The sequence below is a fragment of the Pelecanus crispus genome, chromosome 8, assembly GCF_030463565.1.
Source record: "Pelecanus crispus isolate bPelCri1 chromosome 8, bPelCri1.pri, whole genome shotgun sequence".
NCBI classification, from domain to species: domain Eukaryota; kingdom Metazoa; phylum Chordata; class Aves; order Pelecaniformes; family Pelecanidae; genus Pelecanus; species Pelecanus crispus.
Genome location: NC_134650.1, coordinates 19,616,011 through 19,760,189, shown reverse-complemented (window position 1 = coordinate 19,760,189; position 144,179 = coordinate 19,616,011). Strand labels below are relative to the sequence as shown.

Sequence of the window (144,179 nt, the reverse complement as noted above, 5' to 3'; positions counted from 1 at the left end):
TTTCCAGGTGAAGAAGCGCACACTCAGCATTTCCCAGAAGCTGCAGCATCACATTTGGATGCAGAGTTCATGTGATTTCGTCTTCAGAAGCTGTTTGGTTTTATTATAATATTGCTTTGTGCTGGTTGTGTTTTGAAAAGTTGGCTACTGTGGTGGACCCAACCCATGACAGGGTTGAGAAAGGGTCAGTTTAGATACAAAACATCCAGAAAAACCAGCTGCAGGGCTCAGAGCTCACTGTGTCAGCTCTTTTTAGCACAGGCAGTGCAGCAGTGATGACACAGCATGCTCTTAGCAGAGGGAAATAGTACTTTCACCAGCAGTACAGGGTAAGGCAGTGGTGTGACTTGTGTAACCGTGACCAACCAACCTGACCAAAGGAAGTCACTGGTGGACACCATCCCTAAATCAGGACATTCATGCCTCCATCCAGCACCACCAAGTGATAGCCAGGCAGTATGGCCAAGGACGTTGAGTGAGAACATCACTTACTGGCAGATGATTTGGTTTGGTTGTGGTGGGTTGTGCTCTTCTTTACCATCTTCTGTCTTCCAATGATTACCTCCAAACAGTCAAAAAATTGTAAACTACTGTAACAAAAACCAAGCAAAAATGGGAAAGCCAGGAAATAAAAAATATATACATGATACTAGAGAGGTGTCTAGTTGTTGAACATGCCGTAAAGAGAATTAATTTAAATGTTGGGAGGCACACAAGTTACCTAAAGCCATTACTCTTTACCAGAGAGATGGTACCTGCTGTGACTTCAGCCAGCAGAGCACTGAAGTATGCACTTAGCTTTGAGCACATAAGGAATTGTATCGACTAAGTGAAGACTCCTAATTCAGACACAGAAAACCACAAGGTTGTCTGGTCTGGAGTTGATATAAATGCAAAGCTGGGCACAACTGTTACCTGCCCTTCTCCTGTGGGAGCCAGGCGGGCAAGGGAGATGCTCACCTCCCCGTTTCCGCTGTTCTCTCACTGCCTCCCAGTCTGCACATGACTAAACAGGAGAGGAGCTTTGGAAGTATAATTTCAAGCAGGTTAATTCAAGATTTCAACAAAGAATTTAGGCCCAATGTTCTGCGTCAGATGATATTCATTTTTTGTGTTTAGCTTTGGGAAGAAGAACAATTAATCAGGCTGTAAGTACACTGATGCAAAAAAAAGCTGAAAAAAAAATTTAATAAAAGCTACAGCATTAACAAATACTGAACTAATGACCTTTGATATATGAAGCAAATGCTTCATCCACTAGCCTATACAATGTTTCATTACCAGCCATGGGAATTTACAGGTGTTAAATTAGCTGCAAGATAGCTCCCATATTGTTGCCTGACTGTAATAGAACATATTGAAAAAGTTAATAAGGAATTGAGCATAGGGGCTGCAAAGTTCAAACAAAACCTGCTCGCCAGTTCAGTCTGAGGTCTTCATCAAGCTAAATTCCAGTGCAATCCATGGTTTTACGTATATTTCTGTTTGTTCCCTTTCCTAAGCCTTAAGGACAGCATCACCAGAGAAGTACCTACTTCTAGAGAAATGAAGCCACAAGAGAGGTGACACAGAAGGGATCTTGCACTGCTGTAGTCAGATGTTAATATTGACATAATTCCTCTGGTTTTTTTTTTTAAGATTTTTACTGCAATCAACAGATATGAAAATCTTTTTAAACAGGAAATCTGGAGTCCCTTTTCTAAACTGTTGCCTTTAAATAGTTGGACAACTGCAGAGATTGAAAATTCACCTAGACTTTCCAGTTAGACGGGTGTAATAAAAAAATAGCTAATTGTCTACATAAAGTTTACAATTATGTTTTGAAATCACACACAAAATTTATTCCTTATTATTCACAAATCTTAATAGAGACAACATGTCATTTCTTGAAGTCTTTCAGTGCCGTTGCCACCTTCCATAAATGCTCTCATGGCTTCCAGTTCTGTTGAAGCCAGTGGTATTTGAAGGTGCACAGGTTTTCTTTGCCTCATGTCTTATATACTATGTAGGTTTTTCTGGTGGGAACAGGCTCTGTCCCAGTGTTAAGACTAATTACTGTTTTTTCTTTTGGAGGTAAAATTATGTTTGAAAAATACAATGTATTACAACTGGGGACAGGAAGGAGAGTTAAGGAGGGGGGGTTACATAAATAGGACTTTAAAACTTCACTATCTATTTTTTTCTTAAAACAAGGTTTTCTGTATTCAGAAATCCCTTGGGATCACCAAACCCCCAGATTAAACACTCAATTTCATCTAATAATATGAAAAATGTAACAGTACCAATCTTTAATATACATCTCATATACATTGAAAAATGTGGATGGCTGGTGCCATCAGTGGCAGTACAAATTGCAATAAAAAGGCGGGGGGGGGCCGAAGAAAAAAACTAGAGGAGGAGTTTCAGAAAGCCTAGTTAAAGCCCCAGTGTGTGCTCAGAGCATCCACAGGCATTTCTGCTACCCAGACCATAGTGCCACAGCCCAATTTTCTTGGTGGGAGCCGGAGATCAGGGTGTGTCTCATACTTCTAGATGGACACTAGGTATGAGAAAGAATAGTCAAACCAAGAGGCTTTGACTGAACTGAACGAAGAAGCAAAGAAAACAAAAGAAGAAAAACAAGGTACAGAGACCAGATCCACCTGGTTATTCCTCTATCCAATCTTTTTTTGTGAAATCAATTCTTCTATGGCTTAGTTTGCACACTGAGCTTCAATGGCTTCCCCACCAGCGAACATAGTGCACCTCTCCAGTGGGGAGTAAGGGTAGGAGGGGAGGGGGCAGCCATGTCCATCTGCTGACATTTGTGTTTGCTGACTTCATATGTTCTCCTTGGTGCTACAGAGAAGCCACATGTTGTTCTGCAAATACAGTGTTCGTTTTCCATAAACAACAGTCATACAATAATTTTAAGGCTAAATTAGCCTATGAACATCATGCAATGTCCCCCTGTAAAGAGGCAAAAATATAACAGATGGGAAAATATAATAAAGTAATTTTATGACAGCTGTAACAAGCCAAGAAAATATAAAATGGCAGCAGATAGAAAATAAAATTATAAAATATATGCATTGTTAGCTCTTTTCACTGGCACAATGCTGGTCGGTGAAATCAGAAGACAATAACCAGAAGTCCCAAACCCAGCAGCCTCTGATTGCCCCCTGTACACTGCTTGCACCCTGGGAGAGACCACAGGATGCCCCAGATTTGTGAGGGGTACAGCAGAAGTAGATAATAATGAGCATCCAAGCGCTGTTTGCCCTCAGAGAGCTTCCAAGCATAGAGGAACTGTTCTGCATTTGCTATTTCCTGCTGCTCGGGGTTGCCTTGCTGACCCCTTCTCCTGGTAAATGAAACACCTCTGGCAGCGCAGTGAGTTTGATTAAAAAACAGGAAATGTAGAGGTAAGATATTTTCAATAATGCCTTCGAAACTGCAGCCTGATCCAATGGCCCGTAACTCACTGAAGTCAAAGAAGCAATCGTGTAAGTAAGAGATGTACACTCTCATCCTTGGTTTGCAATGAAATCAGCTTTGGAATGAATCTCAATTGTTTTTCTTAATCTTTCTCCTTTTTTTTTGTTTTAAACAAAAGCTATATATGATTTTCTCTTACCGTGTCTCCTGGGGGTTTGCGTTTTCTCTGCTCTTTAGCACTGAATCACAGTATCTTACATTTATATGGTACCCAAAGGATCCTGAAGCATGCAGAAATTATAAGCCAAATTTTGCTCTTGGAAGCATGAGCTCAGCTCATACCAAAGTTAATGGGAGGTGAGCACAAACATCTAAAGGGAAGAATTTGCCCTTTCAGACAAAAAGGAATCATTTCACCCACCGCTGAAGTGAAGCTGCCTTTGAGGCAAAACATGGCAACTGGTTAAAGGTTCAGACCTTGGAGATGCTGATCTCTATCAGCTCTTGAAGACAACGAGACCTAAGGATAGTCAACACCAGCAGTGGGTTGCTGAGCTGTGTTTCTTTTGTCTCAAGGCACTGTCTCATCAATACGCAACTTTCTTGGCTTTTACAGTCTAAAAATTAAAGGGCTCATAAAATTAACTTTCTTTGTTTCTATTTTGAATCAGCTTGGACTTTTCAACTTGAAACAATTCATTTAGGGGCTTTTTAAGGCCAACATTTGCAGACTGGGAAGCCTGACTAAAGCCCTTTGGCGCTTGTGCAGAAACCATCATGTCAGAGAGCTGTGCTTGTTCCACTTGCACATCAGATGGGAGATTTATTTCACATTTAGCACTTATGTATCAATTTTTTGTTGTTGTTTTTTTACTCTAAAGACCTTCAGGTAGCACAGGCAGGTGATTAGGGAGGGAGTTTAAGTTTCCTTCACTGGCACTCAACAGGGTATCGGATTAGATGATGGTGGCTTACGGCACATCAAGTTGCCTGATGCACTGCCTGCCTCCCCTCTACTACCTGATGGCTCAAACAAGTACAGAGACAGATTATGGGTTTAAATCCGGAGTCCAGCACACCAAGTAACAAAGTAGAAACTCCCTTCCCACACTCTTGTTTTCCTTCAATTTTGCTAGAAATGCCTGAATTTCCAACTGCTCCGAGTTCTTTCTTGGATAACCCACCCCCAAGATGCAATCCAGATGCGTAGCCAAGTGCCTTAAACCTCTGAACTGACTAAACCAAATTATATAAAATCTTCTGAGTTTGCAAAATTGAGTTGGGAATCTCAAGAAAACAGGCGTGCTTAGGGGATTTCCAGCATTTCCTCCTCCTCCTCCTCAGGTTGGCAGTATCACAGAGCAGCCTCTTCCCGTGGTGTTCTGGCACTCCTGGGCTCCATCCCAGCCAGCAGAGTCATTTGCAAAGGTGCCCAAAGTTAAAAAATTATGGGGGGAAAATGTTATTTGGCCTCTTCAGAGCACAGAAAGCTTCTTTTAATCATGGGACAAAATGATGGCTTATTATCCAGACAGGTCCTCCTTTTCCTGACTCTTTGTGTGATGGTTAAATAAGGAGACTAGTGCTGGAAAGCCAAGCACTGCAGGGGCTGAAAGCAAGACCAGAAGGCTTTTTTTCTTCCTGTTTCACTAGTGGATGGACTTTAACCAAAAGCTCAGAGCCATATTGGAGGAAAATTGGAATAAGGAGCCAGGACCAGCTCTCACAAAAGGCTTCTCACTCTTCATCAGTGTAATTAAAACCTTGAGGGCACACCTAAGTGCTGGGAGCACCTGAAGGCAGCCCCAGGGTCTCAGTTCATAGACTTAGCTACATGGTGGCATTTGCTAGGGCAGTTTGGCACTTTGCTAAATGTAAAGGTAGCTCCACTTGTGTTTCCAGAGGAGATCTAGCTCTCTCCAAGCTCATTGCTTTCTTCCAAAACTCAGATAAGCCAGGGCCAGGTCCTCTAATATATATATGAGCTGCGTGCACTCCCCGTCCCCCCGACCCAGTTCTGCTCTTGGGAGCACAAAATACCCCGCTGTGCTTCAAGCGGGGATGTTCAAACTCAAGTGCTCTAATCTCCACTGGTTAAGACTTAGCAGCAGCGCCTGGTAACTGGCCTCAGGATTGCTGCCAAACCAGTGCAAATCCACAGGAACTATTTTAGTTTAAATCCTATGGCTGAGATGAATAGAAGCGTGCGTGCATGCACACACACACAGAGTTGCTGTGGCTTGGCAGATGAGCGGCAACTCATTAAGTTGCAATAACTCAATCACCCACTATCATCCCAATCTCTATTCTCTAATGCGGTGGTTTGATTTTTTCAAAGGCTGGGGAGTGCTTGTGGGTCCCACTGGCAGCGATGGGGCTTGCAGGTGCTCCAGCCCTCTAAAGATCAAGGGGCTTTGTACAGATGGCTAAATATAGCCCTGTGCCTGGTTCAGGGTACCTGGGTTTCAAAGCCCTGGCACTAACCTCATGCATCAGGAGCGGCCACAGTGCCCATGTTAGAAGAGCTGACAGGATGAGCACTTGTAAAGCACAAAGAAACAGGCTTGGTTTTGAATTAGGAAATGTAATACTGGCCCAGATCACGGGGGATGGGATGGGGGGGGGATGGCAGTGGGGGGAAAGCCTGACCTCGGTGTGACTCCACAAACCCTAATGTCTATTTATCGTTGTCATTCTGAGCTCGGTCTTTAGGCTTACAAATGCAATGAACCAGCTTCTCTGAGATCATGTTTTAAATATACTGCCCTGGGGCTACTCTTTAAAATTCAAAACATTGGAGGACACACAGAGAGGGCGTTTCAAATCATTTTTGACAAGCAGAAATTCTCCTTGACAACCTGAAAGGTGAGCACTAGAAAGCCCTGAACCCCACACACGGTGCAGCACAGCATCAGAACAAGACCACAAAAATGCAGTTTTCTCATAAGACACTGACTTTTCGTCTATGCCCACAAATCTGAACCACGTTCTGAAGGTTTAGATGCTGGATAACCCTCATGAAGGAGCAGAGGTGGCAGGGGAGCCTCTGTTTTGCACAGCCTGCTTCAGCAAGCTGAGGAAGTGATGATGTAGAGGTCCAGAAAGACCCAAATCAAGCTAGGAAAGAGTTCAGATGATGGACACCCTCCCTTCCCATCTTACGCACTGACTATTCAGTCTATCAGGATTCAAAGCATGGGCAGGCAAAATACAAGCAGGTAGTGGTCTGTGCCTTCCTGTCAGAGCACTGCGCCTCCATCACTCTCCATGCAGGGCTAAGGCAAACTGGCACGGTTAAAGCAATGATTTCAGAATTCAATCAAAGCTCTGCATTTCTGCCAGCAGCCATCCCAGTGGACAGGCTGTATACCTTTAAGTGCTGTTCACTTGCCCTCTAAAAGGGAGAAAATAACTTTAAAAAAAAAAAAAAAAAGCTGTTAGGAGTTATATTACCTGCAACAGCTGAATTTAATTAGTACCGCAATCACAACAAATATTTAAAAGGTCTAAAAAGCTGTGAAGGGAAATTTGCTTTCCTAGGAGAGGGACCCGTGCCTCGTCCGCTCCGTGCACAACAGAGTGCTGCCATGAATGACTCACACTGGAGACACTTCACACAACTGTGGATTTTTGTAATCATGGCATGAGCTTGAGTATGGAGGCAGGAGGTGCAGATTTTGGTACAAATCAGAATTTCCTCATCCTGTTGCCATGCCCTTTCCAACCGCTGGCCCATTTCTAGATGAGCTGTCTGTTGGTGCTCTATATACTCCAGTCACTACAATCTCTCCATTAGCTCTGCCTCCAGATGGGAGGAAATTTTTTTCTCCAATAAGACAAAACCTGAAAAAAGCAGCAACAACAGAGGATAGAATTTTTCCTGCTGAAGACCTGAGAGCAGCACAGCAGCCCCAAGGGAGACACCAGTGAATACTGGGACAGTTGAGCCATTTCTGTTCCAGCACTGGGCTTTGGATGAGGTGGGATGGAGAGACTCTCTGCGGCCCTCTCCCCAGCACCCACATCAGATCAGGTAGAAACCAAAGTTGTTTGGCCAATTGGACAACACCAACACGTTTATTCTTACCAGGTTCCTATTTTGTGTCAGCCTATGTGTATTTATTAGACCCTAAAAGAGTAAGGATAATGGATTCCTTCTAGGGATGGGCACAACAGACAACAGCCTCAGCATCCCTTAAAAACCTCATGGTAGGAAAGTATCCCCAGTGGGGAAGGGTTCCTCACAGCCTTGGGGACTCAGGTGATGTGGGTTGTGGCACTGTCCCAGAATATGAACTTGGAGCCTCCGAAGAGTTACATTAGTGATGCCAGAGCAGTTTTGTAGCCCTGACTCCAAACAGCCCAAACCCTTCTTTGTCGCCAGTCCCACTGGGCTACACCTCTTCTTGTGAGCTCACTCTCCAATATTCATGGCCATTGCAAAAGGTTGATGATCAATATTGTTGCAGTACTGTGCTGTGCGCCAAGCCCAGTCCTGGCGTGGTTACTGCATCCCGGGGTGCTTTCTCCTTCCCTGAAGAGCCACAGGGCACCTTCTGCTAAATCATATAGGCTTGGGGAAGATTGGCTGGAAAGCTGCCTGGCCAAAAAGGACCTGGGGGTGCTGTTTGACAGCCAGCTGAACATCAGCCAGCAGTGTGCCCAGATGGCCAAGAGGGCCAACAGCATCCTGGCTTGGATCAGGAATGGTGTGGCCAGCAGGAGCAGGGAGGTGATTGTCCCCCTGTACTCAGCACTGGTGAGGCCGCACCTGGAATACTGTGTCCAGTTTTGGGCCTCTCACTACAAGAAGGATATTGAGGTGCTGGAGCATGTTCAGAGAAGGGCAATGAAACTGGTGAAGGGTCTGGAGCACAGGTCTTATGAGGAGCGGCTGAGGGAGCTGGGGTTGTTTAGTCTGGAGAAGAGGAGGCTGAGGGGAGACCTTATCACTCTCTACAACTACCTGAAAGGAGGTTGTAAGTGAGGTCAGGGTTGGGCTCTTCTCCCAAGTAGCTAGTGATAGGACAAGAGGTAAATGGGCTCAAGCTGTGCCAAGGGAGGTTTAGATTGGATATTAGGAAAAATTTCTTCACTGAAAGAGTAGTCAAGCATTGGAACGGGCTGCCCAGAGAGGTGGTGGAGTCACCATCCCTGGAGGTGTTCAAAAAACGGGTAGACATGGCACTTTGGGACATGGTTTAGTCTACTCTACCCTTAATTGGTTTAGTGTGGACTTGGTAATGTTAGGTTAATGGTTGGACTGGATGATCTTAAAGGTCTCTTCCAACCTAAATGTTTCTATGATTCTATGATTCTATATCCAGGATCACGAATTACAGGGAACTGGGGAGAAGTGTTCCTGTGTGGGGAGCATCAGACAACGAGCCTGATTCATCACTCATTTCCTTCATCCTCCCACCTATGTCACCTCCATGGAAACCCTTCTAGGAGCGCCCATTGTAGCAGAGAGGATACAGTAGGATGAAATATTGGTGCAAGCAGCAAGGACATGGTTCTAGCAACAGCTGTTCGCTGGGCTGTGTCTCTCAGCAGTGAAAGATAGCTTTCAATGCCCTACCAGAGCAGACGTGGAAACATGCAGCAAAAGAGCAAAATGCCAAGCAGAAAGGCTGGCTGCCCTGGCAAGGAGCAGACATATTTACTAGCCTGGGATGATAAAAAAGAAAATAGCTCCACGTCTGAGCAAACAGGAGAAATAAATAGTGTGAGTGATGAAGGCAGCGCAGGCAGCCTGGCAGTACCTGGTGTCTCTTGTTGCAGCCTCTTCCAGCAATCACCGTGTCCGTGGAAAGCATCTACTTCACAGCAGTGAGCTCTGCCAGGTCCTTGTGCAGGACCGAGGGAAACCCAGGTCTCTGGGAAGGAGCGAGTGGGCATTGCATAATGTGCTGGGGCGAATTCCTCCCTGCGGTTGCACTCCCACTGAACTGCTGAACTCAGCAGGCAAGGAGGGTACGTGGATTTCATGCCTGCGCAAGCACACCGCGTTGCCACACACAGGCTTGCCACCCCACGCAAGCTATCCAGAACTTAGGTCTAGACAAGAAGCAACTGCATGTTACTTCCTGATTTACTTCTTAAGTCAGAGAGGTGAGTAGGAGTGGGGAATTTCAGGAGGCTTTTGTCTACCTCCTGCTCCCATTTCCTGATGCATCTAAGGACTTCATGCTTTGCTGTTGATCTAACCCAGCTACTCCCACCTTGGGGCAAGGAGGAGGAAGGAGGACTCCAGGCTCGCACTGGAGCAGTGTCTCCAGGAGGTCTCCTGCAGCTCTGCATTTCGGTCCTCCTTCCTTGGGGCGCTGTGCCACAGCCTGCCCAGGCAACTTGGTTAGCCCTAATCCCAGCCAGGGAAAAATGGATATCCATTCTCTGTTTGACCAGAGAGTCCCTGGGTATCTTCTCACTGAGTAGTTAGAGCTAACTTTTAAAATGTGGTTAAGCACCTATGCCATAACCTGTATTTCATTTAAGTATTTCCTTTTGGCTGGCTCTAAATTTTCAGAGAAACCTTAACAAACAGTATGCATAGGGGCTTAGGTGGACCTTTGCCATGCTGCTCTGGGCTCTTACTCACTGAAATGAGATGGACCGCAATTCCTGGTTACCTTTAAAAACCAGAAAACTAACCCTTAGCTTCTTCAGATCTCAGGTTTGTGAGGTGAAGATACAATCCTTTGCTGTGACAGGAAGAGCAGATGCACAGCATTATACAGAGAGGTATTCAGATATTACAGACATGTCAGACCTTCAGAAGAAGGTCACATCTTCTTCCCTATTCCCAAAGGACTGTTGCCTAGGTCAGCAGGAGAAGTTTGCTTTATCTCCTTGGGACAGGATGAGGCTTCAAGCAACCAAGATCCCCAGGAGAAAGGAGTGACTGCAGTTTGGTAAGCTCCATGCCTACCTCCCCTTCTAGTGAGCACCTGGGAAGCCACCCAATTCTGTTGTGGCTTAACACGATTTCTCTGCTTAACACCAGTTTCTCCATGCCTCTTGTGGAACATCTGTATGCCAGGGAAGGACACAAGAGCCACCTCTGCCCAAACCTGCCATAGCCAGCACACGGAGCAGCAGAAAGCTGAACACAGCCTCAGGTTCTGCAGCAGAGACCCTTTGATCACATCTGTCAGTCCCATCATCTAGCAGCCCATCCAAACTCATTGCCTGCCCTCTGCCAATATGTTTCTGAGGTGGAGGGGAAAAAAAGCCTGGAGCCAAATACAATGTCTGGAGCACTTGCTCTCCTGTGGGATTAGGAGCAGGCCCTCTGCCAGACAGGGCTGGCCAGGGCCATAGGCTTCTTCAGAAGATCCTGGAGAGGCAGAGAGCTCCTGAAGTTCCCCCTGACTCCAGGCAGGGCTGAATCCCCTCCCTGCAGCTATGTTGGCAAGGCCCAAATTTGCCATTTACACATCCCTGGTTTTCCCACATTTCCCTTCATGAATTTGAGGTTTTTTGGGTGCAGAGAACACACAACACAGGCTTTGAGTTCATCCAGCTAGACTCAATCGCTTGAGAGCAAAAGCAAATGCACTTTGAGCTCTGAAACCCCAAAATGTCGCTACCTGGGCAGGGTGACCATGTGCCACACAGGACATGCAGGGCTGGGCTCTGGCTGGTGCCACATCACACATGTAAAAAAAGGGGCATTTCTCTGCCATGTGGTTGATGAGATGCTGGGAACTGCCAATGGACAACAGGTCAAGGATCTGGGTGGTACAAATGCTTCCCAAGATGAGAGTCAGGGGGGCACTTTCAGAAATGGGAGAGAGGGGCTTTTTTACTACCCTTTTGTTATATTTTAAGGAAAATATGACACAGTATGTGACTTAACATGCTTAACATGGACTTTACGTACCAAAATGAAGTGAATATAAAAGAATCATATGTTTGGGGAGGCAGTCTGCTAAAAAAGGAACCAGCATGGGGCAAAAGAACCACGTAAATAGTTAACTTAAACAAGACACATTTTGGTGCTGCTTAGCTCTGTTCATAACCAACACATGGGAACTCTGGGCAAAACCATATTGCACTAGTTATAGACTCATCTCATAGACTTAGAGATGGAAAAGACTTATTAGGTCATTGAGACCATCCCACCTGCCAGTGAAGGATTGTTCCCTGCAGAATTTTCTCTATTGCTTTGTACAGTCCAATTTTAAATGATCCAAGCGATGTGGTCTCAGCCACTTCCTTGGGGAGCTCTTGCACAGATATATTTTGTTTAACTCAGTCCTTTAAATAGTTAACCCTTTTCTTTCCCAGTTTGCCTCACATTTTCGTTTTATGTTTCAACTCTCTGAAACATGAAAAGTTTCGTTTTATGTTTCTCATGTACTGTACTTATGCAGTTATGGACATACAACTATTACTGATGCCTGTTCTGAAACAAAGCATCATATCCAATAGCTAGAAACATGGTAATAATGTATCACAGAAAATAAAACAAATTTGTTTTAAACATGTATGCAAATGAGCTCCTCAAAGCCACAAAACATTCAGGACGTTCCAGTAGGACATGGGTATCAGCATGGCATGGATGCTCAGGTATGTTCCTGTTTGGTGGAAAATTAACTGATTTCTAGTTCAATATATTTTGTCTTCATAGGTAGGATGTAAAGCCAGTATACTTCAGAGCTCGATAAGGTTTTGAATGCTGGAAAACTCATCTGAGATTATTCCTGTTACTTAAGTTCCAAGGGGCAAAATTTAACCCAGGGACAAGCCTGGCTTGTATTTTCCCCATCTCAATGAAAGTGATTCTTTAAGAGAATAAAATTCTAGCTAACCACAGGCTTGTTTTATGTATCAGGAACAAAAAATCCTGACCTATCAGGAACAAAAAAATCCTGACATGGCTCCTAATCATTCCTCTGTCTTTCTCTGATTCCTTTCTTTTGGCATTCCGCTGTGAAGTGCACCATAAATACTCATCATTAACTACTGGCGCACAGAGCTTCTTCAGTTGCTGACACAACTCAGCTCCTGTGGAAGCATGTGAAAATGGACTCCTGACGTGAAGGTGAAGGAAGAGACTGATACAGGATTTTTGAATGGAGACTTTGGGGTTTTTTCTTCACACTGCAAAATGCAAAGAAATCCAAGACATGCAGCTTGGTGACTTCAAGAGTTGCAAAGAAGGAAAACACACAAGGAGGACAATGTATAGGTTATATAGCAGCAGTCATCCCCAGAATTCCAAGAACATAACAAAGGATATTGCAATACCCTGTTCATTTCCCACATATTAAAGGTCAGGCATTGCTCCATTAATCTCATAATCCATAGAAATTACAGAAATCGTGCACTGTACCTTTCTGGAAAGGAAGTTTTGCAGAGATAAAGGTAGTATATTTTATCAGACAAACTGATGTAGATAAAAACAACCTGCCCACCATTTAGGCCTGCAGGCCAGATATGTAAGATATTACTTCTGTCTGAAAAGTTTGGGTTTTTAGTCCCTCAGCCCACTGTGGTGGGAACACAACAGTTAATGCTTTAGGACAGGGTGGTTCTTATCCTTTTCCCTTACACAAAAAGCAAACAGGTCTTTCCAGTTCCAACTTTTTCCTGTGAGCATCAACAGAAGGAGCAAAGGATAACCTGCGAGGGAGGCAGCCCAAAGCACATGTTCTCTCTAAGGATCTGCAGTCTGGTTTGTGTTTGAAGTCTTTGTAATCCATGTGGAAAACTCACACCACGAACAATTCTGGGCTGGTATTTGGGTTTATTGATACAAAGAGGCATGCAGTTTGGGTAAGGGATCAATCAGCATTGGAAAACGGCACAGGAGCACCAGTCTGACTGCTCAAGCACTGAGCATTGCACCAGGATAATTATTTCTGTACATAACCACACACTTAGCACAACCCTGTTCATACCAATCAAATCTTCCAGCACACTCTGGACTGCAGATTCCTAGAGGAAACCATCTGAGTGGAGCGTTGAAAGGCTCCCCACCTCAGGCAGCAATGCCTGTAGGGGTTTGATGACCCAACCAAGGGAGCACCGGTACAGCCATTACATAGCTGAATCCATCCCTGCCAGACACTGACCTATCGCAAAAGGCTAAAGGAAGGAGGAAATTAAAGTGCTGTGGAACTTGTAAAGAAAAGCAAGAGATGGCAGAAGCAACCTATTAACTGGGGCAGCCAGACAGTGAATCACAATCACAGTAACTTCAAAGCAATATATTCAGCCAATTTTTTCTTCACCCAGGGCTAGTGCGAATAAGGTGAGCAGGATTTGGTCTGTTCAGTGAGGCCATCACTGCTTGCCTTTTGTGTAAAAGCCTCCAGACACCCAGCATAGTCACAGTGGAACTCCCACGCTTGGCCACCTCTGGAAGAAGAGAACAGGAAAGCTGCCAGGAAAGACCCTGCCAGGATCCAGAATATGGTATTTTAATATCAGACAACTTATATTCCTGAGATAAAATATATATATATTTATATACATACTAATATGTTTAGGTATTTTTGTTGTTGTTGTTGTTTCTGAGTCCTTTTCCCCAGTTACACAGCTGGTGATCAAACAGTAGAGGTGTCACACCTAAAGACAATTTTAGTTCCTGGGCATTTCAATAAACATTGTATCTGCTTCCCAACAGCAGATGCAATCCAGAGTGCTCAATTTATCCCATGTTGCTTAAGTTGGTGGAGAACAATGTTCCTCACATGATAAACAAGCTGCTCTAATGACCACCTCCAAGTTTTGTTTTCTTTACCAATAACACAGAGCTCATGCATCTATGTAGCTCAGAAGGGTGGGGATGGGAGAGGCATTACAAGGACTGTGCTCCCTCTTCTGCTAGGACCACCTCAGATAACACACACCCATGGCTGTGCCAAGTACCATGCCTGCTGTGTTATTCACTGGCTTAGTTCTGTGTGATGCATGGCAATGTCTTTGTGTGAAGGGTGGTTTCTCACTCTAGGTAAGCGAAAGAAAAGCAGTAGAAACCACAACCTTCCGCTGGTTTTTGTTTGTTTGTTTGGAAACTCCCAAACCACAGAGCCTAGTTTTAGAGGGAGGATCAGGAAGCAGTGGAGAGGGAAAGCTGGAAGGTAGGCGTAAGGTGAGAGCCGATTAGGGGAGGGGACTCCCAGGTGAAGATGAAAAACCAGGCAAGAGCCAAACTTCACAAGACTGAGCTTGGCCACCAGTGAGCACCCAGCCCCCAGCTGCACGGAGCTGCCGGCAGGGGACGGGGCGAGGAGGCCAGCACTGCACGAGTGAGTGCCGGGTGGAGAAGGGAGAGGGGAGATGAGGTCAGGGAGGTACTGGTGGGTGGAGTGGGTCCCAGGAGGGAGGTCACATCCAAGAGTGCAATTTTATATAAGCCAGAGAGAACGATGAATTATTCTGTTTAGTGCAACACAGATAACAGCAAAGGAGGCTGAGGCTGTCTCTGACTTGGGTTTTCTTATTCTGAGCTTTCTAAAAGATCACCTTTTATTGCCTTCTCTACAGCCAAACAAATAGATAAATAACCCTATGCCTCTCCCCCAAGCCTTCTTATCATAAGGGTGTGAGTAATCCTTGGTGCCTGGATCCAAATTCACACTCCCAGCCTCCTGGGATGTCCATCACGCTATCCCATTCAGAGCTACATGCATCCTCAGGTCTTGAACATACCCCCACCATGGGCTGTTCCATAAACCCCACACCATTTTCCATGGGAGACCTTCTAGGTGTACTTCAGTGAGTCCTCCTACAGTCAGTGATAACCCGGTGGGCTCCTGTGAGCTACATCAGAGAAGCAATCTATTGGATGAAAAGAGGTTCTCAAGTGTAGCAGGATCCTTCCAAACTTCAGATCCAGCTAGTGGTCAATTATTAATTCTATCACCAAGGGGTGGAGGTGACTTAGTCATTGACCAGTTTGTTGGGCATTGAACAGAACAAACTTGCTGCAAAGAACCACACACTGTTGTGTGAAGTCCTCACCATTTCACCTGTGAAGACAACAGCTCTCCCCATCTACCCAGACTCCTCTTGGTTTTACTTAAAGCAGCACATACATTAGAGCACTGTCTCTTTATTCCCCTATGAAGGTGGAGGTGCATAACAGTTGGTAGCAAGACCCCATTTTGAGGCTTGTGAAAGAGTTGATGTAAATGAATTATAACAGTCAAGATTAGACAACTGTAACTGTGTAAACACACTGCTGCTGCTGCTAGCTCACACCTCTGTGCCGGTGATCTGCTGGCCAACAGGTCTCCCTAGCTCCAGGATGAGTAAGCCAGTGCTAAGTCAGTGAATCCACCCTCCGGAGCTTCGTTACCATCCTCCAAAGCAAACATGTCTCCTTCCGCTACAATCAAGTTTCAAGCCTTTGAAAGTATTTAGTCAATCAATGGGAATCAGCAAGCTAAATATTCTTGAGGATCCTGGCCTAAGGCCACAGTGTTTAGAGAAACATTTAAACATGTGCTTCACTGTCAGCATGTTGGTGTTTTCCTGCATAGAGGGACTTACCCAGGCAGTTAAGTGCTTTTCTGCATGGCTTCTGGCTGTGCTGTTGGACCAAGCCCTTGAAGGCTCAGCCGTGGTCCTGTTACCACAGCTAAGTTCACTGAGCAACAGTAACCACCCATAGGTGCCCTCAAGGGCAAACCCAAACTCATCAGGTCTAATCACCTTCCCTGAGGCCTGAGCTGGCCTGTCGTAACCTGTCAAACCACAGTAACTCCATACGTCTCTGCCCCAAGGGATGCTCATGTGCTTGCTACCTGGGTGCACACTCCTGGACATTGCAAGGCGAACCAGGAGCTCCCTGTGGTGCAGCCATAGGTTGGCATGACTTGTCTGGAGGACAGTTACAAGTGCTTGTAGGGCATGTGTACACGGCTGAGCAATCACAGGGTGGCAACCATGCTTAACCTGCTCACTTGGCTGAAGGAAGGCATTCCTGAAAGACTCTGCTGCCTGGTAATTTCTGCTTGGAAAAATGAAATCTGCTAGTCCCTTCCCTGCAATGAGTGCTGCCCACAGGGGTCCAAACCAGTGGATGAAAAGCATGTTGCTCCTACATTGCAAGTGAGGAAGTTAGTAAAGCATATATAAAATTTACCACTCTTCAGCTAGAAGGTACCAACCTTCAGCTGAGATGCAGTAGCAGCAATTTGGATCCTCCTAGCAGGTATAAACACGAAACAATATGAGACACTGCCGTAGGTCAGGGTGCACATCACCAGTTGTCATATCTCAGCTGAGAAGCCAGAAGTCAGGAGCTCCTGACCTGACGCAAAAAAGTGCCAAATGTTCTTGATCCCTTCCAAAGGAAACAGTGGAGTCAGCACAATCCTCCCTACACCCAGGCTCCAGCGAGTCAGCTCCGGGTTGGAAAATCCCATTACCACCCATTGAGACACTGTTAAACAATTTCCCAGATCATGTATGGGCTGCACGGGAGCCCAGGCTGCAGCAGCGCTTCCACACTTACAGACTGTGCCTGCCTGGGTCATGCAGAGGCTTTCCAAACCTGTTAAATCCACCCAATTCTGTAACGTACCATTTTGGCCCAGCCAGGCTGGGAAGCAAGAGCGCTCAGCAGCACCTACAACCAGGCTTGCTCCTAACCTGGGATTTTTTGGCCTGCTACAGACTGGGCCATGAAAATACCGAACATGCCATGCAAAGTGCTGTGCATCTCAGTGCTTACTTGGCTTGAGGTAGAACTCTTCCCAAAGCAAGTATTCCAGGCTTGCATATAAATTAAAGCTCATAAATCAGTGGAGAAAAAATCTTCTCTGGAAATGGCCAACTTGTTAGAAGGGAGTTAAAGGCTACAGACGGTTTTCAATGGAGCCTTGCTGGCTGTCAAGAATGCACAAGGCAGCGGAGTTGTTTGGGTTGGGAGCATGAGTCAGATTTTTCTCCCCTCTTTTGAGGACAATGAAATGTAACAGCTTTCCTTCCCCTCCAAGCTGTGCCGAGCGACCCGAGCCGGGAGACAACAGCACAGATACAATCTCTGGAAATCATGAAGTGACTGAAGAATGGCTGAGGAGTTCTGAATAACTAAATAAAGTCCTCTGTGTTTTCTTTAGCAAGTAAAGAAAATACTTTTAGCATTTTAGTGTGACTTTTGGGGTCAAGGGGGAATCTCGAGTCCAAATACAACAAACCGGTGTGGAAATTACTGCCAAGAGTCTGATGGCTGGGAGCTTGCCTTGAGGCTCAGATGTGCGAATACTGCTCATGGAAGGCAGGCTGAATTTGAGGTTTTGCTCAGATCATGGGAATCTAGGACTTGCTGTATGTCCTTGCTTTTAAAAAGCTGACTCTGCTGAGTGCCCTGCACTAGCCCATGAGAACAGCAGGTGCTGATGCTCCATCGCTCTCTGGAGATGGAGGAACATCCATGACTCTAGTGTGGGGTCTTCACACCTTGCAGCACATGTAAACAAATCAAAGACACTGAGTATGAGGTCACTATTTTGCAGCCTACAAACACTTCCCTGCTGCAAAACACATCTCCCCCTTGGGATTCTCAGGTCTTCTTCACTACGCCTGAAAATGGAGTGCTCCCAAACTGTTAACCATGGGGCATCATGGAGCAGCTTGACCCACTACCTGGTGCAGATGATTACATTGCTAGCCAGCTCATTACAACATCATTGGTTTGTTAAATTCTTTTAGGAAATAGGTAATCAGCACAGAGTGATGGGATCGACATCACAAAGCATGTTAAAGCGAGTAAGGAGCCAAATTCACATGCAGGAGCTGCGGAGATGGAGACAGTTAACTGCAGTTTCTGACTCTCATCTTGTTTCTGAAAAACCAAAGACCCTTCTGCTTTCACCAGTCTCTTCCCCAAACATGGTCTTTCAGGTTTCCTTCTGTGCCTGCCATGATGAGAGCAGCAACAACTGTGACATAGAAATAGTAGTGTCCAGGGGGACACATCAGCACCAACATAATGTAGACATGAGCTGAGAGGAACTAAAAGGCTCAATAAAGAAACAACAAAAGAAGAATTCCTATTTCTCAGCTTCCTGATTTTTGATGCATTTTACTATTGGAATTGCCATCTCTACCCATCCCCCTCAAAGTTTTAAGCTTTGTTTGGCTTGCACTGTTAAAATAGAACTAATCTTCCAGTGCCATATTCCAAATAAAGTAAAAATTATTAATTCTAGCTTCAAATATACATTCAAGAGATTTTTCAAGGCCTTTTTTTTTGTTTGCTTAGGTAGTAAATTAATACTTGTATTAGCACATCCACCAGAGACACACCAGGCTTGGTTCCAATTTCATTTACCCCACCTGTCTTCATCAGCATGGGTGGAACAACCATGATACATAAAGAGCAGAACTGCACTTCAGAAGTACACATCTTTTATTTCTTATGCTAGCAGTAGTATTGCTGTAGCCATGATGGGTTTTTATTAGACCAATATAGCTGGAAAAAACAGACAAGCTTTCAAACATACAAGGGCTTCTGCTTTTCTGTTATCTTCACAGCCTAATAAAAGATATTACCTCTCTCTTCAGAATGGTCTTTGTTATTCATGACATTCAGTCAAATGAAATCCAGATTACAAGAAATAGCATATTTATTTTGTCTTCTTTTCTTCTGTTACATTACTGTGCATGCAAATGAGAAGCACCTAGGGTTCCCACAGCATTGCCTGTACCTTTTAGGCAGTTATACTGTACAGCTTCATCACGAGGCCATCTGTTCTCACAAAGAAAATGAACACCTGACATACCATGTACCATGTACCAGGGAACAGCCTCCAAAGGACAGTAGTGGGCAAATGATACCCTGCATCTGCTCAGCTCACATTCATTTCTAGCCACCTAAGGTTTGGCTGAAACAGCTCTTCTAAACCCAAATACATATGTTGGCTTAGAGGCACCATGGTAAAGTAGCCTAACAAACCAAAGCAATTGGTTTTAATAAGAATCTTGGCTTGTTTTGACAATGCACTGAATCTTCATGTTGGCACCATGAATGTTTTTTTAGGAAAATGTATGCATCTTTGCAGTGCTCAGCAACTAAATCCTCTCTTCACTTCATGGAAAGGGTTTCCTGGCTACCCACTTTCTAATGTATTCCAAGTCCCTTGCAGCTGATTGTTGTCTGGGCTGGAAATGCTTTTACATTAAGCTCAACAATTTGCCCCCATTGCATACTGTGTGCGGGCCGGTCAGCAGGACATGCAGGTTGCAAACTGTGTCCTTCCTGTTTCCTAATGTGTTTGCAAAAGTGTGCAAGGCTATGGAGGCATTTAGATGCTTCCTGCATCACATTGTGCAGATGTGTTTGTAATAGCTATGGAAGCGGCTGTCTCCTGCTACCCGGCCTTATTACAGGCAGTAGCAATACTCCCAGAGTTCAAAGGCATTTCATGCTCACTGAGCATTTTTCAGCAAGAAATCTGAGATTAAATAAACTTGAATCCTCTCTGAGGAGAAAGCAGAAGATGGAGGGAGAGGAGCTGACTCTGCTGCACAGCATGCATCTCGGTGTACCTTGGAAAACACCCAGGCGAGGTGCACATCGAACCCATGTCTGGCCAGGATGTTTCACTACTGGGGCCAGATTTATGCCTGCTGCAACACTGTGGATTTTAATGGGTTCGTGCCAAGGCTGCCAACCTGCTCAAAATCTGAAAGTCACCCAAGATGTTTTCTAGCCTTTGTCCTAATGTCTCCAGGCTGACTCCCAAGGGGTTTGTTGAGGATAGGTTTTATATTGGATTTACAGCTTTTCTCCCATTTTCATGCATAAAAGGTGATAGGTTACTTTGTCACCAATAGAAATATTTAGCTTTTAGTGACTATAGGCACAAGACCCTGTCTCTCTAGAAAGAGTAACTGCTGACCTGCTCATTAGCAGAAGACCACATTCTGCTTCTGTGCTAAAGACACAGTGCCCAGGGCACATCAGCGGCCATGAACAAAAAGATGACCCTGAGTGTTGCTCATCCAGGATCCACAGAGCACAAGGAATTGAACTCTTTGATGCTTTTCCTCTCCCTAACAACTCTGCCTCTGTGCAAAAAAAAAAAATACCCGAGTCATACAACTGACTGAAGTGTCATTCTCGTTGATGAGGGATGTTTACGCAGTCGAAGCTGATAGACCTTTAGCAAGCTGGAAATGCCATTCCTGGGAACCCTCCACACCCCAAACCAGAGGTGGGCATGGGGTCCCTAGACAGCAGCTGAACACATGTGAGCTGGGACATTTTGTTTCAGTACATCTGCAAGACCGAGGTCCAGAGGTAACACTGTTCCCCAGGAGGTGGGGGAAGCCATGTGCTCAGCTGCCTGGTTGGGGCTCACCATCACCAGGCTTGTAAAGGTGTTTGTGCTCCTAAAGATGCAGATAGCTATGCAAATGTGTCCAAGAGAAGGGGGCATGGAGACCTACACCCTCAGCATGCTTCAGTGTTTAACTCCCACTGACTTCACCAAGACAAAGACTTATAATACCACTGAGGATCTGGGCCCAATGTGGTTTGGAAAATCCCACCAGATACCATTCCTCATCTTTAGGTGACTAAATACTTCCAAAATCCCATCCCAAATACCCTGAGAGACTTTGGACAGTCCTCACGTAAGTCTTTCATGGGCTGCCCAGTTGAAGGTCACTATTATGGTGCTGGAAAATCTTTCGAGGTTAGGCCTGACCTTGAAAAAGCCATCAAGCTCATAAGTTGAGAACGATGCAGTGACAATTGACACATCTTCTCTACTGTAGACAATATGCTGCGAGTCCAGGACAGATCTGAAAGCCTGAGAGGCAGACATACAAGAGTGTTATGTCCTCTGTCTGAGAGCTGAATCCCAGGGAGGATAGAAATAGCAATGTAGGACAGCTGTGAGTATGCTTAGTATTAATATCAAATATAATGGTAATTCAAAACAGAGTCTTTTGGTACAGATCTGAACTGCACAAGCCAAGTTATGAAATGTTATTAGCATCTGGATCTGAGAAGCAGCTGAGACTAAGCTGGCCAGCATTTGCCGTATGTCTCATCTGCAGAGAATATTTAAATAAGTAAACACAATGAGTTAATAAATACATGAAATAACTTTGCAAGATAAGCACCTCTCTGTGCTAGTGGCATGGCAGATTGTCAGAACAATCACATCCAGTGGAAAGTCTGAAAGAAGAAAATTTAGATGGCACAATACTGGGCCGGGGGGGGGGGGGGGGGGGGGGGGGAGTATTCAATTGACTGAATAGCATAGCCCAGAATGGTGAACATTTATGATGATCCTTATCTGCTGGCAGGTGAGAGAATCCTGTTGCAGTTGCCAAAGCCTTAACACATCAGAAAATCAGTAGTTCTTCTTGGAAACATAAGCTGAAACCTTTGAAAGACCTTCTAGCAACATCCTTATGTAGGCAAAAGGGACTATCATTTTAACAGCATCAAAGGTATAGAAAGTCATGCTGCTTTCCAGTAATTCCCTGATAACACCTAGAGGGTGAAACAAACCTGCTGGTGGTCTAATCTGAACTAGGAGAGGGAAAAAATGCTAAATGCTTATTCTGGGAATGAAATTATTCCTTAAATACAAGCCAGACAGATCCAGTGTCCTCATTTCATTTTTATTTGTGCATGTATCTAAACGTCTCCAGTGAGGACTTAACCTAGAGAGGATTTCAGGATTTGGCCCAAGAGAAACTCTTGAGGGACCACCAAAGTTCAGGCTTTTTATTAAGAAATCTCTCCCCTTTGAACAGCAGATTGAGGGCTTGAGCACAAGGTCAATAGCATCCAGTTGCTTGGCCATATCCACAGGTTTCTAAACACATCCAACCCCCTGAGCAGTTTGCCCTGATTCCATTCCTTTATTGATGGAGAAGGGAGAAAACTACTAATTGCATACTGAGGACTTTTTTACCCAGAAATTTTTTGTAAGCTCAATGTCTCCCTAGAAGATGTCAACAATTTGATTCTAATAGGTTCTGGCAATGCATTGTACTATCAGTTTATCAGTCTCAGCTTTTTTGCTTTGGGTGGTACAAAATGTTCCTGAAAATTGACACTGCTATTAACAATAGGTGCTCAAAGTGATCACTTGCAGTAAGTTTTAGAAAAGTTCAAAGACTGAGTTTATTTTGGCTCTCCAAACTAGAACATATAACATTATTTTAATTTATAACAGGACCTTGCTTCAGTTCTTGCATGGATGGATACAAACAGGACTGAACATCTTAAAGATGCACAAGCTGAAACCTCCTGACTTCATTCTTGTTCACTCCCCTTTTACTGAGGATATGATAAATTGGGTCATTCAATAGAATCAAACCACATACATTCAGGTTTCATAGGTTTTATTTCAAACAGGTGTAAAATCCCTGTTTTACACATAAACCAGTAGTGCCTCTCTCCATTAAGTCTTCCACCACTGAGAAATGTTTACCCCATGACAAACAAGGCAGGAAGGCAAACAGATGCATAAAGATCTGATACACAAAAGTAGGCCATATCTGCACAAACTATCAATATAACTCTTTCCTTGCCTCTTGCATATAAATGGTGAACAAAGTTAAATTTTATATAGGCTAGTTGTGATGCTTAGTGGATTAAATGTTTATGATGCTTAGAGGATCTTTATGATCTGCTTTAGGATTCAGCCTGAGTGGTAGAAGCACAAATAAAGTCAGTTGCCATTCCAGCCTTCTTTCCCCATTTTGCTCCCTCACAGGGAGCTGCACATCTGCCAGACAGGTAAGGCAGAAAAACTCTGCAGTACAGGATTGTATTTTGGTTCACTACACCTTCCCACTTCTACTAGCTTTTAGGCAATAACGTGAAGGCTCCGCACACACAACAACGGACCTCAAAAGTAATTTGCACTTCCACCACCTGATTTGAAGACACGAAGCACATTGAATGGGATTTTGTTAGTGATACAGAAAGGTATAAAATATATTCTAGTGCATGAAGCAGAAGGGTGAAACGGCTTGAACCAACTAGACGGAGCAATCAGCCCAAGAGCACAAACACGCAGAAATATGATGGGTATGAAATCATTTGGAGCCAATCAGTAAGCTCCCAACTTCTAAAGCAATTTCATAATTGAGTAATGGGACACAGCAGGGTCTGAACTATTGTGTATTATAATCTGAATGGAATGCTGTGAGAAGGCTGGAGCAATCTGATCGCACCGAGCCCTCGCTCACCAGAAATGCCTTTGACATATTTCCTTAAAATGCAGCAACGAGAGCGGAGTAACTGCTTGTTAATGACACCCTGATGGGTTGTCTGCAGCACTGAAACTGAGATAGCATAGATTGGAAAGCATGTGCCTCTCCTTGGCTGGAGTTAACACACCAGCCCCCACAGACTGCCCACCCACTTCAACCTTAATCGCCGGCGTGCCTGTACAATCACCAGTTTCACTTCACTACATATTTCCTCCCCCAGAACTTAGCTTATAAAACAAGAGGCACTAATAATCCAAGATGATACTATGCCAGCCTCCTGTCATGGCTTAGTGCTCTTGCTCCGTGCTGGCTAATCCATGGCTATCTGCACAGCTATGTAGGTTGGGCTCTTTCCCTTTCCTATTTTTCAGTCCCTCCTTGGATATGCATGCATTAACTCCACCAAAAAAAAAAAATCACCTTTTTCTGTTTTTAAATACATCACCCATTCTGCCTCCTCTTCACCCTTTTTCTTTCCTCTACTTGCAGGAAAGCCTGGAAGGAGACAAAAGCTGGACTCTGGAAGTGTTTGACAGTGATACAGCATGGATGGCTTTGGGTCTGGACTCCAAGATATGCTGGGGGGCGAGAACCCTCAGTATGCTGTGAGGTGAAGGCTGGAACACGACCTTCATGTTCAGATCTGTTTTATAGATGTGGTCCACTGTGGAAAAGACTATTACTCGGCAGCAGACCTGGTCCTGGCTCCTGTGCTCCAGGCCAGCTGGAACCACTCTGGAGAGAGGGTACAGCTTTCTGGAGAGCAAGGGACTGTCGGCTCTGCTGGAGAAGGCTGCAGTGACAACGGTGGGTGCAGCAGCTATAGCAGTTTCCTTCATGAGAGCAAACCGGGAGGGTCCTGCAAGAAGCAGAAAGCCTGCTTGTGGTGGGGACCAGACTCACAACCAACCTTGGAGGTTGTGGAAAGATCAGGAACCAGAAGGGATTTATGCAACCTATTGAACAAGCCACTGAACCTTCTTGAGTTGCAATAGATCCCCTTTCCTCCCTCAGAGATCAGTTTGTTTTTTCAGTGTTTACACTGTTTCAAGAAGCAGCTTTGAGCACTCTTGCTCTCATTCAGCATTTCCATGCTCTAAGAAGACATGCTTGGAAATCAGGAATCTCCCGGTGTCCTCACCATAACAAGGTCCTGGCCAGCTCAGACCGGATGCGAGCAGTGTCAAAGGCTGGCTCTTAGCATCCCTATGCCCTCAGAAATGGGTGATCTTGTTTCTCAGTGTGATCTACTGTCAGAAGGGGAATGATTCTGTGCTGCCCATGAACTCATGGGCACCGTCCCTGCTCTGCAACACACCACACACGTAAGCGTATGGTGCATTAACCTCAGAGTAACCTTGGCCAGGCTCGCTAAGGTCAGCTGTATCCCATGTGTAGTTACAGCTCCTCTCAGGAGCAGCTATAAAATGTTACCACAGCTGGGTTGTGGGCTGCAAGGAGTCTGACATGCTCCATCAGCCAAAGCCCTGTCAGACAAAGAAATGAGAATGAGGGAGATTTTCAAAAGTGCCTAAGTGCTCCTGGGGACAGTCAAAAGGATTCATGCTTGCAGAACCAGACTTTCAAAGGTCTCTAAAGATACAAGAAAGCTCCAACTGGGAGTTCATAAATGGGTTTCTAGCCCTTGAAACTAGTGATAGCATACACTGGACTGGACGTCCAGGAGCTCCACTCCCAGCAAGTCTCAGTACCTCACTGTAGCAGGTGGGACCTGTGGCCCAGATGTATGGATGCCCACTTCCTTCTGATTGTTCCAGGAGAGAGGTGGGCAGCATGGTACTTCCAAGGGTTAGGATTCAAGAATAAAGCCAACAATAAGAGCTGGAATGGGCAGAACCAATGTAAGAGAATGGAAAGAAAGTGGGAATTGTGCTTCAAAACTGGAAAAGCACTTTCAAAAAATTTTCCCACATAATTTTAGCCCTTTAAATACCAGGCTGTCTTCTCTCCTCTGCCCAAGAAGCTGTTTTCACAAAACCTGTTAAAAACTCTTTTGCTAAATTCTGAGCTTACAAGGATGCTGCCCGAATCTCACTTGTGCTTATTGTGAGAGCAGTTACTGAATAGATTTGTTCCCTGAACTGACAAATTTTAAGCCAATATTGGAGAGTCTCAGCAGGCATTATGGAGACCTACAGCCAGGTGCAAGCATGGGAGAAACCTGTTTCTGAGTACTGCCTGCACCCTTCAAATCAGGAGGTCCACTGCATGGGCCATCTGAGGGCATGGCAATGCCAGTGGGAAGGCTCCCTCTGACTTTAGATGGACTTTAATCAGGCCCATGTGAGCTGTGTGCACGCATACAAGACAGTCTGGATTTGGACTATCAAACACTCACAACAAACAACTCACTAATAAGCTGCAGACCAAGATTTTCTTTTTTTCAGAGATTATTCAAAAAAATGTTTCCAAATAACAAGTTTCTCTGGGAAAAATCCAGCCTTTTCATACAGACAACTCACATACCGGAAAAAAGGCAGCATTACTCACATGAATAATTCATTACGAATTACTCAAGTGGTTCTTGCAGCCATTGGTGCTTTTCCTATACCTGGAGCTGTGGAAAAGCCAAGTTAGCATCACTTCAGAGAAAGGGGAAGGGTCGTTATAACCAGCTGTGTGACATCCAGCCAGACTGAATTGATTGTGGGACCTCCTGACACAGCATTTGTCACTGGGACACAGTTTGCCATCAGGATGCAAGGTTGCCCCCTGCTTTTCCCTCACCCACTCAAGCACACCTGGGCCACCAGAGTTGACCCAGGTAGAGGGGCAGCTCGTGTGTTCAGCTAAGCCAGGCTGAACAGCTTGTTGGAGATCTCTGGGCAATGCGAGAACATTGGCAGAAGGCGGCACAGCTCTCACATTTGCACTGCACTACCAAGTGAGAGAAGGGTTTGACAAGACAGAGAACCTGTGGCTGGGAAAAGCACTAGCTCAACTCTCAGCTGCTTCTCAAAGCAACATTAATAAAACCAGTAAGTCCATCTTTTGCAATGTTCTAATTTCTCTAGAAAACCCAGCAGCACATGTTCACTCTGAGACCCAGGCATCAGTAAGACTTCTTCAGAGCTTTTTATCTGCAGAGGTGCAAGTAGATACAACTGAAATAATAAAAGCAAAACTCACAACACATACTGCAGAGAGGCATTCAGTGAGTAACTAAAGGTATCGCACAACTTCATGGAGAAATGCTTCACCAACGGTGCACCACTTCTGGGGCAGGGGGATTGAATGGCCACACAGCAGCAACAGACTGGGTCTACTTCAATACAGAGATGAAGGTACCTTTGGGACCCGGTGTGGGAGCTTCCTCGCTGCCCCTTCAGTGAATCTCACCTGTATAGCAGCTTCCACTGGGAGCAGCTGATCTGCTGCTTTGGGAGAGGCTTGTGGGGAAGGCACAGAGTGCTACTGAAGCCACAGCAGAAACTGGAAGATAGCCGGTGTTTGTTTGTGTGCATGTTTGTACATAGTTGCCTTATTTTGTAGGTCTACAAACCATTGCTGTGCACCAAAAATCTCCTTTTTTGCCCAGCAGTGGTTTGCCTGCCCACCTCTAACCTTCAATCCACATCAAGAGGCAATCAGAAGCAGCCATCCGACATGTTCCCAGCACATTGTCATAAAAAGAAAAAAAGAAAAAGCAGGCAGTATCAAACTGGGTGATAAAACACTTGTTTATTGAGAGCTTCCCAAGTGTCAGTGGAAGCAAAGCAATAGGACTTCATTGCAAAACAGCAAAGCTTTGTAGGTTTACCCCTTGAAACGTAGGTTATCTTCAAGCAGTATCATCCACGTTTAGTAGAATACCATTGTTCACTGTCAATGCCAAAGTCATAACAGAAAACAAACACAGCCTACAGAGGGAACTCTATAAGGGCTCCCTTCTCTCAGCACCATGAAGGCTGCTGCCAGGCCGTGTGCTGGAGTGTACCAACTTCCATCTCCCAGTCCCGGTTTACTGAGCTCCTGTGTACCATTGAATGACACAAGGCATGCCAAAAATTCAGTGCAAACACACACCTTCCTTGGGGTCACAGCATTAGAATTTTACAAAACAACAAGGTTTGTATAATTTCCGAGTTGTATTCTTCCTTCTTCATGGGTCCAAAAAAGGTCTTGTGTACTACCACAAATCTATCAACACATCTTCCAACTGTGAAACTCCTAAGACAAATCCTCCTGTCATGTAATAGTCTGAATGCACGACAGTTGAGGAAATTGTAGAGTCAGGCGTTATTCTGCATCTCTGTCTTCCTACGTTTTTCCAGTGCAGCCACGGTCAGATTGTACAGTGTATGTGAGTGTAAGTGGCAGCCGCAGCTCCTGTGCTGAGTTTTGCACATAAGACAAAGCAGCACATCATTATGTACCCAAAAACAGGGCACACATTTTCACATTTTTCTGACTGACAGCTCTTCTTAAGTGTTAAATGATTATTATTTTTTAGCACTTCAAGTATATACTTTAGCTAGTTCTTTAACTAGTTTAAAAGGAATTACTGGAAGTGAGGTAATTGTGGACTTCAGCATTTTTGTTTCATCTTGCTCTGAAGCAACAGAACAATGTGAACTTTCAGACTTACCAGACAGTTAAGATCCATGTGCCATGGGTGTACATGAAATCCCTTTTGAGGAGGTTAAGTGTCAGTTTGAACCAGCAGTTTCTCAGAACTGATGTTCTCCTTTGGCAGAGGTCCCTCCAGCAGAAGACACAAGCATACATTCCAGTACGTCTATTCCAGCGAACAACTCTTCTTGCCGTCTTCCTCCTACTTTCGCATCTTGCATCTGCTGATTTAGCAGACCTGACTTTGGCTCCTAATGAAGGCATTCTGACTTGTCAATCTCTGCAATGGCTGCTGCGAGAAGCCTTGATAACTACTTGGGTTGTATCCACTCTTAGAAGCCAGCGCCTAATGCTAAGCCATCTGGACACCCACAAAGTGCCAAACACTGTCGTTCTTATTTAGTCCAGCTTCCTGCTCAAGTCAAATGGTATTTTGGTGAGTGACTGCTAAAATGCTCCGTGTTTGACCCTCGTGTGTTTGCCTTGCCATCTCCAGGCCCTCTCCAGCAGTGACGATGGTCTGCTCATCAGCTGTTGACTCAGTTTGCAATAGAGCCAGCTGAAAATTTTTCAACAGAGCAATTTCTCATCCAGTAAAGTCTATTCAAAAATCAAAATATTTCTCAGCAGTTTGTCAATTTCAATGAAATTTTACAACAGGAGAATGTCAAAACATGGTGTTTCATCACCGCCGTAGTGGTTCTTTTCAATGGCATTGACATGCTTCTTTTCATTATGGTCTTTTTGCTTCCACTGCTGCACACAGTTGAATATTGACTCCAACCTTACACAGATTTTACATTTTGCACTGCCTAATGTCTTACTTTTTCCATTTTTGTATAACAGGAAAGTAGAAACAAAATGATCATTTAAATAAGGCTTTCTTTTCTGAATAGTTTCTAAACTTATATCTCATGGGAAACTTCAAAATTTCACCTTTTCATCTTGATTCATAACAAAAAGAACTGGGGAGTGTCAGAGCTTCTCCTAGAGCAGAAATTCCACCTTCTGACCAGCTCTCATTACTACTCAGCCCTCACCCAGCTGAAACCCTTGGCTCTGTGGGAAGGTCCAAGGTAGATCTGATTCACAAGACTAGCAACAGCCGGACAGCACAACTGTCAAACAAGCCCTTTGCGAAACTCAATGAATCATCACGGCTTTGATGCAGTCTGCCCTCCTTGCAAGGAAAATGTACCTCAGCAACAGAAATAAGATCTTAAATCAAATCAGATGCAGCTTGAAATATTTATCTACTGTTCTTCTGGGAAGACGAATTCTAGTTGAGTAAATCCTCAGAGTTATTTTACTTCTAAAATGGGAGAAAAAAAAAATTCTGAATGTAGTTTGACCAAAAATGAGGGAAATACAGGAATGTGAAGAAATTCGGGCCACTGAAGTAATAATACTATGTGACATTGGACAGGTAGCCTCCCACAGGCTTTGGTTGAGGAGCTAGAACCCACACCAGATCCCACCACAAGCAGAGGGAACCCTTCCTGGAGTGAGTCATGTCACGAGTGCTTGTGAAACACAAGACCACTCAGTGCAGAGCAGCATATCTCAGTGAGATTCAGCCAGTCTCTCCTCTTCCTAAGGAGCACCTCTTTGTACAGAGATGCTCCTTTCTTTCTGAAGGTACCTTCTTGACTGCTGGAATTCATCTGCCATTTGCGTGAGTTTACTGGTTTCAGATGATGTAGCTCCTTCCTGTGTACTTGGTGATCACTTCATGGTGCAGTGAAGGAGAGGGTGGGTGGCCATATAGGCTGGTGCAACACGGAGTGAAAGTCATCTGCAGAAAGACAGAGGGAGCATGAGTTGTCAGGATGAGATCTGATCTAAAACGATGTTGGCAAATCAACCACCATTTTCCCCTTTGCTTTCCTTTGTCGTCCTTGCAGGTTTCACACTTCTCTAGAGCAGCCATCCCAGAAATCCAGTAGTACCCAGGGCAGTGTTTGGCTTAGAAAAAACTTTGAACCTGTTCTAAGGGATGGGGTTGTTTCTAAGATCACTTGTAAAATGACTTCACCTCTACGAGGCAAACCAAGGGTGGTGGTGTAGTCCTAGGAGCTGAAGAAACTTGGTAAGAGAATTTAGAAGATCAGGTAATTCCAGGTTGATCTTGACCAAATTGTTCCAATTACCTCAGCCTTTGCTCCTACACCCACCAATATTCAGTTGTACCTAAGCTACAGACTTTGGATCACACTCAAGAATATGTCCAGTCTATGACCTGCTTTTCTGTCCACTTTCCTGAGGGCCCTACAGCCTTTTCCTTGTCATCCAACTGGAGGTGAGTCCAGTTGCGAAATGGCCACACTCCCATCACAAGAGCAGGGGCACTGAGTTTTTCAGCCCAGAGATGCCCACCCCCAGCCAAAGGGTTGCAAACTACAAGGTTAGATCATAAGTAAAACAGGGTGGAAACTTCCTAGCAGAGCTAGGAAGCCTCTTAGGGCAATGTCCAGTGCAAATAAACAAATAATAATATATTTCAAATGTGATTCATGTGGAGCCACAAATATTTGAGGCTGGCTACCCTCAAGCAGAGCCCTGAGGACCAGAGTTCCCTCCATGATGCACTGTGATTAGAGTACACTGACCATGAACAAGTAGGGAGCAAAGAGACGTAGCCAGGCTGCAGTTTCACAGCTGCACAGTGCTGGCTGGGGCAATGAAATAAGGCCCAGACAGGAAGTAGTTTTCCTCAACAGTAAGTTGCTATTTTTACCCATCTTGCTTCTCTAACCAAAGAGATGCTTGAAGTCAGTGGACTCTGCTCTGCTGCAAGTCACGCCACCACCAACATCCAGAGGTGTCCCTTGCCCACTGCAGGGCTGGGCAAGGAGCACTCCTGGCTCCCCACTCTATCAACACCCCTCTGATCATCAGCGTTGCCCCTACAGGTCAGACCACTCAAGCGAAAAATCCCAGTGGACATATCTGCCCTCTGTAAGAGCAGCAAGACAGGTTGTGATTCATCTTCCATGGGTCAAGTAGCCCACAGTGAGCACAAGAGCCTGCAACAGTGCAGCTGGAGGTGCAATAGACCCTGATCCATCACCTCACCAGCCGCTGACCCTGCTGCTGCACCACCCAACACACAACATTAGCCTCAAGGAATTACAGAAGAGGAGCTGCAGGACATGGACATGTCCAGTCCTTTACTATCGCAGCTGCTATGTGAATATCTCATGTTGCTATTTATACATGGAGGTGACAGTTTCCTATAGCTTCCCACACACCCCTGCCCCACGATCACAGCCCTCGGCCCCCACCCTGGGGGCTGCAGCTGGGTCAGGCAGCAGAGGCAAGCTCCATCTCCCTCTGTGTACAAGGTGACAGCCCTGTTTATTCCCCATTTCTCCGTCTCCCCACCCCCTGGCGGCAATGTGGTCTGAGGGAGTGGCAGCACTTCCCAAATCCCAGAGCAATAGATCTGGAGTGAAGTCACGAATAACTGCAGCTTCACAGGAATGAGCTGGAAAAAAGGGGGGAACATCCTGTTCATGCCAGAACCGCTTGACATCTAGTAACACCAAAAAATAAGGGGGGGGAATATTATCGTCCCTTCCTCGAATGGTTTATTTTCCCCCTATTTCTGTGCCTGGGTGTGGGAAATATGAGCTCAGCTGGAATAAGATGGAGCACGATGGGCAGAGGTTTGCAGCTCTGGCACAAATGAGCCCCTGGCCCAGAACCCTGCAGAGGGATGGTCAGTGGAGGCTCCTGTGCACAGCTGAGGCAGCTTGCTGAGGATCTGTGCCATCCTCCTCCCTGCTATTCAACATTACGTGCATTAGTTCAGCTCTTTACAGCCTTGCTTGCTGTATCTGCACATGCAGTGACCAGAACATCTTGTCACACCACCATGACACAGACAGTCACTGTCTTTTTTAAGCAGGATATGTTTAATATGAGAAAATGCTCTGATCTCAGATGGTCTTGCCAAAGCTTCTGTCCCACCATTGTCTCCCCTGTTCAACGAAGACCCTGCAATGCTGCACACTGCACAGACAAATCAAGAGGCTGATGACTAGACTTAATGAAAACATATAAATTAATATATGCCTCCTAGGGGGGTTGTTAGGCTTAGCTCATTAGTGGTTTAAAGCATATCCAATGCTCTAAGTTATTTGTTTGTTTGTATTTTTGCAGCTGTCCTTAGTACTCTTAGGTCAAGTAGAGGTGTGAGGTCCAAAATAGCATCGGGATGGCTGAGCTTATGTTTCCAGCCCTGAAAAAACAATGCAGTGCTAATAAAAAAAAAAAAAAAAAAAGCCCTGTGAGAAAGATTTCACTCCAAAACCCTTCGCAAACAACACACACAACAGCATGGAAATGAAGGAGCCTTTGCTTCCCAGGGAGGGGAGCTGCTTCCAGCTACTTTGGAAGAAGTGGAATCTTGGTGGCCTGGGGAAGAAATTTTGGACATGGATACCAGAGTAAAAGAAGTCACTGGATCTTTGCTCCTTAACTGTAGTATTGCAGCTTGGCTGAGTGGTTGACATGGGATCAGAGAAAGCTGTCCATCTGATCTGGCTGGTTGTTACCACTGAAAACCAGTTCTGCCTGCACTGGTTCCCCACAGCTCCATGGGAGCATCACCAGGTCCTGCAGTGTGCATGCTTCTCTAGAGCGGAAGCACTTTAGCACAGGCTCATTCTTGGCACATAACCCAGTGAGGGGGTGCAAGGCCTCAAAATATGGGGACCAGGCTTGGGCTATGGGGAGCGCCACTTCCCCAAGAGAGCTGCTTTCCCCCCTCACCTTGTCCTTAAAAACAAAGAACTTCTCAATACAGACCCAATCCTGTTTTAAAGTGTTATTCCTTTTTCCAGCTGAGCACAGCAGTACAGGTCTGGAAGTGCATGTAAAGGCATAAGTAAGGATTAGAAACCTCACAAAATGATGTAGAAGTGTCGTCACCCCTCTCTGGAGTGCATTGAGTGCTCAAAGCAACTTCTGTGCATCCCTGTACAGTCTCTGAAAGTGAAAAGCTCTGATTTCTTCTCCAGCTGGAGATGTTGGAGTGGACCTCCATGTCTCTGCATCCTGAGATGGGCAAACTTCAAACTGGAGAGAAGATCCACATTTCTGGAGGGAGCAGAGCCAATTCTCCAAGGGGCTTGGTCTTATTTGGATGGGTGACTGCATGCCACTGATTTGAGATCTGCTGGATGTGAAGCAGCACTGCAGGGAAGCAATGTCTCAGAGCGGGCCAGGGCAGCATTGAAATGGTGTGCTAATTGCAGGGCAGCACATGGCTCTGCGTGGCATGTTAACCATTAGATGATATAATATCAGACTGAGTGTTAGGGCAAAGCCTGCAAACCAACAGAAAGGTTATGTAAGGACCTCTCCACTTGCTTTGGTTAACTCCATCAGGGATGTGCCATCATTTTTAGCAAAGAAACTCCGCTAAAAATAAATGTCCCCTCGGCTTGTGATGGACTCTCCATTTCTGGGTATAAACATTGCTGGGAAGTGATGGAAGAACAAATCATCAAGCAACACTCCAATGGAAACTTTATCCCTGAAAATTACCCTGAGCACAGCAGGAGTACTGCTCAGCATCCTGCCTTTGAGAAAAGGTGAGGGAGAGTCTTCCCACAAGATCCTGCTCTTTCTGCAGCAGTCATTAAATGCAAACATCTTTGCCGTAAAGAGAACAAACTGCATCATTAGAGCCTCAGAGGTAAAAGCCAGCCTTTCCAGAGAGGGTTTACTAAAGTATGTAGTGATGGGGTGACTTTTTGAGAAGCGGTGAGGCACTTGGACTGTCCTTTCAATTTAATGACATCCTCTTAACAAGTAATCCCCTTCCCTCCACAGGCGTTCCTGTCCCAAATTCCACCTAACCGGTTTAATCTTAAAAGTCACTAATGGTGGACTCAGCCTGGGCAAAGGCAGCAGGACTTTCATTTTCTTTGGTGGAGCCAGAACCCCACCAGAAAAACTTAGGATGGGGCAAGAAGAGGTTCACTTCCAACCACAAGAGATGCCGTGTGGGTTGCAGGAGGAGTTAGATGAAACCTCAGCCAAGGTGCATTTGCAGGCTGCACACCCCGCAAAGGGGCTCTGCCTCTGCATCTGGCTGCTGAGTCCTGCTGCAGCATGCAGGACAGAAGCTGGAGGCAGGCTTATCTCACACCAGTCAAACTCAAACCCATTCCAGGAGAGTTTTGTTGTTTTGTTCCTCTTCAAGGGAATGAGCTCAGATGAAACTGAAGCAGGTGCTAATTAAAACCAGGACTATTCTTCAAACTGGGCTTTTAATTACTGTAAAAATATGTCAAGGAAAGTTGCAAAGGGGAAGAAAAATAGTAATTTCTTGTGCTACCTGCCATTTTCACTTGATTACCATCACACTTTTCTGTAGAGCAAAAACATCAGTCCTTCATAACAAACTCCTCTCTTGGGGGCTAGTGTGAATTGAGAGCTGTGAGGCCCTGCTATGGGTTCCAAAACTAGCAGCATAATGTCTGTAACAGACATGCTACCTAATTAAATTGTTAGGGAACAGGCTTTTATATCTTTAACACCTAATTTACTATTGTTTCTTTGAAAGTGTTTGGCTTCCCTGTGGCTTTTTGGGCCTCCCTTCTCAGTTTTACAACGGCTTTTAAGTTTTTCGTGTGTGTTTCAACTAAATAACCATTTTGGAGGTTTTGTTAGGATCCTGGCTCAAGTCGGACCAAGGGAAACAGGGGCCTGTTTTACTGTTGTTCATGCTGGGTCAGTTACCACTACCGTGCTAATTACGTAATTACCCCATTTTAATAGCTATTGTATACTGGTTTATTGCTAACAAATCTTATTTCCTCTTTCTTTGCTCACTGATCGAACAGTAGAAGTATAAGGACACACACAAACATTATACGGTGCTATAAACCACAATACAAGCCTTGCAAGAGTTAGCTCTAACTGTAAACAAACACCTTCAAGGCAGCAGCAGGTTTATCCAAAGCTACACAGCAGTAATGATGATATAATTTTTGCTTATGGGAAGACACAAAATTGGATTCATTTCTCAAATACCAAGTGCTACGCTGCAATGGCCATTAGTCTCTTAATGTGAGTTTATATGGCATTCACTGCAAAAAGCATGGATTATACCTAAGATGTTTAGACTGTGGTGTACCAGAAATTAGTAATGAACACGTTAATCAATTACTTCCTCTCTAATATTTGAAGCAAAATGAAATATTTGGCCCCAGAGAGGTGGGGGAACATATGTTGCAGAATATTCCTCAATTCTGCACAATCATTTGGAGTCCATGGCTGGCAGGACATGGTAGAATATCATCCAACACACTGAAAATATCAAAATGCAGTGGAGCAGGATGAAAAGGGGAAAAGTTACCAAATTCCTAGGAGGCATCTGAACACCACTGAAGTCAGAAGATGTGAAGAATTAAGCTTGAGGTAGAAAAAGATGAAAAGCATCAACCAATGGTATGGAGATGAGAGAACAGGATCCAGAATTTGTTGCCCATAAGAGCGTCTGTGCTTAGGAGGTCAAACCAAAACAGCTTGCAGGCTCGGACAACTAGGACAAGAGCTGGAAATAGCCACTGAAACTATGCCAGAGGCCAGCACAGCCCAGGAAAGAGTTAAGCATCCTCAAAGAAGTTGCAGGTATTTAAGAGAATGAGCTGCAGGGTGGTGGAAGAGGACACAGAGAGCTGGGGTGGGGGGTGGGATGTCCCTTGGGGAGAGGAGGCTTTCATGGCAGAATCTAGCTCAGGCAGCCATACCACATCCTGAGCTCATTTCCTGGAGTAAGAGCAGGGAACATATCTGCGGGGAGCTAAAATGTCCAGAGGGCTGAAATCTCAGATAAAGGATGCTCCCATGTTCCTGAGACGGTACCAAAATGAAGTAAAAAGCGTGAGGCATCTGGCACGAACAGCGATGAGAGAGAAACTTTCAAGGATGCAGCACCCAGGACTAGAAAAGGGCAAGTGACTGGCAGGGATGGAGGGGTTTCACTGTGCCTCAGACACCCTGGCACATAGGGCTGAGGAGTGGAACAGAGAGAAGGACATTGTCCAGGGCGAAAATTCACTCGTATCTTGATTTCTGAATGCTATACTCTGCTGTTATATTCTGTAGTTATAAATACATATATGTACTAATGTTATGATCTCTTAAGATTAAAATAAGTCTATCCCATATGAAATTCCATCGTTGCAGCAAAACCTTCTTTTTTTTCCCCTCTCTTTGTTTTTCCCTACAGCCAGCTCCAGATCTTATCCCCCAGTTTATCTGAAGGGTATCCAGTCTCCAGGCAGGTAAAACACACATTGAATTCAGCTGGACTTTCACCCGCATGATGCTGGTGTTGAGCACTGTAAACCATCGCACCTGCTCATTTCCACTAACCGTGACAGGCCCCAGTGTCCTCTTCCAGCCCACCCTCTGCACCAGGAGGATCTCTGCAACAGCAGCAAGCTCTGCCACTTCACATTCCTCCTTAAATCCATCCTTTGCCAGCATATCTACTGAAAAATTGACAGTAAAAAAAATTGAATTAGGCTGCTGGTGTGCTAAGACCACTGTCTATCATACTGAGCAATATTGGCTCATCGTCTCCCTGAGCTCGCTCTCTGTCTGCACCCATCTGCTGCCTTTCCTCTCCTGCTCGGGTTCAGAGCGCTGGTACTGCACATCGCTTAGGTCAAGGACAAAAGCTTTGGGATGCTGTGGTGGTAGCAATAAAGACAGAGAGACACACACACACATGTATATGTATATGTGTGTGTATGTGTACGTATGCATGTGCATGTGTGTGTGTATGTATATATTTCTATTTCTGTTTCTGTTTCTATTTCTATTCCTATATGTATTCAGTGGGGTCCAGCCTTTGGCAGTCAGTGCCTTGTTTCTCCTGGCTAGGTGGGAAAGAAAGAAATAAAATCCCATCAAAAAATGGGACTTCACTGAAATCGAAATGTCTGCAGAGCAAGCTCTGTTTGAGCAGCTTCTTCCAGCAGGAAAATCGAAGTGTTTTGTTCCGTGCTGGACCAAGAGATACTTTCAGCCATCACAGTGGTTCTGGAGACACATTGAGTAACGTCAGCATGCCCTGACGTAGCACGACATAATGGAATTTGTCTAAGCAATTTGTGTCATCAGAAGTTTCAATATTCTGAATTTTCACCATACCTACCAGCATCTCTTTCAGCATGGAGACTGCGGCCTTCGCTCCTCAGGCTACGGACAGGCTGGGCTGGAGAACACGGGCATGAGCTCACCATCATACGCCTCCTGTGTCTCCTGCCATCACAAGGTGGGCAGGGAAGTGGGGCAGCAGTGCACCAAGGGTCTGACTCTTCCCTCTCTGTGCAGGACTTGCGCTCAAACCCGCAGAGAGCCAGCTGCAAGCCTGAAGTATCATTTTGTTATTAAAACAAGTTGCCACCATGGAGACTCCTGAGCAGGACAAAAACTCTGACCCTGGGCTCTTGAGAAAGTCAGCCTTGATCAGGAAAAGCCTTTTTAACATGAGTTTCATCCATGCAAGGGCTGACAACCAGACCTGCAGCACTGGATACGGTTCCACATGCTTTGGCAGAGCTGCCAGTATGGCACTGGCTTTTCACCCCAGAGTGGCTTTTAACTGTGTGGATTAAGGGCTTTCCTGGCTTGCCCCTCTGACCAGCAATTGGAGCATGTCAGGAACTGTCCACTATGATTTAACGGCTGTATGAGCCAAAAAACACAGTGACAGCTTATTAATATGTGGTCATTAATGATCAGATCGCATTCATGCTGCTATAAATTCAGGACTACGTTAATTTTTAAAAGTGCCAGGCTAGCAGAGCAGAAAGCAGAAACTGATCCCCTCCATCTCCATTTCTGATACCCAGCTCATGTCTCAACCACTCTCACTGCTCCTAGGACACACTGGTGAGTTTTCAGGAGAAGGTCTGGAGTCTTTTACTTATGGACTGTCTTTTTCATCCACCCCAAACCAGGTCAGGAATTACTGGAAGCTGCCTTTGGAAGACCCAAAAGGCAAGAGCTGGTGCGTAGAGCCCAAGATCACAATGTTTTGAGCCTTTGGCCAGAAGCATCACCTCTTTCTGCTCAGGGTGCTTCTTTGCTTAGCACTTTGCTGCTCAGGAATCTCATACAACAGCCTCTTCACCTCATTTTGGTCTGCAGGGCATCATTGGCACCACCACGCCGACAGCCATGCCATGAAGGGGCAAAGCCCCAGCCGACATTGCACAACACATGTCGCAATTATTTACCCACAAGCTTCTATTCTGAACTGATAACCATATATTAATAGTTTACACTATTTTGCAGCTGCTGGCCCATACCCTGGGTGCTCCATCCAGGCATGACTCTAGTTCAGGACTAGTTCAGAAGAGCAGCTTTCCACCAGCTAACTGCTGTGACAACATCAGCTGACATCTGCCTGCGACCTCTGCATTTCAGACCCCTCTTCCATTTCCCAGCAAGGCTTTCAGGATGTCCCTCAGAAGGGTCAAAACCTGATTAATTTGCCACAACCTGTATTCCCAAGAGCTGTATGGATGTTAGGTCTCTGAGTTGAGATACCACCTGCAAAGCATCATTCCCCTTCCCCAGTTTCACAAATGATTTCCACTGGCTTCTGCCTTCTACTGACACATACTGCCCTGAAAGAGTTAAGAAGCATTTACAATATTTTTAACTTATATTACTTACTTATATTGAATTATTCTTGGATCAGATATTAAATGGAGATATTCCATATAATATCTGTCACAGATGGAAAAACACCCATCATCTATGGATGAGTGTAATCCATTCATTGGTTTACGGATACAGCCCTCTCCAGGGATTGTCAGAAATAAACACGATGTCCCTGTTTGCCGGATTTTTGCATTTGGATTGCTGAGCTAGCTGAAAAAATGTGTGAAATCGTATGTAAGCCGACAGCTCCCTATTGACTAGGCATACGAACAAGCTCCCATGTGTTATTTATTCCAGCAAGCCCACGGACTGTGTCGTGCACATGAAATGCTAGCCTGCTCTGAAATTCGAGGGGATAATAATCAATAACGCTTTGTCCGTAACGCAGCTTTCATCTGCAAAGCCTGGAGCGGTGTTGGGGGGCGTGGGTGTCCTGGGGCTTGCAGGGGAGGAAGCTGGCATTGGCGGGGGGGGTTGCACAGACCTTCACTCAAAAGGCAGAGCTGGAACCAGTCCCTCCAGTCCAGCAAACACAAGGGACAAACTGCCAGCTGACAAGGCACCTTCAGCATCTCTCAGACATGCTAAATAATTTTTGTTTGTTTTTTTTTTAAGGAAACAGTCTCTGCCAGAGCAGCTTTCCAGTTACCTGCTATGATGTACTGCAGCAGTTAAAAACGACTTGTTCTTTTGGGAATTCCCAGGAGGAATTAAGAATATTGGTGTGCCCAAAGCAAGGGTATGGGCAAAATGGGAAAAGCCAAGCCTATTTCCACCCCATCCCCACTAACACCTTGCTTTTATTCCTGAACGCAGGGCTTACAGCAGCATCCTCTTCCCAGGCTGGTCACACTGTGTCCCTGAGGGTCACATCGAAATGGCTTACCCTGCTCTCGCCGAAGCGATGCCTCCACACCACTGTGCTGCATGGCATGGCTCCAGGACAGCATCGCCCTCACAGCACAGCTACCAGCTTGGGGGATAATTAGTATCTCCCCCATCTGCTAGATTAGCTTGGGGAGGGGAGGCAGGGGAGCGCTGCCAGGGTGAGCTTAACTCTTCCGTCCTCAGGCATTTCTCTGCTGCTCCCCCCTTGCAGGCTCCACTGCAAACCCAGCTGGACCCTGTGAATGCCAGACTGAGGAGGTCTGGGAAAGGTGACCAAATCCTCCCTCAGGGATGGTCCTGCTCCTGTCTGCACTGCTGAAGGGGTGTGGGAATGGGAAAGGTCTGTCCTACTCTCACAGGGGCCACCACCAACCCACGCGAGGGCCTGTCTGTGGCAAAATAACCACCGTTGTGCCCACCACCGGCAGCCCCCGGACAAGCAGATTTAGGTTCCTCAGCTGGAAACCCCCTTCCTCACCCCAGCCCCCTCCAGCTGGCCCCACCCAGGGTGGGGGCTGCCTGCCCAGTGCAGCATCCTCTGGGCACTGCTTTCAGTTGGGAGACAAGGGAGGATGCTAACTGAAGCTCAAATGCAGACGCAGGATTAAAGCTGCACTCGGCAGCAGACTCCTTTCCTGCATTAAAGTCAACACATCACCCAACACTTACTTCACACCCTCCCTAGGGTGGCCAGAGAGTTCCCTTTATAAGGTTAATACCTTCTCCTCCCTCAACCCCCCCTAAAGAAACAGGATATTTCCTAGCTAATTTGTATGTGTCTAATTTTCATATCAACAAAACCAAAGTCATGATTCGGAGCTTTTTTGCATTTGCTTTATTTCTTGCTGCATTCCCACTCTTACTGAGTCCGTTTCCATTCCTCTGCTCCCTTCCCAGATTCCAGTATCCACAGGTTTCTGGGTTAACAACAAAATAACACAGGCTGGAACCTGTTCAGATGATTTTTTATTATTATTATTTTTATTTTCTTGCTTGGAAAACCTTTTCCCCTCTCTTTCACCCTCCCTGCCGGGGAGTTCAAAGGGACATGTTCGCAAACACAGGCAGCGCTCTCCACACCCACACTTGCCACCTTGAGGGAGGGAGCGGCATGAAAACTTGCTGGTGAACATTTGTGCAAATATTCATTTGGCATCTGCTAATGTCAAGTCTGGCTGGATTTGGGCTAGGAGCTGTAGAAAAGCATAAATGAGTTGGGCAGACAGCAAAAGCCGAGCTACTTCGTTATGCAAACAGGAGCCTCTCACAGCAGCTCTTGCTGCACAGAGAAGGGTCTCATGCTCCACGTCATTTCTTTCGTGCTTTGTCCTACCCTTTAGTTATAATGACTTTTCTCATGCAAAGACCCTGGTGTGCTAAATGCTGTACAAACCTCCATCCCAAAAACACTTATTCTCAATAAACCACAGCCCAAAGCGGAGAGCTTTGCACCCATGCACAAGCAGCAATGGCACCTGAATGGGGGCTGCTCTCGCCCCGTCCTTGTGTCTGTCTGTTTTATTGCTGTTACTGCCAGTAACTCTGCAAAGTGTTGCAGGACTGAGTTCCTATGAAATACACTGTGCTACACAAGCCTTTGGTCCTGCCAGCTGCCCAGCTACAGCAGACAACACACGCGGCCACTTTCTTTTGCTTGCAGAGCGGGGAGCAATGGAGGGCTCACTGCCAGCATAAGCAAAGCATTCAAACAACTGCAAATAACCCTACTATCTCAACCCCTGGCATTAATGGGGCAGCCACAGATAAGTTGCAGGTCTCATTAATAAAATGTCCTCAAGTAATAATGGACCCAGGCCTAGCTACAGCGTGCAACGTAAAAGGCTGGAGTCAGTTTCCACTCACTTGCCTGGTGGCAAACCTTCCCTGGGCATCAGTGGGACCTTGTGTGACACGGTCGACCTCCCACCACCACAGGAGGGTTTTCACTGCGGAAACTTTATCCCTTTCATGTAAATTCGACAGCAGCACCAGCGCAGTGGCTAATGGACCGCACAATCTATAATTTACTAGTAAATTAAATACGACTAGTATTGCTTTCTGGAATCGATGCCTGCAGCACTGAGCACATGGGTGTGGAGGGTCCCAGGAAGGGGGGCACAGCACACCCTCCTTTGGGGCTTCAGATGGGCAGGCGGTTCAGAAACAGTCTAATGGCAACAGATGGACTGGCCATGTCAACACAGTCCTGATGCATTCAAAGGCTGAAATCCTCACTTTTGTCCTGCTCTGGATGCATGGTACGCTGCCACAGGTGATGCAACACTGGGGGCAGGAGGAGAGGTCCTGGCACTACACTTCTAACTATGGGAAAATTCAGCATTTCTATTTCAAAATTTACAAACTGAATAATTTATGTTAGAGCTGGCTGGAAATCTCCACACATTTACAGATAAGCAAAAACTTTGCATTAAAGGAAACCTTTATCTTTGTCAAAAGTAGAAAAACTGGGACCTGAAATGCAGTCTTCTCACATCTCACTATATCTAGACTTTGCTTCTAGGCTGGAAAAATGCAAAGAACTTTCCAAGAAAAAAAAAAAAAAAATCTCATTAAAAAGCACAAAACTTAATCTTTTAGCTGTACATTTCAGGACAAAAAGGAAAAAATTCCCAGCCACATTTCACCGGACCCCTAGCTGATTCCTGATGTAATGTTTAGCCCTTGTTTAATCACCCCAGTCCAATCCCAGATTCAGCTCTGGCCTTGGTGAAGGCATCTCCCAAGGTGGGTGCCAGCACCAGGCCCCAAGCAAGGATCTCACTATGCCCTGTGGGCTGGTAGTTGCGGGGTCCATGGCAGGGTGGGAGGCTGCTCCAGGGTGCAGCCTGCCATCTCCCCGGTCCTTGTCCTGGGTCACACCATAAGTCTCCAGCAGAAATGGATGCAGACTGCAGCAACTCTCCCAGCAACCCACAGTAACTCTAGTTCCCTCCCTGCTCCTTTCACACTGTGCAAACAGGGGAGACTGTGGCAGAGCTCGGACACAACACAGGCTCGCTGCAGGGTGATAAAGAGTAAAGAAACCACCACTCATTTGCCAGCTTTGCAAGGAGGGGATGCTGAGGAGTTGATGCTGCTAATAATATTCCAATTCTTGAGTTGGAAAAGCCCAACAGGTTCACCGTGCTCATCATGGCACTGCATGGGATACCCCGAGCCAGTTCCTGCACCACATTTGTGATCTCCATCACATCCTCAGCACAAGGGTCTGCAGTATCAGACCTGTGTGAGGAGACTCCTGCCCCAGAGCAGCAGGACACAGCCCAGATGGAGAAGCCCTGGTAGAAAACCCAAGCTCCTCCAGGGTGGCACAGTGCAGGTGCCAAGATGAGCACAGAGGCTGGTTGCTTAATAATGCAAACTGCTAACAAGCCTGTGGAACAGGACAGGCAGATGAGCTGAGTCTCCTACTCTCACCCACCCGAGCATCGATCCCTGAGCTCCCCACCAGCATCCCTCCCCACCCCAAGAGCTTCCACCCAAAGCAGCAGGGTCCTGGATTCCTGGTTTTGACTGGAAACATCAGGGAGATGAATCTGAATTCCTTCTCATCAGCCTAAAGACTTCTTTATTATTTACGACTGGGAACGATTCCCACCAGAAACGTGTAGCTGGTTATAATTTAAATGTTTCTTCTAACTCGGGAAATTTCCAGGAAGGTCTAATAGTAAACACAATAACATGCCCACAAGTTACAAATCAGTGGTCCTTCTTAATTCATTTGCCCAGAAAAATAATTAATGCAAAACTGATGGTGGTTTTTGTTTGTTCCCTAAAACAATGTTATCGGTACATGCCCTCAGTCCATTTTTACTGCAATTACAAAGGTTTTTCCAGCTGGAAAGTGAGTCAGCTTAACTTTTTTCTTTTAAACTAATGACAGTTTAATGTCAGATAAAAGATTTAGAGGAAAGGATTAAGTAACACTTTCAACAGAGATGGTGGGAGATAATTGACTCAATTCACCCCCGACGTTGGTGCAGGGCACCCACAAGTGTCTGTCGAAATACGGCAGAGTAAAGGACCCCACCAGAGACACAGTGCTTTCCCCATACAGGTGGGTGCTCACATTTACCCCTCCATCATTCAAGCGCATCCGACTGAACATCTCTAGCAGGTGTCCCTGTGCCCTCCGGGAAGACACAGCTATTCCTGGTCTGGAACTAGCAACACCCTTCAAACAGCAGAGGAGAAGTTGCAGGACAGATGTGAAGCCAATAATAAAACCCCCAGAAGTAGATAAGGAAACAAAATTCTCCAGTTCAGGTATTTGCCAGCAGACGCAGGCACAGCCCTCCTCTGATTCTCCAGCCTCCAGCCACAGCCACATTTTCACTCACACCCACCACCACTTCTCTGGAAACTTCCAGACCAAATAACTCTTGCTAATCTTTCATCTCTGCATGCTCCTTTGATCCATTTTTCTTTCCCCCATCGCTGCGATTTTTCAAGGACTTGGGGTAATTTCTCCTGGAGCAATGTTTTTTGCCATTTGCCCGCATGGGCAACCCCTTTGCTCAGAACAGGCTCCTGCAACACAGCTGCTCCAGGTGCTGATGCTCCCATCCACTTGCTGCCAAACCTTCCCTGGAGGTTTTTCCCCATGTCCCAGGGTACAGCGTGGCCCTTTTTCCTCTGTCTGTGAAGCCGCCAGGAAAGGCTTTGATTGCTCTTCTGGTGTATGAACCACTTGGCTTGGGTGGAAAGGTGTTTAATGAAGCACATACCGTAAAGGTATGCACCCCATCACAAAGTCATGCTCTCAGCTCCCTTGCAATGCAGTGCTACACAGAAGCCACCTATTGGTTTAAATGTCATTAATTCCCCCTAAGGGCAGGGTTTTGGTTTATTCCCCAAGTCAGTCACTTTTCAAAGGCTATCCCTGCCTCCCAGGGTGGCCATGAGCTGGTATCTGGCTTGTCCCGCACATTTGGAGAGTGATGCCCTGAGGAGGGAGCTGCTTCAGGACTTGTGGCTGAGCTGGCAGCAGTCGGGCCCACCACCCGAGCAGAGACACTGTCTGCTTGGAGAAGCTAGCTGGGAAGGGTGAGGGTCTGTTTTTATTGTCTTCTTTTGAGAGCATGACGTGATCTCAGTTCACACCTTGAAGAGGTACGAAGCAAACATCCAGCACTGAATCACTTGGCTGCTACAGCAGATCATAGATTAGAGCACCTTGGGCCAGGTTCAGACCACCTACCACGACGTCTGATGGCAGCACCCCACAGCTGGGCTGGCCAGGCCAAACCCACTCCCCGTGCAGGAGATGGAGGACACCCAGTTACTCTGCAGCACCCCAGAGCTTTTTGGAGCCAGACTCGCCTCCCACCCAGAAGCTATTTTTGAAGCTTCCCAGTAAATCGCACTGTGCATCCATTCCGGTTCCCATAGCAAAGGGCCCACTGCATGCACGGATCTCCTCCTGAAATCATAGGCGAAATCTGGCTGCAACGTGCCAAATGGATGGGACCTGAACACCCAGACCCTCCGGGCAAAGAAAGATCTCAGCCCAAATGTATGCAAGGAGCTTGTACAATCAGGCTCCGAAACACTGAGCTCAGAACTTGCCATGTTCAAGATCAAATGAGTAATCTCAACTCCTCCATCCCCAGAACAGGACCATTTACACTTAGTTGCTTGGTGTGGCTGGTGTGAAAGGCAGCAAGGACTGGAGAAGACCTGGGTGACCCTGTGAAGGCAGAGGCTGATGGTTCTCCTCTCCAACTCCAACCAGCTGGCGGGGGTGGCCATACAACACTGCCACGTGCCAGTGCTGGTGCTGTCTCAATGGTGAGCAAATGGGATGGTGCCTGTGTGATGTGCAAAGGATTTGGGGATCCAGAAAGCACCAAGAGAAAATGCAAGCTAGGGTTTGCAAGCAGGGTGGCTGCACCTGGGCAAAAGTCTCCCTGGGGAGAGGTGCCTGTGGAGCTTCTTGTACAGGTGGGAGGGTAACAAGGACAGGACAGACCCTACAAGTGTCCTACGAGGCCATCACAGGGCATCTTTGCTGCTCCTTCAGCCAGCACAGGAGTGTGAGAAATGACAGGCTTATGTGATAGGACTGGGAAAGGACCCAAAGCACACCTGGAGGTATCTTGTGCTTTCTTCAGAGCTGTTTAACATGGACAGAACAAGGATGAACCACCATGGCTTTCATTGGGTGGGATGGGAGAAGTACCCTTCTGTAAGGGGGTATGCTGCCCAATGCCCTTCCCTTCTGAGGCTGGTCTCCAGGCTCTCATAGTCTGAACCCAAAGGTTAATTGCCATGCTATATGTTAATTTTCCCAAGTCAAGAACCGTGCTCTTTCACCAGTTTTGAAGTTTGCTTCCTTTCATTGAATTTCCCTGCCTGCGTTAGGAGAGCAGGTGAGCGGGAGATCCCAATTTACTTTCTCTGCAGTCTAGACTATTCATTACTTTCCTGTCTCTAAATGAAGCAGGCGCAGTCCTTTCAATACCTCCATAAAGCATTCCCTCACCAGGCCTCTAATCATTTTCATTGTCAGCCTCTGAACACTTATTATTTCCACTATATCCCCTTTTGAGATCAGATATCCAGAGAGGAGCCCGGCATGTTAGCAAGGGTCTCCTCCGGATCTCTGCTGTGAGCAGGCAGGCTTTCAGGAATATTTTACATCCCTCTCTTTAACCATCCTCATAGTTTGTTTTACTTTCCCAACAACAAAAAGGAGAAAAGACCCTGGAGTTGTTGCGGATAGCTCAATAAAAGCATAAATGATCACAATTAATTTGGAGCCTGACAATGTGCATGCATAGCTCAAATTATTCCTCGTTGTGCCTTGCCTTGCAGTCATCAGGGGTGAATTTTATCTGCCATTGTGCTGCCCATTCACCTAGCTTTGTGTGGTCTGACAATATCTCAACCCAAGGTGGTATATGGTTGCAGGCACTGCCGCTCTCGTTATTTACAATGGCTAATTAAGATCCTGCTACAACCTTCATCCCACCCTTAATTCTTATGAAGCAGCCAACAAAAGGTTTTGATTTCCTTTTTGGCTGGAAGACCTTTTGGCTTCTGCAAAAAGGGGATTAAGAATGAAAGCACATAAAGGTATGTGCACAATCACAAAGTCATAACAGCTCTCTGAGTGCAGTCTCCCAGGAATGAAACGCAGCATTAGCAAGACGGGCTAATTGGGACTGGTTTAAAGAGTGCACATTGTGTAGCTGAGTCCGGTAACACTTTTGATCAGGCAGACAACACAGCCACAAATTGCTTTCTTCCCCCTCCAAAATATCTGACCCTGCAGGAAACGGTGTTTTACCTTTCCCAAGCAACCCAGACAGACAGACAGGCAGATGGATGGTGCACACGAGCTGGGTGAGTGTCGTGGGTCACACCAGCTACTCTGCAGGGCTCAGCCTGGACAAGCCCCACTCTCTGAGGGCTCTAGGCAGATGCAGGGTACCTGTACCCCACACTCAGCCTCAGGGTCCCCAGAGGCTGGTGCTGGCTCTGATGGCAATCACCAGTGTCACTGTCATCATGACTTTAGGATCAGATGGAGCCATACACGTGCAACTCGCCCAGGCATTCTCTCCAGGGAGTGTTTTGGGCACTGTTGTTGGCTGTGGGTTTCAGAGCAATTGCTCTCCATCATCTCTTTGTCTTCAAGCAAAGGTGTGTGCAGGTTCCCGGTCTCAGGTTGCCTCCAGAGAGCCTCCCCATTGCAAATCTTGCTCCGGAGGAAGCAGCCCTCCCTGCTGCCTGGTCCTCCTGCAGGTGGGCACCCTTCGAAGGTTCTGCCTGGAGCACTCCAATCCCTGGAGCCTGTCCCCAGCCCAAAGGCCTCCCCTCTTAGTCCCTGCATCACAGAGCCAGCTCTGCGAGCCAAGCTTGGGAATCTGGTTCGTTAGCTCTTGGCAATGCCATCCCCCAAAATGTCATGGCATGCAGAAATCTATGAAAACCAGAGACCCGAGACATGTGTTTTTGTTTGTTTGCATGTGCCAACATTTCCAATGGCTCAGAAATGTGTGCCTGTTAAGGCTGCATGTGTGTTATTCATTTAGGATCATTTTCAGCCCTTATAATAGGAGGCTCATTTTATCCTTTTGAAAGCTCTCGAGCAGAGATGATCACAGCCCTGAAGCCTGCCATGGCTGTAAACAACATTTAAGCTCCACATAGCTGTCTCTCCTTGGAAAATAGTCCCATGAAGGAGTGGAAGGGTTTTCACTATGTGCTCGTGTCAGATACATAGATAGGCACCTCATTCCTCTAGGTTCCTTTGTAAACCCCAGCCAAGATTTTTACATTCTGATTCATGCAAATATGATCATATGATCAAAGTAACATGTGCTACCTCCCAGGAACTAATGCACTAATCGTTGGCATCCTGCAAGCCATGGTCTATCTCACACCATCACTTTCCCTCCTTGTTCCTAATGCTGCTTCCTCCTGTCCTTGCACACAACATCCCTCAAGCAGGCAGCTGGCTCTGAACCAACCAGGACGGGGTCTGCTTCAAGCCACCCCTCCATGCGGTCTCACAAAACACTCAGAGAGCCTTTGCTTGTGTCCTTTGTATTCCACCCACAGTAAAGTTTCTGATGGTGCATCTCTCCCGGCTATTGATGGAGAGGCAGTGTACCGCAAAATGGGTGCGTGTCTTCGGATCCCCTAGCTGGGAAGTTTTGGGGTGAAATCTTCCAATTACAAATTCCAATTCACAATTTCCATAGATCCTTTCATTTACTCAGGGTGGAAGCAGGATCAGAATTGCCTCTTTTGGGAAAAAAATAAATGGCCCTTCCAAGCCTCGGACTGCACAAGTTGGTGAAAACACAACCCAGGGGAGGAGCAGGTCCTTCGTGCCCAGCTGGGAAGAGAGAACTGCAGCATCACCTGCAGTGCTTTTCCAGCCAGGCCACGCTGTCCTTCATCCAGGACATCCCTCAAAACGCACCAGGAACCTCATGACACTTGCGCTGCTTACCCAACGAAAAAACTCCTATTAGAGGCTTCGATGCAGTTACATCTTCTGTTATTCCTGGCCACCATGGTTGTTTTTTTCAAAACAAAGGCAGTGTTTTCTATCCTTTAGGCTCAAGCATACCAATTCATCTCTCTTCAGATTGGTTTGATGTGGCTTGGGAAAATCAACCGGTCGTTTCCCAAGCCCAGCATAACTCAGTTATGCTTCCCGTGGCTCAGCCACGGGTCCCCCAGCCTGGCAGACACCAGGGATGTGCAGACTGTTACCCTTTTGTCTGCTCCAAAACTGGAAATCAGCTCTTGCCCAGGGAGGTATCAGCCACCTTCGGGCTGCCCTGGTTGGACTACAACTTTCCATAACTTTCTGAGCAGAAACGAGTCCCACCCAAAACAAACATGGCCAGTTACTGCAGTGATCGCCACCAGCCCGGAGCTCACAGATTTGCTTCTCTCTGTGGGTAACCACTAAGTCCATGGGTCTTGACTGCCAGGGAGACCCCGGGTTGTGCCAGACCTTGCTGTGGGATAGGGACTCTGCAGGTGATGCACTGAAGGGAATGCTTGTGGTCTATGTCTCCTTGGGTTGGCACCTTAACGCAGGCATTGTGAGCTTAAAATGCCATGCGAGAAAGGAAACAGTGTTACAAGCTTTTTTCCCATCAGCCAGGATTCAGTCTCTGGACAAAAGTGGGTGGCAGCAGGGGGACAGCAGAAATGGGTAAGACATGGCCAACCCGGAGAAGGTTTGGGCTCTGGACCCTTCAGCTGGCTCCAGGGAAAGGCAGTGGGAGTTATCATCCAGGGCCTTGGCCAGTGGAGCGAGGTGATGTTTGCTAAAGAAACAGTAAACTGCCACAGAAGTGGAGTTTTAGAGAGGGGCTCAAATATATTTGGAGACTTTGAAAACAGTGTCAACTGAGAAACAGGCAGGGAGATTGAGATTTTTTTTTTACACATCAAATATTGCTTTTTGCTTTCAAAGTGGAGTTTCTGATTTCTCTTTTTTTATTTAAAATTTTAAAATTTAAAATTTAATATTTAAAGAGATTGAGTAAATTGTTAAATAGGGTGGATTAAATGGTTTTGGTAAACCCAAATCTTTGTAAAACCAGTACTTTGTCTCACTTTAAAAAAGTAAAGTTTCAGTTTGACCTGATTTTTCCTCCCTAATTTTTCAGCTCACACCGTTGGAAATAACAAGAGTCTACGTAGGTTACATCATTCATGAGGAATCTCCTCTCATCCATCTCCAAATGAATAACAACAAACATTCAAAAAATAATTGAAGTTTTATATATATCCCTTGGCCATTCAGGTGGTATGGCTGGCACAAGACATAGGCACTTTCAACAGCTGTTGTGAACCTTAAGTATAAACTTCCACCCTTTGGCACTACACCAGGAAATTATGCATAGGAATATACCTGCTTTCCCTTGCAACAGACAAAAATCACAATGTTTAATACCTTGAGAGTGGACAGAAGAGAAAAGCTTTTTTCATGGGGGACACCCACGCTTTGTCTGGCCCTTTCTGCTATGTTGGACGAGTGGGACCAAGCAGGGCTCTGGGCTGTGCTGAGACAGGCAAAGGGCTTTGCAGGGGGTATTTACAGCTACGCCGACATACACACGCCTCCTCATCCTTCATCGGCAGATACTTGCATTGTAGAGTAATTCAGTGCTCTAAAAAAGAACAGCCACCACTCCACACACACACTTTTTCACATATTACAACCTTATTTTTCAAAGGTAGGTACAGTAACAGAGCATGCTCTTAGAGCCAAATTCACGTATGTTTTCTGTTACCCAACCTATCCCACCTAGAGCAGACTCCATTTGCTCAGTCAGATCTTCCTTGGTGGACAAACTCTCCTAGACAAGACAAACTGCTAGACCATCTTCTCCAGCTGGAGGCTGAGGTACTGGCTGAAATTCGACTGCTTTTGTGAAAGTACGGAGACACCAAAATATTCAGTGAATCCAGGAAAGCTGATGGACATCCACAGGGGAAAACACTACCCATAGCACAACGCATGTGCCTGTCAAGCCTTGCTCCAAGAGCTGGTATAGGCTGGGCATTTGGTTAAACCAGACCTAACTTCCACCTTGCCATGTTTCCACGAGCCAAGGTAAATAAGCTCTTGCAAAGACCAAGATGATTCGAGGCAGTGCAGCTGGCAGGGGTGAGCCAAGCTCAGGCTTTGCAGTGCTTTCCAGGATCCTCCCCAAGCTCTGGTCCACTCCCACGTGTGTCTTCCTACAGACACACTGCATTCACGGCCACTAGAGCATCCAGCTCATTTAGGCTATGGCCTTAACTCCAGAAGTCATGGATGTAAAAACTTGGTCTTATCTTCTCATTACTGAGCATTAGGGCAGCATTGCTTCCCCAGACTTTGTTATTTTTGTCCTGATCACTTCTTCCTCACCTTGGCTCACCTTGTGACATTTATTGGAGGGGTGTATCAGCTATGCTCCCAAAAGCTAACAGTAATTGTGCAGCTATTATACACACTGGCGTGTAAGAGTTGATGTAGCTGAAGGGATTGATCCCTCTGCATAGGTAGGCTGCACCATTGGGCAGGTGCAATAATCCCCCACTTGCAGAGGGCACAGCTAAAACTGCAAGCATGCTCCTGGAAGAGGCTTCCCCACTCCTTCACATCTGCAAAAAGCTCATCTCTAACTGTAAGCCTGTGAACCAGGGCTATGGAGATGATCCCGAGCTAAACAAGACTGCAAGGACAGCCCAAGAAAATGAGCACCAAGTTTCACATGCTTGTGCTCCCGAAAGACATGGTGCCAAAAGCTGACTGTTGGCAAGAGGGGCAGATCAGGCTCAAACAGGGCAGACCAGGTGCAGCAACCATTCATGTGTTCACGGTGCACAGCTTTGTGGTGCAGAGCCTGCAATGGCACCTGCGTTTGCATCAACAAGGCAGAGGCAGAACAAAACTACCAGCTGTTGAGCAGGAAAGACCACGCCATCTTTGGGGCTCCAGCTGCAGGGATGTCTACTTGGTCAACTGCTCCCACTTGCTGACAGCTCCGTGGTCCAGGAAAGGTCCCTGGTGAGCTGGAAGACACCTTGCACAGGGACCAGAACACTCTTTGTCTTCTCAGCCAGCAGTGAGCCCCACACAGGTCATGACAATGCCATCATGAAAGGTTTGTCCTACTTCAACCAGACGCAGAGCCCAGCTGAGCTTTGACTGCCAAACCTTCACTGTCACAGGAACAGCATGGGAGACCCCACCACCCGGAACGTCTCACCAAACAGCTACACACTGAAAGTCTTGACAAGAAACTTCCCTGGACCTAGAAAGCTTCCCTCCTGGGATGGACTCACATTTTGGTGTGCCCGGCAGTGCCTGTGCCCAGCTTCATGACAAAGCCAACCACAGCATTATCAGAGCATGCCGCTATCTGATCTCAGCTATGAAAACATTGCTACAAATCTAGCAGTATTTCTGAAACAGTAGCTACAATATGCTTTTATTAAATCCAATTAAGCAGTGTATTTGTTTAAAGTGTGCCCACCCAGAGCGCTGCACACATTAATGCCATCAGTTGCTTCAAGCAATCACCTAGCGTTAGCTGTTGAGGTTATTTCCACAATAGTAATTAAATCCTCATTAACAATTTTCAATTATAAAATAAATGAAATGTAATAGCCTACACAGGGAATCTCAGCTCATATTCAGGGAGCCTGAAGACTTTCTGAAAGGAAGAAATGTTAAACAATGCAGCCAAGCTTCTTCTTTAGTCTGGAGGTCATCAGAAAGACTTGTCCAACGGCGATATTGACAACCACTTGCAACATCTGGCCTAACCGCGAAGCACAACCCAGGTGCAGAGACACCGCATGCCTGGTGGCCACAAGCACAAGGCTGTCCATCACTGGGCACGTGATTTATTTCCCCTATTTCTGTTCATTTCTTGAATGTCTCCTCCCCAGAGCACCCTTTTGTCCAATGTGAAGGTGCTCTGAAGGGAACCTGATATGAATTCTTCTCATCTTTGCCCCTGCTTTTGTTGTTAATAAAGCCTAAAAAGCAGGTGTTCAAACACGAATACTCAACACACACCATTCTCAGCCAACAAATCTCTCCAACAGCACTTAACCCAGCTGAGCAACATATGTCCTCACCACACTGACTTTTCACAGCCCAAGGAATCCATCTCACTGCTGTCCAGTAAATATTCTTGTAAACCAACGACACAAGTGCCAGAGGCCCCTAGCGACAATTCCATGGCCCCTAGTGCCCACGTGCCAGTCTCCAAACCCAGTGGGCATTGCAGGACAGGCAGCAGATCCTGGTTGCTCTCAGCCTCACAGGAGATCCCGTCTGCCCAGCCTTCTCCAGCATTTACCTCCTCCGCCCCTCTGAATTTCCGCAATGGCAAACAAACCCTGTCGTTCTGACAGTGAAACCATCAGTGCCATGGGCCATGGTGATATTTCACTAAGAAAAAAGGCACCCATAAATCCTTTCTCACTCTGGAAATCAACTGGGTTTCTCCTCTTGGAAGCACTAACACAGCAAATCTCCAGCTGCTCCCAATCCCCCACCCCCAGCACTCCTCTGAACTTTCCCCAAATCTCTCCCACATCAATCAATCTGAAGGCAAAGCTGGCAAAGCCTTCCAGCCCCTACCAACCAACTCCATCACCATGCCACCAGGTCCCACTTCCATGCTGGTCTCCAGGTGCACCAGAAGAGCAGCTTCCAGTATATTGACTGGGAGAGAGGCTGCTCGAGTGACTGCCCGTGCTTAGCTGGTGTGAAGACATCACCTGTAAGGCTACCCAGTTTTTTGTGGAGCAGCACGAAGTGACCCTGTTTAGCACCGTTCATTTTTCTCTAGGCTAGCGAGGTTTGGAGATCGGTTCAGATAAGCATCCTCAAGCTTGCATGCTTATCTGCACCATCTCCCAAATGGCTTTGATCTGCAGGATTTGGCTGCAGCTGTCAAAGTTATCTTCAGAAAACTTGTTCTGGGGAGAGTCGTTCTTCTGATTAACAAGAAAAAGCTTTCTTAGTGGCTTTGAGCATTTTCAGCCCTGGCTGGAATCAGGGAGTGTAGCAATGTCTGCACACAGAGAGAAGGAAAAGGTCAAGCGAGCTTCTCCTTAAAGCTTCACTTGGGCTTAGTTGTCATTTCAGCTAAAATTTCAGGTCAGTTATTTTATCTTTGTTCTTTTTTCCCACTCCCTGTTTAATGTGGTCTCACCCAACCCACCGCATGGGTTAATCTGTATGTACAGATTCACACCTCGTGGCTTTACATTGTCCAAGTCCTATGCAGGACACCTGAGAGGAAAGCTGGCTGGACTGACGAGGAGAGCAAGTCACCAAAGGGCTGTGAGAGCTACACGGGGAGAGGGAGGGGGATTTGCTTGGTCTAGGGCAAGTTTTAAAAGATACAATATTGAATTAAATAGCTGAAACAAACAGCCCCTCTCAAAACCTCCAGTGAAGGAAACACAAGCCATACATAAGTACATGTTAATTGAGCAAGGTGCTAATTTTCCAGTTCACCTTCTGCTTGGCCAAAGCTTCCGGAAATATTCGTTAGACTGAAAAGTATCAAATTTAACTCCTGCTCTTGAAAAATGCCAGCATGGATTCCCCCACTCTCAGCCCATCATCACCCCAAGCAAGATTTCTTCCGGGAACAACGAGGCAGGAGGAGGAAGACAGTATTAAGGAAAATTAAGGAATTACAGAATCAGCAATGAAGTTTATAGTGGGGAAACTACCCCAAACATATCCTGCTGCCCTCACATAAAAGATAAATATGCATTAAAAAAACACTACTCAGGGCGGGGAAAGAAGTGTGAACAGTAAAAATATGTACATGTGTTTTAAATAATTTTTTTAATTGTTGAGGCAGTAATACTTGGTTCATGGAACTGCAATATACAGAGAGGTGAAATAAATAGCTTATATATATATAATATATATAATATAGCTGGTTTTAAAATATTCCCTTATCATTGGTGTACTAGGTCATCTTGTAGTCACTTGAATGTATTTAGCAGCATTCTCCAGAACTGAGCATAATGCAGGATCACGGAGCCGTGACACCTTATGTCGTCAGAATGGTTACAGAAGATCGATGCGTTGAGAACTCCACGGAAACTCAATCACTGCGGCACACACCATCTTGTCTTGGGCCGGCATGCAGCAGACAATAAATAGATTACTGCAAAACCGGCACTTTTTCAGGGCAGGGTCTCAGTAACTTTGGGAAAGAACTTTGGTTTTCTTTGGTTTTATTTATTTATTTTTAATAATTACTTTTTTTTTTTCCTCTGGGGATATGCTTGAAAAGTTGTCCTTTCCAAAAAAGCAAAATAAGCACCTGTGTGTCATCAACAACAAGAAGTCAATTTAAATAGAGCAGTTCATTTTGTTTTTCAAGTCACAATAAATCCCTAACAGCTTTTCCCCAGCGTTTGCCATCTAGTCTTTTATTAATTTTTTTTATTTTTATTTTTTTTTAAACACAATGTACAAAAATAGAGCTTCTTCCTTATTTTTAATGTAAAAATATTCCTCTGGTGCAGTTTTTTTTTTTTGTGGTTTATTATTGTGACACTGTTTTTGTCTATTTTTAACTGGGGTTGGTGGGTCGTATTCTCTTAGTCCTCTTGGTGACTGTTGTGTACTTGAAAGGTTTCTGTATCTCCACTTGCCCCTTTGGGTACCTCTTCATAAAATGTACATCTTGCTGGTTTTCCCGGGTCTTGGGCCCTTTCCGTGGCCTCCCTTTTTTGGTGAATCCAACATACCAGCCTGAATATTTTGCTGACATCAGTGCCGTATAGTTGTTTTCTAGGACTTTTTCGATGAAGACACACTCCTTGCTGGTGCCATCAGGCTGAAAAAGGAGAAAAAAAAGTAAAAAAATTCATTATCCAAATGCAAGCTCAATGACCAAACCCCATTTTGGCATAAATAAAATCATCACATCTGGACCTTGTTTTTGGTTCAAACATTGTTAATAGGAGCTGTAACAAACTTCAGCTGAAATAGAAATTAATTAAAAAAAAGCACGAAAGCATCATTTCATCATTTCATTTTTTTTAAACATTCCTATCCAAGGAGAGAAAGATTTTTCAAAGACAACAGTTAAGTTCATCCAGTCCAGCTCCTTCAATTGCAAGCAAAGCAAGACATTTAGCTTTGCTTTTTCCATTAGGAAAGGAGGATGAATTGAACTTGTGCCAGGGAAACATCATACTTAATCAGAAAAAATAGAAAAAATCAGAATCTCATATGGGCCAAACAACAGCATTGCCACTTCTACCACTCACTTTTGCTATGTTTTCCGAAATACCTTATGGGCTTGCATGCGTAACTACCCAAATCCCACTAAAATCATTACAAGCCTTAGTCTAAGCCTTCCCAGTGCTTTGAAAGCTCTCCCCTGCAGCATCCTGGGCGTGACACCTGGCAAATAAACTGCGCACGGAGCTCCGGGGATGAGCTGGAGGGGTGCCGCAGTCGCCAAGGTCCCCGACCCCACTCCAGTCCCTACATCCAAATGGTTATTCCAGAGCCACATTGCACACCCCAGGCTTGGCTCCAACTTGCATCCCTGAGCGACATCAGCAGCAGAAAAGGCCGTTCCCAAGCCAGAGCAGCTCCCTGGATGGGCTGGCATCCCACTGGCATCCTGATGAGACTGCAGCTGGAGGACTATGCAGCAGCACTGTCTTCAGCCACGAGACCCACCCCAGCTCCACTACCAGAGGGGGTGACACAAGTGCCCGATTTTACACCTCTGCTCTCTCAGGGTTGTTTTTTGTTTGGAAGAGGGTTTTGTTTCTGGTGGCAGAGAGGACATGGTCCTTCCCCTTTCCCCACCTTTCAATCACAGCCTAAAAGCAGCCACCCAGAGCTCAAGTACTTGCCTTAGGAAACCATGTTCCTAAACAACATTCTTCCTTGCAGAAGGAACCAGGATTAGATGCAGAACTGGAGGTCAGAAGTTCCTGAGCATGAGTGCTGCTCCCCAGCCACCCTGCAGCAAAACGCCCGATGCGGCCTGGTGCAAACCCACCTCCCCATCACTGCCACGGGCTGCTAGCTCCCCAACCACTCTCTGGTTCAAGATTTTGGCAAGCAGGGTGTATTCAGTTTGTGTGGCAAGGTTTTGGTAACGGGGGCTACAGGGGTGGCTTCTGTGAGAAGCTCCTAGAAGCTTCCCCTGTGTCTCATAGAGCCAATGCCAGCCGGCTCAAAGACGGACCTACTGCTGGCCAAGGCCAAGCCCATCAGCGATGGTGGCAGTGCCTCTGGGATAACATAGTTAAGAAGGGGAAAAGCTGCTGCACAACTGCAGCCGGAGAGAGGAATGAGAGTGAGAATATGTAAGAGGAACAACTCTGCAGACAGCAAGGTCAGTGAAGAAGGAGGGGAGGAGGTGCTCCAGGCACCGGAGCAGAGATTCCCCTGCAGCCCCTGGTGCAGCCCATGGTGAGGCAGCTGTGCCCCTGCAGCCATGGAGGTGAGCGGTGGAGCAGATACCCACCTGCAGCCCGGGGAGGACCCCATGCCAGAGCAGGTGGATGTGCCCAAAGGAGGCTGTGACCCCATGGGAAGCTCACACTGGAGCAGGTTTGCTGGCAGGACTTGTGACCCCACGGGGGACCCACGCTGGAGCAGTTTGTGAAGAACTGCAGCCTGTGGGAAGGACTCACATGGGAGAAGTTTCTGGAGGACTGTTTGCTGTGGGAAGAACCCCATGATGGAGCAGAGGAAGAGTGTGAGGAGTCCTCCCCCTGAGGAGGAAGGAGCAGCAGAGACAGTGTGTGATGGACTGACCACAACCCCCATTCCCTGTCCCCCTGCGCCACTCGGGGGGAGGAGGTAGAGAAAATCAGGAGTGCAGTTGAGCCTGGGAAGAAGGGAGGGGTGGTAGGAAGGTGTTTCAAGATTTTGGTTTTATTTCTCATTACCCTACTCTGATCTGATTGGTAATGAATTAAACTGATTTCCTCAAGTTGAGTCTGTTTTGCCTGTGATGGTAATAGGCGAGTGATCTCCCCCTGTCCTCATCTCATCCCACAAGCTTTTCATTGTATTTTCTCTCCCCTGTCCAGCTGAGGAGGTGCATGATAGAGCGGCTTGGTGGGCACCTGGCATCCAGCAAGGGTTATCCCACCACACAGCGTTGGCTCAACTTGGAGATCCAGACTAACAGACCCAGAACTGGACTTTGAACACAGCAGCATGTGGATCACAGGCTGGATTCGGGACTCTAATTCACACAGCACACACAGCACATGCAGCACCGGAGGGAGTTGCAGCATCACACAAGAGCATCTTTAAGTGGTTTGGCACAGAGGAAATTCTTCTCATCTATAATCTTGTGCCAGAAAGTACGTTTTGTCCTTTAACTGCTGAGTTACTGGTGCTGCACCTAGAACATCATGAATCGTTGTGTACACTGGCACTTTGTTTTACGTGTCAAAAGATATTAGGGAGTAGATACAGGCTCACTTCAGCCCTGGATGTTGTCTCAGCTCTGGGTGTTTTATGGATTCCGGACAGGGATAAGCACAGTATGGAGCATCATACAGGACTTAATCTAATGCTCTGCAAAGCCAAAGGAAGGATTTCCATCATATTATTAGCCCAATCCAATTCCCCACTGAAGTCAAACAATGAGTTTTTCAGTACCGCAGGCCTACGCCTACTGCTATGCTTACTATTAAACTCTCTCCATGCAAACTAAACGGTATCAGACCCTCTCAGTCTTTAGCCATTTCACCCATCCCATCCCTGGGGGCAGGAAAGCCACAGCAGCATGACCAGCACAGCACCGGCAGAGACGGTCGGGCCCAGGCTGCAGTGGCTCTGCTCAGGAGCTTTCTCGGCACAACAGCTGGGGCAAGGAGCCCAGCCCCACACACTTACCACCCCATCCCCAAGGCCAGGTCAGCCTGCTCTTTCCTAGAAGCCTTCCTAAAAAGTCCTGCACAATCACAGCAGAGTTTGGTGCAGTTAGTGGGAACGGCAGGGATTGCGGGACAGGAGGGAAGCCTTCCGGGCTGAGCTGGCTTAGGCTTCCCTGCACCTCTGATCCCCAAATAACCACGTACAAGCTACAAATGGAGCTGCGAGATAGGAACCATCAGGCACGACAACCCAAGCTGGAGTCACATAGGCAACAACAGGGGAAAGGCTTCATCATCACCAGCCTCCAGGACCAGCCATCCCTCGCTGGCTTAATACTTTTAGCAGAGCTTCAATTCAATCAGTGCAACAATACGTGATGTTTACCCTAAAATCATTAATGTGCCATCCTGCCTAAAGGGTTTCATTACCACAGGTAGGTCCCATTAAGAGTGCGGGGAGATCATGGCAACTTCTGCATCAAACATGCTAATCCAGGGTCCGTGTTCCCTATACATGCCCCCTATATGGGGACAAAGCCAGCCCTGCCATAGGACCAGCAATCTCCATACTAGGCAAGGCACAAAGGTCCTAATTTTGTCATCTACAGTTGGAAGCTCACAAATGCTTTAATGAATGGCAGAACTGGGCAAAGCTCAGTGGTTCCAGTTCCCGGGGGGGTTGTTCTCTGAGCCCTGGGTTTGATCAAAGCCGCATGAGCGGGGAAGGGGGAAATCAGTCAACACCACAGGGTTCCACCAGGTTTCAATGGGAAGCCATAAAACCAGCCCCAGGTTTCTCAGGGCACAGCCCACTACAAACCCTTCCCCAGTGAATGGAGAATTTTTAAACAATACCATGGCTGAGTTTCAAATCCACCCGAACCCAGGTGCTGATGAACCGACTGGATCCATACCACAGGGGGAGCAGGTAATTGGAAGAGCCATTTCCCCCACGCCTGGGTCCTGGATTTGAGCCCTGACCTTGTTGCTAGGAGAATTAAGGCATTTTCATGCAATTTGGGAGATTTCCGCCTGTACTGCAATGTCAGTTTCTCATGGAAAATGAAGACTGGAATGAAAAGAAAACGTGTGTGTAGGAGGGGGAAGTTATTCTATTAATAACAAAAAGTATTTACTTATACCTTCAAATTTGCCAACAGAACCTAAGACGGAGACAGGAGGTGGAGGAATAACAAGGTGCAACTTCAGGCCAACCTCAAGGCTAATTTGAAGTAAACAACGTGCATGAGATAAAATAACTTTGTTCTGGAAGAGGAAGAGCTAAATTATTTGATAACATGAAATTACAGTAACATCTACAAGTACCTGGAGATAAAGCAGGATAAGAACCTCACTTCCCCAAACAGAGCATTCCTGTACGTGCTAAGACATATCAGACAAATGATTTTCAGATACTTACAAGATGATTTTACAGCATCTGTTATGATCCCCAACAGAATAAATCACTTGCACACATTACCTATACCTTGGAGAGCTGGACCCATGGTAATCTATTAGGGGGAAAAGCAATTTATAAGGGTTTTCAATAATTTTTAAGTGTCACCTTGTTTTCACCAGGTGCCATCACTTAAGGTCTAACCATGTCCGTATTTAAACAACAGCAAAACACTCATTGGGTGTCTCACCCATCCCCTCACTCCTCCAAAGAGAGGAGGATGGAAGAGAAAAGGGACATGGCTTCGGCCAAGCATCAGTGCCTGCTCCAACCGCCTGCTTGCCCTTCCCCAGGAGCTCCTAGTGCAAATGCTTGTTGCCAATACAGGTCTGCACCCTCTGCTGCTGACATCAGCAGGAGATGCTGCCAAGCTGCATTTCATACATACTTAGCTGTCAGGATGCACCTTGCAGAGCACTTGCCCTTCAAAACATGGAGGTTTATGTTTTGAACTGATTCTTTAAAACAGAGTTCTCGAAAGCCTTGGAGCTGTGCAGAAACTGCCAGGCCTGGTGTGATGGCATTGGCACATGATGGGGGAGGACCTGCACCCAGCCCCGCATCCCCATCAGCCCCACAGAGCAGGGTGGGTGCCAGGGCTTTGCAGCCCTGGGGTATCCCACACGTGCTTGGGGGATGAGCTGCTCCCACGTTTTGCTCACCACTGTCCCACAGGCAATATCTCCAGCCAAGCTCCCTGCTCAGAACAGGGCGAGAGCCGCTGCAGAGGCACAACTCTGCTCCTGTGAAAGGCACGGGCTCTCTTCAAGTCGGCACCTCCTCATACCTGTGACGAGCCACCCCTGAATCACCAATTTGGTCCCGGGAGCTGCTGCCTGGCTGTGTGATGAGGCCATGCCACCGCAGAGGCAACAACTTGCAGCTCAGTTCTTTGCATAGAAATAATTCAGAGCATTTTTTGTTTAAACACACCCCTAATAGCCGTGGGAAGATGCAGTAGCTGTTAGCCAGACTTCTGATAAACATCTTATAAAATGCCTCATCTAAACACCACCTTCCACAGAAACCCCTCGGGCATCACCCAGATCTGTGCAGAGACAAGGGAAAGCAGAGCTGTGCTGGTAAAGCCCAGGCAGCACAAAGCACTGGCTCCAGCAGGGCATCTCGGGTAGCTAACAGCTGGAGACCGGCCCTGGACACAGCGAGCTGCTGCCCAGTGACGAGGCGGTGGACCCGAGTGGTCCCAGTCCCTTTACCAAGCAGGGTCAGAGCAGCAGCAGCCACCTAAGATTCCCACTCCGGAAAGGGCTATCTCGTGGGTGGGACTCCTCATACACCACGGGCCAATTCCACCCAGTGTGCAGCTGAAGGCAGTGGAACTGAAGGGGCTGCACTGGAGCCAGGGGCTCTCTGAGTGCCCTGAGCTTACCAAGGAGCAGCACCGGATTGTTTGTGCAGAGCATTTGGCGACGAGCTCTCCAGTATTAAACGTGAAACATGTTGAACTGACACTAAAGCAGAATTAAGTGCCAAAGCATTTGCTGCTTCTACAATTACACTCCGGAGTGCTTTGGTGCTCCTGCTCTCCTTTTTATGACCCAACTTGATCTTATTGTAGTTTGGCTTTCTCGTTTTAAGTTTTCCAAATGGAAAGGATCAAAGGGCTCTTTGTTGTCGTAGCAGGAGCGCTCCTCTGAGTGAGGCATTACTGCCACTAACAGCTTGCTGCTCAGGGGGAATTCGCGGCAGCCTCTGTGCCACCAGCCTGAGCCAAAGCATTAGCAGGTGCAGCAGCCGCCTCCGCCTTCTCCCTATTAGCCTGCCACACTAAGCCACCTGAGCAGCTTTTTATGGGAAAGGGAGGCCAGGGCAGGTTTTCTCATTTATGCTTCACAAATCTGGCTCAGTGGGCACCAGCAAATCCAAACTTCACTCAGCTTTTACGGCAACAATAAGCTCGCACAAGTGGCTCCGGTAACACCACAATGCGGGGAGAGATGCCTCCAAAACTGAACGGTTTTTCTGTTTGCAAAGATCAGGGCACAAATTAAGCCCTACAAGTGATGCTGTGTTAAGCTGTTGTTAGCTAAGCTTACGTTAAAACACTCCCCGCCTCAAACAATGCCTCAATTAGAAGCTCTCTGGGTAAGGCACTGGTGATGTGCTGCAAATAATAACAAATACCAAACCATAGGAAACACGTCTGTGATGACCCAGGAATACCAGCTTGGCACAGGACACAGCAAGACTCAACCTTTCAAGTGAGATGGGGATGACTCTCCTGTCTAATTATCACCTTTCTGCAAGTTCAGCCCCTCAGGCTCAAAGTCAAATTGTGAAGATACAAGCCCTCCATACAAGCAGGATCGCTTCCCTCTGCACAAGCCCCTTCATCTCAAAAATCCTGAGGCAGGGAAAGCTACCGCTCAAGCAAAAGGTTTCCAAGAGGTGTACGCACCTAAGTTTTTTTGCAAGGAAAAACTCTGAAATGGACCCTTTCTTCATCCCCCCCCCGCCTCCACAGAGGGTTTCTGAGCAGTGGTACCCCACCATGCTGGATCTCACGCCACCCCCAGCTGTGAGGTACACCCACTGAGCTCAGCAATTATTTCAAAGGCTTGCTGAAAATGAAAATTTTCCTCGAACGCTGGCACTGTTAGATTCACATACTGCATTATACAGAAGAAATCCTGCCCTGCGTTTCCTAAATTTTGGAGCAGTGACAGTGGGGAAGACTTGGGTTTTCAGGAGATGTGTGGCTCAGCAGTCCCAGCAAGCCACTCCTGAAGCACCCCCAGCTGAGGACCAAGGGCTGGTGCACCCAGCATCACTGATATCCCCTATAAAGCCCCAGAGCTGTTTACACAGCATGTATCTAGTGACATCTGATTTTCAGGAAGCATATTACTTCTCTGTGGTTTTGCACAAGCTCAGCTCAAAGTCAGAGCTCAGACTCCCTCCACATGGCTTGGAAAATACTGAGTGGAAGAAGGTAAGCCAGGAGCTGTGTTAATGTCACAGCTTTTAGCACTGCCACCTCTCCCCCTTCACATGTACACCTTTTAATCGTAGGTTAGAAAGTGTGACAACAAGGTGGGTACGGCAGCTGCCAGATCCAGCAACGCTGTAGGAAATATTGCCCCCTCACAACATGGCAAATCTGAGTGCTCTGGCTGCTGCTAAGCTGGCCCCAGCCATCCTCATGCACTTTATAGGCATTATCAGGACAGATCCATCATAAGCATGCTGATGTTCAGCATCCTGGATTTATGGCAAGGCATCCTCACCACAGAGACACCTCTTGACCCAAATGCACATTCTTGCTCCTAGACTGGGCTGTAAATCAGGGAAGCTGCATCTATAACTGCCAAGACTTACTCGGCTTCATGTGCGTTTCCTCCAGCTTTCTGGCCTCTGAACCTGCACAATCCTCTGAGGAAAATACTTAGGAGTCATGATGGGCAGTTCAATAAAAGTGTCTGCCAGCACAGCGGAGAGGTTAATTATGTATACAGGACATCTAAGTGCATTCATGAAGCAGGGGCAGTAATACAAAACCCATGCGGAGGACGTTCTCCGAAGAGAGGCTACAACTCCATTCAGAGGTCCAGTTTCAAAGTAGTGTCACCCATTTTTGCACCCACCTGCCCCTATGCACTGGGGGTACCTCCTGTCTCTCCTGAGAGCATGTAAAAATGGGCACAGTCTTGCATGCACAGGATGGGACCTACAGGCTTCACAGAGCCCCATCTCTATTTGTGCTGGACACAGCACAAGCTGCAAGAACCAAGGAAGGAAGGGAAGGGTTTAAAATTTTTCTTTCCTTCTATCTTTCATTCAAAAATTCCACTTTTCTAACTCATATCTGTTCAGTAACCCTCATAGTGCTCTGGAACAGCATTTTGTCACAGGATGAATGGGAGGATACAGAGATGAAAGGAGTGTTTGTAGGGATGCACCAAGCAAGGCTGTGGCTATGCCAGAACATGCCTCTTAACCTGCTCCTTCTGTCACAGGCACATTTATTGCCAACAGTACGGCAGGACAGCACATATCCGTAATTAGAGCAAACTAGGTTGGTTTCATCTGGAAAGATGTACGTTTGGTTAACAGAAATTCCTAACTGCATCTCAGAGAACTATGTGTACTTACTATTAATGACAAGAAACATCAATTACTTTTTAAATGAAATTTATGAAACTAATAGAAAATTTACAAAAATTTAATTTAAGTCTGTCCTGGTTTCAGCTGGGATAGAGTTAATTTTCTTCCTACTAGCAGGCATAGCGCTGTGTTTTGGATTTAGTATGAGAATAATGTTGATAACACACTGATGTTTTAGTTGTTGCTAAGCAGTGTTTATGCTAGTCAAGGACTTTTCAGCTTCCCATGCTCTGCCAGGTGCACAAGAAGCTGGGAGGGGGCACAGCCAGGACAGCTGACCCAAACTGGCCAAAGGGATGTTCCATACCATATGATGTCATGCTCAGTATATAAACTGGGGGTTGGCTGGGGGGCTGTGATTGCTGCTTGGGGACTGGGTGGGCATTGGTCAGCGGGTGGTGAGCAATTGCATTGTGCATCACTTGTTTTGTATATTCTATTATTATTACTATTTTATCTTCCTCTGCTGTCCTATTAAACTGCCTTTATCTCAACCCACAGGTTTTGCTTTTTCTTTCTGATTCTCTCCCCCATCCCACTGGGGGGGGGGAGGGGAGCGTGAGCAAGTGGCTGTGTGGTGCTTAGTTGCTGACTGGGGTTAAACCACGACAAAGTCAAAACTGTGGGTTTCCTGCAATAGGAAGCTACTGCTTCAGGAGATCTGAAACCACAGGCAGGTTTCAGACGTGACATCTGAGCAGATCTATGACATCTACCATTACCTGCACCTACCTGATCCAGTTGCATGTATGCTTCTAGGTGCTAACTATGGTAAGAGCTGTGAAGGCATTTTTACCCAACCGTACAAAGCACAACCTGTTTGGTTAAATGCACTGCCGGGGTTTGCCATGTTTCCTTTTAGAGCAGTCATTTTCAGCCTCCGCCAAGACTCACAGGCTAGTCCTGAACTGTCTACAAAAGCCAACTAAGAGCAGCAGCATATTTTGTGTAGGCTTAAATATAGGGACCTATGCCACTACAGGAATTTTTTTTTAAAAAACTGTTTAAAATATCACGTATAGATGATGAATGGAGAAAGAACACTGGACTGTAACATTTGCTGACCCCATAGCAGGTCTGGTAAACCCCAGGTTTATACACATTAAATAAACATACACACTGACTTTTTAAGTTATCATTTCAAACATATGCAATCTCATTCGGCTGACATTCTGGTAGAGACACCAGTTTCCCTGGGGCAAGTTTAAATCAGTGGAATTTAGGACCACAAAAGGTCATTGATTGTCTGCAGGATGGCATTAGTTCTCTTTACATCAAATTGTATTACTAAGAAAAAAGAGAAATCCATGATCAAACCAAGTGCCATCCATAAAAATGATCATCAAGAATTGTTCCAGCCTGTGAACGACAAACTTCCATCTGCATACAACAAACACAAGCCTTTTGAGACTTGCCCTCCTTTAGGAAAACCTAATATTTTTAAGTACCAAAAAAATAATGTAAGAAAATGTTAAGAACAAAAATATATTTAAGCAAGATCTACTTTTGTTTGACCTTAAATGTATTGTAATGACCATATCAAATGGACTATCTTTTGCTGCTGTTGGAGCATAGGTTTTATTCTCCACTTCAAAATTAGCCTCCATTCTCACTTCATCGCCATTTGAGAGTCAAGCAGAAACAGTCCTTGAAGAGCAGAATCCACGTGAATGTGCATCTCAACTGCATCCAGTTGAGGAAGATAAGGCTGCATTGCTTTGTTGCTTGCTGCACACCAGTGTATTTGCAAAGTAGCATTTAGAAGAAACATCACCCTCATCTTAGAGACACTCAAGACCAACAAAAATTGCACTTGGGAGACAAGATGCTCTGAGGAAAGCAATCAAATTCAACTTGATACGAGTGTCACACAAGATGCATACAGCACACCCTCTCCACCCAAACAGGGTGAGGCTTCACCAGGGCTCAGGGATCCCCTCTCAATAATTTTAATTAACATTTAACCTTAGGGAACTGAAATATTCCAACATGACACACAGCTGCAGCCACCAAGAAACAGAGGGGACAGGATGGTAGCAGCTTTATGGTGACACTTGCTGCTTGAACACAGGAAGGATTAAATTAAATTATCATGTAGCTTTCAAGAAGGTGGTATGTTTTCCCTGGAAAGGGATATACAGCTTCCAGCCATGGGATAAGAAAAAGATTTAGAGGTCAAGCTTGCAAGCTTGGTCTGCAATGTGAACCCTGACTGTGCAAAACTCCAATCTGAGAGAGAATTGGTGTTTCTTAGGGATATCCAAAGGAAAACAAGAAGTTTGCTAAAGATTAATTGCAAAAAATCTGTAAACCTGTTTACACAGCTCTCTGGTGACCAGACACAGCCTGGAGATAAAAAACAATGCTCACAAAACTCAGCTGAGCAACTGCAACTCCCTAGCATAAAACCAGTATCATGAAGAAATTTATTTTTCAAAATAAAAGGATAAGGGCGCTTTTGCTTTATTTTAGAGCAAACAGTTAAAGCATTGTGGCTGTGCTGAGAAGCTTAAGTTAACTGGAGATGTTCGTATATGGCTAAGATGTGACTACAAGGACCTCTTGACCACCTGCCTGGCCTGTGAAATGATGTATTAAGCACCAGTCCCATCTCATGTCCCTGCTACCATCCGAGGAAGCACTGCTCGCAGGATTCACAGCTCATGTCACACACAGCTCCTCTACCCACGGTTTGATTAAAGCAAAATGTCCTGTCCTTGCTCAGCCTGAGAGGATCAGCATCCATCCTGGGTGCTTAGAATACTGCAAGAACTGAAGGTAGCACAGAAGGACTTAGCATAGACCTTAAGTATTCACATTATTCTTACAAGATATTAGGTGATGTCCAACCAACACTGTGAATGTTCTGCCTGGCAAAGCAGCTAAATACAAACCCAACCCCACCAGCACTGTGTGGGCTTAAATGTGCTTAGTAATGTGCTCCATTTGTGAAACCCATGACCTAAATCCATCAGACCATGCAGGTAAGATGTGCACATCTAAGCACTAACAACTGATTGGCAAAGGAAAGACATTGGTAAATGCCTACGTGGTGGCATAAGCCTCTATCTCCCTTCAGTGCCATGAATAACAGAGTCTTCTGGCTCAGACAGCCTTCAGGGCTTTTGCTTCCAAGCTTACATGCACACAGACTCTGTTAAGAATTGATGCAGTTTTTAACCATTTGTGAAGTAAAGGGGTCTTCTCCATATAAGCACGTTTCTTCCGTCTCCTCAACCTCTTGTGCAATGCGTGAGCTCAAGCACCACCAGCATACCCCAGCATTTCCCATTCTCTCTGCAAACTCCCCGTCTCTCCTTCCCAAGCCTTGCAGCCGTTCAGTGTTTATCAGTAGCCACCAAAGTGCTCTCCCCTTTCTGAGCACAAGGAGCTCCAAAATGACCTCTACTCTCCCTGCAAGACCAAGAGCAGCCGCCTGCTATCCCACACCACCACAAAACATCTAAACTTCTTCCACAAAATTCGTTACCTGCATTCACATCATTTTCCCCTCTCCTTCCCACCTCCAGAGAAACTTCTGTGCAAAATACCACTATAAACAAATCATCACAAATACAGAACCAGGACAAGGCCCATTGCTCATAGCAAATATTAACGTTGCAAAGGTCCAGTGAGCTCTCACAAACTCCTACCACTTTGAAGGAACCACTGCAGCATCAGAGCCTATCCACTTTTGTGCCAAGGCAGCCTCAGTGCAATAAACACTGGAAAGTAGTTTCACTGGGCTCAACCATAAATGGCTTCCTGGGAATCATTACACAGTTGTGCCATCCAGAGTGAGGATTCCTGGAAAAGCCAGGTAACACGCAGCATCTGACAGCTGCCTCTGCTCAAGGACAGAAGCTGTTCCAGCACGGCTCCTGCTCGCTGGGTGTGCAAACCCAGCACAACCATACCCACCTCAGGCTGCAACATCTCATCCCTGTGCTGCCTACAGCTTCACAATGGAGGGCAGAGCCGTCACAGCCCCCAGGAAAGGTGCATAATGGGGTCTGACCAGCTCTTACCACATTACACTTACCAAGAAGTAACGTGACAAATTATTGTGTCCACATACCCTGAGACTGTGTGATAACAACATCCCTACCGTAACAGCTAGCAACCCCTCCTTGGGGAATTCTTCTGACACATTTCCAGTACCGTAAAGATTTGAAACTGCAACAAATGAATGAGATGATAGAAATTCCACCAGCATCCACAAAAGTTTGAATGCAGTGCTTCAGGTCACCCAGCAATGGGAAAGAAGCAGCTGTGAAAGGTTACCAAAAGCCTCATGATATTTGGGAGCTGAGAACGGAGGAGGGTGATTTCTGATTTTATCTTCCACTTCCACTTTTAATTTCCCGAGAATCTCAGCTAAGTTTTCAGAACAATAATTCAAAATTTTTTCCACTGGTTGCAGGAAAAAGCCTGATTAGGTGAATGCAGAAGATTCTAATGGCTCAACTGAAAAAAAAAAATTGTTTTGTCATCTCATTGCTTTTAAGACCTTTGCAATCCTTCAAGCCCTGATTCAAGATTTTTGGATACTTGAGGCTGGTTTCAGATCAGGTCCCCTGTACGACAGGGTCCAAGGTTGCTTGGCTCCAGGTCCCACTGAAGGCGTTTATTTAGATGACTTAAAACTAAAACAAACTCACGGGGGGGCGAAAGCCTGGGAACAGTTCACTTTAAAAAAGGACCAATCCCACCCTCTACGAAGAACCAGACTGCAGTTCAAAATGAGATCTGAGCGAGATCCAGCAAAAGCCATGTCAAGTTTTGCTTTCACATGAGATGCCAAGTCAGAATAGTTTATGGCTAAACATGTCACAGAGAGATCTGCAAAACGCACACTATTAAACCCGACACCCCACTAATTCTGATCGTGTTTTTGTTGCAAATTCAGCATTCAGCCCCAGAGATTGTTAGGTTTTACAAGCCCCTTTCAAGCAACCCGAATACTGTGCAACTCCAGGAAAAATTCTGGATATGCATCAAAACCTTGTGAAACTCAGAGTTCTGCCCCAAATCCAATATGCGGTTAGGCGTGGTTTTAAATATACAAGCTGAGGAGCGCAAACACCTCATCTACTGCATCAAAGTTTCAAACTGCAAACCTCTGAGTGCCCCTCTGCCCTTGCCACCTCCCAACATCTTTGCAGCACATTTGGCTGCCATGCAGGACTTGGGTATGCGAAGGGCATCAGACTTTGAGCTCAGCCCTGACTCTCCTTGTCTCAGGCTAACACAGAGCCCTGGCTTTACAGCAAGGCACCGGTTTCCCACGATTGGTGTTTCAAAGGCAGCTTTTCAAGACAGCTCAACCTCAGCCTTGACCAAAGTCAACCGATGGACAAAGCTGGTCCCGATACACTGATAAGGCTTTGGAGAACCCACCTGGTGTCTCCTACCCAAGTAAGTTCCCTTGTCCTACAAAGGGTGGCTCCTACTGAACCAGCTGGAGCTCCTGTAACACAACACGCTCCTTCTCCTGTAAGACCAGAGGTATTATAAAGGGCCAAGACCGCATGCATGGGCCATAGCAAGCGCCTTCACTCTTTGATGCTGTCAGAGTTTTTTTAGCCAACTTTCCTGACTAAACACACACGTTTCAAGAAAACCCCTATTTTAAAGCTGTAATGTAAACAACCCCAAATTATTGCTATCCCCTAAAGGCTACTGCTGGCAGGCATCAGTGATAAAGCTCTGCCAGAGCAGTCTGGCATCTAGCAACAATTTGTTTGTTGTCCTGCAAAAATACAGAGAGTCTTGCCATATGGTATTAGCAACTTTCTGGTAACATTAAGAAATATATTGGCTTGGAAAGCAGTTATCACACCAGAAAAAAATCTTACGTCTCAGAGGCAGGTCTATGCTGTAAGTGGTATCAGCACAGCAGTGATGGTCAGGGTGGGGGAGAGGTGATCGTGGCCAATGGAGCCATGCCACCTCCAGCTCCCAGTGCAGATGACGTGCTCCTGGCACAGCCATGCTTTGGCTGGCAGAGCTTTTCCTCAGGAGCTGGACCATGCTCGAGGGCACAAGCTCAGCACTGCTCATCTGTGCTTTGTGAGTGCTGGGAAGGCTTCACTGCTACAGACATGGCATCAGCAAAGCTGTCCCCAGAAAGCACCCGAGTTATCTGTCATTGAGCTGAAGCAATGCTTCAGCCATCCCGACCAGCCAGGGGGGTCCTACCTTTCAACCAACAGCTTTTTCCCACTGTTTATATTAAGCATAGAGAAAGGAGAAATAAAACTAAACTCTTTTAAATGCTTTTTCAAAAATAATGCATATATACCATAATGATTTTCTGAGAGTGTGTGTATACCAGGTCACTGAGGGTTTTTGAAAGAAAACCCAGGGGGACATGGTGCAAGTCAGCATGTGGATTTGGTGGGAAAACACCTATTTTATAGTATTGCACACTCTCAGGCTTGAATTCTTAGAAGGAGCTGAACTGATGTAATGAGTAGGGACTTCTTAGGATACAACTTTACTGCTCTCACTTTCTGTAGAGCTGGCAGGGATTATACCTGTGGTAGACTCCATTCTGTCTATCGCTTTTCTAACTCTGCCCCTATGTCTGGAGTTTTCTCCATAGCCACATCCTACCTCAGAAGAAGAACTCACCCCCATTTACAGTGGTGCGGGAGCTTCCTGCAGACTCGCAGTGTCAAGATTACAGCCACATCATGCGGAGCAGCATCACATGGGAGCACAGCACACAACTGACAGTTGCCATGCTGTCCTGACTCCACCTGCACTCTGAGTCCCATCCCACTCTGAGGAGATGGCTCCAGCACCCACCACCTGCTTCTTGTTCCTGGAAGAGCTCAAGGAGTGACTTAACGCACTGAGAGATGGAGCTGTTCTCAAAATGAAACCAACAGAACAATAGAGAGAACCAACAGGGAACACTATTGCTGCTGGATCTGGAAAAGATGTAATCCACCTAATGCCATGGAAGAACACAAGTGGAATTGCTTGGAGCATCTTCTGAAGAAATTTCTGGATCAAACTGAAGATGTGCTTAACTCTTTGCCCATTCCTCTAAAATCTTCTGGATTCCTTTCACTCATTACTTACCTTCCCCGCATCTATATCTTGCTCTGAAAACGGATGTCTCCCTTGCCATGGTCTGCAAAAAGCAGCCTCTCTTCCCACTCGGCAGCTTTGCAGGAAGCCAAGGTCCATTCTCCTCTGCCCTTGGTCAGTTCAGAAAAACAGGCCTATTCTCTCCTCTCCCTTTAGAGCTGGGAGTGCAAAACACTCCCATTACAGATACCTGCTATAACCTGAGCACTAGTGCCAACCAGACTGCATGGTCCCACGGGTGGCTGCTAAAGAACCACGGGAAATTCCCTGGTAACAGTGCCTGGGGATTAGGAGATGCTCTGATCACCACGTACCAGCCACTAGCCTTAGCAGTGCCTAAAGGAAGGGGCAGGGCTTTGGTCATCTTGTAATGGTGCTGAGAGGTCCAGTTTAAGCTTCACAGAGATCACTGACCTCTTGCAAATGCTCTCCTGACAGGGGGACTGGGAAGGGGCAGAGAAAGGAAATCTCTGCAGCATCCTGCAAATCTAGATAGCACAAATTTGCTGCAAGGACAGGCGCAGAAAGAACAGTTAGAGGTGGCCAAGCTAATTAACAGCCACCTGCTCACACCCCGGGCTGCTATTTATTGCTCTGGAGACTTAAAAGACTTATCTCTGACAACCTTTTACAAACATGAAGTCCCCACTTTATTGACATCCTTATCTCAATGCACGAGATAAGAGAAGCTGAGACAGAGAGAAAAAACACAGAAGGACTCCCCAGGAGAACCACAGTTACAAACTCAGAGCTCCTCCAAAGAGACCATTAGCTTCTCTTCTCCCCTAACACTGAGTTATTGCAAATATTCAGAGTTCTTGAGTTACAGGTGACCAGTCACATTGTGCTTTGTCACAAGTGGAGAAGTCACATTGTGCCTCTCCTTAGAAGAGCTCAACCTTTCAGAGTCCCCTTCTCCCTCGTGTTTGTAAGAAGCCTGAGATAAATAAACAGTAGTAATAATTTTAAAAGACAAAAAAGTTTTTAAGAAAAGCCCCTAGTATTTCTGTTCTGAGTTTTCAGATTTTAATCTCTCTCCTTGTAATATAACTCCACGATAAAGTTCAGTGGTCCATAGAAAACTTCAGCAAAATCAGAAAACTCAGGACCTACAATTTCTACATGTGTATTCATAGAGGCACCAAAATCCCACAGGCAAAAAAAATATGGTCACAAGGGAAAAAATAAAATGAAATCTTTCTTGGGCCTTCTTCAACATAATACCAAGAATCAATGATGAAACACAATCCAATTTGTTTACCCCCAGACCTGGTCACCTTTAACAGAAAAGTCACTCCCTGTACGCCACCTGCCCTGTCTCCAGTTTTCATAAGCAGCACATAGAGCATTGGTGACCTCAACAGTTGCATGCTGTGACAATAAATAAAGTTAGAAGCCTGCCCAAAACTCCTCCAAGCCCTTTGGCCAATGACGGCCATGAACACATATGCGGTAACAACCAAGCAAGGAGGAAAACACAAGGTTTGGGGCTCCTGAGAAAGTTCCATCAGATGGCTTCCACTCAGAAAAGCTGGCATAAGTGCAATTTCTGATAAATAAATAAAAAGATGCAAAGACTGCTCTTCTCAGCCCTGTGGGTTAGTCTGTTGACCTGCAACACAACTAGCTCTAACATGGGGAGCAAGCCCCGACTGTGGAGTTCTTGCATTTGTCACCAGTTCCAGCTGAGAACAACAACAACCTGCTCCGGTCTGTAATACCCTTTCTAGGTGACTATGGGAAACAAAAAAGGACTAAATTCAAAGCAGGTTTTCAACTGGGGGGGATCCAAAACTGCTGACTGAGGAGGAGAACAAAGCCAGATGGCATATGCTGGTATTGTTAGGGATTATGGAGTGTAAGTCAATAGGAAATGAGCAGAGAAAAAGACCCAGTTTGGTCCCATGGCTCCTCTCTTGCCAAATGAACATACCGGGGCGACCGTGAAACAATCAGTTTATGGGTTTCATTCCCCTCCACCCCCAGACTGAACTTAAATATTTGTATAAGCCCAGGCATAACTTTTATCTAATGTTTTCCTTGGGGTTTACTAGCTGTTTAGAGCATTCAAGCTAAAAAGCATTCCCTCAAACTCTTGCCACAAAAAGAGCTGAAACTATGATACTAATTAAAACCACACTCCTTGGTATCAAGAAGACATGCTATTATTTTCTTTTTTTGCTCATGAGAAGCTGTTAATATGGGCAACACGTCTGGAACATTTTCCTTCCAAACGCCATGCTCCGTACCCCCTCCTGCTCAGGTCGGCTGGTTTATGAACTTGTCAGCAGTCTGGGGTGGGAAGGCTCACATTTACAGGAATAGATTTATTATTACTCTTTTTATAACAAACCATTTGCCATCTTAACTTTATGAAGAGCACATCAAGAAAAAAACCAAAAGCTTTATGCTGCATGAAAAGTGACAAGCTAAAGAACTGTCCTGCCTTGGTGCCCAATGGGCCAAATCAAGGGATGAACCTCGCCAAAATATATTATACGTTTTGAAAAATAGCCTCTGACTTTGCCAGGCTGCTCCTGGACACTCGGCACAGACCAGGAAGGGATGCACTGTGTACCACTGCTGGTCCCTCCTGGGGTAAGGTCTGTTAAAGAAAAACGTAAGATTTCATGCTCATTTTTCCCCAAGTAATTTGGATGCTTCTAAGGTCTCCATTACTGTGGTATCAGCACCTCACAAACATTAACAAATTATCCTTATAACGTTTCAGGGGAAAATGCTATTATCACATTTAAAGGACAGAAAAAAGAAGAAAAAAAAAAATCAAAGGCCAGGTTTGTGTTCAGTGCAATATTCAAACGCATCCATGTACACATGGAGGTCTGAGAGGTCTAAGTCTGGTTAAAAAACAAATTTCGTTGTCCAAGATCAAACAGTGGTGTCTCATTCAGAGCAGTAACTGCACCACAGAAGTGCAGGAAGCAGAGAGAACCAGATGCTTTGGTCCAATCCTCCCAGACCACCGATTTCCAAGTCCCCACCAATTCTGAGCAGCGTCCTGGATGCTGCGTGCTTCGCCAATGCAGCTCTGCAGTGGGTCAGGCAGGCTGCCACGGCTGGCGGCTGCCTGTGAAAGATCTGGGCTTAGTCTCGACAGAAGCATCTGTACTGCTCACAAGGAAAACAAAAGTGGCAGGAGGGATCCTCCAGGGAAGGCACTTGTCCCACAAGTGTCACTCTCGGGACCACAAAAGTAAATAATGTTTCATTAGAGCAATTTGGTTTCTGGTTTCTGTTTGGGAGCATGGCTTTTGCTCTGTTGACTCAAAACAAAACTCAGCTTCCCTTTTTCACAGCCACAAAGATGCCAGATTTTAATTCCTGGTGGTGCAAAGTGCAGGCAGTGGAGGAAGGGGCCTTTGAGGGCTGAGATATTTTATTTTATATTTATTTCTTGGTCATATTTTAGCTTTGAGCAAGCTCCTGCCTGCTTAGCAAGCTTCTAGGTTCGCCAACAATACAGAACAACTGCCTAAGTTACAAAAACAAGTTAATACATAAAAAATATGACTTCACCAAAGAAGTTAAGCTACATGGGTGAACACACTGTAATTTGTTACATGCTTCCATTGTGCGGCGATCCAAAGTAATAAAATATTCCTGTAATGCTAGAACCTTGAGGCCCAGCCCCGGTACAATGTTCAGATTCCAGTATTAGCTCTGCCACACCATCCCCTGGCTCACCACTGAGAGAAGTCTTATGCTGCCTGCCTCCCCAGCACTAACCTTCCCAGCACAGTGCTCCACTTGCCCTTTTATTTTGAATTTCACTCCAAAGAAAAATCAAGTAACAAAGTTATTGTGGAGGTGGCCATGACACTGGGATGCCGAGATGACATCTCACATCAATTTAATGCAACTGTGAAGCGCAAACCCATCTGCATCCAAAGCATCATCAGGGCTGGCTGCAGAGCTTGGTTTTTATGGATGCGGGGGAGGGCTTGGAAGGGCACCGGCTGCCTTGCAAACCCCACATTCCCTCTGTCCTGCTTTTCATTTGAGGCTGACAGGCAAAGCTCGAACACATCATTACAGCCTTGAGGAGGCTGCTAAAGGTAACACTCATGTTACAAATGAATTAATAGGAAACACTTACCTTCCCCACTAGCTTGCCTTTCCTGTTCATGCAAAGGTAGAAGTCTGTCTCCTTCCCTTTGATCCGGACTTGACTGCCAAATGTGTCTGTTTCCACTAGAAGCTGGGCTTGTAAAGGAAGAAGAAAAAAAAGCATTTACCAATGTGGTCCTATTAAGTCAGAGCATGCAAAGCTCATTGGCACGTTGTCCCATTACCTATACCTGAACCACACCACACTGGGATGCTCTGCAAGGGAATAACCCAAGGAACCACACAGGGGCTGAGCTCCAGCCTTGGTCACAAGTGCAGATCTGACATGTCTCCATTGACTCCTATGCAGATGTTCCACATTTAATGCCAGTTTAGTGCAGAACATGCATATACATGTGTGTGCTCCATCAGTCCACACCGACCCCACCTCCCCTTTAGCAATATAAAGCTCAGTGCTAATGCTCTCCTTCACATTGCAGGAGGGTTCTTGGACAGTAAGAACATGGATTTTATTCTCATGAAGATAAAAGATTAGCATGACAAGAATGAAGATCCTTTCCCCACAGCCAGCAGCCCTCAAACACTTCACAGAAGTGGTCCAGCCACATGCTCATGGTGCAAAACATCACAGTGATCTCCTGAAGATCACCGCAACAGCTAGCAGGGGAGAAATTAGGCACTGTTTGTTCTGTCTGACGAACACCCGCCCTGGAGACATCCTCTGTGTGTCTATCCATGTTCCCAGGAGGTCACTAATTGCTTTCTGGCAGTCCAGGTCCATGACTCCTGCTCTAGCTGGGAGAAATATGGACAATCTCATAGTGCCTCACATGTTTATTGAGGTGAGAGCTGGTTTGCAGCATTGCCAGGAGCCACAGCAGAGGACAGATTTCTGCTGCATCTTCATAAACCACCTGCCCCAACACAATTGTATTTGCAGAAGTGGCTGAGCTGTCACTCAGATGTGTAGCGTGCCATCAGCATCTCAAAAACCTAGACACATCCGAATTCAGCGTTTTATTCCCTCTCTGATCTAAACACAAATTCCAGTCATGCTCGAGGTTCAGATTCCAGGAATTTCCCTGGAGAGGCAGGAACATGCAGACTGGACATTTTGGTTCAGATCCATCTCTGATATGCAGGGGGAGAAAGGAGACATGGTCGAAACACAATGCAAGAATGTGTAAGTGTCAGCAAGTGCAAATCCATGGTCTTGCTCTGGAAATACTCATGCTTGTAAGACCCAAGCCTTACCATAGAAACATGGCTTTTGCCAAGCTCTGGAGAATGTTTGATCTGTGCTGCAAAAAGTCACATTCTTTTTAGCATTCATATTTCAAACTTTAAAACCCGTTAAGAGCATATATGTTCACTGTAAGGATTTACCATGGGGATAGAAATAGGAGTTTGTTTCATTTAAACACATTAATATTTTTCCCACTTGTAAAGTCAGCTTTTGGCTTCTGCAGCAGTGCAAATACCACAAACCTTTAACTCACAAAGGCCCTAAATGGAGTTTTCCCTTTGCAGCTCAGTCACATATGCAAGTTCAAGGTTTTCCAGTTACTAGCTGCTTACATGTATTTAGATCTAATTGTTAAACTTTTATCAGAGGGGATATTTAAAGAATAACTTCTTTCTGACAGCAAGTGGGATAATGCCTATATTATAGCAGAATATTACTTGCAATCATGCATAAATATGGATATTTATCTAAGTCTTTCAGAAATGCACCATGCTTTTGGGTATCTGGGATAGAGGGCAGCTTGCCAGCGACAGCCAGGTGCTGCAGGCTTTCTCTCCACACCGGCCAAGGTGGTATTGAACCACTGACCACTTAAGTGAGGAAGGGCCACGTGAACCAGAAATATCCCATTGTAGTAATGATATAAAGATGAGCAAAGCCAGGATGGGGGAGGATGGCACAGAGTCAAAGATGGGTCTTCAAGGGGAAGATGAGCAACATGGTATATAACTTGGTGATGGCCCACTGCTTGAAGAAGTTCAGGGAAGCCACTCAGATGCAACGCAGCATTAATAGACAAGGGTATTAGCTATTAGCTAATTAGGCAAAGGTACTACTACCTTTAAAGAGGAGACTGTGAAAGGTCTTCCCCTCAAATGAGCAAGGGCATTAGAGAGAACTAATGGTCAACCTCAGACGAGGTGAGCAGCAGCCCGCACAGGAGGGAAGGTTATGGAGCCAGCACCAAAGGTCCCAAAGATTGTCCCAAGGACCATGGCCAACACCCAGAGCACCAAGGAGTCACCCACAGACCCTCAGTGTTGAATCCACCCAGGCACGCAAATGGACCTGGGGCCACCCACCCTTTGGGTCAAGCGAGGGCTCCACAGCTTGCACACAGGCAAGAACAGGACACAGCAAGTTCCCATCTAAGCTGCAAGGCATTCCCTGTCTGTCCCAGCCTCAGTGCTGCAACTAAAGCTGCTAAGAATAACACTGAATATCAGATATGGGTTTTGGCCAGCCAAAGTAGGAGCTACCATTGATAAAGCACTCCAACGCAAGAGCCTCGATCCACAGTCCCACCAGACAGCCAGCAACCTGCACCTCTCCGACGCAGGTCCCCGCTGGCAGCCTGCACTCAGATGGACAAACATGGGGCATGCCGGCTCGCATTCCCCACCCCCTCACTCTGCAGCCAGTATGAGTAATATCCAAGCTGATTTTAATTTTAAAAATATCACCTTAAAAAGATGCCGGTTCCCTGCTGTGAAAATTAAAACCATCTGGATGGAGTGATTTCAAATAATTAATCTAGGTCTCCTTTGACACCATTACTAATTAAAATATGATACCTTCCTCCCTCTTTTTAAATAAAGAATTTAAATAAAGTTTAAAGATCTAATAAAATAATGTCATAATTTAGAACTAAATGGAAGTCACCTTTCCTGTGGGCTGCAAAGGTTACGCCAGCACTGAGATCCCCCCCAGGCTAGTGCCACAGCACGGACTGAGCAGCAGCAGATGGGCAAGCACCCAGTGCAACACCCACACTAGTAAATACACGGGCATACATACCCCAGCACCCCAAGGAGGCTTGTGAGCCCCAGAGATCATCCTGCACCCAATGTCTAGGAGTGGGAAGCAGAGGGAAGGAGGTTCAGCAGATGCTGCCTGCTCCCCACTGTGACCCTAGCTGCCAAAGTACAGGCTAAGGTCACCCATAGGCACCCACTTCTGAAAAATCTGGTCTTAAGATGCTGCAAACATGTTCTTATTTCTAGGGATCCTTGACCTCCTTTCCTAGGAGAGATCAGTGCAGAGGGGTGGGTTCATAACCCAATTGGTTTCCAGCCTAAGGCACCCCTTACAGCTGATTCTTCTTTTTACAACAGGCATCTAAATGGGGGAGGATTTGCCCCCTTCTCCCGAAATTCTCTCAGGAGCCCAGACAGGGACCTTGGACAACACATCTAGTCAGCTAAAATCAGCTGGGATGAATCCCAGCCCTGAACACTGCAACAAGAGTTTCCGGGGGATGGAGGCTAGCCCAGAAGAAAGGGCTGCTGACATCTCCCACCCCACTCACACGTGGCAGAAGAAGAACTCACCACCAACAGGATTTTAATTAATATAAACTGAACTTGGCTTGCTGTCTTGCTTCTATGATAAAGATGCTATGGCCACAACGAAAGTGCCAGGGAAAATCCAAGAGAATTTCTATTGAGAGCTCTGGAAAAATAAGTCCCACCAAGCTGGAACAGTGTCCTCACAGCAGTCTGCCGCTCAGGACACCTGCCTTCCAGCTCCATTAGTCCCTGGATACACCGTAGAGAGATTAAAATCTTTATTTTCAAAAGCCCTGCACTCTAGCCTTCAGATCAGGTATTATTGTTTAAATTCTTTGACAGCTAGATATTCTGATATATTTTCGGGGGTGGGGAGCAGTGGGGAGCTAAACAGAAAAGATGTCTTTAGAGGGTGAGATCTTCTGCTACATGCTTTTGCCTTATTGGCCCATTTAACCTAAACCTTCCTGAAAACTCCCACTGGAAGAGACTGGAATTCCTCACATGTCTAGGTGAAAAGGATTACATATATATGTTGAAAAGCTATCTTCCAGCTAAGAAAACATGAAGTCAGGGAGATATGTGAAGGTGGCAGAAAATATGCCAAATTATCTTTCAGATATTTCCTGGGAGTGGGAGGACGGGAGCCAGAAAAGCACAGGGAAAGAAAGGAGAAAGAGGGCACCTGAGAAGTGTGAGGTTTACATATACTTATCACAAAAGCTTAAGCGCCAGCCAGTTTCAGATAAATAAAGAGATAAAGGGGAAAACACAATGAAGGTGCAGAAGGACTGGATACTTTGAGTCTATCCTCCATTGCTTTTGTTTTTTCCAGGTATAAATCCTGCAAAAGGAACCACAGTGAAAAAGAAACTACAGCCGCTTACGCTGCCCACGGGCATCTTGAAGCAGGCCAGCTAAAACAGATTTCCTGGGGAAAAGGCTCTCAGAGGGGACCAAGATTTTGTTGTTTTTGTTGCACTTTTTTTCTCGTGCAATTACAAAGTCGGGGAAACTATTCTTGGCACTTGAAACCATTTCCAGCTAATGAAGAGGAAGGATATACAGATATGTCGAGGCTGGGACCACAGCATCTGTGACAGAGCGCAGTTTCCAGTTTAGTAACTCTGATGCTATGAACAAGAGACAAAGTGAATTTGCATAGTCCACAGCATATATCGTATCTGATGGGATAGTAAGATTTACTCTCTGGTAAGACTGAATCTTCCAGCAAGAACCCCAGCATGGCCAAGGGTGCTTAAAATAGTTGAAACCTGTTCAAACACAGCCTACCCCCTACCAAAACCACGTGAATCCCTTACATGACCACAACACAGGAGAGAATGACCCTGTCTCCACTTCACATTTATGATGTAATGACGAGGGAATAATGCCAAAATTAGGTAAAGTCTGGAGGGCCTAATAAAGCCTGCAGGCTATGAACAAGTGAGGGAATCCAGGCTGCATCCTCAAGTTTTGTTTGCACACTTGTACATTCCTCCAAACTGTATAATTTTAAATAGTTATAACCCATACAACCCAACTCCCTTCTCAATTATTCAGGTCAAAATCAGGAGTAACCACCAAAATCAATAAGGCTGGTGCTCAGGAGGGCAGAGCTCTGACCCACATACCACTGCAATTAGCTCATCGAGTCTGTCTTGAGCGAGCATAGGATATGTATGTCAAATTATTAAAAGGGATGGTCGTAGGGAGGAGGAGTAAGAGCAGCTTCAAGATCCAGGCTCCAGGTATTTTCTTTTTCAGCCAGCACTTTGCACAAGCAAGGGAACTATGCGGTGTTAGAGCAGGGGGGCTGCACAGGGAGTAGTGCACCCAGTCTTAACCCAGGCTTTTAAAAATGCCATCTCTCTAAATGAGATTTTCTTTTAAACCTCATTTAAACATCATACCTTTTACTTGGTCAGCTGATGCAGTTAGGGAAAAAGACATGATTTGGATAGAATCATAGAATCATTTAGGTTGGAAAAGACCTTTAAGATCATCCAGTCCAACCATTAACCTAATATTACCAAGTCCACACTAAATCAATTAAGGGTAGACTAGACTAAACCATGTCCTGAAGTGCCACGTCTACCTGTTTTTTGAATGCTTCCAGGGATAGCATATGAGCCCCTCAGAGCATCAACACATCAATATACACCAAGTGCCAAGTCCCCAGCGACAGGTTCTCCATGCCTGGTTTTGGGACAGGAAGGGGAGCCAGGACAGAGGGCTCTGTGTGAACAAAGGAAAGACTGCAGAGACAAGCTGCCACCTGCGTAACAGCCTTAGTAGCTCTTAGGAACCAGACAGGTTAAATATTTGCATGGGAGACATCAGAAGAAAACCTATAATGAAGCAAAGACCTCAAAGGCACTTGCGCTGCAGCAACCCGATCCTGCAAATACTTTCACACAAAGGACTTCACACACATCGGAAGTCCCTCGAGTGCTGATAAAGACCCCTACATGGCTTCACGGTCCCGCCTCTGCCACCAGCTGCATGGTTGGACATGCCAGGAGCACAGCTTTGGACATGGAGGTGCAAGCTTCCCCCCTCCCCAGCCCTCTGCAGGGCTGTCTCCTCACCTTGCCTACCTGCAACCGCCTCAAGGGCTTGATGTGATGGACAAAAGTGCAGGATCACAGCATTTTTAACAGAGAAACAAGGGCTAAAGTTCCTCTTTATGGTGCACTCTGGGACACCTTCCTCTGGGTTTCACCTCTGTACTAGCTGATAGGAGTTTCAGTCTCCAGGAGATGCTTTCAGGCACTCTCATCTGCTAACAACGTAACACCAAGAAGGTGTCCTGTCCCACTTCCAGGATGCTGAACTATCCCCTCAGCGCTCACTGGGCACGTCTACACGACACAAGGCCAAGACATGCAGAAATATCCATGCTGGTGCCAAGCACGCCAGCCAGAGCACCCAGCCTAAGACAGATGTGCAAGCATGACACACTGCTGCAGGCACTTAATCCCATGGGGCACACAGACCAAGATATTCAGGTACTGAAATATCACTCGCATACTAGTGAAACCTTCATTATTTAAACCTGTCACACCATTACAGTGTTCTCACCTGTATGGATGCCCACCCAAAAAATTCCACTAGTAGTTCAGTGGTGGCTAACAAAACATGCCCAGGGAACAATGTTGAGCTGCTGGTGTTCCCCAAGCATCCCAGGGACCATCTCGGGGAGAGCCTGCCTCCCCACCCTGTAGGAGATGTGTTGCTTATGCCAGAATGGCAATATCAAGGAACAAAGAATATTCTGAAACAAAGTACTCTCTTCACCATTGCCCACTCTGACTCCTGAAGGATGACAAAGCTTCCAGATGTGGCCCCTACAATTCCATTCACCACATCTTGGGAGAAGCTTAAATGAAAGTTTGCTAACTTGAGGTCTTTAGTCAGTCCACACACATGAAAATTGTTTGATAATTTAGCTGACATAAGACCAGAATAAATACGAAGGTAGGTCTCACAGATTTTGCCCAACTTAAATAAAAAGTTAATAAATCACAGAACCTGTGATTCTGTCAAAAACAGAAAGTAAAAAATATCTGAGGACAATATTAAAATTGTAAGTAACATGTTACTGGCCCAAGCCTGCACTACCCCAAGTCTGGTCATCGTTTACCCACATGAAAAATGAGTGTAAAATACTGTCATTCTGACACAGAGCCATTTGCACCCATTTGGAGATCTAAGAAAACAGGATTAAGCAGTGGGGAATCAGAGTTGGCCTCTTGCAGATGTTTTATACATAATTCACCATAAGAGACACTAAAAATATTTTGGCAGTTGCTTCAGTGATGGTGAATAAGCTTATTTAGACAAGATTCAGTAAAACTGGAGGCGATAGGTTGTGTGCTTTGAAAACGCCTGGGCGGGGAGCGGCAGCGAACAAATTCTGCACTGAACTTTGCCACCTGCACACTCGCAATGACTAAGAAGTAGGCCTGGAAAGAGAAACGTTAAAAATGTTAGCACAGAAATTCCTCTATCTCACCAGGGTGTCTTGCTGCCTCCAAACACAGCTCAAGTGGACAGTATTGCTACAGAGGCAGGAAAACTGCTTGACAAGCCGCCAGGCTCCGAGTCTGGAATTAGCAAAGGATGAGCCTCAAAAAGTTCAGAAGCTCTATAATGGTTGAAAAAGCACCTAAAATGAAAAAGTAAAGGGCCAAACCCTGATGTCTTTGATCATTCTCATTTGAATAAACTCCTACTGACATAGTCAAGCTCAACAGACAAGAACCTCAGAACCTGGCCCGGAACACCTAGCTGAAATGCATCCAAAGCACTGGAATCTCTTGGGTCTGGAAATAGCATGAACAATCCTGCAGAGCATTAGAATTACCACAAGAACAAACCCTGCTGAAGTTATTTTGACTCTCTTGTTCCCAGTCTCAGCTGAACCCCAAAAAAATACTGATGTACACAAAAATAACAATAAGTGGAGAATGACAACTATGGGAACGCCATGTGCTCTTGCTTTTCCAAAGCTGCTTTACTTGTGGCCAGAAGCGTAGGACAGACCACATTTCCTCAGAAACACTCACCCACCTCTCTTGGGCAACCTGGTGGTTGGCTGCTCATCCTCAGCAATGAAATAGATGTTCTGTTAACACCACCATATCCTCTTACCAAGAAGTCCCAAACACATAAATCTCTCCCGTATGCCAACACCATGATGGTTTCACATACTCCAGAAGTTAGTCCATTCAGGCTCCACTGTTGTATTTCTGACTGCTCCAAAATGGGGCTAATCAGGAGAAACATGTAGAGTATGCTATGTTAGTTGAATTATCAGCCATGCCTGATATAAAAAGATGCTATGTTCTGCCATGAAGGTTTTATTATTCTGTGCCCTCCTGTAAAAGTTGAAATTTTGACAATTAATTTTATGGACAGGAATATAAGTATGCTCATGCATTTTCTCAAAGGGGCTTATTGTAACATTCCCTTCTTCCAGCAAGTAAAAAACATGCTGAAAACAAAGTTGCAGGATGCTCCAGTATTTTCAATGGGATTCTTGTGCCTCTGGAACCAGAGGAGTGGAGGCAGCAGCACAACCTACCAGAAAAAAATGTTCTGGCACATGGGGAAAATTCCTCTGTTTTAAGATTTTAAACAGGGTTTGCTTTTACAAATGGACACAAATGCATGGACAAGAACTGATCTTCTATAGCACCTGGGACACACATCCTCTGGAACCAACTGCAGCCATAGCGAGTCCCTCAGGTGAAGCACCTTGGAGGAGGGCCCTCCGCATCCGTCCCTTTGGAAAGGTCTCTCCTTACAGACACAGCACAATTCTTTCAACTATTCTCAGAGCAGGAGCAACAGAAATAACAAGAAAATTCAGATATCACATTAACTCTGCCTTTAGCACCTTTGGTTTCACATATTTATTTTTGGAAACACATTCATCACAGGGCTTTTCTTAAACTATTACCCCCAGTCCACAGCGTAGGTAAGACTATTTACTTGCCTTTTACTGCATTTTAATTGCAGGAGAAGTTTTAAAAAACTTTTTTTTTTCTCATTTCTAGAGTCATTTGAGACAAAAGGCATCTGGCACTGAGTATTTAAATAAGACCTGTCAGAACTGTAAAATTAGTTTTATGTTTTAATAAAGGTACTTTAAAAATCTCAAATATAATTCTACATTCAAACCATAAGTGTTTGGATTAACAAAAGGAGATCCCATTTTAAATCTTAATATAAAAAGTAAATCAAATACAGAACTAAGCCAGTCCTCATCTGTGGCGCTATAAACAAGAGCAGCAAAGAACAGAGACAATATCTCTAATAGCTTATTTTGGGGTATTCTGGGCTTAAAGAATCAGCATTGACAGTGTAAAATCCATACTATATTATTTGTTACTTATCCCAGTTTCAATTTATCTGGAGACCCACGTCACCTATAAAGCTCAGACTCAGTCCCATGTTTCTATCCAAAATTTTCTCAGCCCCTTTCTCTCCTCCCTGCACTAGAGCATCCTCCCCTCCTCTCCCCAGCCTGGAAGGGGTGGCCCCATGGATCCGCGCAGGGGACAGTCCCTCAAGGCAGTGGGTGCCACGCTGGTAGGTGACACCACTGCTGTAGGTGTCCAGACTGTACCCATCCTAACACGGACAGACAGAGCTCGTTTAGCTTGGAGGGTTCTTTGGCCAGCTCTTTAATCAGCGCATAATTCACTTTGAAAATCTTCAGACATACAGACAAAGGACAAAACCCAAAAGACAAACCCTCCTTCCAGCTCTTGCTACCCCATGCCAGTGAGCACGTCCCTCCTCCCCACCAGGACACCTTGCTGCTCTGCTATTTTATCTCCTTCTACAGTCTTTGGAGCAGACAGGAGAAGGAAATTCCCCAACGCTATTTATACATAGCAGACTTGAAATATTTAAAGGCAGCCCTGACGGTCACATCTCCATGCCAAGCCTGAGGAGCAAGGCTGCCCCTCACCTTTGCCATGGGAGGATGAAGCCACCTTAGAAACCTGGCAAGGTGGCCAAGTCACTTCATGCTTGCTGCCACCACCTGAGCTCAGCCGATCGCTGTTGCTTCAAGAGGAGCTGCCGGTGCCCACAACACCCCTCGCTGCCGGAGCCACTGGCACAAAGGAGCCCGAGGGCATGCCACACAACCTGTGGGGCAAGAGACAGCCCTTGGCAAACAAAACCTTATCTGCAAAGGCTTTATAGCCCAGTGCAGAGTTGCAGCCACCCTGGGACTGACCCATGGCAGAAGAGAATCATTTCTCCATCCAGTACCTCAAAGGAACTGGCTAACTTGAACTAAGGAGCTTCTGTGCAAGCACCTGGTGGGGAAAGCAGATGGCTTTCCCTAAATCCAGGTGCCCATCAGAACTGGCCCTCCTCCGAGGTCATGAAGCGAGCAGACTCCCTTTGCAGATCAGGGGAGTGGGAAGAGCCACAGGTGCAAGCAGGCTCAGGCCAGCCTCCAGCCTCCCCACAGCAACTGCCGTGCTGCCCTCCTCCCAGCCTCCAGCTGCCCCGACCTGGTGTTTCACTGCAGGTCCACCTCCGGTGTGAAGAGTTAAAGCTCATCCCCCAACAGGCACGAATGAAAAGGAGACAAAAAAGCAGGATGCTGGTGAATGACAGCAGTGGGTGGCCGGCGGCCCCTGGCTGGTGCGCTCTGCATACAACAGGCACAGCCAAGTGTGTCTGGCACCAGACAATTATTTCGCTGGAGGTGTGTGAGGCGGGAGCGCCGAGAGCCATTCTCACGGCAAAGCAACCAGCCATGTCGGCTAACAAAACCGCTCACTGGGAAGCATCCTTCTCCTTGCTCCCGTCTCCTCACTGGGGTTTGGGTTTTTTTTTTTCTGTGTTGTCCTTCCTGCTGGGGTGTTTGCAGCTCTGAAAAAAAGCAGGTCAAACATCCTCAAATGGTGTATTTAGTGCTTCCCCTCAGGTTTCCGTGGCTTCCCTGCCATTTTCCTACTGGACTTGGGAGTGCAGCAGTATTTATGGGGTAGCGAGCTGACCCCTCGGCTGCTGTGGGCGAGTGCCTGACGTTAAGTGCTGCTAATGCGTTTTGCATTTGTGCTCGGGGGCAGGAAATCTCAACTTCCAGTGCCAAGGGGTTAATTATAATTTATATAGCAACATCTCAGGCTGTTGTTTTTTTTTTTCTCCAGCTAATTAAGAGGTACAATTACCTTTGAGAATCAAAGGGATATTTTGGTACCCAGCTCTTAGAAACAGATTACAGGCACTTAAAACACAAGGACATCTTTGCTTTTCTACACACGCTTAGTTTTTGATTTAGATCACTAACAAGAAACTGTCATATTCCTGATCCACCATCACAATGTACTGGAGACCACCTATGGAAGCCATTGCAATAGGGTAACATAGCATTGCTGCTTTCCCAGTGATTACCTACGTTTCCAATGACATGTTTTACTCATACATAATCTGCCACTCAGGGCTCTGGCAAAACTTTCTGCTTATTAATTAACAAAGCTTCGTGATAACCTTTAGGTGGGTAATACCTAAATAGACCAGTCTGTGCTCAGACTGCAAGCCCAGGACTACTTACTCCCAAGAGAAGTACCAGGTTGATGAATATTATTGCTGTATTAGTAATAATTATTACTAAATCATCCCAGACAGCATGGCAGCCCCTCTGCATTGCTCTCTTCTGCCCAGTGCAGAGGGGGACCACTCACCACGCTGGCCTTGGGAACTGCAGCCGAGGGATAATTAGCAGCACCGGTACCCAGGGTAGACATGAGCACCCAGCATGGCTGGGCAGCTGGGGAGGCTGGTGGGTAGCACCCGTGGGACCCACCTCCAGCAGTTCCAGCTGAGAGGACACGCAGAGCGAACCGTGCTGGGCTCTGTTGGGCAGTGTTGGGTAGTCTCACACCCTGCCTGGGGCTGGGGGATTGCTGGGAGCAAGTCCATCACCTTCTGCAATCTCCCTCCATCGGCTCCTTGCCTTCATGTTTGTGCAGAGGTTTAACAGTTACAGGTCTCTCTTTCTCACCATGTTCGGAGGTGTTTGCTGAGCCATTTGCAAAGCGTTAATGTAATTGAATATTCGGATGCAGGGAGAAGGGGGTTTGGGCTACAGACAGCAAGAAAAGGTTCTGGGGGACCCTTAAAGTCCTGCTCCAGGGAGTCACTAGAGTTACACAATGCAGGCTGCAACCTCAGTTTGACTTGGCACAAGCTGCGCAATACATCTTCCACCATTCATTATTTTTTTAGGGATGCAGTGGGCTACTACTCTCTGGGAAATTAAGCGCTTAAGTTAGAAACTGATGCTGTATAATTGTCAGCAGACCATGTATGCCACAGGCTCTCACGCATCCGTACCAGCAGCCTCCACCCTGACCCAAAACACAGCTAGAAGTAGATATGAGGCTGGCAGTAGCAATTAAGACCAACCCCTTCTCTAAAGAGGGCATCAGCATTAGGACCAAGAGGAGCATCTGTCCATGTGGGTTAGAAATGAAGCTCATGCTGCCAAAGCCAACAGGGGAGCTCAGCAACTGGTATCCAACATCAGTGACCCTCTGTCTGCAGCTTGATTACATCGTGGCGGGTTTATCGGGCTGGCCTTCAATGTGCCGACAGCAGCAAACTTGCTGAGTTGAATTTGCTGCAAAGCAGGCAGAAGCATACAAACCAAAAACACGCCGTGTGAAGCATTATTGTTAAATTAGGAGGAGATAATGCAGTCAACACCTCAGCATGGAGAGATGCCAACTGGTACTGCTCATCTCAAAGGAGCTCCGAGAAGTTTATTTAGAAACCTGACAATCAACACATCCTGCAGGTACTTCCACCCCTTGAAGCCATTCTTTGATAGGTGATTGCCAGAGAAAGGGCACATCAGTTGTCATAAGCCATTTTACAAGAACATCTACAAAACTATGCAAACCTGTACCAAGCAGAGTGTTTCCAGTACTACGGGAGTCACCAAACAGAATATTCTGTTTCACTGCAGGAGACTAAGTGCAAATCAAGACGGCTTTCCTATGTAAAGGTTGAGAATAATCAGGGTAGAAGAGCGGATGGTATTTTTTAGGGGGTTTGTTACTGTGTACAGGAAGGCATCTCTCTCCTCACACCAGGTATGGCAATGGGTGCTGGTGCAGGCAAGAGGCTGGGAAAGCACCTGGCTCAGCACCGGAAAAAGCAAGACACAGATTACAAAACTGTTGCATGTAGTCCCAGCTTAAGCCACTAACCTGCATGACATTCAGTGAAAAGGACTTGTAAATGCTTAATCAGCAACATGACTAAGTTATATAGGAAAGAAAAAGAAAGGAAGGGCAGATCCAGAGGTAAATACATGTATAGCAGCGTTACCTTTCCCTACAGCTTGCCATTTATTGAAGAAGCAGCGAAAGCTCCAGTGCACTTCAGAATACAAACGCTGACATGGAAATTCAGAGCCCTGAACCACTTCCAACAGGGAAAATATACTGACCGCAGTCTGTTTGGAGGTCAAACAAAATCAATAGCCTTTCTCTCCAGTCTGTCTCTAAACTAAGCTTCTTTCAAAGACATCCAGAGAAAATGGATCATCTTTTGTTGGTGTGTGTGGTTTTGGGTTGGGCTTTTTTTGTTTTGCTTTTTTAAAGTGGTCAAACATTCATATGAGTATAAGAAACTCCGTCCTCCCTCAACATACTGAAAGGATTGTATAGAGGTCAAAACTGTCCATCAGTTTTACTACACAATAGATGAGTTATCCAGTTCTTGGGGAGGAAACCAAGCTGGAAGCCCCTTAACACTCAGTAAGAGAGGAAAAAATAAATCAATGTATTTGCTTGATCGGGGTACATTTAAAGCTGGTTGTCAATTAGTTCAACACAGTTTGCTGTTACAGAGCACAACAATTTAGCCCCAGGAGCTGAAGTTTGATGAGTTTCCTCACATTCCTCCTGCTGAGAGGCAGATATTGACTGCAGCCAGGTCAGGCACTGAGGAGGAGGAGTGAGGCTGGAAGTCAGAGCCACAGAGCGGGAGCCAGTGAAAGGGAGCCTGACATCGGATACAGCAGGACTGGGGACTTCTTCCTTCCATTCAAAGTACACAGTAAAACTGGATTCATGTTCAGAAAGGAGCAGAGATGATAATGGGTCATTGCACTGATACAAAGTGTGCCTCCCCACTCCACAGCACACCTTTTAAGATAAACTACAGTTTACATACCCTTGTACAGATGGTATCATCTTTACAGATGTAAGTGGGTCACCCCAAGCTGAGGGAAAGAGCAAGAAGGCCTAAAGTGGTAGAATGGAAACCTTTGCCTACATCCAACTTTTTTAAATAATATAAATTCTTAAAAATCTCAATACAAAAATCACAAGGAGAAAAGGGAGGGACAAACCACATAAAGACACTTCCTAAGGGTCCCACTGAATGCATCCAAAGCAGAACAACTGCCTTGAAAGCAATGGATCATTGATGACTCTATCTGCCAGTTCTGTTCTGACAAACAATGTTGAAAGACACTCACCAAATCACAAAATAATTTAGGCTGGGAACACTCTCCAGAGGTCATCCAGCTCAACCCTCTGCTCAGAGCAGGACCATCAGAGTTAGAGACCATCATTCCTTAGCTGTGCTCCAGCTCCCCTGCAACAGGTTGCTCTTCCTATGAAAGCTGACATCCTTGTCTTGATTTAAGCATACCTAGGGTGCATGGTCACTGCATGAGAGATGTGGCTGGAGAGGGACAAGACACATCTGAAGGTGACTTGCGCCCCAGCACCAGCAAAAGCAAGAACAGACCTCAGCGGGAGTGAGCTGACCAAGGCCATGGCCATGACCATGACCATGAGCCTCTGCTGTCCCTGCAGCCACAGTCCACGGAACCACACTGGTTCATGTTTACTTAATGGGCATCCCACACTGTTGATGTTTGCTGCTGTCGGTACCTATACTAGCTATATTAAAGCTACTGTATGTCTCTAACTCCCCTTCCGAGTGCAGCACATGCACAGCACGCCAGCACCAGCAGCGACGCACATCCTGACTCATCTACTGCCCTGCACTCACATATGCCGCAGGAAGAAGGGTTTGTTCCGCCAGCTGCCGTAAAGGGCACCTCCTTTCTGAGTGAACATATTTAGCATCTTCTAATTAGGATCTTAGCTTCTTCTCATGCCCACACAGGTCTAATAGTTCCAGTGCTAGAAAATCCCGGTGGAGCTCAAAACAGGTTACAGCAATGGTGACCATCAAATGTTCACCCAAACTCATTATGGTTGCAAGAACAACCAAGGCTAGTAGCTAGAAACAAAAGTGCAGTTTCTTTGCAATGTTTTTTATCTCCCCTCCTCCAGTCCTTCCAGGTGGAACAATTTACCCGGTGACTATACAGCCCTTACATTTGCTTATTAGCACCCCCAAATTAGTAGGTGTAAAGTCAATATCCTTTTTACTATTTACTCCTAATTAGTCACCAGTCAGAAACTTAACTTGAATAAAGCAGTTACAAATGCAGATGCAGAAGCAAATGAAATAAAGGCAAGAATCACCACTGAGCAAATGTAGCACAAAGGCAAGGGGCTGGGCACACCACGCAGCACCCTACCATTGTCACCAGCTAAAACCTAACAGCTTTGATTTGCCTCCCACCGGCTAAAATGGTTTGAAATGCAAGGTCTTAACAAAGGTGCAAGACACAGGAGGAATGGGAGGCACTGCTGGGCACTTAATCTCCTTTCAGTCTCACACAGGAGCTCCAGGAACGGCTCTGCTGAAGTCAGTGGAGTTTCATGAGTGTAGGATAATCAGGCCTCAGTTGTAACAGAGATCCAGCCCTGTGATCGCTCCACACAACCAGCAGAAATGTTATTTGGGATTTATGCTAAAGATATCTTTAGGCAAGCTCCTTTGCTGCTGAAACCTGGGACAACATCACTGATCCCAACAGGACAAGACCTGCTTTCAGCAGCTGCAGAGTTCACCCTCCGCCTTAACACATCGTGTGATTTGAAACTATGAATCCAAAGCACCCCTCAGTCTGCTTCAGCACTCATCCCTGCAAAAATCTGCCAGAGCGGTAACAAGGGTTTTGTGGTGAGGATACCCCTCACACCCATACCACATGGGCGGCACGGACACACTACGAGCCTCATGACTGTCCCTGGCCAAGCGTTGAGGGCATCTGGACATTATTTTTTTAGATTTATCTGTGTTTACATGCCATCCTATTCTTAGCCCTTCCCTGCTGCTTCTCCACACTGAGGTCTTTACCACCTCCAGTAGCTGTGGATGATGTCCCCTGCTGCTAGAGCTCCCCTCTCACATCTGACCACGCATTTCCTCTCCTGCTTGTCCTTCCAAAAGCACTTGAGCACATCAGGTATAAACCAAACCATACCAGCTATGCCAACTTGAAGCCAGGATCCCAAGCATATGTCATCCACCATATGCTCAAATGTCAATGGCTTGCATCACCATCACACTGCTCAGGCTCAACACCCGCTCCTCCTCCATCCCACCAGCCCAGCTCTTGGATGAGGAACAGAAGCAGCCAAGCAGCATCAAAGAACAAGGACTCCTCTCCATAGCACTACCTGGGGCTGGATCCTTCCAGCCAGCACAGCTGCCATCCAGTCGTGATTGCTGGAAACTGCTTCTCCAACTGCTTGTTGGAGAAGACCCAAAACTCATTACAGCGAGAAGAAGGCAGGGTCACGACAGATGGCAGAATTTTTTTCTTATTGCTTTGGAAAGAAAGGCGCCCTTTTTGGCAGCTGCAAATGCAGAGGAGGAGAAGGCCTTTTAGAAGGCTCAGAAAGAAATCTGAGCACTACCCAGTGATTCTTCAAGCTCAACCACCCCAGGTAGCATCAGCAAAGGACAGGCACATCCCCAAAGTGACTACAGCAGAAGTCAGGGGCACAAAGCTCAGGAGACATTTAGAAGATCTCAGCTCCTACGTCACCATAAAAGCATGAACTGTCTGTTACGGGCATTCAGAAAATACTTAAAATTCATCAGGGACCAAAGCATGCACTATTTATTGCTGGCACAGCTCATTAAAACGGATGCTCACAGAGTGCAGCCATGCAACCACCTCCCTCCAACACCACCAATACCCCCTCTCTTCCTCACAGTAAGAAAAAATAGGGGTTTTTTACTGGGCCTTCTCACTCCCTTTACTTCCAGCTCGCCTTCCCCTTATTGCAAGCGCTGAGACCGCAGACACTCTACACGTGTTCTCCTCTGCATCCGACTGGCAGGCAGTCTGGAAAATGCCAGTATTGGAACGGCCTGAATTCAGCGGTTTCTGAATGCTGATCGGACACTATTTTGTTCAAGCCACAGATAGTCATTTTTGGGGGGTATTTTCAGCTCCCTTTCTGGACTCTTCCAGATTTCCAAGTGTCATGCATCAGCAATTTCTCCTCTTCGGAGAGTCATTATTTTTCACCTTTCCACTGAGCCTGAGGCTCGGTGCAGCTTTGTAGGGGACGGGGCTCTTCCCTCCTCTTCCAGACGGCCACGCAATGCTACTGGCATTGTTAATGTTTGCTGTGCTCCACCTCGCAGCTGCGGAAATTCCTGACTATCTGCTTTTTAAAAGAGCTGAGGTGAAATCTGAGCGATTAAAGTGCCTTATTTTGTTATAAAGTCTAGCACCTTTCTTGAGGAAACCCCAACCTGAAAACAGGAATGGTCTCACAGCATCTAAAACCAGCAAATAATGACTTCTAACCAGGCTACCAATGTGGTCTTCATTACCACCATCTCTTTAGCATCTCTCCATTTACAATACTTTTATCCTGACGGCACACCTAGGAGGTGAGGGAATGGTGCAACCCTTGTTTTGGAGATGAGGGAGGGACACGTGAGGAGATAAGAGAGGATGAAATTCATGCCACTTCGTTATAAGCGAGGAGCAAAGGTCCTTCCCTCCCCACTGTCTAGAGGATCCAGCCTCAGTGTCCCACCGCATACCCTGGGCAAAGTGGAGCACCGGAGATGCTCCAGCTGAGCTGTTGGCTGAGCTAATACCAGCAACATTAAGTCTCCAGCAAAGCAAGCTACTGACTTTAGGTCTCTCAGACAGCAGCCTAGCAAGATCCCATGTTCTCTTCAAGCAGAAGTGTGCTCTTTACACACCAAATTTTTAATTTCCCATGCTGCCTTTAATTAGGCATGCTCTTAATAGGGTTATTGACATTTTTCCTTTCCTCCAAACGTTTCTTATGAAGGACAAATCTCAGTGGCCACTTGACACCTTGCATGGTAATGTACACCAAAGCCAAAATTTACAAGACAATTTGTTGACAATGTTTTCCTTCCTCCCTCTCCAAAGTAAACACAATTAAAAAACTCTTTCAGGAATGTAGACTAGCCTATTCGCAGGGTACTTTTAATTGCATCCCAAGAACCAATTTGAATTCACAACTGGCAGAATGTTTAGATACGGGAAAACTTCCGATACCACAATACAAGGCTTCATAACAGACACTAACATAAACCAACTGCAATAAACTCAAAGGAGCTCTCTCAGCATTTGTGCACAGAATCACTCATGGCCCAGAAATATATTTAAAATTATGCAAACTTCTTCCAGAACTTCATCATAGAATCATAGAATGGTTTGGGTTGGAAGGAACCTTACAAGATCATCTCCCAGTACCCAACCAGCGGTCCCCAGATACAAATTTCAGATAAAAGTAATCTTTGTACTACTATGCACAGTGCATTTTCAGAGTCATGGAGGAGAAAGGGAAGCCCTAACTTTGTTTCTGCGTTATTTCATCACAGCCAGGGAAGAACATTTAGCAAAGCAGCTGCTTGAGCTTCATGGGAAAAAAATGTAATCACAGCAAGGCAGGAACAGATAATATCATATTGACCTGTCTTCAGGGTCTGGCATTCACATTTTCATAAAGTGTCTTGGAAGATAAATCACTGTACTAATAATATTTGTATTGATTATCTAAACTGAAGCAGCAATCGACTCCATTGTCTCACTTCCTCTTAAATTGCTCACAGATGGGATCCTATTTCCTATTCTGCATTTCTAATGGGAACACTTAAATCACAGCACAGAATTATATACACACACAAACTGTTAACAAAAACCCTTTTATGACTTGCATGAAAATAAAGATTTTTCACTTCATAGCTCACTTTCCACTCCACACAGAAATTTAAAATGACAAATTATCAGCAGACCTCTAAATTACTTCTCCTCATTATTTCTGGGTCCCTAATATTTACTGACAGGCCTACGTTTTCCAAACCCTGATCAGTGATTATGGAGACTTGAAGTTTGGACACAGAGCTAAAAGGTGATTTTTTTTTTTTTTGTGTGTGTGTGTGTGTGTGTGAAAGTCAAGGCTCTTTAAGCTATCTCAAGGACCACAAGTAGGGAAATAAAAAATCACTGTAGTGTCAAGAGGAAGAATAAACAACAGCTTCTGCTGTTACTACAGGTACAAAACAGGGACTGCTGCAGAAAGAGCTGAACTTCAGGTGTGAAGCTGGCTGCAGCGGGAGTTTGTGGTAGCAGCTATCAAAACCAAAAGCAAAGGAAACTGGCAACAAATACATTGTTTGAAATAGGTTTGTCATGAATCAAAAAGCAAAAGGCTTGGATTTTTCTTCCCAAACTGCTCATCCCACCTAAGCAGAGCTTTCCCCTACCCTGGCACAGGCACAGAATACGGCAGAATAAAAAATAAAAATGTCTTAAACGTACAGATGGTGCATATAAGATGCTTACAGTGCATCTCAAATGGTTGCCAAACCTTTCAGAGTGGCCTGGAAGGTGAGGGCAGCCGAGGGTCCTCGCTGCCTGGTGCAGCCTGGGAGCTCCCGCTCCAGCCGCCCCACGCGTGGTTCGACAAAGCAGCGCGCCGGCTGCAGCACTTCAGTTCATCCCCGCACCTGCTTTCAAAGGAAAACTTCACCACTGCCCCACTGCAGATGAGAAGGGGAGACATTTTAAGGAAAAAAATAAAGCAATCAGGGGATGTTGGGCAAGAAGGGAAAAAAAACAGAGCCGCAACGCAGCAGCTGGACGGCAAAGGCTTCTCTGGCTCAGGCCAGTCCCCAGAACCCATATGACTGTACAGCTGCCATGGTGAATGATCATCCCTTACGCTGAGGTCAGCTCTGCCCCCGGGCTAAGTAAGTGAAAATAAATGGTTCAGAAGATAAAAGGTCTTTTAAAAAAATTATTTATCTTGTTGTCATGTCAAAACTGTAATGGGAAGAGACTGGAGGCAGCGATACGTCGTTTAAATAGGAAACAGCTATCCTGATGGTTCAGTGGAATAAATTACAAAGCAAATCACGGTTCATGCAGGGTATCGGGCTGAGCTGCACCCGGACGGACAGCCCCTTTGCACATACCTCGTTCCTGGGAAGAAAAGCAGGTTTCTGAATGTCCAGCCTGTGGAAATACAGCTATATTTAACTCACCCCAGCTGTTACTTGGGCTACATCTCCCGTCTTTCTTGCAGGTTAATTCTGCGCCTTCCAGCCGCAATGAGTTTAGATTTTTTCTTCCTGATCTTCCCAGGAGGGGGATCAAAATTGATTTTAACTATTCTAGGAAGGGAAAGGGTTAATCAGGTTTCCCAAGGCAGCTTGCTGTTAAGGTGCCAGAAATACTGAGGGGAAAGAATGACTTGCTAAAGATGGGACAATGGCACTAGTATTTTGCATTTGTTTCCAGGCTTTGAGATAGAACAAATGGGAGTCATTAGTGAAATGAGTTTAGGGAGTTCTAAATTAGCTGTCAGGCTGCCAAACCCGAAGAAGTGCTATGTCAGCTCATTAATTCCGGAGAGCACAGGATTACCCAAACCTAGGAAGGAATCCTGCAAAATTTAGAGTCAATTAAAGGAGGCTATTTTGCTATAATAATATTTTCCACACATATTACACCTCCTCATGGAACAGAGCCCACTTCTACCACAAATGAAATCTCTGGCGGGATGGAGTGTGGCTGATGTCTAGACAGCTGTAATGTGTTCTCCATGGGCTTGTCCACTGGCATCTCTGGGAAGCTCCAGCTAGAACAGAAGGCGGGGACTGCAAGCTGCGGAGCACATCACCCAGGCTGGGGTGGCCCCAGGAAGGAGGCACCTGTCTCCCCGAGCTCCTTGCTTTCCCCATACCACCTGAAAAAGCACATCTGTATGGGGCGTGATGTTCTGTACCAGGAACACCCGTGACACGTGGAGGTAATGCCTAGCATCATGCATGCATACCACCTCTTGAATTTGCCTCCCTCCTTGGTCTCCCTGACCCCAGATTTGTTGACACCCTGCTAGCAAACCCACACTTTGTTAACCTCCACAAACCTCCTGTCTCAGAAGCATCTCTTGAGTCCTGAGCTAAAACCCACTGAACTCAGGAGGAGTCTTTGAGAGGACTTCACTGGCTCAGGGTCCATCCCCCTGGGTGGCTGAAAACACTGGCAGCGACAGGATGCTGAGAAGGAGAGCTGTCATACCTGTGCGCTGCCCCTCGCGTGGGGTGTCCTCAAACAAGGCCTCCCATGCTGCAGACTAGAAGGTTTATAAACGACAAGGTTTATAAAATAGATGGTTTATAACCTTCTAGGGGACCCAAGAATTTTTTTACACTGTGATAGACTAGGTCAATGGACAAAATACCACTGGATAGCAACCCAGAACACACTGACTAATAACCTACCTACATATACCGCACCCCAGCCTTCAGAACACCCAAGCACTTGCGCAAATAAAAGTTACCTCCACAGAGAGGGCAAGCCCAAAGACCTCTCACACCCCCCTGGCCTCTCTCCTGATGGCTATCGCTTCTCATCGCCCTGCAGGACAGCAGTAGCCGGGGACAAATTAAAATAAAAATCACATGGCTGTGAAATACAAATGAGGCAAAAAATGCCTTCACCCAACCAAGAGAGCTCTGTCTCCCTAACTGCGCCGGATACAAAGATCGTGAACAAACAGGATAGAATGTCTTCTGCCTTTTGTGAAATGAAAATAAATGAAAGGATCTAAGGTTTCAGGTCACTGATCCCTCTCTTCCCTATCTGTACCATTTATCGGAGGTAGAATATAAAGGTTCCAGGTCCTTTTCTTTTTTTTGTCAGCACTTTAATGGTTGTTTTTTCTCCTTCCCCCTTTCATTTTCTGAATGAAAGGACCACTTAGGAACCTGTAAAGTAATAATAAGCTTATAACAGGAATATTGTTTTTCCGGTCCAGTGCAACCTCCTTCTGAATAGGTTGAAGAGATTAAAGTAAAAATGCAATCTGTAAATAGATCGGTCTTTTAATTAGTTTATAGTCTGTTAAGAGATAATATTTTGCTCACATAGATCATCTGTTATCTAAAGATCTCAGAGCACTTTAGGAACATCAATTAAGCCTTAAAAAAAAATAACCTTGGGAGATAGGTAAGTGTATTTAGATTAATTAGTGTTGCTGTGAGCAGCAGGCATTATTATTAGATTTAATTTAGTCCAATAATTGACTTATCTGTTAATGGATTCTAATTCATCTGAGAAAGGATCAAATCCATCTGATTAAAAGGATTACATCGACTCAATTAATTCTATCAACTGACTTAATTTGCCATTTAATAATTTGACACATGGGGCCAGATCTTGGCCCTGAAGAACACATAAACTAAAAATTACATACCGGAATTATTATGCCAGCAAAACTATGCATTGCAGAGCATGCATTTTTCCTTGCACATGGCATTTGCAGACCCGGATAAAACATTCAAGGGGGCTTCCTCCAGCCTGGTTCCCCCAGCCCTGCGGTATCTTCTCTCCCTGAACCAGGGCTGGCTGGTCATTCTGCCGTACTCATGATGGCTGCCTAGAAACAAGCAATTCACTGCCTGAGATCTGCCACCTCCCCTCTTTTCTGGGCATTCTCGTCAACCAAGAGGTGAGAAGTTTTACAGAAGTCAATAAAACCTTGCAATAAAACTAACTTCTCTTCAAAGGCAGGACAATCCTCCGATGCCAGCCATTTGGAAGCTGTATATGTGCAAAAAAAAAAAAGAGAGGGGGGACAAAAAAAAGCATCTTTTCACTTGGACACTGTTCTTTAACCAGTTGTGAATGTATGGGAGGAGAGGGTAAAGAAGTGCTAAAATGTTATTAGCTCCCTTATCCTTAAAACTGGCTAGTGCTAATTGCTGGTGATGAGCCCTATGGACCTTAGCCACAGGCACGCCGCTGGACAGAGCTTCCCACATTAAGCTTGAGTCTGCATTGCCCCTGCCTAATGTTACCCTCTCTTAATGGGACAGAGTTGCTGGGAGAATTCAGGGCTGGAGCCAGCTCACAGGCACCTTTTCCCATGTCTCTTGCCTTTTCTCAGACATTGGCTCTTGCTCATCCTCCCAAAGCCTTCCCCAGACTATAATCCTTAGAACATCAATCCACATCCCCTCCACCATCATCTACCCTGTCACTGGGGACAGGGTTAAGACAGTGGAGAAGCTGTGGGAGACTGCACCGTCTGCAAGGGTGACGTAGCCAAGAAATGAGCTGGGCAATCCCCAATGCTAAGCCTAGCTCTGACTCACCATGCCAGCGTAGAGGCAGTAAAAGAGGGGAAGAAGAGAAAAAGAGCAGGAGGAAAAACAGCCATCTGCTGCATGAGAGGAAAGGGGTCCTCCTTTAGAGGCAGATCCAACCGCAAGACGGAGATGTGCATCAAAAGTTTGAAACTGTTGAGATCCCCAGACCTGGTTTAAGCCTCTCTCTGGTCTTGATCAAAGGTTACTCCATAATAATGCCTCGGGGGGAGGGGTTCCCAGCACATAATGAATCCTGTGTCATTGCCTTTGTATCCAGTTTTGGCTGTAACACAGATGGTTCTCACTTCAGTAACTCTGACATCTCTCCCCCTTCATTATCACAGCTAGGAGCTCTGCGTGGTCACATCCTGGACCACCACGTCCCACCTCACTGTCTCCCCGATTATCATGCTTTAAGTGTTCCTGTGCCAAGCAAGATGATGAACAGATTTCCATAACCTTTCAGCATGGCTAGGGATGGAAAGGCTTTGCAGCTTGATGCATCAAGGAGTTTTATTAGGAGGCGCAGGGGAGGGAGCAGGCAGGGGTGTCAGCAAATGGCCTCCACGGCCGGAGCACTCCGGGTTTTTTAGAAGGACGCCAGCAGCCAAGAGCAGAGAGGATTTGGTGGTGAGCAGCGACGCAGACGCAGCCACCCGGGAGCTCCCCAGACAGGAAATCTCAGGCTCTGCAATTGTGCAGCATCGCCACCGGTCACAAGCACACTCCTGCGCGAGGATTTGTTGTTCAGACACGATTGCATATGTATGAACGGGACAAGATGGGCTTTGACACATAAATTAGCACTTGTCAGCTGCTCACGGGCACACTTCCCTGCTGCACCCCACTGTAAATGCTGCCTTCTTTTATGGAGAGGAAAACTACATCACGTTACCTGACAGTCACTGTGGGCAAGAGCGTTTCCTGGGAAGCCAGCAGCGAGCATGCAGTGACTAGTTTACATATCAAACCTTAAGAGGATGAATGCAATAAAATGACACAATAATTAGCAGCCAAGTGGCACTTTCGACTCCTGTTTTATCTGGAAATTTGGGAATGACAAAGGACAAGGTTGATGAGACCTCGGGGCAGGGCTTTCTCTGAGAGATTGGGTGACTCTACACAACAGCCTTGGGGGTTCATTTCACACCATCCAGGTGCTTTCTAGCTGTCACCTCCCATGGCACAGCTCACCCTGCTCCCCCGCCCATGGCAGTAGCTGCCCTCTGTGCTAGGCACGGTGTGTACCTCATCCCCCCCAAAGGAACAACCGTTCCCAGGTTTTGACCTGCCATCATTGTAGCCTACCTCCACGCCACCACTGCTGCACGTGAAGTCAACCTTACGTGAACATGCATGCTAACCAATGCATACACACCTCTGCAGCAACGCATAAACGCACAGGGCTGTACATCCATAAGAGAAAAAAGATCAGTTCTCTGAACAGCCCTAAAATCCTTCCAGCAATCAACTTGAGCAAAAGCATCTCTGTCACAACCATCTCAAAATGTACCAGAATTACAGAGGTTTTTTGTAATTCAGCCTGCCAGCAGCATTTCTAGCATGTTGCTTGTGTGCAAATCACAGTGAGAATAGTCAAACACGCTGCTAGCCTGGGGGAAGTTCAATTATTTGCGTTCCTGCAGGATCCACATGCCCCAAGATTCAACTTGAGTTCTGAGGTACCTCAAATCTCCAAAGTCTGTTTTCATTTCAGCTCAAACGAAATATCTCCCCTGCCTAGAAAGATGAGAGTGCTTCATCGAAGCACTGGATTCAACCAAACTTGAGCCCAAAGTTCATGGGGAAAGAACATTCCCAATCACCAACCTGGATATCATTTATGAATTACAGTAGACACACTGTGAGCTCATCCATTGGGAAGAAAAAGATTTTTCTCTTCAAGCACCATCATACACCAATAAACTGGGGCATGACACTACTGTGGGAACTGCTTGTAGTTGGGAGCCAGGCTGACAGCCTGCCCAACACAACAAATCTCATGTTCTTAACCTGGAAAGGTTTTTTTTCCCTTTTATCCTATTTTTTATTGATCTTCTTATTTTTCTCCTAAGTGGTTCTCAGCCCAACATACAGGATTATGACCTGGAGTCTGGGGGATCCCAGTAAATATTCTTACCATATTTATCTCCATCTTCTCCTTTGGCACTGATCCTCCTGCCGAGCACTTGGATGTGTTTCCCACTTGTCCTGCTGTAGAGCTGATAGAGCCGAAGCTGCTTCCTGCTCACGTCGTCCCTCGCTCGCGTCTGGTTCTCCACATGTATCCGAAAATCTACATTCTCCTCGGCAGCAAACATCTGAGAGCGGATGGGGAGGGGCGAGAGAGAAGAGAACAGACCATGAAACAAAACAAGCATCTTGGAAAGAAAGACCACACACCAACCTGCCAATGGGCACGTGGTGGAAGAGGACTCGGATTTGGCTGCCCTTCGCTTGACAGCTGCGGCTGCAGTATCAGGCATTCAACATGTAATTCTAGCCAGAGCTGGCTTCAACAGTAAACCAAACCTGGGTTTTTACAATCAAACTGTGGGGGTTTTTTGAGTAAAACTTCTGCTCAGTCCTGTTTTCATTTAATCCTGGTCAGCCATGCTGGCCATAAATTAGGCTCTCCTTTGCCTTTGCATAGCCTCTACCAGGTTACATGGACACGTATGGGAGAAAGGGGATGGACAACTCCATTTCAGAGAATTTCTGCTCCACCTTCAGCAGCTGCATTGATTCCCCAGATTAACTGCAGGGAAGAAGTCAAGGGAAAAAACTATTTATGCTGACATTAGCAGACTGAACGCTAGCTCTGCACAGGCATAAAATCTACTATGATAAAAGTGTCATTTGTACTCGGGCACTCTTCAGCCTAACTTTTTTGCCAGCTCTGCTTTTCAGTGAAACCGGCTCAGTGGTGATCATCTATGGATGCATCTCTGTCTGCCTCAACAGGGCCACGGCCTGGGGAGAGATCACGAGAACCAGTGAGAGCCAAACCAGCACGTCCAGCCATGAGGCCATTATCAGCAGGGGTCTGATCACTTGAGCCTCTTCATCTGTTTTTTCTGGCCAATGGATTAAATTAACCTTAGTCCATTACAGCCTTAAAATATTACCAGAAACTTTCTCTGACACATCTGCCCTTCTCTGAAGGTCTCATTTCGTATCTTAACTGTTCCCAAGAAACATCGTAACAGGATTCCTGCTTTTGCTTCCAGAGTCATCCCACCTTGCCCAAGGTCAGAGGACCAGACAACCTAGACTTTCTCAAGATGCCCTCCCAAAGGGGAGGCTGGGCAGCATGCACCCAAAAGCACTTCATACCCAAACAATACAAAAGCCCAGAAATTGCTCCACAGTCAGTCCTCAAAAACGTTTGCACCACAGCATCCATGCTGCCCACTCCAAACTCACAGATGGACAATATTTTGGTGGCAGACTCCCTTCACAGGACAATAAATCGTTTGGAAACCAAAAGCAAAAGATTATCGAGTGGCACACACGCAAAACCACCGCACAATAGGCAATTTTTAATTTGACCAAGACAAAGACCATTCAAAGTCTACTCATTGTTGGTGAGCTCTAATGCCGTGTACCACTTGAATGTAAGAGACAAATTCCACCACAAAATAAGAATCACAGGGAAATTTAATGATGCCTAGGTTTGGGACTGGCAGAGGAACAGCATTTACTCCTAGCAGGGTTACTACTTCTAGCACATTCCCACTATGGCACGCTTGTCCTCCTAGCCTGCAAGCAACAGTCTTCTGATATATTGGTGTGGGGATGGAGCTGGCAATGCAAATGAAAAAGGGTCAATAAATCCTGGTTCAGGTCCATTCCAGGCTAAAACATGTAAGAGCAAGTGGCCACAACACACAAAACAGCCCCACTTCAGCCTCCTGCATATGTCATCTCATACCAGTAAATATTTTGAAGCCGAATACCCCCTGAAAGTCAAAACCTCTAAAGAACTTTTTAGCGTTTCCAATTATCAAGTAGACACACAGATCAGCAGCAGGAGGAAAACTTCAGGCAGGCAGTGCTGCTTAGCACCAGACTTTCACTAAGCAACCCAAACAAAAACATTATATTCAACACAGTGGCAACAGCAATGAGGTTCATAGGGACATTGTGGGATCGCCTTTGCTGCCCTTATTAAATGCTGGGATTATGCTATTTGAATCCCAAGTCCTAGGAGAGAAAGCAATTTAACTCTCTTATTTTACTGTCGGAAGTCAGGAGGAGGCTGCTGGAGCTAAATGGACAGGCTGACCAAAAGGAGATTCAGGGAAACGCTGTGTCTAAACAAACATTGAAGGTGATGACAGGAGTGACAGACAAGAATTACACAATTAATCATAGCAATATTTCCCACTCTCAGAAAACAGCGCAGCAAGAAGCCATGACCCAAAGCTGAGGACGCGAGAGGAGAAGCAAGCCATGGCACCTGCCAGGAGGGCACCGCCGGGATGCTGTCGGAGCTCATGCCAGCAATGAGCCAGGCTCTGCTCGCTCTCCTCTCCTGAGGCACTGCAGCTACGTCTGAGCACAGCAAGCAGGACTTGGCTTTTGACATGAATAATATTAATTTATTTTTTTCTTCCTACATCTCTTATTGCTTTCTTTTTAAATGATATTGTTGCAAAGGATGCTAAACTACTAAAAACAGAGATGTTCAAGTAATGTTGACAGTCTGCCTCGTACCCACAAAAGCAAGGCTATTTGCAGTTAAGATTCTGGCTCCATCGTTTTAAGATTTAAAACAGATTTTAAATCAAGATGACGTCGTTACATTGCTTTCACCACATGTTAATGAATTTCACATTTTTCTAGGAAAAAAAAACCAAAACAGGTGGGATCTGAAGTGGGGGAAGGGCAGGTTGCTTTGCTTTCTTGGAAACTTCAAACAGAAAAGGCAATCTGTTTTCCAAAACATGTTTTAATTCTCTCTTTTAATTGTCTCTTGAGCACTCACACCGCAGAGGCCCCAGCCCATAGCCACAGTGCCCAAGTGGACTCTGGAGCACCCATGGAGCCATCCTGCACTGTGGTCAGCTCCAAACATGCCACGAACTCGCCTGTGCATGTTTGTCACAGTTCTCCTGCCCAAGATCAGCTAATTGAGTATCTCCTCCCTTCGCAAGAAGGGCACACTGCAGCCCAGAGGGATGACATCTCCTTCTCCCCCAGCCAAGGGCTGGCATCACCCACAACCCCAACACCTTGTCCAAGCCCAGCGGTAGCCTGACACCGCGATCAGCAGGGGACACCAACCCCTGAAATAAAGTCAGCCTAAGCATGTATCATTCCATCACTTCTCCAGTAACAGGCCCACCTCTAACCCAGGGAAAGAAATTCTGAAGGAGGAACATGCTACAGGTTCTCCTTGCCGCTGGCCTGTCCCCTGGTCAAGAAGCTGTGGTCCAGAGCAGCAGTGAAACCACCAGGATTTAGCTGCCTGTTTAAAGATAAGCACACACTTAACGACTGTGTTGAAACAGGATGCTCTGCTGGAATGTGGCCAAGGTAAATTAGCCGTGCCAGCCTGGGCTGCATCTGGCCCACAGCAGAGAGTATCAATAGTCTAAAATAAAATTTCACGCAGCATCGATTTCATGAGATAAAACCTATTTGATCATTGCTGAAATCCATTCTCACAGTATCCCTGCCCTAAAGAGTATACTCCCCCAAGCAGCTAACTTTACTGAGATAAGAAAGTCCATTTATATATACCATAAGAGAGACTCTCTTTCATAAATCTCAAAAAAATTAGTAACATATGCCTCCTTTGGTAACTGATCACCAACACTCACTCAAGAAGGTCACCTAAAACCAAGTCTATCCACCCCCAAATACATTTCCATAACAATCACAACCACACAAAATTGTAGAATGCAGAGATGTCTTTAAGTCCCAGCCCCACTTGAAAAGTTAAGGGCTTTCTCTTGTGTTCACCAAAGCAAAAGAAAACCTTTTTTTTCCTCCTTTGTTGTTTTTTTAACTATTAATATGTTATTACTGCATGTAAAAACACCATACAAAATGACCACCTTTTTTTTTTTTTTTCCTTTCAATATGATAATCTGCACATCCCTGCTCTACGTAGCAAAACCTACAGACTCTGGATCCACAGTTCAGCACAACAGATCCCCGAAATGAATGGCTGCTTGCACCTCCCGACCAGCAGTGTGCCCTGCGAGACACTCTCTAGGGACAGGAAAAGGATCTCCTGCATTACTTTATCTCCTCCAGTGTTTTGGTGAGATTTGGGGTTGTATTGTGGTCTGCTTTGCAAATCTACCCAACCGGTATGGGCCGCTGTCTATGCAGGACAACTTAAGCATCTCAGGAGAGTAGGTTTCATATAACTCCACCTCACTCTTTGCCAACAGTTTATAGTCTGCAAAATCCCAGTCGTTAAAACAAAGCATCAAATTTGGTTTCATTTTTCTTCTTCCTCTCTTTTTCTTTTCAATCAGTTCCTCATCCATTTATTATTTATTTGTCACTACATCTTTCAGTGATAATATACAGCTACAAAGACATCCTAAAAATACAGTAGGCAATACAGAGCTTATGCAAGGGAATAAACAGCTTTTCTTTCAAAAACAACCATCACCTCAAGCAACTGATGCATCAGAAATGCCTCACTCCTGAAAAGAAGCAGCTCTCCCTCCTCTCTGTTGTACTTGCCCAATCATTCAAGGTAGGTGCATTTAGCCCTGCCTCTTTTCCAAACAGCCACAGAAACCAGGAATGACATCTGTCTTCAGACAGCCCACACTGGGAGATTTTCAAGTGCTTTTTTGCCGAATGGTTCTCAAACAGTGAGTGGATTTCATTTTAAATGGCTTTACAACGATCCTTCAGCTTAAAGAATGACTCTCCTATTTGTTACATCCCAGATGGAGGGTGAGGGAAAGGCCATTTTGCCGACGCAGCCTAAAGTTTCACCATTAAGTAATCCAAGAAATGCTCGAGAATGACAAAAGCTTCTGATAGCAGCACTGCGATGTTAGCCCTACACATGCTTGTGCCACATCTCTGCAAACACCGATGCCTTGTTGTGAACGGAAAGCAATCACAGCTCCACCAAGGTCATGAAGCCCTCGCGGTGCCAAGCCATGTTTATGGGATTTGGTTTTCCATCCAACCAACCTCTACACACTTCAAATTTTCTATTTTGAGCTTTCCAGTAAAAGGGGATGTTAATCTGTTATTGTTCATGTCATAAAGCGTTACAGCATGAGATGTCCAAGGCCCATAGCATGGCCAAGTTAGCTGGGAGCTGGACTTCAGAATTTCCTGATTTTTTGCTTTTTATCCTATGGAGCCTCCAAACCTCATCAGAGAGCAAACCACATGTCATTCCCCAAACTGAACTAGGAATACAAAATCCGTCTCGCTAAGGGCCGCACCGATTGCAAAAGATAAACAAATCAAGCTATTCAAAGTCCTTTCAAACCCCATCTGATAAGCAGGAAATACTTATTACCTTTCAGCCATCAAATCAACCTAATATTAATGATTTTCTCCATGACCTTCTAAACACATGAAACTTAACTCGATAAGGTCAACAAGAGGATATCCAAGACAGATCTGTCTCAAGTCCGCAAAGGCAAGTAACAAACCACTTTGCTTCCATGACTTTGGCAAAATTCCTCTATGCCAATTACAGCAGGATTTGCTAGCTCACCATAACAGCCATCCTCAACATACAGTGAAATGCAATGCAATCCTTATTTGCCACTTTTTCCTCCTCTTAACTGCAAGGTCAGTCCATCACCAGGATATTGTTACCTTCAAGTTACAGAGCCTAGTTTGAAGCCAGACAGAACTGGACGTGCACTGCTGTGACATACTCACTTCTTTGGGCTTAGAAGCACATTTGGAAATTCATCTAACACAAAGTGCCTCCAAATTCAGATGTGCAGCAGGAACCCAGAGCAAAGGGAGAGGGCACTTTGAAGTTAATCTCTGTGCATCCAACAGGAGAGAGGCTATGGCATGACAGTGCCAGAATTGCACAAATGTAACTAAGCCTTTCAAAATAACAGAACGTAGACCTTTGGTTTGGTGTTTGTTTATTCCTGCTATCCACAGAAAAATATTTTTTCCTTGAAAAATAAATATCCAAAAAGCTAATTTGCACTCTCAGTCTTGGGAGATGTCACCCTGGATGATGACTGTGTGCCCTCCAGGATGCACTGTGAGAAAGGGGAACACAGTGCACCATGGAAGTGGTTGTTCAAAGAAATGCAGACACGAGACTCCACAAAAGACTCCACCAGTGGTGTTTACAAAGCACTTCACTCGAATCGCTTTTTGATTTTTTTTTCCGTGGGAAAAAATATTTCCTTGCACAAGCATGAATGTCATATTTAAAACCCAGATGCTAAAAGATCTCGCTCCATAAGACCTGTACCACTCTATAGCCCTCATAGAGTCATGAACCATCTTTTGTCTTTGCTTCCTTAGAAGGCTGTTGCAGAAACACTTCCCTAATATTCTCTGCCTTTATTTTCTGCCTCGTATATTTACAACCAGTTTATATCCGTTTATTCTTGCACCAACAGTGTCCTTCAGCTTGAATAATACTTTTCCCCCTTGTGCTTCTCCTTGCAATGTGTTCAGGCTATTCCCTTTCTCTGCTCTCTTCCCAACCTCCATTTCACCATGCTGGGAAAGGAAGAAAGCCAAGCACCAGACCACCACCACCTCCACCTCCCCTTCTGTGCCTGCCCTCGTTGCAGAGGAGCTCCTGCCCACACCGAGGATGGGTGCCAAGCTCTCCCTTGGCATGCGTCCATGCAGGAGACATCAGCCCATCATGGGGAGAAACCCAGAGCTCGCTCTGCTCCTGCACAGATAAGCTCTGAAATTGAGCCCGTCATTTCTCTGATGCTTTCAAGTTGCTGCAGCACATGAAATTCAATGATGTTTGCTCTTTGTTTAATGCACTCTAAGTGAAGTGCATGTAGGGATGGAGCTGGAAAGGAGAAGGAAATGGGGTGATGAGGGGGTCAGGCCTGCCCATCCCTTTGGATTTCAGAAATGTTAAACAAGACCCAAAGAGAAGACATTTCCAAGGCTTGGAAGAGGGGACATACAGCTCAGCAAGGTGACACATACTTGGATCCAAAAGCTGCTCTGCAAGCGGAGCCTCCTTTTCTCTGGAGAGCTGCCTGCCACATTCAGAGAGGCCATACGTTATATCTCCTTGGGCAGCGTCAGAGCCTCGTTCTCTCCGAAACACACAGCCCCTGAGAAACACGGCTATCGCTCAGCCAAGCTCCCCAGCATCTCTTCGGGATCCTGCCAGCTTCCAAGCCACATACCACTGCCATCCAGCTCCCCTAAAGCAATGTGCCCATTGACCCTCGGATGGCAGACAACAGTGTTTCTGAGCCTGGTATGAAACCACGAGGAAGGCAGGAGGGAGTGCCAAAACACTGGAACCTGAGAGTTTGAGGAAACGAAAGTTTTATGGCCCATCAGTCAGTATTTGGCCATTTTCTAGAGAAAGATGATGCTGCCTTCGAGAAAACCAAATTTCTCCTTTTGATGATGGAGTGAGCCTTAGCCAGAACTGTGAAAATGCACCATTTGTGAGATGGTGACATTTTAAACTTGTTCCACCCTGGGAAATGGTTCAGTCTAGGGAAGAGCAGGGTTTCAGCCTTGATTAATGACTTTTAAAACCCCAGCCGTACTCGTGTGCAACCAGAGGAAGGGAAGGCGCCTCCAGCCAGTGCTGCCTGCTGATGTGAAGCCCAGCATGAGAGTGTTGCTGAAGTGCTGCCATGCAGCTCTCTTAAACAGGCTCTAACACCCCTGTCCTCCACAACTCCACCTGCATCTGCCCATTGTCACCGATTCAGAACCAGGTCACTGGCTGCAGCCCCCAAGTCACTTTATTACTATCATTACCATGAGCAACAGCAGCTCAGCAGCCTGCAAGAGGGAGCCCACCCCTCCAGCATCCACCTTCCCCCCTGCAGGAGCCTGCATCATGCCATGGTGCAGCAGCGCCAAAGGGGCCAAGACCAAGACACCTCCCAGCACCAAAAGACACTTCTTTCCCAGTGGGACCAGTTCCTGCTACCTGTGCTAACCAAAGCAAACCAACCCTGTGCATCTCAGCTGCAGGGGTATCTGCAGGACGCCACCTCTCGCCACAAGCTCTTGACAGTTTTGATTCTCCGGAAATACAATTCAGACCTTAATTCTTTTTCTTATTTTTCTCCAGCTGTGATATATCTTTTTTTTAAATTCAGAGCTGGTATTATTTTACCACAGCTATCAATCAGGCAACGAGCAAGCAGGGCTTTTTCTTTCTTCCTTTCTTTCTTTGTCTTTCTTTTTAATGCTTGTTATATCTCTGCTATATACTTCCTCTCCACACAGAAATATCCCTTCAAAGCTTGATATTATTGAGCAGCTTTCAACCATGCCCAGCAGAGCCATGTATTCTCTGCGTTTGTCTGGCCTTTGTTTCTAGGAATGAAATACCAATGGCTGAACAGTGTGACTTCATTTCACTCCTTCATTCCAATACTTGTTCTATTTCTATCCCACTGGGTCAAACTCACCTATTGTGAGACCTCACCGATTTCAATTACATCAGGGATTAATTTGTTCCATTGCGTTGAAGCTGTTAATACAATCCTTGCTGGCTCTAGATTAGAAAAGGCACGGTGGAGACCTCCCTCACAGGCAGTGTGTTTAACAGCGGTCTTGATCTTCATTTTTGTTCAGTGGTGGGTTGTTTTTTTTTTTTCCCTTCCCTTTGTGCCCCTTTGCCCCTCTTTTCACAATCTTCCCTTTCCTTTCTAAATTGCCCTTATCAGAACTGGGTGGTCCTTCTGACTTCCACTGCAACTGGCAAAACGTTGCCTTCCAAAGCTGCTGCCCAGGGCTTGCGAGGGAGGTCGGCACTGGAAGGAAGGTGCGACCTGAAGCCACCCAACAGCACGCAGACGTGACCACTCCAGCTTTGGCACCTCATCTCCCCCAGGATGATTTCAAAGGGTCACTGAAGGTCTCCATGTACCCAATGTGATCTGCAGGTGCCCAGTTCTGCAGCTCTGACCATTGGCTGACCATCAGTCAACTGAGGTCTCAAGGGGAAAACTGAGGTGCTACATGTAGCAGATGGACACTCTGAAAGGCACATTTGTCAAGTAACTCTGGCTGTCGTTTCTGGGGTTCCCAAACTGGGACAGAAGATCATAACAGACCTTTAAAATGTCCAGCCCTGTGGTCTCATAGGACATCTGTGAAACCGGTTTAAGGCAATCTCAGCAATCCTGACTCAAAAGTTGTCATTTACCCATGTGATTTTGTCTCAGGAAGAGATACTGATGCAGGGTGACTTAGGGCCCCCGCAGGTGCAAAGCAGTTTAGCTTTGCTCGAGTGCTACAACTCTGTCCAACAAGATCCACTGCTTTTCCATTTTAAAAAATCCAACCACCTCTTAGTGAAACTATATTTTTAGGAAATAGTGTGATGATTCCAGAATAATAGGAATGGAAGTTTCAAAAAGTTAAGTAGGGGAAAAAATAAAGGATAAATAAATACCAAATAAATAAAACCAAACAAGCAGTTCAACCAACAGATTCTTCCCTTGCTTACTGAAATACATTCAATTTCCATGGTGGTTTCATGAGGTCACCTCAGGCTTCCACGGGGCATCTCTGTGTAGCCTTGGCTGCAGGAAGTTGCAAGGGTTAATGCTACAGCTGTCAAACTCACCAGACAGAAGTTGGATAGGCTGGGTTTCAGGGCTCCAAATTTGTTCCCATGTTCAGCACAGTTTTCCAAGATGTACAGCGTTGTCATTTAGTACTGCACTAATTTTTTTTTTTTTTTTTATACTGGAAGAAACACAGAAATAAGCTGCACTATTAGCACCCAACTGTTTATTTAGCTCTGCCACTCACCTTAGACCTTGGCAGAGCCACCCAGGGACAAGATGAAGCCCCCACATGCCCTCCAGGCACTGCCCTACCTGCCATCTCCCACTCCAGCCACCTGCTCACATCTCATCCCCTTTGGTGACAAATACTGCCTGAACAGCACCGCCTTGGAACCACATGGCCTGGACCTGGACAGTGTATGATCACAGCAACCCAAACCTTGGTGCCAGCAGAAACCCTCGCACCTCCCCAGGACCGACACCTCGCTGCATGTACATTGCTCTGGACATGTCCTACCATACAGATCAAACCCACCCTGAGACTCACAACCCACAGAGAGAAGACAGGATTGGCTCTGGAGGATGTGTTACACTACAATAGCCTCCAACAACAGTCCTGACCTGCAGAAATCACTGCTTCCACAAGCCTAAGCTTTCCAAAATATTCCCCTTTACAGCTGAAATCTCCTACAGTGGTTTCTCTCCAGATGTTTTTGCTGGGGAAGAGCTAAGCTCCCATCGTTGCCACTTCACCACAATTATTTCCAACACCATCAAGCGCAATGAGGGCAAAACAAAACCCAAAACAATTCCCCCCCGCTTCCCGCCATGCTTCCCAAGGGGTGCACTCTCTGCTTGGGGGGAACTTTCAATATTCATTAATTCCCCGCATGCTCTGCTGACCAGTGGCAACGTCACTCAGGCTTCACACAGGCCATGCATAACCCAGGATCCCTGCATGGCTCTGTGCTACTGCCACCACTCCTTGCTGCCAGCACCAGGACATAAATATTTTTCAGAATTGGTTTCATGCCTGTGTCCCTCATTGTGGCACACGTATTGCTGCAAAGATAACTGCAACAAGGCTTTGCAGAACAGCCCCAACCAACCTCTGTGAGATCATGGATCCACAAAGCCAGCAGCTGGATTCGGAAAGCCTGGCATACTACAACTGTCTTCACTACCTTAACAAAAAAAAAAAGTTTCTTTTCTTTATGGAGAAAATACTCCTTCTGAAACAAACTGCCCTGATATGCAGGAATTAAAACCATTTAGCCATTCAAACTGTTGCAAGTAGTTGTCTGTTAGTGGTTTTGAGCAGTTGAAAGAGGCATCCAAGAAACAAAACTTTGAGATAAAACCATCAAGTCTCCCCAGCCCAAAACACACTAAGAGCAAACCCAGTCCCCAACAAGGCAGCAGCGCAGTAGCCCATGTCCGAGCACGTATCACCCACACGGTGAGCCGCGGAGGAGGTCCCTTTTGAAGCAGACCCAGCAGCAGCAGCCAACTTGCTCCCAAACAACTTAAAAGCCTTTGCACAAAGCACAGGGAGCTCTGCAAAGGTGAGAAACAAGGGTGAGGGGGCTGCCCCTCCCCATCCCCACTGGTCCCTGGGGTGCTACCAGCCGAGCACACAGTTTGTCCCAACCACCCTTCATTCCTCGCCTTGTTTCACACACAGCAGTGGAGGAGCCCAGCTTGGCCACACCGGTTGGGTTGCAACGGAGACCAGGGCAGTCCTCCCAGCAGGGTGCTCCTGGGACAAAAGCTGCAGGCACCCCACTAAAAATACTTACCAGCAATTTGTTTGTCTCTTCAAACGAGACCTGATCCCAATTACTGAAAAACCTGCCAGGTTCAAAGCACTCTTGACCTTTTCTCTCCTTCCCTCCATCAGCAGCAACTTTGTCCCGGGGCAGATGCTCCAGCTGCAAACCCGTTTGGCCACCACAGTAGGGCACAGTGGAAACCCCAAGTCCACCTCCCTGAAGCCAGTCAGGGGTTTTCCAAACCCTGGAAAAAGGCAGAGTCATTCATCCCTAGGACTTACAATGCCAGTTTAAAGCACAGGCCCATCGGGTCCAAGGTGACATCTCTGGCTCTTCTGCTGGATACCAGTCCAGCCAGGACCTCCATGAAACCAGGAGCAAAAGCACAAGACATGGGAAAGCCAGGCAACACTCAGGAAAACACTGCTGTCAGAAGGAGACAGAAGATCACCAGAGACCGATCTTCCCATAAAAGAAATAAACATTTTCAGTGGCAGCACCGCAGCAGTGATCTGATGTTTATCCTGGTAGATCCTTTCATCCAGGTCCCCTGACATCATCCAAGGAACACACAGATCCCTGCTCCCACTGCAGAAAAGCAACTCCCTCTAGGGTAAAACATTGCAACTGCTGAGCAGTGCACACAAGTTCAGGGCAGGATTTCCAAAACACCTTTTTCCATTGCATTTGCAAAAAAAAAAAGAGAGATGTGGCTAACAACTATCTCCCTGAACAGTAGCTCCCAAGCACTGATCTCATGTGAAAGGTGGCTTCTCCAAAAGCACACAGCTGATTCAGGAGAGATGCCTGGAGACCCTATCAAATTATCCCGTGCCACTTTTCCTCCAGAGAGGAAACTCTCTGGAAACCTTTTACTAAGCTCCAACCGGAGACGCTCCTACTTATTCTGGCAAGATAACACCTAGTGAAGCTACACGGGAATGGCACCAAGGGGAAAGGGACTCCTCAGGTGTCACTGCTCACTCATCCAATGATTTGGCAGCCTCTACACAGCGCTGGGATATAAGAAAATGGTTGCGACCAAGGACAGGGAGGTTAATCCATCTAATAATAACTGGAGGCCAATCGGGGGATTTACTGAAATTGCAGGAGTCATTCCACTGGGAACGTTAGTGCTGCTGATACCTCACTTCTGCTTTGCATTCATTCCCACATGCCTGCATCCATTTTTTTCATGCCTGCTTTTAGGACTGGCTGACATTAGCTGTTTGACACCCAAAATCCCTCCCATAGCTTACACCCTCCCCTCCTACATTTAAAAGTTTGTCTTCTCCATCATTCAACCAAGCATCTTCTTTACTCCCACCATCTCCAACAGCACCACTCTGAAGGGAGATGTTTGCAGGTTCAGGGCAAGTATCAAATCCATGTTATGGAAACTAGTAAATACACAGCAGACTCAATGGTTACTTGTCTCCTGAATACCAGCCTGCTAATCTTAGTTATTGAGGGGGAAAAGTCCTCTCTCTCTGTGCTGATCTCTCTTTCAGAGCCTAATTACAAGACCCAGTGGGGATGCCCAGCTTGGGGTACAGCCTCTTGAGGCTCTTCATCCTGACCCAGTGAAATAAAGCCTGTGACAGCAGGGCTGGTGTTGCTGAATGTGGCTGACACATGGCAGCATTACGAGGGGCCACTGTGGACCTGTCCTTCCCCAACTGCCAGGCTGATCTGAAGCTTTTAGTGTCAAAATAGGAAAAGGAGTTGTATGTGAAGAAGATCTCTGCAAACTTCAAGCTCTGATTCAGAGAGACAATGACTTCTCCTCTAGGCCTAAAAACCCAGTAAAATACCAACCACCACTGGGCATTTCCTCTTCTCCTTCCAGTTCCCACTCATCAGTGATGCTGGCAATATGTAATGACATATTCTCTGTCCTTGGACTTCACCCACCATATCCAAATAGTCTATCAGACAAGCCCTGACTTGGGATACTGTTGGAAGAGCCAGGGGCACAACCCTTGCTTTTTAAAAAGCAAAATACACAGCTGTATCAAAAAACAAAATTCACAAAAAGGGGACAGAGGGGACGTAAGATTCACCTGTCCTGCTCATGCAGGGGCTCAGAGATGCCCAGCGCTGCTGTGCCACAAGGAAGGCTTATGTTTGGCAATGACGCTTGGAGGCTCCTGAACAGGAGAGAGCAGGGAACTGGGAAAACAGCACAGTACAATCCAGCAGGAGACCAGCTCCCAGGAACAAGCCACTGGAGCTCTCTGAACCCACTGGGACTTGTTAAAGGCAAGGTCCCAGGGTAAGAGTGTTGAGGAAGAGTAGTCAAGGTGAAAAGTGGAGTATGCCAGCCTCTCCTATGAGGCCAGGCTGAGAGAGTTGGGGTTGTTCAGCCTGGAGAAGAGAAGGCTGCAGGGAGACCTTATTGTGCCCTTTCAGTACTTAAAGGGGGCCTACAGGAAAGATGGGGAGAATCTTTGTAGCAAGGCCTGTTGTGACAGGACAAGGAATAATGGATTTAAACTAAACAAGGATAGATTTAGATGGGATATAAGAAAGAAATTTTTTACAATGAGGGTGGTGAAGCACTGGCACAGGTTGCCCAGAGAGGCAGTGGAGGCCCCATCCCTGGCAACATTCAAGGCCAGGTTGGATGGGGCTCTGAGCAACCTGATCTGGTTAAAGCTGTCCCTGCTCACTGCAGGGGAGTTGGGCTAGATGACCTCTAAAGGTCCCTTCCAACCCAAAGCATTCTATGATTCTATGAAATTACCTAAAAATAAATGGCAGTATGTGAAATCACAGCCATGGAGATGAGCACCCCCTTGTCCTTCAAACAGCTTTTCCCCATTTCAGTTGCACTTTGTCAACACATTGCCGACGAAGTTTCCTTTTCCTCTCCCCAGGTTACCATGACCAAGCACCCACAATATTAGAGTTGTTCCTGCACAGTTCTCTTCCCATGTACATGACAAACATCTTTATTTACAAAAGTCTTGCAAGATATTTCTGGAACAGGGCTATCCAGGGATGATTTTGATCAGTAATTCACCTATTTGAAAAATAAGATGCAAAATTTCCTTCACCTCCACAAGGGAGATATTTTCTTTTGATCTTTCTTTATGCTTTGCTTGTCTTGCAAAACGTATTTCATAAACTGTAAGGCAGGATGGAGCTCTGTGGATGTCCTCTGAACCCCAAATGCATCACCACAGGAGCCCTGCTGACATAGGAGGTAGACAGAACCAATTTCCATTTGAAAATGTGCTACTTACTTTAAATGAATCTTTTAAAATCAACATACCTGGGAAGACCCACTTTTATTTAGCAAAACTCAATTCAGGTCATCATTAACAATAACCTTCGGTCCCCAGGGTGGCCCTACCTGAAACCATGGTCTGAGATGCTGCACAGTAACATGCTGCAGAGCTTCCAGGAGCAATCAGCAAAGCACAATTTCACGCTGAAAACATCCCCAACATAAGACCAAGGTGTTAAAAAATGGCTTAGAAGTTCATGTTCAGTGAACAAAATGTATGGCTAGCTCCAAAAGCTTGAAGGGAACCACCTCTGCTTCAGTATCAGCACCCAACATGCTCCTCATCAAGCCCAGTGCTCCTGCAAGCCCACAGAGAAGCTGCCAATCCTCTCCCCTCATGCCCTGCCAAAGGTGGTCAGCAAACCAAGGACTGAGAGGTAGGTGAGCGCCAAAGCTGGGCATCCCCCAGACCCAGCCCAAAGGCATGTTTGAGGAGATGTATTCCTGCCCCTCCCGATTCACTAATGCCCTCCCTAAAACGATGCTTCTGTACCATCACTGCTGCTTTCAGCCTGATGCATGCTGCTGTGCGCAATGGCAGAGTCCCCTAGGCTACACGTGGTGATGTGCTGCAAGACCTGCCAGCACCATCCCAGAAATGAGAAAAATGGCTTTGGAGCAGCAACTTAGGGCTGCCAGTCATGCCAGCTCAGTACCTGCTAACAAAAGGGTCGAGCATCTATTCGGCACTCCTGGTTTCCCTTTATAAAAACCCTGCTGCCATAGTGTCCCCTTTCTGAGTAAGCCAGAGGGTACTTCATCACTGCCTGCTCCTGCTTGTGGACACAAGTGGCCAATCAATTCCACTTAAACAAGTTACCCCCAATGCAAACTCCAGCCTGCTGTCTTGAGCTAATGGGCTCCACAAGCATTTTCACTCTGACTTATCAACTCTGCCTCAGGCTGCTCCATGGAGCGCCCACAAGATCCATCAGCCATTAGGAGGAAGCAATAAAAAAATATCCCGGCTGGGCTGGTCTGTAAAGGCTCTTCCTCCACCACAGCCAGCCATCACCCCATACCTGCCAACAGCCACGAAACTTTTCCTTCCCCAAAAGTTCTTTGAAATACATTCTCAAGCCCTATTATCTCTCCTGTTTATACCACACTCCCTCTATTATCGAGAAATCTCCAAATAATTTATAAGCCCACAAGCTCCTGCGCTAACAGGACAATAAATCACATTTATATACACCGTCGCCTACTGTTTGGAGGGCTGCAGTGCCGAGCCTGCCAGCCGGGCGGCCACAGGGCCAGGCGAAGCAAAGCAGCAGGGAGCAGCCACTGCCTTCCCCAAACCCTCCACCCTCCGCAGCACACGATTTGTTCAGAGGAGAAGGCAGTTTTGTTCCGCATCGGACAGATGTTTATTTTTTAAGTATCCGGAGAGGATTCCAGCCTGTGTCCCACCTCACTGTGTTTTCCCCATCCGACACCAATACAAGCACACAAAAGAGGGGTTTTTTTTTTACAAAATCAAACCAAAGGAGAAGGATGTTTTTGGCTATTTTCCTCAAGGAAAGAAGTTGCCCATCTAATAATCCCTAAATGGGCAGTGGGTTGTTGGGCTTTCATGTGTGCCTCTGAGCCTCCCCTCGCCGTGCCAGGTCGCTGGTTTTCTTTTCCACAGAGTTGCAAAACCCCTGAATAACGAGGTTTGTGCATGGAAGTGCTGACACAAACCTTAACTACAGCATCCTGAACATGATACCAGAATAAGGACGCTCCCTGTGTGGCCCAGTGTATGGATAAATAAAGCATTTCAGCAGCCAGCACCAACAGATCATAAACCTCCACGAGCATAAATACCAACAACAACCCAAAAAGATTAGAGGGCTTACGGGCGAAGCAGGCTGGGATGATTTAGAGTTGGGGTGGAAGGGTCATTATTGCTGAATAGGTGGGGGTGAGCAAGCCAAATAAATCAATAAACCATTCTGCTCCCAGGGAAGGAAGGGGCCATGCTAATTGTGCAAACACACATTTTCCGTTTGAGGCTGGAGATCTCCGGCTCACCCAACACAGATGGATATAGGGAACTCGCACCGTCTTGCTGAGAAACAAGGACTTCACCCCGAGACACATGCCCCAGGAGCTCCATCACTCAGAGGAGAGTTCACCTAAGCACCTCGCTGCTGGAGGCAGCTTCATATGAATGCAGACCCAGGCAATGTTCATTTCCAGCTCCATTAATTTCATTTTTTTATGAAGTTAATATATAGTTGGGATAAGGATCTCAGCTGCTTTCAGCATCACCATCATGTCAGAGCTTTTCCAGTGCCTGGTTCCAGCACCGCACAACCAGCCAACAGGTCCTGCCAGCACTGGTTATCTTCAAGCACCAAAGGCAGGCTTTGGCACCAACTTCACCCCGACAGAATAACCATGTTTGCAAGTTGTGATGCTTGGATCGGGGATGGAGGTGGCCCCAGACTTAGCTGCAACAGATCGCTGCATCCTACAGCAAGGACGGACACAAAGCTTTGCAGCCGGGTTTCCAGGGACACAACTGCTGAGCCACAGAGTTCAAAGGCAATAAGTAATTCTTCCTTTGCCTCTTCCCCTTTGGTCCTCCCCCTTCCCAATTCTTCTACCTTTTTTCCCCATATTCTTTCTAGGGAACAGAGCAATGACAAAAGACACCAGCTTTGGAGAGTGAAGCCCATTCATAAACACAATAAAGATATACTACACAAATAAATAATTATTTGGACCTAATGGGGCAATGTACTTAAAAGCCCATCTTTGGGACATACTGGAGGAGATCGTTCAGGGAACCAGCAGACAGTGGCAGTGCCCATTATTCCCATGAAGAAACCTGAGCTCACAACCACATAACAGGTGCAAATGGTGATGATCTTCATTCCCGGCTAACCAGAACTGTGAGCTGATGCTGGTGGTAAAAGTACAGGAAACTGCTCTGGTCCCTCTGCATGAGCCAGTCTCCTCCTCTGCTGCCTTTCCAAAGATATTTAAAGAAAACGCTCTTTATATCAGTTAATAAAATAGCTCAAAACCTACCCAGGTCATGTCAAGCTTACTGCCTGCAGTTAATGGATTTCAACTTTACTTGGGATCTTGAGAGTTTTTAAGATCCGTAATTTCATCTTCCCTCCAGAAATAAATTCCTCAATGGTTTCACTGCGAAAATATTCCTAGGAATGGACAATTCTGCTGCTCACGTACTAAAGACTGCACAGAAAAAAAAAATCAGATTAATATTGAGCCTTATCAAAAGTATGGCATAAACCATGTGTTGAATTTAATCCAAACCAAACTGTCAATCTGCCTTCAGGATCAGATATAACAAACATGTGAGCCTAGGGCCAGAAACGAAAAGCACGGTTTGTTTTCTAATAGAAGATTTGTACTGATCTCCGTTAGCCGCGCTCCTGCGTGGAAGTCTTTACACTGCAATGCTGGACAAATAGGATTTCTTATCTTTCTGCTTTGTTGAGTTAGGGAGAAGTTTCATTTGGTTTTAATTAATTTAGATTGCAGGTTCCCATTTTCAGGGAACAATTCTCAACAGTTTTGGAAAATAAATCCTTTTTAAAACATTTTAAAGAGGGAAGAAAAAAAAAAAAAGAGGCATTACAATCACTAAGGCACCTTCCGAGGTTTGGGCTGCTGTGTCCCCGCGCAGCTTGCGGGTACCAGGGAGAGCCCAACATGCTTTGCTGCATCCATCACCAGTCACCAGCAGTGGGGAAAAAATGCTGCTGGGGGGGAAATTCAGGGCAGCCGTGGGCAAACATGGAAAGGAGACCTTATGACATGAAGCTGGAGATTCCCCAACAGTCCTTTCTTTGAACCACTGGCATTTGTGCCTACAGCACCAGGATGCTGTAAAGCACCATGCCTTGGTCCAGACATCCCCATCCCCCTGCTCTCTGAGCATCCTTCTGCAAGGGGACCCGCAGGAGCAGGCCAGAGCCCCGTGGGTGCCCGGCACACAAATGGTGCCAATGAAACGGTATGAGCAGTTCCCCGTTTGGTTTGGGAATGCCTATAGCTCCCCACCTCCCCAGGCCCACCACCCAGCTAACAGAGCAGCTTTGCGAGCTCAGCCTTGCTGGCCCTGTGTCAGAGTTAGCACAGATTTTCTCTAGAAGTGAAACCCCACGACTTAACCTGGTGTTGTTCAGCTTCTTGGCATGCACGGTGATGGTGCATGCTGGAGAAATCAGGCTCCCAGAAAGAAATGAAAACTGCACAAATAAATTCCATTTTCTTGTTTCCTAAATTCAAACAGCAATTAAATTCATATTACCTACTCTTTCAACATAAACAGCACAAAAACAAGCCCTCGGCCTCTCTGGCAGACTATTCCCATTTATTTGCTCCCTCTCCAAATCAGCAAATGCAGCCCGGCCGACCCAGGAGCTGGAGGCACCGCCGCGACGCTCACGCTAGCGGGGTCAGGAGCGAGGATGATGCTCTTGGGGTGCCTCGGGGGCAGCCCAGTCCTGTCCCCCACCTTGCCAGTGTTTTGGTGGCTCAGCTGCACCTACGCAGGTTAGCGGGGGCAACCCCAGCAAAGCACTGGAGCAGGCACCTCATTCACCGCATCCACATCTGCCGAAATCTGCACATCTCTAAAAATTCAGCCCTGCAACATAGCTATTAATTTTGCCCCAAATCGGCCAGTTTGGCTAGCACATCAGAAGAGTTCTCTCCCAGGGCCTGAGATAATGCTACTTCAAACTCATAAAATAAATGCACAATATAACCAGGGCAGACCCTGTGTGCTTGGCCGGCAGACTGCGGCTGGGGCTGGCCAGTGCTGCCAGGCAGAGCTGCCCTCGCTCCTCCCTTCCAACCTGAGATGTACCAGCTTTGCTGATCATTGAAAACCCCGAGGCAGAAACACACACACTCCCTTTTGCACTGCAAAGTTTTCTGTCCCTGATTGCTCTGTGGTTAGGCTGGCTTGTCACGCAGCAGAACGCCCAACACGGAGTTTCACATCTAATTTTAGGTGAAGTTTGTAGAAGAACTGCTTGTTCCCCGGGATAAAAATGCCATGTGTACGCGGCATCAAACATTATTCCTGTAAAAGGCCCCAACAATCAGGCCTGCTGTTTTTTCTATTGATTGCTGGGGGGGCTGTTTGCTATTCTGATCTCAGCTGGTCGGAAGTCTCCCCAATCACCACAAGGTCGCGACCACAGGGTCAGAAACCTGCACTACATACATCATAATTTATTTTACAGATAATCAATACTGCACTGCACCATGCAATCTTACAGTACAGCCTCACATTGAGGGACTGATGCTACTCATACAGGAGTGTAACCTTCAGGCCTGGCAGCTTAAGGTGGCCAAAATCAGCTTTCATTTTATAGCTGGAAATCATGGCTGGGAGTACACACCCCACCCGCTGTTAGTTTGTACATTCATATAACTCAAGTCAAATTCTGCCTGCAGTTTGAATCCAACTTGGGAAAATAAATACTAGTATCTGTTCAGGTTCGTATCTGACAATTCAACAGGAGAAGCCCAAGGAGCAGCATGGTTAACAGATTGCCCAGGGTTTGCAGGGAAGGAGGTGACCCCAGTCCCACCTGTGGGTGAGGGAACCCGTGCGATCGCAGCACTGCAGTGCCACCTTTGCACACCATCCCTCTCTTCAAATGGATTAACAGCAACAGAAAAGCAGCAAAATGCCCTTCCATCAATATTGTCCTTTATCCCATTTTCTAATTTATATTCCCAGGGCTTCATACGCCACCAGCCATGCCCACAGTCACCCAGCACGCTTGCTGCAAGCCCAGTTATTTACCAGGCTCACTGCTGCTCCTTGCATTTTTCTGTTAACTCTGGATTTCTGCAGAAGAGTAGCTTGGGGTATTCCAAAAGATACAACAGCTTTTTAACAAGCTGTCCTTAAAAATTATGTCAGAGAGAGTATTTTAGCAGGAAAGAAAGGGATTTAAAATACGCAGTAGGAGAAAAAGGAACTGGGAGGAAAAAGGAGTGCTGGAAATACCTTGCAGGAAGGGCAACCCATTATTAATTAATTGCTGTATTCTGGTATTTGTATACATGGAATATGCAGTTCCCTGGGAACTTCACCAAGGTTTAGCATTCATCGATCTCAATGTGATTTGGATTACAAAACATTAACAGAGGAATCATGGGACACACCTGCCCCCTCACCACTCTGCTTCCCCTCAGTGCCGCCCCCCCGTTGTTTGCCCCTCAGCCTGGCCACCACTTGGGGCTCTGGCTCCGCCTGGAGCAAGCCCCGGCACCCCCAGTCTGCCCCAGTGAATCCAGGAAAGCACTGCCTCACCTTCCATCTTGGCGTGGGGCAAGCCGGAGGTCATTACTGGCCATATGGCGGCGAGCAGGACCTGCCGGACTGTTCCCCGCTACCCGCTTTTTATCCCATTTCAACTGCCCCCCGAGGCAGGGGCTGTGATTACCCAACACCGCAGCCTCAGATCTTCCCCTTTCCTCACAGCTTGCCTCCAAAGCAAGTTCACCTCAGCCGGCATCGCCAGCAGGCGCGATGGGCACTCATTCAGCTACAGCCATGAAGCAGGAGCAGCACCACACTGAGACAGGAGCTATATGCAGGAGGATGCTGTTAGACACTGTTGTTGCACTCTAAGGTCGGTATGTTAAAGGCATTTTGGATTTCCCGGCAGCATGACCCCTTTTCCACTGGCTGCAGTGGAATAAAGCAGATAAACTCATAAAAAAGCAAATGCATGCAGCGAGCAGGGTGTAAGTGGAGTTTGGCAAAGGGCACGGTGCTGTGCCCAGGAAGGATGTGCTGTCGCTATGTGGAAAACACTGTCCTGTGGTTTAGCTTGAAATCCAGCTGTTTGTGTGGGAAAAAGAGGCAGGGAGGTGTCGAAGCGCTGCCCAGGGAGCCCAGCCCCGCATCGAAGCGAGCTGGCGAGCCCGGTGCCGGGGGCACAAACCCCACAGCCTGCCCCTGGCCAAGCAGGGAAGATTGGCACACCAGCTCCCACCCACCACAGCCCCCGGCGCGGCAAGGAGCTCGCACAAAGGGAAACAGGCAGACCATGACAGGCTAAGCCGCCTCCTTCCTCTCTCTGTTCCCCTTTCTTTCTCTTCATGCTATGGCAAGGCTGCTGAATGCCAATAGGAAAATACTCTGGCAGAGCCAGACAGTCTTTTCTGTTTCTTTTTTTTTTTTTTTTTTTCTTCTTACTTTCCCTCCAGCTGCTTCGCTGGATGCCTAATCCTCCATGGACATCTGGAGAGGTACCAGGACACAGAAGCAACATACCAGGTAGGCAGCGTAATGCACAGCTCTGCAGAATTTCTGGTTGTATCTGCTGTTATGGCACAGCAGGTGATCAAAACACAAAAACCCAGGGAAGGAAAGGAAAAAAAAGTAAGGTTCAGACCTGTCGGGGCCGCAGATTCCCACATGGAAGCCCCCCTGCTCTCAGCAGCAGCGTACAGGAAGGTCACACTTTGCAACAGAGAATCTCTCTCCAAAGCATCCTGGGGGCTTCTGCCTGCCAGCCCCATCAGGGCTGTGCGCTGGCCTCACAGGCAGGAGGGTATTTAGGTGCCTCCCTGCGCCCAAGGCTTCCACGCCCCCCAGCACACGTGGCGTGACCTACCCCAGCCTTCCCAAGACTGGAGCAGTTTGCAGAGACCCTAGGCAAAGGCCCTGGCAGCAGGTATCCATCCTCACACACCTCTGCCCAGCCACCAAGAGAAGCCACTCCTTTTTTTTCCTTTTTAAAATCACACTGTTCCCTGAACACATTTTTCACCTGCTCTTATCACAACTGGTATCTAAAGTGTCCGTATCTGGGGAAAATCAAAGCAAAAGCAGCTATTACTCAGCGAGGGTGGAGGGAGGAGAGGAGAGGAGAGAGCGCGACAGGGGTTTTCCCAGCTCCTAAGGAGAGACCCATAAAAATACGCCCAAGGATCTGGGAAGTAGCTTTATAGATCCAAAAAAAATTATTTTCAGTCCCAGGGGAGTCTTTCTCTTGAGCTCAGACTCCCTCAGTGGAGGGAGATATCCACTCGCCCAGCTGACCAGCTTGGCGCTATCAGCTTACAGCAAAATCAAGTATTCCGAGTGGCCAGCTGAGTCCCCTCGATGCTGTTCATCCTACCTGAGCCCCCAGAAGCCCTCAGCAGTCACCCCCACCTCCCCCTCACCAAAGGACCCGCCACCGGCTGCATGACCACGTCCCAAATGCACCCACAGGGCTTGGGAAGCATCACCCTTTGCCTGTTCCACTCTTTACTTTCCTGCCTCAGTACGCTATGGCCAAGCTGCTCTACAAGCAGAAAACAAATGGGGCTTGAGTGGGCAGCCCTCCTGTGAAAAACCCAGCATGGCTCCAAACCCAGCATCGCTCACCTCTGTCAAGTCTTGGACGTGCCAGATGAAATAAGGAAAGCAAACTAGAAATTAAATATAACAACCATGATGTGTCCAGCTATCTCGAACAGGTGAAATCTGAATCCCGCACCTACTATACCCTTCTATGTGCTCTCCTCCACAACACCCAAGTCCTTCTCTGTTTCTCCAAAGCATCTTGCACATCTCTAGAGCTTTGACAAGGCAAACTGCAATACATGCAGGTGTGCAGATCGAAGCCTCCAAGCAGCAGCCCTGCTTTGCTGCCCTTTGCCACAACACACCCAGAAAATGCCAAGCCCCAGCCCCCAAACGCTGAAGGAGTTCAAGTTTTTCTGCCTTGCGGGGATGGAAATCTGGAAACCAGCTTTGTCCTTGCAAATCTTTCTGCTAGACATGTGTTTGAGAGGTCTTCTGGCAGACAACCTGTCCCAGCACATTGAAGGGCTTGGGACCATGGGAAGCAAAGGCAGCATGTGCCCAGGGCAGGCAGCCAACAGCCGCCGGGGGGGACACAGGCTGCGAACCCCACCTGTGTAGGAGCAAGACCCACATCTGCACTCACCCCATACTAATCTCGGTCTCGCTTCTCCCATGGGAGAACCAGAGTGTGCATCAGCATAAGCACCAGGCCGCTGCCACTCAGTGGGGCCAGGCTTCCCCACTCGGGCCCAGGCAACTGCTCCAACATGTCTCCTCTTCCTCCACGAGCCTGAGCTCTCCAAAGACCGGGAAGCAGAAGCAGGGTGTGAGGGGCAGGTTCAGGACACAACATTTCATAGACCAGTGTAATGAGTCAGCAGGGGGGGAATAAAAAACCCTTGCGGCAAGCAGCACGGTCATTTCCTGGAGAGCAAAGGGGCTTTAAACCAGAACAAACGATTTAATACACAACCAAGCCCTGCCTCTGCAGGCTGCAGACTAGCAGAGCCACACAAGCAGGCACTGCATCCACCACTCCAAGTCCAGCAGCAGCACAGACCCAGAGCTGTGGACCATCTCATCAGCTCCAGCCTGCGATGGGGTCATGCACTTCATGAACATCAGTGAGCTCCTCCTCCTCTAATTAAATCAGGCTTTGCTTATGCAGTTTCTCTTGTCTTCTCACTGCCTAATAATTAAGTCAGCTGCAATCAGAAAAATCAACAGAAAACTTCCCAGATGACCTTTGCCATATTTTGTCTTTCACAGCATCGCTTCTACAACCTGTGTGTTAGCAGCCCCGCAGGAGCGCAAGGTGTGCCAGCTCAGGTGGGTATTGCAGCACAGCAAGAACCACAGCGAGACAAGGGTAGAAAGCAGACCTCACTTCAGACGTTTCATGGAGGAGCGCGACCTTCATCTGATGGGGTTTAGACACCCTCTCAAAGCAGGAGGCAGGTGCTGGCACGGGGCTGCTGTGCTGAGGACTCGGTGGTCCCAGTCCAGGCTGAGTGGAGATGGCAAGCACAGGATCTCCCAGCCTGGGAGCTGCAGGGCACCGGGCCCCTGCCGAGTCTCAGCAGGCAGGGCTTTGCGGCGAGGAGCGGAGCAGTAAGCTGCATCAAAGCAGCACTGGCCCTATCCCACAGCATGGGCTTCAAGAGCGACACAGCAATGCCCAAGTTCCAGAGCCTCCGTCCCTGGCAGCACATGCAGCCTTGGCCACCATCTCAAGAGAGATGCTCATGCCACCCAAGGAAAGCGAGGGCAGGTAGGTGCCCATCTGCAGGGAGGGTAGACATGAGAATAACCCCGCTGGGGCCATGCTGTCCAGCACCCTGCCTTTCGTGCTGGCCACCAGCGCTGCCACCAGGAGGGCAAGGGCAGGGCAAGCAGGGACCCTTGGCTCCAGCACCGCTTCACGCCTGCAGAAGGGGCGGCCAGGAGCCCCGTGGCAAGGCAAGCCGGGCACGCCGTGACGAGGACCACGCTCTGGCTTGTCCACAACTATGTCCCTGGTGCCGTTCGGTGGCACTCACATCCAACCGCCCCCGGGGAGGATGGCTGCAGAGGAGCAGACAGGGAGAGGGGAGGGAGCTGCTCAGCAGGCTCACGCCTCCGACATGTGCTGTGCGCAGCTTCGCCAGACCGCAGGATCTGGCTCACTGAACGCGTGGAAGCAACACTTCTCTGTGTCTCACTTTACAAAGCCCCAAACAATAACTGTCTGTCGCTGCACAGGAGCTTAGGAGAAACATAAGTTGCTATTGGCATGGCGTGCGGCAGCCTTCCTCTTACACAACACCAGCAGATGTGAAAATAGCCCGGTGCTGCCTTGCGCACTCCTCTGACCTCCTGTTTGCTTCTGGATCAGAATGCAAAGCTGGATCTTAACCTACAAGAGCCTTAAAAGCAAAGGATTTGGCCCTATCAGGGACCTCTTCATAATCTAAGACAGATGCACGTCATGTAGAAGAACACGCCGAGGTTTACCAGGGCAGGGAAGAGGCTGAGGCAGCACCAGCCTCCGCTCTACGGTATGGCTGGGGCAGCCCGCGCTGGCATCGTCCCATACTCCAGCTGACAATGAGCTGGAGGTGGCCAGGGGCAGAAGAGCTGGAAGCTCTTGCAAACCAGAGCAGCACCCAAAACCTCATATCCTACTGCTCAGCCTACACCGAAGCTGTCTCCAGCCCCCACCTGCCCCAGTGAATGGGGACCTCTGAGCTCCTGAGGTCTCCTGTCCCTGATCCTGATCTCCTAAGTGCTACTGGGGCTGCCAGAGCTGGCACAGCATAGAAGATCCCCTCCATCCACGCAAGGTGCTCTTGGAGTTTCTCGCCCATGTGAAGAGCAGGGACTGACTCCAAAGCCAAACCCAAAACCGCTCAGGGACATACAGAGGGGAAAAAGCATGTGGAGGACAAATTGCTTCTGGAAGTGTGGAAAGGCAGCAGGAGAATTAAACTGAAGGATGCTAAAGATAAGCAACAGGGGGAGAGTTTAGTAACCAGTGGTGAAAGGGCATCCCTAAGAACCACCTGCATAAATAAATTAATCTCTCCAGTGTCCCCAAGCATATCCAGTGTCCCTGCTGCCTTTGGTACTGCAGCAACCCCAAGCAGCACAGGAACTTCCCAAGATGCAAGAAAAGAAAAGAAGACAGGGGCATTGCTGCCACGGGGGAAGGGACCGGAGAACAAGCTGTCCTCCTCACAGCCCTGCAAGGTACAGGGCTGCACTCATGGCCGGGCCAGCACGCAGCCGCCAGCACGCATCGCCTGTGCTCCAGCAGTGCTCCCCTCTGACCCGCCATGCGCTATTCCCCAGTGTCCCTCAGTGGAGATGTCACCTGATGGCAAAGGCCTGGAGGAGTCCGACCCATCCGGGAGTCTAAATCCTGCTCCTGAAAACTCCTGTCCCTCTGACCTTCCCACAGTCCGGGCTGGGGAACGCCTCTCTGGTCCTGCCACAATGCACCCATGGGTGATGCTACACACGAAAGGGTCACCTGTGGGCAGCTGCAGAGGCAGGCTCAGGGTCTACAAGAAAGCTTTTAGCCAGCTGCTGAGCTACCGTACCACCTAACTGCAGGCAGCTTGCATGTCAACCCAGAGCAGTCTTTGTACACGAGTAACTAATAAAAGATACAAAACACCCAAGCCATGGTATTGTGCCCCAGAATACGTCCAGCCCCAATGCATGCTGGAGGGATTTTTACCTTTGCATGCAGAGCCACAGGGTAACAGTCAGCACCAGAGGAGCGTAATTCTAAGACTAACACATAGGACAACCCGCTGATCATGGTTGCACAGGAGGGCGAAAGGCGGCCTTAGAATATAATCCATTTCAGGCGCTCTTAAATCTCCCCAGTACAACACAGAGCCCTTTAAGCAAAACTAAACAACTTCCTTTAGCCTAAATAAATATTAAACCTAAGTGATGCATTAATTTACTCCAGTTCACCAAAGGCTAACTCCTACCCAAACTGATCATTATAAAAGAAATCCTATAATCCCTCGCTCCCATTCAGGCTCAAAACATGTAATCCCATGAATAAATCCAGAAAGAAAGTGTAACAAAATGGGCAATAAAAACTTACAGCATTCACATCTTTTCATCTACCATTAATACTGTAAACACTCACTCGAAGGCCCTTGAGTATGACTAATCTAACGTTTTGGCTCCCAACACTAATCGCCAAAAGAGCTCGCCTCTCGGTGTAACACCCAGCGAGATCCGCCACCCCTCCAGCCACGGCCCAGGACACCTCCACAGTGCCCATCCGCAGAGAACCCCCGCCTCAAATCCCGCAAGATGCTGCAAAATCAGCACGGAATGGAGCAAGTATGGTTCTAATAGCACCAGAGTGCAAAGCTTTTTTTTTTTTTTATTATTTTATTGCTTTGGAAGCCTGCGAGCTCCAACTGTATAAATGCCAATAACTTCCCAAGTTTTAAGGCTGCTGAAGTAAGAGATCAGATTTTAGCAAGTGCTTTCCAGGCAGCCAGCCAAACTTTTTCTGATTCACTAAAAGCACCAAAGGGAGGGGGAGAGGGAGGGGGCTGGAGGGCTGATTAACTTCAGTTACCGCACAAGCGCAAAAAAACGTCTCCCCACTGCAAAGGGTGCCATCGCTGCGAGCACTGCGCAGCCTGTTACTCCTCGGGCTTGAAAAAAAAAAAAAACGCACTGGAGAAATACAGCAAACGCCTTCCAACCGCAGGGTAATTTACAGCTGTGGATCCTCTCCTGACGAGGAGGCTGCTCCGCCGAGGGGAGGTTCTGCTGGTGTTAGGTTCAAGCTGCAGTTTTCAGAGGGGATGAGAAAAAAAATGTGACTGGGGATTTTTCTGAGGGGTTGGGGAGCAGGGGATGGGGCTGGTTTGGGTTTTAGCTTGGCCAGAGGGAATGGAGCCCCCTCCAAGGCTGCAGCTGTGCTCAACCAGGACCATCCCTCGCTGCCATCGGGTATGTGCAAGAGGGTGAGCAGGTGCAATCCCGGCCAAAGCACCGCGCGGGGCTGAGGGGTGCCACGAGCGGCCCCCAGCCCCAGCGGGACGGTGGGCTGGAGCCACCAGGGCAGGGGCACCTGCTCTGCCCAGCCCCGCAGGTGGGTCTGCTCCAGGATGCCCAGCTAAAATCCCCATCCCAGGGAGGTGCGTGGCCCCAGGGCTCTTGGGGGGCAGCGTTCGCCCCGGCACCCCCAGCCGCCGTCCTCATCCCGTGGGCGCCTGGGCTGCACAGCCTCGCCGCTCAGGGTGTTCCTCCAACGGCTTCATTCCTGCCGAGGCAGGATCAAAGGCAGGATCTGACTTGGACGGCTTTCTACTGAATAATGGGGAGGGAGCACGCAGCCTCCTTCTCCTGGCTATGGAAACTCGTGTTTTTCAAAGTATCAGTTTTTGGGAGTAAGTTCCCTAGGAGAGGGGAAAAGGAAAAAAAAAAAAAAAAAAAAAAAGGAGGAAAAAAAAAAAGGAGGGCAAGCAGGAGAGCGCCTGCTCTTCCAAGGCAAGTGCATCAATCAACATTGTGCAAGGAGGAGAGTCCAGCACTCCCTCTCACATCATTAGCCAGGCTAATGCACTCCAGAGGATCCCGCTACGGCAGGCTACCGGCGCACCCGGCTGCGCCCCAGCCCGCACCGGGCGGCTGAGCGCCCGCAGCGGCCGCGCCGGCGGTGCCTCAGCACAAGCGGTCATCGAAAAGGAGCTCAGCGAGAGGGGCAGCCCCTTTCCAGGGCCAGTGACACTCCAGCATCTGGCGTGCGGATCAGTTTAATACGGCTATAAAAACTAGAGGGGAAAAAAGTGAAAGCCCTAGCCAAAACTGCCTGGCACTCCGAGGTCAGCACGCCGCCTTTGTTTCTATTTTACAACCAAAAGCGAAAGAGGACAGAAAAGACACGTACCTGTACCTGAAAGCACAGCAGCAGGAAATGTAAACATCTGGAGAGGAGAAAAAAAAAAAAGCAACAAAAGATCAAATGATGCGGTAAAATGGTTAAAGTTGATTTTTTTTTTTTTTTTTGCTTTGTTTTTGTTTGCAATTTTTTTAAGGGTGCAGAGCGACGCTCTGCTTATAAAAAGGCTCGGGTCCCGATTACCACCTGATTGCAAGGAAAATGCAACCGGAGCCTCCAAAATGAAAGTTTAGAAAAAAATAAAAACAATTTAAAAAATTAAAAAAAAAAAAAAACAATAAAAAATATTTTAAAATATGCCATAATCCTTACAGGCAAGTGCAGGCTGAGAGCAGTGAATACATCGCTGGGCGAGGAGAGGGGGGAGGTGAGTGGCTTCACGCTAGCGGAGTGCAGTCCCCCACCGCCGCCCTGACATGGGAGCGATCCGGCAGCCGGGCTCCGCTCCGCGCCGCTCCGCGCCGCTCCGCGCCGCCGAGAAGTTGTGGTACCGCCCGCTTTGCCTCCTCCGAGTGACTCGCTTAGGCATCAGCTCTCCTCTCCCCCTGTCTCTCCTCCTCCTCCTCCTCTCCCTCTCTCTCTCCGCCTTTGGGGGGGATGAAGGTGCTTATTGTCAGTAACTTCCGATCATCAGCAAGTGCCCCCCCGCCGCCCCCCCGGGCCAGCCCTGCGAGGCGGATAAAGCCTCTCCGCGGCCCCCCGCCCGCCCGCCCGCCGCCGCCGCCGCCGCGCCCCGCTCCGCGCCCCGCCGCTCCGCGCGGGCGGCATGGCGATGCGCGGGGCGCGGAGCGGGAGGCGGGACCCGCCCGGGCGGCCCCCGCGGGGCTGGCACCGCCTGCGCGGACGGAGGGGGCACCGCCTGCGCGGACGGAGGGGGCACCGCCTGCGCGGACGGAGGGGGCACCGCCTGCGCAGCCCGGCCGCCAGGGCAGGGGCGGCGAGCAAAGTCTTTTTTTAAAAAAATAAGCGGGGGGGGGCGGGGGGCAGGAAGCGAGAGGGGCTGCGGCGGGGCCGCGCCGCTCTGGCCCCCTCCCCGGCCCGACGGAGCGGGCAGTGCCGCCGCTCGCCCCAAACGCGAGGGGAACCCCCCCCCCCCCCCGGGCGGCCGCGCTGCCGCCCCGCTCCGCGCCCCCGACACAGGCGTCGGCCGCGGGCGCTCCCGCAGCGCGCCTGGCCGAGGCGGGGGGCGGCGGGGGCCCGGCCCGCTGCACCCTTACCTCCGAGCGGGCAGGAGCGTGTCCCGTCCGCGGCGAGCCCCGGGCGGGCGGCAGCGGAGCCCCGCCGCGGCCCCCCGCGGGCCGGGGCACCCGCCCCCGCCGGCCCCCGGCCCCGCCGCCGCTCGGGCAGGGCAGCGCCGCGCCCGCCCGGCTCCATGAGCCCGGCACGGCTCCCACGGCGGGATATTTACACCGGGGTCAGGTTGTCGGGGTTTGCCCGGCGCTTCCCCGGCCGCCGGCCGCCGCCGCCCGCCCGCTTCGGCACGCTTCGCCTGCCCCCTAGCGGCCGCGCCGCGCCGCGCCGCGCCGCGCCCGCCGCCCCGCTCCTGCAGCTCGGGGTGAAACCGAAGGGGCTTCCCCCTCCTCGGGTCTTTTTTTTTAGGTGAAGAAAAAAATTCACACGCTGAGAGCGTGCGGTAACTCTTTCCCCGTCTCTGAAACCTCGTTTATAGCAGACAAAATGCCAGGAACCGTTAACCTCCACGCATAGTCTAACTCTCCGAAGAGAGCCTAACGTCAGTTAACACCTTATTAAGTGAGAACATAACCGTAGCTCATAACTCTGAGCTTTCCAAATTCTCCACTCGAATAACAGCGCACATCAGCGCAGAGCGTTTGGCCCTGCTGCTCCCGCATCCGTGGGGACTGAAGCGCTCGCTCGCTCCCCCCGTGTTCTCAGCCACAAATCAAGCAGCATCTTTAATCCCCGGAGGTCATCACTGGGGACCCTTCAAACACCAAATCACGGTGATTTTCAGCCCGTAGTTTCAGGCCCAAGAGGCACAGAAAACATTAAGAAGTTTGAAAGCAGTTACCAAAGCAAGTTCTTACAAAACTTCCAGTAATAATACATGTATATGATATAGCTAATGGACTTTACGCTTCTGGTCTTATGGATCCAGAAATTTAAAAAAAAAAAAAAAATCCAAACTGCTGTCCATTACTGATGCCACCGACATCAGTGGCACCACGCATCCCCATCACAGTGGTCCCATGGTACCTTGCCACAGCTGAAGGCTGTTTCCAAGGATGGCCAAGACCATCAGAGCCACTCTCCCAAGCCCTGCAAGTTGAGCTCACTGAGATGTCCACGCAGAAACAGGACAAACAGAATTTGGGGACTCACAGGATGAGAGCATTTAGCCTAGATGTGAAAATATTCAATATATTCCTAATCATCACCAGTGACTCTTTTCCTCGAAGCAGTTTGGGTGGGGAGGAACCCAGCCTACACCACCTTGTGCCGTTGGGTGCTGCTCAGTCACCCACAGGAAAGGAACCCCACAGCGTGGGGTCAAGCCCAGCCCTTCCACATGCATCAGCCCATCACCCTGCTAAGTCCCAATATCTGCCTCCCAAGGACACCCTGCATGATGCACATGGCAGTTCTGCAAAGCCAGAAGGCAATAATTCCTCCCTAACACTCGCAGCAGCTTGTAGTCATCTGCGATCATGAGCTTTGATTCCTCCTCTTGGCTTTCCTGACCACCAAAACTCAGAGCAATCAAAAAATGAATCTGAACTGTCTCAAAAACAGCCCCAGGGCAGGAGTCAGGCCCCAACGGTTTCTTTGGCCCTCCTTAGGTAATTTTTTTCCCTTTAACTCTTCTTTAGGCACAAATGCAATGCTGTAAAATCGATCTGCCATAAATCAGATGCCGAGGCGAAAGATGGTAGAGGTTGGCTGTGGGAAGCCTGCATGGCCCCTCTGCCCAGCAGAGCTCCGGAAAAGGCTGCCAAGCCTCCTGCAGATGGCCAGCGCACCGCAGACCGCACCAGACCAAGGATGTCACCTTCAGCTGAAATGAGATTTCTCCTGCTCCACCAGCCCATGTCACCTTTCTCTCTTCCCAACCCCAGCGTTATCCTTGAGGAGGCAGGATCCATGCAGAAAACGGGAAACTGAAACTTGGTCCCCATCCTTGCCGTGATGGTGCCAAGCTGCTGCACTATGACCATTAAGCCCTAGATTCATCCTGCCAAGCCTCAGAGCTCAACCTTTCATACAGGTGACATTTTGTGCCAGTTGAAAGCATCACATTTTCCTCCTTCCAGGAGAAGAGAAAACACTCAGCAACTGTAATACGGAAGTCAGGATTTCTTGGTGAGGTTTTCAAACCCAAAGCATCCCACGCATGGCCTGCCCCCCTCTCCAACACAACCAGAGCCTTCAGTGAGCGCATCAGCTGCTTTATGTTGCCAACACATGGGCTCACCTTGAGGACCTCAGGGTCTTTAAGTAGGACAATATTTTACACCTGTACACCCCAGTGATGCAAACGGTATCTAAAGGGAAGTTCATGTTTTTGTAGAAAAGGGTGCCTTCGTAAGACCAGTCCGATATAGAAATGCCATTGGCGATACACTGGGGAAGGGATGAAAGTCCCTACAGCGGCCGCAAGCACCCATCCCACCACTTTGCGGCTCTGCATTGCAGCAGCCCCATCACTCACCTCTGAGAAAAGGCTCCTTAGACAGCAACTGATAGTGTTGCCCAACACCTGAGCCAGCCCAGAGCTGCTGCACCTGGATGGAAGCAGCACAGCTAGCAAAGTAATTGGTAAAGCTGCCACTAACATTTATAATCCCAGTTCCCCCGAGAGCAGGGAAAATTACAGCAGCTACAGCAGAGCTGCAAGCTACACATGGAAAAACTCATCACAGGTGATACTGGCCCCGCCCATGCCAACATGCCATGTGCCAGCAGCATGGCTGCCTCCCACCACCACACACAACTGGGGCATTGGCTGCCAAAGGGACTGGATCCACACAGAGCAAAAGGCACCTGGACACCTCAAACAGCAAGAGCTGCCAGGGCAACACCCAGGGGGTTGTTTTCAAGAGGGCACATTGGATTTTTCTCTTTTCAACTATGAAAACATTTCATTTGCAATCACCACGAGTTCTTTATTTAAACTAGATCCGTGTTTTGTGCCTCAGTAGTCTGATAAACCCCTTTAATCTTTAAAATCCCAATAGTTACCTGGAGAATAATACCAATATTAAGTGAGTCTCAGGCTACCAGCCTTGAAGAACACAGTTGAGCACAGAAAATAGATGAGGCAGCTCACATGTATCTGTGACAAAATAGAAATATCACTTAGCTGCATGTTGTTATGAATATATGTGTGTATATCTATAATATGAAGAGCTCTGCACCCATGCCTATTGCTTCACTGCTGAAGGCTGCTATTTGATCTGATTCCCAACACAAACCCAGTCAGTAGAGTGAACACCCACTAGAAAATGAACACCTTTATTTTAAGCTCTTTATTTTTCATACGGCATACTCATGGTGCAAAGGGCAGCACAGCATGTTCCCAAGACCTTGATGTTCACGACATTTTATTAAGCAAGACACGGGCCAGGTAGAGTCTCTGCGCTGCAGGACGCTCCCTGGGATCTCCCAGGGTTACTGCCTTTCACTCACCCATGCAAATGCCTGAATTAAGACTATGTCCTACAGTGCCTCGGTGGCTTATTGGATCAGTGACTGCTCTTCAGCAGCTCAAATCAAAGTCTGAGCAGCATGACCTTTTGCTTGTAGGGCTGTGAAGGTGCCCCCAGTAAAATGAGTTTCCCTTGCCCTGCTCCAGTGGTCCATATCACCCAACGAGCAGACATTTCACAGAGCATGAAACCCATTCAATGGAGCCAAGGACTTAACAGCATGCTTGAGTGGAAAACCTTCCCACCCACTGGACGCCCCTTTGGAATGTGAATGAGAAGCCGGCAGTAAAGGATGGTGCAGGATCCAGCCCCACTGCACCTGGCACGCCATGCCACCATGGCCCTTTCTCCTTTAGATCCAAGATTTAAAGGAAAAAGAAAAAAACATGGACTGATGTTTTACAAAGACCAAGTTCAGCTCTACATCTTAGCCCTGCCGCTGGTGAGTGAACCTGTGCACTGTTTGCTCCTGTCATCTTCTGCATCTCCAGCCTTGGGTCATTTCAATAAGCAGTTCTTACTGAAAATCAACCTGAAGAATATTTCTAAATTTTAAAGCCTCAGTAAAAGGAAAGACAACTTCTAGAAGGGCTGTGGTGCATATTCTGTCTTTATCCAGTTTACACACAAAAAAGCAACTTCATCCCATGGTAAGAATGGCTTTTAGAAACACTTCTGCCACATAGCCTGGACAGGCAGGCAGGGAGGGGATGCTTTGCAGTTACTGCCATTTGACAGAAAAGCTGCCTCAAAACCACCCTGAACTGATAGCTAGGAGGACAGGACTTAAGCCTTAGCACCATGACATTCAGCCACAACCTTGCAGAAGGAACACAGTGAAGAGCAAACAGGTCAGGACTCTGATTCAGCCAGCCACAAAGCACTGGGCTAGAGTCCCAGTTCAAAGCACTGGAAGCACAAAGCACAGAGCCATATATATATTAGCATGAAAATTCTACAAGCAATTTGCAAGTCATCGGTGTGGTAGGTGGCAGCATGGCCAACAGCCCTGCTGATACTCACATATAGGAGGAGAAAGGGAAAAGCATAGAAAAGGTTAACAAGCAAAGCTGCAATTTCTAAATGAAAATGCATCCCCTGAGACAGAGCCCTGCAAGAAACTGCACAGAAAAGGTGCTTAGAGTGGGGCAGGTCAGGGCAGCCAGGAGCAGCAGAGGTGGACCGCTTTGTTCACTTTCTGTAGCCCTCTTCAGCCCTTAACACTGCTAACGCACCCTGCGATGCTTCCCCCGTGTTGTACAGGTAGCAGCAGAAAGCAGCGGCTCTGTAGTCCTGCATCAGCATGGTTTGAACACCAGCAGAGCATGCGATGATTTGGTGTTTAGCAATTTTGGTGCTTTGCACCTATGGTTGGTCCCCAGCGCCTTACTTCACTGCAGACTGTCAAACAGCAGCTGCAAGGCTGGAAAGCTGCTGGGTGCTTGAGCTCAGTGCCTGAAGCTCCCAGATTTCACTGCATACCAAAAGGCATAGGGAAGGCTCACTTATCAGTCAACTCCAGATGGAATTTAGGTTTTAGCACGCTGAAGTTGCTCCCTGGACATAAACAAACCATGTGTGGAGGAACAAAAGCAACCCAAACCATACATCGTCAGCTTTTACACTGGGATTTCACCGAGCCCCGAGACAGATGAAGAGCCAGGGAGATCAACACAGACCCAATGTGTGTCTGCAATCGCTCTGCTGGTTGCCTAGGCTTTGAAAATGCATGGAGGCATAGGAAATGAACTGAAACACCGAACAAAGGCATAAATACAGTGAAAGCAGAAATGCTGAATTCCCACACCAAGCATTTGAAACACTAAATCAGAACATGTGTAACAGCTTTCCTTCACTACACTAAAAAAAGAACGCAAAATAGTGCTTTTGCTGCTGGGTGCCTTATGCTCACCAAGTTTTTAGCTTGTAATCATTGAGCTGTGCTTTATAAGCCCCACAAATCAGATGCCAACCTGCAACACATGAACTGCACCATGCCATGCCAGCCAGTGGGGATGGCATCAGCAATTAGACACATTAATCCTGCAAATACAGAAGCATCAATCCCACATGGTGACCCAGGACCTCAGTGGGTTACGGTCTTAGTCAAGACACCTGAAGACTGGCACTATTGAGATGCAAGTGTGGCATGACCCCACCTTTTTAGCATGAAGTATTTGCTATTTAATAGCTGCTGGGAAGCCCAGCTGGAAAGAGGTGAAGGTGTCTATCTGGAGCCCGGATAAAGACAACACATCCATCATTCAGCATTAAGGAGAGAATAGTTGTGAGGAATGATCTGAAGTCCCTTAACAGTGAGCAAGAGCTTACACAGATGTATCAGCACAGCTCTGCTGGAGTTTTCCCTGTCATGACCAGGGAGGCCTCTTTTGGCTACCAGGAACTCCCACCTTGGAGAATGAAGACTGAAAAAGTACATAATGCATGCCAAATATAAACAAACATAAAATAACAGAATAATGGAATAATATAAGAAATACAAATAATAGGATATCAAGCATCGCAGCTTTCATTCTGTAGCATTAATAAGAGGAACAACAAACTGGGACAGCCTTCCTCAGACTGGGAGAGAGCTGGGGCAGGGCAGAGCCCTGAGTCCATGGAGGATAGAGGTAGCCAGGAAATCCCAAAAGCTGCCACCAGCCAGCCCAGCACTGCAGACAGGCCATCCCAGCTCCAGAGGGAGCACGGGTGCTCCCAAGACTTTCTGCAGACAACGGCCCTTCCTGGACTTCTTGGGAACAGAGGCAAGAGCAGCATCTCTCCCAGTTCTAGACCATATGCATGTCTCATGACCCCATGCAAGGGGAGAACCCAGCATGCTACAACCCTTACTCTGATGTGTATCATTACTTTGTAAGAAAAAAACCTAACAAAGCCTCTTATTCAGCAGCCAAGGTTTCAGGGTTTGCAAAAGTTTTTCTCCATTGAAACACCTCCTGAATTTCAATGGGATTTGGGAACTGAAACCTCAGATTCCTCTGAAAGCTCCACCACAATCACAGAATCATGAATGCTTTGGGTTGGAAGGGACCTTTAGAGGTCACCTAGCCCAACCCCCTGCAGTGAGCAGGGACAGCTTTAACTAGATCAGGTTGCTCAGAGCCCCATCCAACCTGACCTTGAAGGTTTCCAGGGATGGGGCCTCCACTACCTCTCTGGGCAACCTGTTCCAGTGCTTCACCACCCTCATGGTAAAAAATTTCTTATATCCAGTCTAAATCTATCCTTCTTTAGTTTAAATCCATTATTCCTTGTCCTGTCACAACAGACCTTGCTACAAAGATTCTCCCCATCTTTCCTGTAGGCCCCCTTTAAGTACTGAAAGGGCACAATAAGGTCTCCCTGCAGCCTTCTCTTCTCCAGGCTGAACAACTCCAACTCTCTCAGTCTGTCCTTGTAGGAGAGGTGCTCCAGCCCTCGGATCATTTTTGTGGCCCTCTTCTGGACCCGCTCCAACGGGTCCATGTCCGTCTTGTGCTGAGGGCCCCAGAGCTGGAGCCATTAAACAAATCTCAGTGCTTTATCAGCAGAGGAATGAGGAAAACTAAATCACTGAAAATGATGGACATCTCAAGCTAAGGAGACCAGTGGACTAGTTCAATACGCTGTTCTTCTGGGTAGCGCACCTCTGGTGCCCTGGGCCCCTCAACCGGTGCATGCCCCCAGCATGGCTACCCCTGCTCTGGTGTCCTGCCTGCCCTGCACAGGGAGGATGCCCACAGGCTGTCCTTGGTCCCACCACTGAGGAGCACTGCAGCTCCCCTCTGAAAGCATGTGGGAGCTGTTTGAATGCTTCTGAAGAGACACAAGGACAAACCTCTGCAAACAACCCTACACAAACCGGTGGGAAATTTCACTTCCCATCCTTTGCACTGCATAAAATCCTAGGGCTTGCCTTCTTGGATTTATATTCCTCCATGGTTTCATTTTTCCCTAAAAAAAAAAATCACAAGCTGTTAAGCTTCAAAACTTAATATTTCCTTAACTTGGAGCTTTTCAGCTCGACAGCTCTTAAACATAAGCCTCCTTGACTGAAGTCTCCTGAATTAAGCTGTCTCCAGCAAGTCACCATCTCAACCCCCAGCTGCAGAGCTTCCTTCTCTCTGGGATGACCAATCCCTTCCCACACCACCATTGTGGTCTCCTGCCCACTGCCCCTGCACTGCTCCGGGTGCTATCTCACAGGCAGGACCTCACATGGAGGCTGCGTGACCACACGTCCCCACAGCTGGCACATGCCACCCCAGGGCAGTTCAGGGTTGATGCGCACACAGCTGCGGGCACTGAACAACTGGTACATCCTGGACCTCTCAAGACCTCATGTCACTGTCCTCAGTGACAGCACAGCTGAATGAGGAGCTTGGAGCAACTCAAGGTGGGCCTTGAGAGAGACACAGGACAGCTCTTTTTGAAAACAACAATGAAAAAAGTATGTTTCCACTAATCCTTCTGAAGAGGAGCTGTAGGCCACACCTCACTTCAGAGCAAGAACTCAAATACAACAGATGGGTGGGTCATCTTTGCTGTTTACGCAAAAATACATCCAAACATGGTCTTTTTTTGGAAAATCAATGTCACAGGTCAAAGAGGTACCTCTGCAAGTCCCATTCTCCTCAGGCATGCACAAGCATCTTGCAGCCCTACAAGCAGGCAAGGCTGAATGCTCCATCCACTTGGAAATACAGCAGCAGGACAGGCCTGGGTTTTTATCATCAGCATTCTTCACCATGAGTGAAATGAGGGCACCAGCCTCTGATGTGCTCTCAGGGACACTTTGCCAAGCAACACAGAAGGGGGAATGGATTCACGCAGGAGCACCACATTTGCAATGGTGTTCAAGACTGAGAGTGCAAGATTGACCAGGGAAAGACAACAGCAGAGGGTAGAAAAGACTGGTGGAGAGCAAGGATCAGAAGAGAGAGAGGAGAAGCCCAAGGAGCAACAAGGAGAAGGCTGTGGCAAGCTGTAGAACTGGGAATGAGTTGGAAGGGACTATCCAGAACCATAAAGCTATGGTTCAAGCTATGGGAACAAGCAGAAGCATCTCTCCTAGTTTGAGACCTAAAAAAAGAAGCCAAGATCCCCCAATCTCCCTGTCCTTCTGTGCTCTCTGGAGATCACAAGGGCCAGGTCCCCTTTATTATGGTGATCCCATGGTATGTTATTGCCCTTAGCTATGGGGGAGCCTGGGGGGGGTGGGATGTGTGTGTGTGTCACTTAGTTAAAACCTATTTCCATGTGGAAAATTTGAAGGAAATGTTTAAAAGTATGGGAAAAAGAGTTAAGGGTCAGGTAAAAACGTCCTAAAGCCCACAGGTGGCCTTATTACCAAATTGAAAGCTTCACCTATTAGCTGTAGTTGTCCACTGTTCTGTGTCCACACACATGTATTTACATACAGGGAACAGCTAAAGCAGCAGGTACTTTGGGAAGCAACACTCAAAGCAATGCTGTTATAACATATACTGCCTCAATATAGCATCATCTGTGTCACTAGAAGCTTCTCATCAAGAACATTCTTGGGAAAATACCACAATTACAAGCTTTGGGACAAATGTAAGGAGTAATGGGAAAAGTTACATGAACCAGGCACAGATGCCTTCAACTCTCCCTGCAGTTATTTCTCATTAAAAAAAAAAATCAATTAAAAAACCTCAGGCTTCATTTGAAAATAGCTTTGAAAATTTATATCCTCATTCAAGAGGAACTTATTTTCTCTTTAATACCAGATAAGTCAACAGAATTGGATGGCACTTGGCAGGCTTAGGACCCCAGCAATTAGTTGAAGGATCTTGAGTAAGACTGCAGGATCCTTCTATCAAAAAAAGTTAAAAAAAAGACTGATTCTAGTACTAGCATAAACCAAACACTAAGTCTAAGATGAACCAGGCACATCAATTCTGTTTTGAGTGGCCTAATTACACTCCCTCCTTTTGCCATTTGCTCTTCAAGTATGCTGATATCCATTCCCTTGGGTGGACAAGTCTCTGAGCAGCAGCACATCACTGCCTGCATAGCCACCTCTGGAAGTGGCAGGCACTGTTAGAGGTCCCCTGCTGAGCATCCCACTGAGTGTCTCCATTTTTCCCATTCTCACTTTTGACCCTCAACCACCTTTTTCTCTTTCTTTGATTCCTTGCCCTTTCTTGTTTTGTTTTCTCCCAGGATCCTTTTCCTGTAAAGGCTCTTCTGGCTTGGTTAGGGAGAGCTGACAGAAGTGGTAGAAGGGGAGAAGAAAGAGTTTCTGAAGAAAGTAAGGAGCAGAGCGAAAGTCATCCCCATACAGCTGACCACAGGCCATGCGTGCATACAATTAGAAGAGTCCAGTGGTCTCCATGGCATGCTTATCATCTTAATTAACATTTAATATATTTGATTGGTTTATTTGGTCCAAATTAAGCATGGCTTAATTTTGGGGGATAAGCAGTTGGGCATCAATGGCAGCTAGCCATCATCTCCTGGCAAGGGGTGACCCTCCTTTCGGCTCAGGGATTCGGGGAATACTCAAACCCAGAAGCAAACTCAAGTGTGCTGTGGGGGAAGTCAGTCCTGGTGCCATGTGGATGGGGCTCAGACACATCCCAGTGTGAGGGTTTATTTGGTCCAAATTAAGCACAGCTTAAAATCCACTCACATAAGAGACAACCCAACAGACAGCAACTGAAGAGCTGATCCAACACAACACAGAATTGCTCCCAGAAGTGTAAATGCAGGTAAAAAAAAACAACCAGTGAGGAGAGAGCAGGGGATTCCCTGTGCTGTCTGCAAAAGTAAGGACTAGTCAGGCCCTTTCAGACACACCTCAAAGTCCTGTATCGCCTCTCCCGTGCCCAATCACACAAGCTCAGCTCTCTTCATTCAGATTACAAGCACCAGGACTCAGACAAAGCAACCCTTAAATACGAGATCACAAAACCTCCAAACCTCACTCAACACAACCAAATGCATTTACTGCTGCTTGCCAGGACCTACAGGCCCATTAGACAAGGCCAGGGAACAAAGGTGCTCCATCTAACACAGCTCCAAACCACCCAATTCGTTTGCACCTTTTTCTATGACATTTCATAAGTAGGATCCAGTCTTTAATTTCCCTTTGGGAAAACAGCAAGAGGAGTAAGGATCTATGTGCTTGTTCCACAGGGAAGGAGGGAAGGAATAGTTGGGAGACTTTGGCTGCTAGTCAGTAATAGCACATTGGAAGGAGACATGGCATAGCTTGGGGTATCTGGGTAAGATTTCTAGAGAAGGAGAGGACAGAGAGCATGTTCCAGCATGAACTTAGCCCCTGAGGGACTGTCTGGGTGGCAAGAAGCCCAGAACCGCCACCCATCCTGGCCCTGTTTTCCATTACTTCAGCCCACACACACTCCCTTCCACCCTCCTGCCAGCCATGCTCGAGTTGTTCCTCTCCAAAGGCTGCAACAAGCTGAGCACAGGCAAAATAACAGAGCCCCATACTCATCATAGCACTTGGGGTCTGAGACACCATTTTGGCAAGCTAGTTTCATTCACAGGAGCAAAAAGAACCCTGAGAGAGACCTAAGGTGGGTGGCCACACTTTTCTTGAACACTCCAAGAAATAAGACTAAGACCTCCTGAAGCTGGAGAAGGTTGTTTTACTGCAGGACAGTATCCTTCTATTATCACCTCCTCTGAAATCGGACACCCAGAAACACCAGAGACTTGGAGACAAAATAGATCCACATGGAGCAGCTGTAGCTGCAGCCAACACTGTGCAGCAGAGGACAGTGCTGCTGCACACCCTGCATGGTCCCACACACCTGCTCAACTGTGTGGCCTCGCCCTTGTCCTGTGCAGGGGAATGCCACCAGCTACCTGTTCATTGTAAGGAATGAAACCCTTATGGGAGGAAACAAAGCATGGAAAAAGCAAGGAACCAATAGGTTCTGCAACAGGAAAGGCAGCAGCAGGAGAAATTCATGGAGAAAGGACAGGTCTTGACCTGCAGAGGCATTATACCATCCTCTAAAGGGAAGGCAAGTTGTCTTCCCCATGGTAGAGTGAGAAAGCCTGTATTTGCATCAATGCACTTGACTATGTACCTCCATGCTCTCAAATAAGCCATCCTCAAGGACCAGGATCATGCAACTCTCAACAAGGCTATCAAAACATCACAGCTTTGTTGCAATCATACCATTATTACCATGGTAAAAACATGTTTCAACTCTGCAGAAAGTCAAGAACAGTATTTCAATACTTGTGAGCTTAAACTAAGATTTTTTTTTTTTTTTAAATTTAATCTTTGAGGCTCTGTTCAAAGTGGAAGAACTGGCAGCTGCATGTGAATATCCTGCAGCACAGCCCAGCAGCCCAACAGGAGCGAAGTGTTTGGAGCTGTGACTGGCAGGAACTGGCAAGGTCTGCTCCTGGGAGGATGGGGCAGACCACCATGCAGCCAGCAGCAGGGCAGTGGACAGCCACACTGACTTTTCACAGTTAGAGCTGTAAGAATGTAAACTGGCAGAAAATGGTGAGCAAGCTAACCAGGGCCAAGTAAAGTTATCATTTTTATGCCACAGTGCAGATGCCTCATGATGCATAGTGGCAGCCTGACAGAGATTTGACTTACATTATACTTTGGCTACAGCCCAGGAGTAAATTTGCCTTTTAGAACTGCTCACATGGGCTCTATCTTCCCCTATAATCCTTGTGCAGAATGTGGCTGTGCCCCACAGACCCCCTTTGGTCAATGACCTATAGACAGACAACACCCTGGCTTTTCTTAAAAGTCTAATACTCAGAATATTTTATTGGCTCGATAGCCTCTTACTGAAATTACTGTACAATTTTCACTTGTTTCAGCCAAAATTGAGGGCAATTTTGCTTAAATAAGCCTGTCTGTGCCATTAGCTCTATTTCACCAGGGAACTTTGCTCTCACTTGTGCATATGACATCATCTGTTGACATAACCCCACCAAAACAGGCATTTCAAACCCTTATACTCTGCCATTTCACATACCGCAATTATACTCAAGCTTAAATGAATCTTTGACACTAGACTTGCACTGTTTCACTTCTCTACCATGCACTGTGCTTGGCTTTGTTTTTCCAAGAAGAAATACTTGCTTCTGGAGACTTGCACTTGTTTCCATCATGCCCAGAATCAAAACTACAGAAACTAAGTTTTTTGTAATAGCAAACCTTAAAAACTATTTCCAGTGACAATTTTACAAACCAAATTATACATTCTGCTTCTAGAACAACTTGAAGAACATCCAGTAGAAAAAGAGACCCCACGCCCAATTAGCACAACCTAAAGGTTTTCACATCTTGTGAAGGTAACCGCTGTAGGACCACAACTGTGCAAGTCCCTCAAGTGGAAAAAGCCACAGCCTGCTAAAGCCTGCTTTGACGCCCTTCTGTTCTCAAAGTTTTTTCTGCTGTGAAAAATAGAAG

General features: G+C 46.9%; 1 protein-coding gene across 1 annotated transcript; it reads right to left on the bottom strand.

Annotated features, from left to right (window-relative positions):
• Positions 1–55,409: 55,409 nt before the first annotated feature.
• FGF18 (fibroblast growth factor 18) lies at positions 55,410–130,599 on the bottom strand. Its single transcript, XM_075715479.1, is given in 5 exon segments — positions 55,410–55,676; positions 75,501–75,607; positions 101,220–101,400; positions 130,383–130,544; positions 130,546–130,599. Coding segments are annotated over 5 exon segments (771 nt in total).
• Positions 130,600–144,179: the final 13,580 nt, after the last annotated feature.